The 144179-nt window shown below is 44.7% G+C and overlaps 4 protein-coding genes across 6 annotated transcripts; 1 reads left to right on the forward strand and 3 right to left on the reverse strand.

Annotated features, from left to right (window-relative positions):
- Positions 1-14027: 14027 nt before the first annotated feature.
- Positions 14028-63049, forward strand: LOC134355380 (TRAF3-interacting JNK-activating modulator). 2 transcript variants are annotated; one of them, XM_063065174.1, is made up of 15 exons: positions 14028-15413; positions 26607-26757; positions 30110-30182; positions 31810-31834; positions 33948-33977; positions 34714-34809; positions 35766-35837; positions 38997-39137; positions 41096-41233; positions 42740-42884; positions 44648-44710; positions 46480-46539; positions 46830-46942; positions 50217-50330; positions 57005-58799. In XM_063065174.1, exons 1-15 carry the CDS (start codon positions 15063-15065, stop codon positions 57098-57100), a joined length of 1668 nt encoding a protein of 555 aa, XP_062921244.1. In that variant the 5' UTR covers positions 14028-15062; the 3' UTR covers positions 57101-58799. The 2 variants fall into 2 exon arrangements, with proteins under 2 accessions (XP_062921244.1, XP_062921245.1); XM_063065175.1 differs by having other exon boundaries at positions 14029-15413; positions 50217-50366; positions 57005-63049.
- Positions 63050-63402: 353 nt separating this feature from the next.
- On the reverse strand, positions 63403-84356 carry LOC134355381 (UPF0739 protein C1orf74 homolog). Of its 2 annotated transcripts, XM_063065176.1 has the most exons (6): positions 84191-84356; positions 82572-82732; positions 79811-79835; positions 78277-78390; positions 71843-73569; positions 63403-69352 (listed from the first exon to the last, which is right to left on the reverse strand). In XM_063065176.1, the coding sequence occupies exon 6, from the start codon at positions 69334-69336 to the stop codon at positions 68524-68526; it is 813 nt and encodes a 270-aa protein (XP_062921246.1). In that variant the 5' UTR covers positions 69337-69352; positions 71843-73569; positions 78277-78390; positions 79811-79835; positions 82572-82732; positions 84191-84356; the 3' UTR covers positions 63403-68523. The 2 variants fall into 2 exon arrangements, with proteins under 2 accessions (XP_062921246.1, XP_062921247.1); XM_063065177.1 differs by lacking the exon at positions 63403-69352 and having other exon boundaries at positions 72665-73569; positions 84191-84346.
- A 4700-nt stretch (positions 84357-89056) lies between these two features.
- LOC134355884 (vitamin K-dependent protein Z-like) lies at positions 89057-98670 on the reverse strand. The gene is made up of 5 exons (XM_063066410.1): positions 98498-98670; positions 94856-94986; positions 93469-93493; positions 91971-92084; positions 89057-89639 (listed from the first exon to the last, which is right to left on the reverse strand). The coding sequence occupies exons 1-5, from the start codon at positions 98559-98561 to the stop codon at positions 89521-89523; spliced, it is 453 nt and encodes a 150-aa protein (XP_062922480.1). The 5' UTR covers positions 98562-98670; the 3' UTR covers positions 89057-89520.
- A 4738-nt stretch (positions 98671-103408) lies between these two features.
- LOC134355885 (venom prothrombin activator oscutarin-C catalytic subunit-like) lies at positions 103409-113733 on the reverse strand. Its single transcript, XM_063066411.1, has 5 exons — positions 113561-113733; positions 109648-109808; positions 106337-106361; positions 104835-104948; positions 103409-103992 (listed from the first exon to the last, which is right to left on the reverse strand). Exons 1-5 carry the CDS (start codon positions 113622-113624, stop codon positions 103874-103876), a joined length of 483 nt encoding a protein of 160 aa, XP_062922481.1. The 5' UTR covers positions 113625-113733; the 3' UTR covers positions 103409-103873.
- Between the last annotated feature and the right edge of the window lie 30446 nt (positions 113734-144179).

Consider the following 144179-nt stretch of genomic DNA (forward strand, 5'->3'; position numbering starts at 1 on the left):
TCCAAGCACCTTAAAACTGTGCCCTCTTGTGCTAGCCATTTCAGCCCTGGGAAAAATCCTCTGACTATCCACACGATCAGTACCTCTCATCATCTTGTACACCTCTATCAGGTCACCTCTCATCTTCCGTCGCTCTAAGGAGAAAAGACCAAGTTCACTTAACCTATCCTCATAAGGCATGCTCCCCAATCCAGGCAACATCTTTGTAAATCTGCTCTGCACCCTTTCTATGGCTTCCACATCCTTCCTGTAGTGAGGTGACCAGAACTGAGCACAGTACTCCAAGTGGAGTCTGACCAAGGTTCAATATAGCTGCAACATTACCTCTCGGCTCTTAAACTCAGTTCCACGATTGTTGAAGGCCAATGCACCATATGCCTTCTTAACCACAGAGTCAACCTGCACAGCAGTCTTTGATGTGGTGGTGATCAGGACTCAATGGAGCGGCTAAATCCTAGCTTGACTAGAGTGGCCATATGTTGTTATTGCTACCAATTTTATTTTAGTTGTACTTTATGAGTGACTGTTGATGCATCATTTCCCTAAAGTTCTCTGACTGAAGAAGCCAAATTCTGCCAGTTTTTGTAGGCTGGGTTGAAGACTGACAAAGCCCTCGCTCATTGCCTGTCAAGTCAGTTTATTGTCAATCAGCTGAATACATGTATACCGCCAAATGAAACAACGTTACCACAGACCAAGGTGCACAGCACAGTACCTATAACTCACACACAACATCGCCATCATCATTACGTGCCATGTTGTATGACGTGGGCGATCACGGTCTTTATCACCATGATTGTTCTTGGTAAAGTTTTCCACAGAAGTGGCCTGTCATTGCCTTCTTCTGGACAGTGTCTTTACAAGACGGGAGACCCCAGCCATTATCAATACTCCTCAGAGATTGTCTGCCTGGTGTCGGTGGTCGCATAACCAGGACTTGTGATCTGCACCAGCTGCTCATACGACCGTCCACCATCTGCTCCCATGGCTTCACATGACCCTGATCGGGGGGCTAAGCAGATGCTACACCTTGCCCAAGGGTGACCTGCAGGCTAGTGGAGGGAAGGAGCGCCTTACACCTCCTTTGGTAGAAACATATCTCCACCTAATCACACAAAACGCATGAAGTAATATTACCAGAAATAAATTAACAAATAATAAAATATATTCCAGAAGACTAACATTTATCATAGGGTGCAAAATGTGAATGGTATAACACTACTAGCACTTCATACGTGATGAGACCTGGGTGGTAGCAAGAAGTTCCTAACCCCTACTGGTTCTTGAGAAAATGCTGGCAGGAGGAGCGTCTTAGCGTGGAACTACCTCAAAAGTTTGAATACTTGAGGGCATATCAACTGTATAAGCTGTAGTGGGGGGTGGGGTGGAATTTAAAGCGGATGTTGGGGGCAAGTTTTTACACAGAGTATAATAGGTTCCTGGAGTTCGATGCCAGGGGACGTGGTGGAAGTAAACATCATGTGGCCATTCAAGAGGCTGCTAAACAGAGCATGGATATGTAAAGAGTGGAGGGATATGAATCATGTGCCAGTAGAAAGAACTATTTCAATCTGGCATCATGCCAGTACAGACATGTAGGGCCGAAGTGCCTATTCTTGAGCAGGACATTTCTATGGTGTCCGTTCTGTACTGTCAGGTGAGGGAGAGGTCTGTAACTTACACCCAACAATGGAGCAGGATGGTATCTATCTCCCAGTTGGGATGGTGGGTGATCTGCTTGGGGTCCTGATGGTGATAATGTTCTCCACGACTACTGCACTGGTATCACAGCACAGCAAAGTGTGGCTCCTCAGAATTTTCTTTTGTCTATGAGAGACCGCTTGAAGCTGAACACAAATATAATTTCAGACTACTTGTATCACATAGGAATTTGGAGAACCAAAAAACTAACTTTTATTGAATACAATTAACTTTTATTTAATTGCAAAATGGTCCTGATGCTTTGTTCAACTAAACTAAAAATGTTTCATTGGTGATTTTCATTTGTACTTAGTTACTGAGGCTTCTCGCTTAAGTGCCCAACAATAATCAGCCAGCATTGAGGGATTCCAATTGCCCTGATACCATTTCTTCATGACTGCAATGTCCTGGTGAAACCTTTCACCGTGCTCGTCACTGACAGCACCAAGATTTGCAAGGAAGAAGTCTAAATGGGAATGCAGAAAATGAATCTTTAGTGACAATAGACAATAGGTGCAGGAGTAGGCCATTCAGCCCTTCGAGCCAGCACCACCATTCACTGTGATCATGGCTGATCATGCACAATGACACGTTGCACTTCATGGTTTTATATGCTTGAAACATGTCAACCAGCCTCTTGGGTGCAGAGATCATAGTTTCAGAAGGGGTCAAAATCCAGAAGCTACGTCTTAGACCATAAGACAGAGAAGAAGAATTAAGCTAGTCGGCCCATCAAGTCTGCTCCACCATTCCATCAGGGCTGATTTATTCTCCCTCTCAACCCCACTCCCCTGCCTTCTCCCCATAACCTTTGACACCCTGAATAATCACAAATTCAAGCACTTGCCCTCCAAAACTATCTGTGGCAATGAATTCCACCCTCTGACTAAAGCAATTCTTCCTCTTCTCTGTTCCAAAGGGTTGTCCTTCTGTCCTGAGGCTGAGCTCCCTAGTGCTAGGCTCCCCCACTACAGGAAACATCCTCCCCATGTCCACTCCATCTAGGCCTTTCAGATGTCTTCTTGTGGGTCAGCCCCAATACAGTTCTTCTCATTTCTTTTAGTTCACAAGACTGGGTGGTTTCTGGTGGTGTGAGAGTAAAAAGTTTCCATAGCCCATTCATCTGGTGAAACAGCGGTCACTGGCACCAAACCAGGGCAGCTCTTGGCCCTTTATGGAGCGAGGTACACTTGTGCTGTTGTAATGCTGTCAGTGAGCCCAGCCAAAACAACCTTTGCTGTTTATGTAACACTGAGTGCACGGTTCCCTTCAGGTTGGCAGCAATGATTAGCAAATCCTGTCACAGACAAGGGTAAGGAAAATCAAGGCAATGTCAGATATACAGTATCTCAGCGCCTGTAGTCTGATCTTGGGCAAGAGAACAACCCTCACTGCATGGTGTTAATCAAACTGTTCAGTGACTAGATATTTCCATAAGACACAGGAGCAGAATTCGGCCATTTGGCCCATCAAGTCTGCTCTGCCATTCAATCATGGCTGATTTATTTTCCTTCTCAGTCCCATTCTCCTGCCTTCTCCCTGTGACAGACTGACTAATCTCTATCAATCTCTGCCTTTGACGTACCCAATGACTTGTCCTCCACACCTGCCTCTGGAAATGAATTCCACAGATTCACCAACCCTCTGTCTAAAGAAATTCCTCCTCATCTCTGTTCCAGATGGGTGTTGTTCTATTCTGAGGTGTGCCCTCTGGTCCTAAACTCTCTCACTAAATTGGAACATCCTTTCCACACCTGTCTGTCTAAGCCTTTCAATATATGATAAGTTCCAATGAGATTCCTCTTCATTCTCTAAACTCCAGTGAGTACAGGCCCAGAGCCAGCAAACTCTCCTCCTAATTAGTGTGTGCCCCAGGTATCAACACAGAGGTAATCGTCTTGTGGCTCTGCTTTTCCGTTTAGTTCTGAGCCCCTCATAGTTCCGAGGGGGACCTCTGCCTCCATCCTGTTCGGGTGGGACGGTAGTGTAGCTGTTTCTGTAATGCCTTACAGTAGCAGTGATCGGGGTTCGATTCCCGTGGCTGTCTGTAGAGGGTTTGTACATTCACCCCTTTGACCGCGTGGGTTTCCACCGGGTACTCTGGTTTCCTCCCACATTCTAAAGATGTACGGGTTAGTAAGTTCTGCATATGATACTTTGGCGCCAGAAGCATGCTGATTCTTGCGGGCGGCCCCCAGCACATTCTCAGGTTGTGTTGGTCATCAACACAACAAGGCGTTCACTGCGTATTTCGATGTTTCAATGTACACCTGACAAATAAAGCGACGCTTTATTTTATCTTTACACTCACCAGAACAAGCTGATCCTCCCCCCCCCCACCCACCCCAAGTTATTCTGCAGCCCAGCTGAGGCCCTCAACCCAAGCACCAGGCAGGCGCCTTGTCCTTCGGGACTCTCTGTCTCTGCTGCAGAGAACAGTGTCCTTCCCCCAGCTCTACTCTCCTCCACCTCCTACCTTTCTCACTTTCCCCCCCACCTGAGTGCCCCTCTGTGTCCTGGTGCAAACTGCACCCTCATCCAACCAGGGAGCAAGAACTGTGTTCCTCTTGGGTGAGGGCCAAGCCTCCTTCTGAATTTCCCTTTGAATTCCCTCCACCTGCCTCTTTTGCAGGTCACCTCCTCCTGCCCCTGATCACCGATTCTATCTGGGGAAGTTAATTTGAAATGAAACCAGGAAAAAGCCTGTCTCGGTTTGGCACGAGGCTCGCGGGATTCGCTCAGCTCTGTGCTGGACTGAGGCCTTCTGAATCGGCTGCTGTGATGCCTGGTGTTGTGAACTTCAGTTCTGAATGCCGTTTGCCGGCTTTAATGTTTGCACAATCTGTTTTTTCCTCTCTGCACACTGGGTGTTTGACAATATTCTTTTGCTTTAAATGGATTCTATCAGGGTTCTTTGTATCATGGCTGCCTGTAAGGAGACAAATCTCAAGGTTGTATAAAGTATACGTACTTGTATAATAAATGTACTTTGAACTTTGCATAGTGTTCACACAGTGCATTGAGACAGAAGAAGGCAATACAGAATAAACATTGCATAGTCAGAGCTTTACAGTTCCAGTTACTGGTGTTCAATTCCCATCCCTGTCTGCAAGGAGTTTGTACCGTATGCTCTCCCTGTGATTGTGTGGGTTTCCTCCGTGTGCTCTGGTTTCCTCCCACACTCCAATAGACGTAGAGGTTAGGGTTAGTGAGTTGCGGGCATGCTTTGTTGGTGCCAGAAGCATGGCGACACTTGCGGTCTCTCTCGGACTGCGTTGGTCATTGATGCAAACGACACATTTCACCGTCTGTTCTGATGTACCTGTGACAAATAAAGCTAATTTCAAACCTCTAGAGTGTAGCAGCTACAGAGAAAGTGCCATGCAGTCAGACCATAAGGTGCAGATCATAATGAGGTAGACACTGAGGTCTAAAGGGGAGAGAAGTTTCACTATCGGTATTGCTGAGAATGGCTTTTCTTTCGGAACATTTAATTGTCCGCATTCGGTGGGGCGCCACAGTAGTGTAGCAGTTAGCGCAACGCTATTGCAGCTCAGGGAGTCGCGGTTCGGAGTTCAATTCCGGTGCCCTCTATAAGGAGTTTGTACATTCTCCCCGTGACCGTGTGGGTTTCCTCTGGGTGTTCTGATCTCCTCCCACAGTGCAAGGATGTACCAGTTAGTAGGTTAGTTGGTTGCTGTAGATTGTCCCCTGGTCAGATAGGTGGTTTGCTGAGCGGTGCAGCTGGTTGTTCAGGAAGAGCCTGTTCTGCCCTGTACCTGTAAATAAAAAACAAAATGAATGCCTGTCTCTAGATGACCACTCCAACAGCCCGTGATTGCATCGGGCTCCCCCTGCTTTCCCTCCACATCCTGAAGATGCGTGGGTTAGTAGATAATTGGTCACATGGGCTTGTTGGGCCAGAATGACCCGTAATCATGCTGTTTGCCTAAATGTATAGAATTATAACACCCACTGTCCTGCTGGCCCACTCTGTGCCCCCACTGGGCCGCAGCTGAGGGGGGGGGTCGCTGAACGGAGGGCACTGTGTCCCTGCGGGTCTTTGCATCACACAGACTGGACTGAGGGACTTCACTGTCTTGCAGCAGAGGGTGGCTGCTGAGAGAAACGCACGCTGGCTCCAATGCATTCCTGGAGCCTGCACGCTGCCACACTGCAGTCGCTCAAGGAGTGGGCTGCCATTTACTTGACCTCTACCTACATGCGATATTCAATCTTGTTTCTAAAGTTCAAAGTAAGTTTATTATTAAAGCACACGTACAACCATCAGATTACCTTTCTCCTGGGAATACTCAATAAATCCAGTGACCATAATAGAATCAATGAAAGACCATGCCAACGGTGTGGACAACCCCAGTGTGCAAAACACAAGAGCCGTGCAAATACAAAAGAAAAAGAAATAATAATAATAAATAAATAAGCAATAAATATCGACAACATGAGATGAAGAGTCCTTGAAAATGAGTCTATAGATTGTGGAACTGTTTACGTTAATATATAAATTATAAATTTAAATATTTTATTTGAATACTATTTAGTATAAAATATTAAAAAATAAAAATATGAAAATATTTTTCTGTCTGTCTGTTATTTGTCAAGTAGGGTGCCATGCACAATCCTGATTTGATGGAGACGGATGTGAGAGCACGGAGGAGCATCTGGAGAAACTTCTGAAATGCCTGCTTCGTTGCCGCTGCTACTGTTTGGTCCGGAATCTCCGGAGGAGAAGGCCCCGAGTCCTCGGCTTTGCTTGTTGCTCGGCGGCCGGAGCGGGGTCAAAGCGCTCGGCAGAGGATGGTGCTCGGAGAGGCTGTATCGGAGGGGCTGGTCAGAGGCTCGAAGTTTTTGGATGGACTCAAGAGTCGGCTGCGGTCGGGTGCTTCCAATGCATCGGCAAGTTGTCGTTGCTTAAAGGTTCATGGCAGGGAGAGTTTCTCCCTTCTGCCGTCTGCTTGACATGATGAGTCAATCGGGACTTTGAGACTTTTTTTTTACCGTGCCCGTGGTTTGTTCTTTAACAAATTATGGTATTGCTTTGCACTGTTGTAACTATATGTTATAATTATGTGGTTTTGTCAGTTTTAGTCTTGGTTTGTCCTTTTTTTGTGATATCATTCTGGAGGAACATTGTATCATTTTTTAATGAATGCATTTCTAAATGACAATAAACGAGGACTGAGGGTCCTCATAATCTAATCTAATCTAAAGAGATAAATATATAAAAGATAAATTAGTTTAATCTTTGCTTCAAGTTAGTTTAATTTGGCTGGAGGATCAGAGCCAAATGGTTTGTTCCTGTACTGCTGAGTCCTAATGAAGGGTTTCAGCCCGAAATGTCGACTGGTTACTCTTTTCCATAGATGCTGCCTGACCAGCATTTTGTGTGTGTTGTTCTGTATCCTTTCATATTTTAAAGTAGTAAGTGTTCATTTATTTAAAAATAGCTTCGCTTCAAACTGTTCACAAGTTTTCCGACTTTCGGAACACCGGAAGTTCTGGCGCAGTGGCCGGGGCTTGGAGCTGTCAGTCATCATCAGGGTGGTCTGCGGAGGGGGTCTTCAGTTGCCTGGTCGCGTTGTTGGGGGCAGCGCGGGGGACCGAGGTCCCCGGGGCGAAGGGAGCCGTGCAGCCGCGCCGGCAGTGCAGTCTGGGGTCGGTGTAATCGTGTCGTGAAGGCGCTGCCGCTTTCTCTGAAATGGATATCTCACCTGTTCGTCTCTGTCATACCCTTTGCCTGAGGATTTCGTGCAGACACAGTCTGGTGCGGACACACCAATGTCCAGGAATAGAAACGTCCGCGGAGAGTGGTAGATACAGCCCAGTCCATCACAGGCAAATCCCTTCCCACCAGTGAGCACATTTACACATTGACAGCCCCATCTTTGAGGATCCCCACCATCCAGGCCATTCTCCCTTCTCGCTGCGACCATCGGGCAGCAGGTACAGGAGCCTTCGGTCCCCAATCACCAGGTTCAGGAACAGTTATTACCCCCTAACCATCAGGCTCCTTAACCAGAGTGGATAACTTGGCCCACCTCAACTCTGAACTGATTCCACAACCTACAGACTCACTTTCAAGAACTGTACGACACAAATTTTCAGTATTTATTTCTCTATTTGTACAATTTATCTTCTTTTGCACATTGGTGTCAGTGTTTATAAATTCTATTGTATTTATTTATTTTCCTGTAAATGCAAGAAATTTAATCTCAAGTTAGTATATGGTGACTTATACGTTCTTTGATAATAAATTCATTTTCAACTTTGAAGTTGGGTGTTAACTTTGGCCGGGTCCAGAGCCAGGCAGGACACCTGCTTGGGACCGTGTCCACAGCGCCACCTCATGGTTGCATACCGCCTCAGAATCTGAATCACGTTTATTATCTCTGACATCGCCGTGATAATTTGTTGGTTTGTGGCAGCAGTACAGTACAAAGGACATTAAAAATACCTTAAGTTACAGTAAAGAATAATATAAATAAATATTGCAAAAGTGGAATGGCGGGGTAGTATTCTGGGCTTCATGTGGCAGAAAATATCTCCCCGGACATTAACAAGAGTAGGCATTTCTGCCAACCCAGAAAGCCCATAGCCTTTGTCAAAGCCACAGTCTCAGCACTGATCACCAGCAGGCTAGCTTACCACAACGTCCGACTGGCAGCTGAAACCAATCTTGGCAAGATCTTCCCTGACTTCATCACACCTTCATCCCTGAGACATGGCAATTCTGTCAGAAACCTCGAAGCAGGGGGTCATGGTAGAACTGACAGTGTATTGGGAAGACTCGGTTCAGGAGGTGTTTGAGTGTAAGAAAGCTGATTACCAGGGGCTGGTAGAGCAGTGCACAGAATCAAATATCGCTGTGATGATTGTACGTTCTAGTATCAATTGTTTGGCGACAATAAAGTATAAAGACAGTGGTAGAAGGCGAGATGTGAGCCTATAGAGGAGGGGTGTAGAGGTTCTGCTGGCTGCTTGTTCTGTAGAACTTACCCTCTCCTTGGCATTATGGGGGATGCAAAGAAAAGAGCCTTCAGGACCATCACAGAGGCTGCTGAGCGAGCCTCCAGATGGCCATGGACCAAGAGGTGTGACCCGTCGACCAAAGCTGCTGGGATACAAGCCAGGGCCTGATCAACCCTGGCTGGATTGCCTGGGTGAGGGCATCTGATGTTAAAAGACCTGAAACACTCGATAACCCCATGTTACACCACTCATGATGTGTCCCAGCACATCCTAGGATATATCCCAGCATCATGGCCCATTCAGAAGTCTGTTGGTGGAAGGGAAGAAGCTATTCTTAAAATATCAAGTGTGTGTCGCCAATCTCCTGTACCTCCTCCCACGTTGCAAAGGTGTATGCATTAATACTTCTCGTGGATATCATGGGGCGGTGTGGTTTCATTGGGCCATGTTGTAAGTCTCTAAGTTTGTATAAAACATATAATATATCCAGTTCTGATGAAAAGACTTCCCCCTGAAACTTTACCACTGTTTCTTTCTTCACAGATGCTGCCCGACCTGTTGATCATTTCGAGGATTATTCATGTTCCCTGAATACTGGATCTTTACTCTCACTAACTTCGAGCTGAAATTTAGCATTTCCTTCAATTATGAACACAGGAAAACAAACCATTGTAGTATTAGCCGTACCTGTGGCTTTGTCACCAATAGAAATCACGGATATTTTCATACCACATTACAGTTGTGACAGATTTCTCAAAATATTGTTTAGGGCACAATCATCATTGCTTCAAAATTAAGAAGGTATTAGGCCCATTGCTAGGGCGAACATGATCGCAGTGTTCCTGTCTGCAGACGTTCGTGTGACATAGCTGACCAGCTAACGGGCGGCCCTGCCATTGGACGTCCAACAGGACGTGTGTGTTGCTTTGTCAAACACCACCCCACAGCTGAATGTTCTATTCAAGATAAGCAATAACAGCTCTCACACTGACATGTCTTTAAAAAGAAAATTTAATTTTAACTTGCCTATATTTTAAATGTATAATCTCGTTATTTAATGTGTTAATGAAGAAGCACATATATTACCATATCACAAATTTGTATTTATTAAATATTTTGATAACTGTATTTCAGAATCAGAGTCAGGTTTAATATCACCGACATATGTTGTGAAATTTGTTAACTTTATGGCAGCAGTACAATGAAATATGTCATAAATAAATATAGAGGAAAAACTGATTTACAGTAAGTATATGTATGTCTATTAAAATAATAGTGCAAAAAACAGAAATAAAAAAGTAGTGAGGTAGTGTTCATGGATTTAATGTCCATTCAGAAATCGGATGGCAGAGGGGAAGAAGCTGTTCCTGAATCACTGACTGTGTGCCTTCAGGCTCCCGTCCCTCCTTCCCGATGGTAACAGTATGAAGAGGGTCTGTCCTGGGTGGTGGGGATCCCCAGTGATGGACAACGCAATTTGCTTCGATCTTGTGCAGTAGTCCCTCACCCTATACCAGACAGCGATACAGCCAGTCAGAATGGTTTCTTTTGTAATCATAGGTATTTTATATATTTAAAGACATTATTCTGAGAAAGGGTCCATAGGCTTTAGTGACTGACAAAGGGATCCATAGGCTTCACTGACTGACAAAGGGTCCATAGCACAAGAAGGTTAGGAACCCCTGATCTAGACTGAGTATTGACGGAGAGCTGTTCTATAATGGGTGCTGGGTTTTGCATGAGATGTTGGAGTCTACCTGAAGAAAGCTTTATATAAAAGAGCAGGGAAGTTGCCCAAGACAGAGGACATTGGTGATCTGCGGTCGCTGGCCTGTGCTCCAGTGGGGGTGATGACTTGCAGAGAATGAAGGGGTATGGAAATTGTGTGTGGAGGAGGGAATAGTTGAATTAGTTTGGTACAACATTGTGGGCTGAAGGGCCTGTTCCTGTAATGTCCTCTTTTATGTTCTATGTTCTAAATTGCAAGTAATGGCCATTGTGAAGGTTGAGGGGGGTTTCGAATTTTCCCAATAACCAGGATCACTAAGTCCGAAAGGAATTTTAAGTTTATTCAGGAGAGCCTTTGGAGCCGGTACATAGATTCTAGTCAAGGGGTAATTCTGGAACTACGCTTATGAATTTACTTTGGCAGGTCATTAAAATGTCAGTGGGAGAGCATTTTGAAGCATAATTTTGCAAGCTTCAAGAAAGTATTGGGAAGGGATAAAATGGGCTGGATTTAATGTCCTGAATGGGGGGGGGGGCCTTCAATATCATAAACATCACGGATTTCAATATCACAAGGCAAGACCTGTCAAAAGCAGACTGCAAGTGTCCACTTTCAGTTGAATCTAAAGAGAGAGAGAGAGAGATCAACTTTATTAGTTACACATACATCAAAACATGCATCATAAACACGAGAAATTCTGCAAATCCTGGAACCAAGGGAACACACAGAAAATGCAGGAGGAACTCAGCAGGCCAGGCAGCATCTACAGAAGAGAGTAAACAGTCACCGTTTGGGGCCGAAGCCCCTTATCGGGACTGGAAAAAAAAGATGAGAAGTCAGAGTAAGAAGGTGGGGGGAGGGGAGAAAGAAGTACAAGGTGGCAGATGACAGGTGAAACCAGGTGAGGAGAGGGTTGAAGCAAAGAGCTGGGAAGTTGATTTGTGAAAGAGATAAAGGGCTGGAGAAGGGGGAAATCTGATAGGAAGGGGCAGAAGGCCATGGAAGAAAGGGAAGGGGGAGGAGCACCAGAGGGAGGTGATAGGGAGGTAAGAAGATGAGGTGAGAGAGGGAAATAAGAATGGGGAATGGTGAAGGAGTGGGCGGGGGCAGCAGTTACCAGAGGTTCAAGAATTTGGAGGCTACCCAAACAAAATATAAAGTGTTGCTCTACCAACCTGAGTGAGGCCCCATCATGGCAGTAGAGGAGGCCGTGGATTGTCGTGTTGGAATGGGAATAGGAAGTGGGTGGCAACTGGGAGATCCTACTTTTTCTTGAAGAAGGAGCGTAGGTGCTCAGCGAAGCAGGCTCCCACTCAACACTAAGTCTCACTGATATACAGGAGGACATGCCAGGAGCACCGGGTACAGTAAATGATCATCGAACACTACAGCACAGTACAGGCCCTTCAGCCCATGCTGTTATGACCACCTTTTAACCTGCTCCATGATCAGTCCAACTTGACCCTCTTCCACAGCCCAAAGTCTTCCATTTATCTTTCATCCATGTGCCTTTCGAAGAGTCTCTGAAATGTCCCAGCTATAGCAGCCACCCCTGGCAACACATTCCAAGCCCCCACCTCCGTCTCTGTAAAAAAATACCTCTGACATCTCCTCTAATCTTTCCTTCATTCAGTTTAAAAATACAGCCTCTTGCATTAGCCATTGTCACCCCAGGAAAAAGGCGATACCTGTCTACTCTATCAAGACCTCTTATCCTCCTTCGCTCCTGAGAAAAACCCTTTCGTCATAAGACACTCTCTCTAATCCAATCAGCATCCTGGTAAATCTCCTATACACCATCTCTAAAGCTTTCACGTTCTTCCTATAATGAGGCAACTGGAACTGAACACAATATTCCAAGTGTGGTCTAACCAGGGTTTTATAGAGCTGCAACATTACCTTGCAGTCTTGAACTCAATCCCCCGACTAATGAAGCCACCACATCATCCATCTTCTTAACCAGCCTATTAACCTGCGTGACAATTTTGAGAGATCTATGGGCATGGACCCTGCAATCCCTCTGTTTACCTGCTTTTACATTTGACTTTCCAACGTGAATCCGTTTACAGTTTTCTGCATTGAACTCCATCTGCCACCTCTCAGCCCAGCTCTGCACCCGGTCAATGTCTCATTGTAACCAATGGTCACCTTCTACACTATCCTCAACAACATCAGCTTAATACTGTTGATCAGTGGTAGTTCATGTCTCCAAACAAGAAGAGTGAAAATCATTGATATTAAGGAAAGTTCCAAAGCATTTTATCAGTTTATTACAGGCAAGAGGGAAACTAAGGAAAAAGTCCGATCCTTTAGGGACTAAAATATTGACTTGTTAATGAAACCAGAATGCCTAAGTGAAGTCTCATCTCTGTTCAATAAGGAGAAAGACAATGTTGTTGGAAAATTCAACCATTGATCAGTGAAATTAAGAAGGACGAGGCACTAGCTCTCCACAAGCGTAAGGTGGATGAGTCCCCAGAGCCTGGTGAGACGTCCCCCCCAGCCAGATCCCCAACCATAAAGCTTTGACTTCTGAAGATCCTTCTGGACAATGTCATCTCCAGATCCAACAACATCTACAAAACCGCACACCAGTTACTCACCCAGGCTACTCCAACAATACCTGCCAAACCGGCCGCATCTGGTAGCGGGAAGGATGAGGGCAGTAGGCCCAGGGGACCGCCCCCATCTGCAGGTTCCCCTCTGAGTCACACAACATCCTGACATAGAGCTTGAACACACACACAAACGCTGGAGGGACTCAGCAGGTCAGGCAGCATCCAGGGAAATGAATAAACAGCCGACGTTTCGGGCCAACACCCTGCTTCAGGACTGGAAAGGAAGGGGGAATGAAGCCAGAATAAGGAGGTGGGGAGGGAGGGGAAAGAGTACAAGCAAGAAGGTGATAAGTGAAGCCAGGTTTGTCTTTCATCCGGGTCAAAACCCTTCCCAACAGCACTGAGTAACAGCACAAATATTAATTCAAATCAAGATGGTGACTTATTGTCACCTCTCTAATGGTAATAAGTGATAAATAATAAACCCTGGGCTTTCCAACAATGCTCACGTTCTGAGAAATGACTATTTAAAGAAATTAAAGCTAATGAGATCTCACTGTTTGGGGGAGCTCACCGTGCACAAACTGGCCATTGTGTTGCCTGCATTACTTCCCAAGGCGCACATCAGAACCTCCTCGAGCGGCTCTTTGTACAGCCCTCGTCTTATGGAACTGCTGTAGAAACAGAAACGTCTTCTTCCTTTTGCAAATGTAATTTTCTCCAGCCACACCAAAAAGGTGACGTCACACATCGCTGCACTTAATTTAAAAAGTTTTTTTTAAAAATCTATTTTGCAAGCAACTGCTCGTTTTAAGATATGAAACCAAGGCAGTCCCCAAGGGCTGGAAGTAAAAATAAAGCATTTAGGGTTTGGTGTGTGGTGAGTCTAAGATACGGCCCCTGGTGAGGATGTGTGCTCTTTTTATTTCTTGGTGTTTTTACATTTGTTGCTCTCCTGCAAATTTTTTCCGCCTTCCAAAGAATGATACAGATCTGACAGGGCTCGGGGGCCTGTGACAAACCATATCCGGTGTGACTGGCTTATCGCTGGCAGTGTGTGGTTGAGATAGAGCCTGTTACAAGGGTGTAACAGAGTCAGCGGGAACAAGAACCAGGGTGAAACTGGAGAACCCACCACACTGCCATAGCTGGACTCAACCAACTGCATCAGGGCTTGGACAGAAGAAATTGTCCACTGCCCAGCGCCGAGATGCACTCCAGCTGCGAGTCCAACTCTTCGCAGAACAGCTAACGGTGAATTAACTGTCAGAGCAGGCAAGAAACCACACTGTCAGCTGAGTGAGAGACAGGAAGAAGGTTAGAAGCGAGGTGGTTTATTTTAAAAAGAGATTATATTTCCTGTTTTACTTTGCAGAGCGGTGTGAGCACAGAGACCTGACAAGCTCCACAGCTAAACTATCATCTCAGCGGAATATCGCTCTCACTTTGAGAAGCCTGAAGCTGTCCAGGTCAACTCAGCCTGGAGCTCGCAGGGATCGGGAGGAGAGGCTGGGATGTAAACAACATCCACAGACAGACTCCATTCGTCCGAGTATCTCTGCAACCAGATCTACCCCTGGCTCTGTCCGGTGTGCGGATTACAAACAACGTGTGGTGAGGCCCCACTAACCTTCCATGGTCTGGCTTGAGATGCTGAGATGGTGTTGGACGCCTAAACTGCAGACGGCAGCACCTCCAGGGGTGAGGGAGAGGGATAACCGAAAGGTCTGGATGAAGGTGAAAGAGTTTCACTCCACGTGAAGGATTCCATTGGAAAGGAAAGCAATGGCTTCTGTGAGCGATTGATTGCACTGGTCTGAAACTTCAGTTATTTATGCATGACAGAACAGCTTCTAGTCCAAATAATGGTTTCTGTTGGATATCACCATTGGGTGCATCTAATTTAGTCAGTAACCTGATATTGCTGTGGTTAATTTGTTTTATTTGCAAGTATTGGATCTAATTTCACCTGCAGGAACATTGGTGGGCCTTGGGATACGACTACAGTTTTTGAGGTACAGGCAGAACAACGCTTTGTTACCGACATCGGCACCAGGAGGCCTGTCGGGCCAGTGCCAACTCTCAGGATGACGGGTCTTTCTCCGAAGCGGGGTCTCAGCCAGGGTGGCGTGGGCTCAGCCAAGAAGAGGAGGCTGGTGACCGAGAGCTACGAGGAGAAGCTCGAGCGCAGGCATGAGAACCGCCAGAGCCTCTTCGGCCGAAACAACGTCACCTCCTGCCGCAGTTCACCGAAACGGCGTGGCGCAGAGCAGAGCTCGCGGCAGGAGGAGTTCTTGAAGCGGCGGAACCTGACAGCGGACGATAGCGTGGCGAAGACGAAGGCACCCGCTGTGGCGCCCTGCAGGAGGGAGGGCGTAGGAGGAGTCAACGCTGGGGGTCCAGCACAATCACCACCAACATTAATCAAAGTAACACAGGTAAGACAGTCTGCATTTCTGAATCTGAATTAGAGTCAGGTTTATACCTCGTGAAAATCGTTAGTTTAGCAGCAGCAGGACAGTGCAATAGTTATAAGTTACTATAAGTTATAATAAGAAATATATCTAAAAATAAACAGTTCAAGAAAGCAGCATCCAACATCAAGCACCCCCTCCAGGAAGGAGAGAAGGAGATACAGGAGCCTCAGGGCTCACACCAGGAAGCGTTTTCACTCCTGAACCAGTGTGGAGAGCCTCACTCACCGTTACTCCGAACAGATTCCATACGTTCACTTTCAATGACTCTTTGCAACTCCTGTTCTCAGTATTTATTGTTTTATTTACTTGCTACTTACTTATTCGTTTCTTTGTGCGCAGCTTGTCTTCTTCTGCACTTTGGTTGTTTGGCAGATTAGTTTACATATACTTTAAAAAATTCTTCCTGTAAACGCCCGAAAGAAAAACGAACCTCAAGGAAGTACAATATATGGTAACGTATACATTCTTTGATAATAAATTTGCTTTGAACTTCAAAGATTTCAAAGGTTTGAAGTTACAGAATTTATTTAGTACACATCCTGAAATTCATCCTCTTCACAGACGTTCACAAAACAAAGAAACCCTGTGGAACAATAGAAACATCGAAGCCTAAAGCCCCCTTCCCTTCACACCAGCAGCAACAAGTATTGACCCCCCCACTCCCACCCACGCCAGCAGAAACACCGAACCCAGCCCCAAACCCCCACTATGCAAGCAACAGGAAAAGCACCTAGAGACAATCAAACTACAGTCCAGAAACCAGAACAAAAGAGAGTAAAATAGCAGGTTGGTGTTCACCGATTCACAGACCACAATTCTCTGCCTGATTTCCCTCCCACCACCTCATCGAGAAGCCTGGCCTAGTACAAAGTTCTCCACACCCTGGCCTAGTACACAGTGACACAGCCTCTTTGGAGGGATTTCTAAAGGCTCACAATCTCCCAGACACACATGTAGATTCACAGACTCATACAGCACAGAATCAGGTCCTTCAGCCCATTTCCCATCTAAGCCTGTCCCATTTGCCCATGTTTGGCCTGTCTCTTTCTAGATCTTTCCTATCCACAGACCTGTCTAACTGCTGTTGTTATTAAACGTGAAATGTGTGCACAGGCATATTAACAAATAAAAATATTAGATGAAGTGGCCTAATATCAGAGACAAAACATATACAGGAAAAGTATAAAATAACCACATAATTAACAAGAAAGGAGACAGTTAGAACAAGAATGAGTCTGTTTTCGTGCAAGGTGGACATAGTGTAGTTGTACTGCTGATGGCCAATGGCTCTCTCCCATGTCAACCTATGAGAAATATACCTTGTAAGACAAAGATCATCGATGTTATAGAAGTTAGTTAGGGCTGATCTTCTCAAGGAAAGAGATCGAATGAGTCATCATTCAAAGCCATCTTCACACCATCACACCTGGACACAAGCAGGAAGACTGTGAATGCTGGGACGTTCCAGGAAAATAGAAACATAGAAACATAGAAAATAGGTGCAGGAGTAGGCCATTCGGCCCTTCGAGCCTGCACCGCCATTTATTATGATCATGGCTGATCATCCAACTCAGAACCCAGCCTTCCCTCCATACCCCCTGACCCCTGTAGCCACAAGGGCCATATCTAACTTCCTTTTAAACATAGCTAATGAACTGGCCTCAACAGTTTGCTGTGGCAGAGAATTCCACAGATTCACCACTCTCTGTGTGAAGAAGTTTTTCCTAATCTCGGTCCTAAAAGGCTTCCCCTCTATCCTCAAACTGTGACCCCTCGTTCTGGACCTCCCCAACATCGGGAACAATCTTCCCGCATCTAGCCTGTCCAATCCCTTTAGGGTCTTATACGTTTCAATCAGATCCCCCCTCAATCTTCTAAATTCCAATGAGTACAAGCCCAGTTCATCCAGTCTTTCTTCATATGAAAGACCTGCCATCCCAGGAATCAATCTGGTGAACCTTCTTTGTACTCCCTCTATGGCAAAGATGTCTTTCCTCAGATTAGGGGACCAAAACTGCACACAATATTCCAGGTGTGGTCTCACCAAGGCCTTGTACAACTGCAGTAGTACCTCCCTGCTCCTGTACTCGAATCCTCTCGCTATAAATGCCAGCATACCGTTCGCCTTTTTCACCGCCTGCTATACCTGCATGCCCACTTTCAATGACTGGTGTATAATGACACCCAGGTCTCGTTGTACCTCCCCTTTTCCTAATCGGCCACCATTCAGATAATAATCTGTTTTCCTATTTTTGCCACCAAAGTGGATAACTTCACATTTATCCACATTAAATTGCATCTGCCATGAGTTTGCCCACTCACCCAACCTATCCAAGTCACCCTGCATCCTCTTAGCATCCTCCTCACTGCTAACACTGCCACCCAGCTTCGTGTCATCCGCAAACTTGGAGATGCTGCATTTAATTCCCTCATCCAAGTCATTAATATATATTGTAAACAACTGGGGTCCCAGCACTGAGCCTTGCGGTACCCCACTAGTCACCGCCTGCCATTCTGAAAAGGTCCCGTTTATTCCCACTCTTTGCTTCCTGTCTGCTAACCAATTCTCCACCCACACCAATACCTTACCCCCAATACCGTGTGCTTTAAGTTTGCACACTAATCTCCTGTGTGGGACCTTGTCAAAAGCCTTTTGAAATTCCAAATATACCACATCCACTGGTTCTCCCCTATCCACTCTACTAGTTACATCCTCAAAAAATTCTATGAGATTCGTCAGACATGATTTTCCTTTCACAAATCCATGCTGACTTTGTCCGATCATTTCACCGCTTTCCAAATGTGCTGTTATCACATCCTTGATAACTGACTCCAGCAGTTTCCCCACCACCGACATTAGGCTAACCGGTCTATAATTCCCCGGTTTCTCTCTCCCTCCTTTTTTAAAAAGTGGGGTTACATTAGCCACCCTCCAATCCTCAGGAACTAGTCCAGAATCTAACGAGTTTTGAAAAATTATCACTAATGCATCCACTATTTCTTGGGCTACTTCCTTAAGCACTCTGGGATGCAGACCATCTGGCCCTGGGGATTTATCTGCCTTCAATCCCTTCAATTTACCTAACACCACTTCCCTACTAACATGTATTTCGCTCAGTTCCTCCATCTCACTGGACCCTCTGTCCCTTACTATTTCTGGAAGATTATTTATGTCCTCCTTAGTGAAGACAGAACCAAAGTAATTATTCAATTGGTCTGCCATGTCCTTGCTCCCCATAATCAATTCACCTGTTTCTGTTTGCAGGGGACCTACATTTGTCTTTATCAGTCTTTTCCTTTTTACATATCTATAAAAGCTTTTACAGTCCGTTTTTATGTTCTCTGCCAGTTTTCTCTCATAATCTTTTTTCCCCTTCCTAATTAAGCCCTTTGTCGTCCTCTGCTGAACTCTGAATTTCTCCCAGTCCTCAGGTGAGCCACTTTCTCTGGCTAATTTGTATGCTACTTCTTTGGAATTGATACTATCCCTAATTTCTCTTGTCAGCCACGGGTGCACTACCTTCCTTGATTTATTCTTTTGCCAAACTGGGATGAACAATTGTTGTAGTTCATCCATGCAACCTTTAAATGCCTGCCATTGCATATCCACCGTCAATTTGCCAGTCTATCTTAGCTAATTCACGACTCATACCTTCAAAGTTACCCCTCTTTAAGTTCAGAACCTTTGTTTCTGAATTAATTACGTCACTCTCCATGTTAATGAAGAATTCCACCATATTATGGTCACTCTTACCCAAGGGGCTTGGAAAATCTTCCAAGCTTCCAGGTTTAGGAACAGTTAATACCCTCAACCATCAGGGTCCTGAATCACTCACTCACCCCAATACTGAACTGATTCTGCAACGTAGGGTCTCACTTCCAAGAACTCTACAACTCATGATCTCAATATTATTTATTACTTGTTTATTCATTATTATTTTTGTCTTTAGTATTTGCACAGTGTGTTATCTTTTGCACATTGGTTTTATGTCCTTGTTTCTGTGTGTTTTTTCATTGATTCACTGGTGTTTTTTTGTTTTTACTGTGAATGCCTGAAGGAGAATGAATCTAAGGGTAGTCTATGGTGACATGTGCATACTTTGATGATAAAATTACTTTGACTTTGAACTTTGAAATAGAATTTGAGAAAAAACTGCTCAAGCAAGAGGGCTGTCCAAATGATAGCAATAAGCCACAGGGAGTTTGACCTGACAGAGCCATTAGATAGTACAGATTCCACCTCCACCCCCCACCCCCCACCCCCGGTCATACTTAAGATTGTGAAGCTGGTAGATTAATGCAGGTGTATTAAAATGGAACAAGATGCAAAAATCCCCGATCAATCAACTTCAACACTCTTCACTGGGCATAGGCTTCCAAGCTTGCTGAGATTCAAAAGTCCTTGTTTGTCTTTGGTAGGTCATGCCCTGTGGATTAAAATAGTGACCTGATTTCAAAATGCCCAGTGTTTATCTACCTATCGATCTATCTATTTACTGACAGTGTGGAATAGGCCCTTCGACCCTTCCAGCCATGCTGCCCAGCAACCCCCGATTTAACCCTAACCTAAATCATGGGACAATTTACAATGAACAATTAACCGACTCACCGCACACGTCTTTAGACTTGTGAGGAGACCAGAGCACCCGCGAAAACCCGCGCACTGCACGGGGAGAACGTAGAAACTCCTTCCAGAGGACTCAGGGATCGAACTCCAAGCTCCGAAGCCCTGAGCTGTAATAGCGCCACGCTAATTGCTATGCTACTGTGGGGCCCACAGCTAACGTACTCAAAGCCAAAGTCAAGCTTATTGTCATATTCACAAGTGCACGTGTACTTGGCTGAATCCTGGTGTGGCCGCTCAGGGTGGAACACGGCTAATTCCTTCCATCAGTTCCATGAGAGGGAAGTTTCCTTAAGACCATAAGATAGAATTAGGCCCTTTGGCCCATTGAGTCTGGCCCACCATTCCATCATGGGTCAACCTCATTCTCCTCCCTTCTCCTTGTAACCTTTGATGCCCTGAAAATTCAAGAACCTATCAACCTCTGCTTTAAATATACCCCATGACTTGGCCTCCACAGCCTTCTGTGGCAACGAATTCTATTGATTCACTACCCTCTGGCCAAAGAGATTGCTTCTCATCTCCTCAGGGAACAGATGACATTCTGGAACCATGTCCCTGGGTCTGCATCCTTCAGATTCTGTCCTCTCACTGCCTCTCTTGACGTCTTACGATGCACTGAGCTCTCCCTGATGGCTCTCTGTATAGGAATTGACGTCTGCTAAAAGTCACTCTCATGTTGGCATCCAAACAGAAAACTAACTTTACAACTTTTGAAGTTTGGAAAGGTAGGGATAAAGAGTGAGAATAAGAAGGTGAGGGAGGAGAAGGAGTACAAGCTGGCAGGTGATAGGTGTGACCAGGTGAGAGGGAAGGTGTGTGGGTGGGGGAGGGGAATGATGTGAAAGCTGGGAGGTGATTGGTTGAAAAAGTAAAGGGCTGAAGAAGAAAGAATCTCATGTGAGAGGAGAGTTGTCCATGGGAGAAAGGGATGGAGGAGAGAATCCAGGAGGTGATGGGCAGGTGAGAGGAAGAGAAGGGATGAGGGGAGCCAGAATCAGGAAAGGAAGAGAGAGAAGGGGGAGGGGGTAGAAATTACCAGAAGTTAGAGATTTCAATGTTCGTGCTATCAGGTACAAAGTTCAAAGTAAATTTTCTTCTGGGCACACACAATGAACCTATAGAATAATAACCATAACAAAATCAATGAAATACTACACAACTAGGGCGATCAATCAGTGTGCAAATACAAAAAGAAGAAATAATAATAATAAATGAATAAACAATAAATATCAAAAGATGATGTTGGGTTGAAGAGTCTTTGAATGTGAGTCCATAGGTTGTGGGAACATTTCACTGATGGAGCAAGTGAAGTTATCCCCTCTGGTTCAGGAGCCTGATGGTTGAGGGGTAGTAACTGTTCCTGACCCTGGTGGTGTGAGTCCTGAGGCTCCTGTACCTTCTTCCTGATGGCAGAAGCAAGAAGAGAGCCTGACCTTGGAGGTAGGGGTCCCTGACGATGGGGGCCACCCAGACGGAGTATGAGGTGTTGCTCCTCCAGTCTGAGAGAGGTCTCTTCACAGCAGTAGAGGAGGCCGAGGACCAACATGTGGCATGGGAACAGGGAAGTAGAATGGGCACAGGGAAATCAAGCCTGTGGCATCAGTCCTGATGCTTTCTGAACTCCCAGATCTTTAACACATAGTAGTATTTTGTTCCTCGGTCAGTGATCTTGCTGTAATTCAATAGTTTCAAAGGTACATTTAATGTCAGAGAAATGTATACAATATACATCCTGAAATTCTTTTTCTTTGCAAACATCCACCAAAACAGAGGGGTGCCCCAAAGAATGAATGACAGTTAAGTGTTAGAACCCCAAAGCCACCCCATCTCCCCCCTCCCATGCATAAACAGCAGCAAAGCAAAGACACCCCCCTCCCCCACCAGCAAAAAAGCATTGGCACCCCCTCCCCCACCGAGCACTCAAGTGTGCGGCAAAGCATCAAAAAGACACGGACTTGCATTACCCCGAACACTACTCCTTCACCTGGTATTCGACATACCATAGGCTCTCTCTCTTTCCCTAATAAGGGAAAAAGAGGTGTCCCCATTTCACAGCGAGAGGGGAGGCTTAACAAAGCAACTCGCTGATTTATGGTGTAAAAAGTCTGTTGCGTCGCTTTTTCTGAACTCTGTGCCCAAAGAATTCGAGTCTCTGGGCACACAGCCAGCAGCCAGCTCACTGCTTACAATCTTCCGCCTCCCTCGATACATCACTGGCCTCGAATCCGCCCGCCTCCAGAGCCAGGAATATCCGGCACCCTGAAGATGCACCAGTACTCCAGGCTGCATCCTTGGCATATCGAAAAGCGGCTGGCTGAGAGTGGGATCCACTTCCGTAAAAAACCAAAGTCAGCGCATAACTCCAGGTCAGGGTCTTCAAAACAACCTTGAAAGGGGAAAACAGAGATTTCAAAGATAGAAATAGAGCTGTTTCTGAAGATGCAAGCAAAGGATTCACCGTTAGGTGCCATCGTCTCCAAAGCTCCTGGTGCCCTCTGACCTGATGAAGGGAATGAGCCTCATGCCAGCAGCCCACCACCCTGAGCAAGCACACTTTCATCTCGGTATGAGTATCCAGGGTCCATGTCAGCATCTTTCTCTGGTTACAAATGGGTTATTGGGCAATTTACCTGTGTCTGTGGGTCTGTAGTCACACACAGACTGGGTCAGACCGAAGCAATAAACCTACTCTGGAAGACATTAGTGAAGTAAATATTTATTTTATATTTGATTTGATTTTATTGAGATACAGGGCAGAATAAACCCTTCCAGGCCTTCAAGCTGGGCCAGTCAGCAACTGCTGATTTAACCCTAGCCTAACCACGGGACAACTTACAAAGCCCAGTGAACCTACCAACCAGTACGTCTTTGGAGCATGGGAGGAAACCGGAGCACCCGGTGGAAACCCACGTACAGGGCAGTAGTGGGGATTGGGCCCGGGTCGCCTGTACTGTGAAGCGTTGTGCTAACCACTTCCCTACTGTGTGCTGACACAAAAACAGAAAATTCAGGAAGAGCTCACAGTGTCACAGGGGATCAGGCCCTTCGGCCCGACCTGGCCGTGCCCATCCAAGCGAGTCCCAGTTTTCAGATTCAGGTTCGTTTATTTCTCACATGCGTCGTTTGAGTTAAAACCAACACAATCTACAGACGTGCTGGGAGCAAGAGTCACCACACATTGCAGCACCAATATAGCATGCTTGCAATATTTGACAGTGTTGGCTCATAACATACATAACATTTATTTATTTATTTACTTACTTGCTTATTGATTGATTGATTAATTGATTGATTGAGATACAATGCAGAACAGACCCTTCTGGCCCTTTGAGCCCCGCTGCCCAGCAACCCCTGATTTAATCCTAGTCTAATCGCGGGACAATTTACAATCACCAATTAACCTACCAACTGGTACATCTTTGGACTGTGGGAGGAAACCAGAGCACCCGGAGGAAACCCACGCAGTCACGGGGAGAACGTACAAAGTCTTTACAGGCAGCAGTGGGAATTGAACCTGGGTCGCCAGTACTGTAAAGTGTTCTGCTAACCACTTCGTTACTGTGGCACCCGTCCAATTAACATCTGTCCAAATCTCTTTAATAAGTTATTATTTTATCTGCCTTAACTACTTCCTCTGGCAGCTTATTCCACATATATACCAACCTTTGTGTAAAGAAGTTGCCCTTCAAGTCCCTATTAAACCTTTCTCCCCTGTGCCCTTGAGTTTTTGATTCTCCAATCTTTGGAAAAAAACTGTGCGCATTCACCCGATCTGTGCCCCTCATGACTTTATATGCCTCTGCAATACTAACACACACACACAAATGATGGAGGAACCCAGCAGGTCAGGCAGGATCTATGGAAGTGAATAAATGGGTGATGTTTCAGGCCGAGACCCTTCTTCAGGACTGAAAATGAAGGGGAAGGATGCCAGAATGAAAAGGTGGGGTGGGGGGAGAAAAAGGAGGCTAGCTGGAAGGTGATAGGTGTCCAGGTGGGTGGGAAGAGTCAAGGGCTGGAGAAGGAGGAGGGTCCCAGGGGCAGGTGATAGGCTGTTGATAAGAGTTAAAAGGTCAGTGTGGGGAATAGAGGAAAGGGGGGAACTTCTATATATGCAGTTCTCAGTCTCCTACACTCCAAGGAATAAATTCCTATTCTGCCCAACCTCTCCCTATTACTTAGTCCCTGAAGCCCTGACAAAAATCTTGTAAATATTTTTTGCATCCTTTCAAGTTGAAGGACACCTTTCTTATAGCAGCATGACCAACATTGAACACAATATTCCAGTCGAGGTCTCATCACTGTTCTAGATAACCACATCATACCATCCCAACTTTTATACTCAGTCCCCTGACTGATGAAGGCCAACGCGCCAACCCCAGCTACTCAAACAGTATCTTAACATTCTGGGTCAGGAGTAGACATGGATCTCAAAGCAACACTCAGGAAGTGAATCAAAACCCTGACTGGTATGTCTTTCCACAGATGCTGCCCGACTGGTTGAGATCTTTCAACCTTTCTGCTTTTATTTCAGATTCTGACATCTACAGTTAGAACATAGAACACAGAACAATACAGCACAGAACAGGCCCTTCGGCTGACAATGTTGTGCTGAACCAGCTAAAAAGTAAATTAAACAACCCCCAATAACCAATCCTTCCTACCTACATGATGTCCATATCTCTCCATCTTCCTCACATTCATGCATCTATCTCTTAAAAGTCTCTAATGTATTTGCTTCTACCACCATACCAGGCAGTGCATTCCAGGCATCCACAACTCTCTGAGTAAAAAAAACATGCTGCCTGGATAATGAAGGACACGACCCACTCAGCCAACACACTTTTTGTCTCTCTTCCCTCCGGGAGAAGGCTCAGGAGCTTGAAGACTCGTACGGCCAGATTTGGGAACAGCTTCTTTCCAACTGTGATAAGACTGCTGAACGGATCCTGACCCAGATCTGGGCCGTGTCCTCCAAATATCCGGACCTGCCTCTCGGTTTTTTAGCATTACTTTACTTTCCATTTTCTATTTATGATTTATAATTTAAATTTTTAATATTTACTATCGATTTGTACTCCAGGGAGCGGGAAGCGCAGAATTAAATATCACTGTGATGATTGTATGTTCTAGTATCAATTGTTTGGCGACAATGAAGTATAAAGTATAAAAAACTTACCCTTCCCATCCTCTTTGAACCTACCCCCTCTCATCTTCAATGTTCTTTGGTAATTCTATTGTGACAGGTTATCTTGTAAGGCCTGTCCCAGGAAAGGAGTACATCTCCTAACACATGTTAGTCTCTGTGGCAATGCTGTAGTTCACTCTCAGTTGTGCCGTCAATGGTTATAAGGCAATACAGCTTCTGGATCTGATAGTGGAAGTTGTCTCTGCCAGTCATGTCCACATTCTGCCTGAACAACAGAAGCTTGCTTCCATTGACATTTACGTCAGTGTTGAGTCAGTGCGGGGAAAAAGATACAGGAGCAACAGATCAACATAACAAACATTTCTAGTGTAAATGGTACCCAGGAAATTCCTTCAGAGCCTCAGCCAGTTGTGTCAAGTCGAGTCTCTTCCGGTTACTTATTCACCCCGCCTTCCTCCCTTCTCTCTTTTTCCATTCCCCCTTCTGGTACCCCACCTCTCACCCCTCTTTTCTCCTCACCTGCCCTCTGGAGCCCTTCCTCCTTCGCGTTCCCTCATGGTCCACTCTCCTGTCCTATCAGATTCCGTCTTCTTTAGTCCTTTACCTCTTCCACCTATCGTGTCCCAGCTTCTTACTTCATCCCCCCTCCCCCACCCACCTACCTTCCCCCTCACCTGGTTTCACCTATCACCTGCCAGCTTCTACTCCTTCCCCTCTCCACCCCTTTTCTTATTTTCACTCTTCCTCCTTCCTTTCCAGTCTCGATGAAGAGTCTTGACCTTCTGATTCAAATTCATGTAGGTATCACATATACATTGAAAGCAAGGTGTTGAGGTGGAGATACGTCTCTACCAAAGGAGGTGTAAGGCGCTCCTTCCCTCTGCTAACCTGCAGGTCACCCTCGGGCAAGGTGTAGCACCTGCTTAGCCCCCGATCCAGGTCATGTGAAGCCACGGGAGCAGGTGGTGGATGGTCGTATGAGCAGCTGGTGCATATCACAAGTCCTGGTTACGTGACCACTGACGCCAGGCAGACAATCTCTGAAGAGTATTGATAATGGCTGGGGTCACCCGTCTTGTGAAGACACTGCCCAGAAGAAGGCAATGGCAAACCACTTCTGTAGAAAGATGCTAAGAACAATCAGGGTCATGGAAAGACCATGACCACCCATGTCATACGACACAGCAGATAACGAACAAATGAACATTGAAAAATATAGTGAAATACCTAAGGATTGCTGGGGGCAGCCCACAAGTATCGCCCCATATTCTAGTGCTAACATAGCAAGCCCGCCATGTTCAGTCATGTTCGGTCTGGTTTAATTGCTACCTGACAATACAAGTGATCTCACTCTCTACCTCTCTCTCTCACTCTGCAGGTCTTTCCACAGGTTGGGTTAGCTAACGGTGGCTTGTCGTTAAGCGGCCAGCTCAGTCAGAGGGCAGCAAAAGACTCGACTCTCAGTTTCCTCACCGACACGCTCAACCAGACCGATGCCATCTTCAAGAAGGACTCCAAAAGAGATAAAGGTGAGAGCTGGAAGCAGTACAGCTGGTATGGTGACACTTCACCGGCGAATCTGCTGGGGTTGTCTATTGTGTCCGGGGCTCCCGATACAGCCTCCTCTGCAATTTGGGGACTGCTTCACTGAGCACCTCCGCATCATCAGCCTCAAATGGGACTTCCTGTTGACCAAACATTTTAATTCTCATTCCCATTCCTGCTCCAACGTGTTGCTCCATGACCTCCTCTTGTGCATTCTGTGTGTGAAGCTGGTACATGTTTGGGGTTTGGTCGTTGTCTGTAATGATGGGTAGAAGTCAGGACCTCGGGTTGGAGGATGTGGATGTCCTGAATAGCACACACTAAAATGCTGGAGGAACTCAGCAGGGCGGGCAACATCCATGGAAGGGAATAAACAGTCGACGTTTCGGGCCAAGAGCCTTCATCAGGACTTGTATACCAGTGCTAAGCTTCTCCAGCACTTCACTGTTAGATTTAGCGATACAACTTGGTAACAGGCTCTTCCGGCTTAATGAGCCGCCACCACCCAATTACACCAATGTGACCCATTAACCCATCAACTGGCACGTCTTTGGACTGTGGGAGGAAACTGGAGCACCTGGAGGAAACCCACACGGTCACGGGGAGAGCGTACAAACTCCTTATGGACAGCGGTGGGACTGAATCTGGGTTGCTAGCGCTGTAGTTGCGTTATGCCAACCGCTACGCAACTGTACCAGCAACGTGTGTGCTGTTCAAGATTTCCAGCTTCTGCAGAATCTCCTGTGTGCACGTCCTGACTGACCTGCACTCTGAGCCCAATCAGATTTTGATGGGAGTTACAGCCAAGAGCACGACTAGACTCTCCGGTTAATCGTCTGCTGTGATTACTTTCATATGGCTTGGATTGTTTTAGTGTCTGTGTTTCATGAAATCCACCATTCTACCTAATGTCGCTAATTTGTGTATTTGAATAGGATTATCTCCTTCCTATATCCATTCCAACTGGTCGCCACGGTAGTGTTGCAGTTAGCGCAAGACTGTTGTAACTCAGATCATCGGAGTTCGGAGATCACCTCTGGGGGAGTCTCTGAGGAGATTGTACGTCCTCCCTGTGGAATGCGTGGGATTTCGCCGGGTGCTCCAGTTTCCTCCCACAGTCCAAAGCTGTACCAGTTACTGGGTTAATTGGTCATTGTAAATTGTCCCGAAATTAGGCTAGGGTTAAATCAGGGGTTGTGTGCAGCACAGCTCAAAGGGCCAGAGGGCCGATACCATGTTGCATCAGAATCAGGGTAAATATCACCACCATATGTTGTGAAGTTTGTTGTCCTTGTGGCAGCAGTGTGTTGCAATACACAGTAATAAAGAAAAAAAACAAGAATTACGATAAGTAATATGGTTTATATATATATGTGTGTGTGTGTGTTAAATAATTCAATTATATAAGTCATGCAAAAAGCGAAATCCAAAAAGTAGTGAGGTAGTGTTCATGGGTTCAATGTCCATTCAGAGTTCTGATGACAGAGGGGAAGACTGCTCCTGAATTGTTGAGAGTGTGCCTTCAGGCTCCTGTACCTCCTTCCTGAAGAGAGCAATGAGAACAAAGCACGTTCTGGGCGGTGGGGGTCATATTATTATTTCTTTTATAATGTTGCATCCAGTTATTTATCAATGAACAGCTGCTTTAATGTCTAGAAGGTCAGGAATTTGTACTTTGCATATTAACAGTGCCATCGTGCGCGCAGACACCAAGTGGAAACGTGGTTTGGTGGCGTGTGGCCCTCTCTGATTTATCTTAGTGTTACCATCCAACCCAAGAAGGAACATCTGGTTATGGGACCCGTCCCAACGAGGACAGTTACAATTACAGAGATGGGCACAGCCATGCTGCCACTGTGAGGGCATCCCAGCCCTCTGTTGGATTCTGATGTTTTTAATCCAAGGTTCTCTCAGAAGTCAGGAAAGAGGCGCAGGGCTTGTTCCTTCATGATCGTTGTACTAATTGTTGATAGAACAAAGGAAAATCAAAACAGACAGGGACCCTGCCAAGCCCACACAATGCTTCCCGAACCTCTGTCTCTAACTTCCACCCGCTGGGCTCTGACGGTAGCAACACGGGAACAGGATGATCCCACTCTGTTCCTCAGATCGGTTCCATCAGTAAAGGAGACCGTGACCAACCTCCCCCATTCACCCCACTCCCCCCGATTTAGCCTTCTGATAGACAGACATCTGTCAGCCTTGGATCTGCTCCAATCAATGTGAGGGGTGGTTCTGAACCTTCACCCCCTGTGTGAGAGGGGAGTGAGGGAGGGGGAATGAGTGATGAAGAGATGATGGAGCAAGGAGATACTGAGGGGAAGTGAGGGGAAGTAACGGAAGATGATGTGGTACTGGGGGGTAAATGATGGGGAAAAGGGGAGTGAGGGGTATTGAAGGATGTGAGATGGGATGGGGGGAATGAGGAGATGAAGAGGGAGTTGGTCAGCAGTGAGGGGGATCAGGAGATGATGGTGAGGTTTGGGGGAGTGAGGGGGGATTGAGGAGATGATGATGAGGTTTGAAAGAGAGGGGGGATTGAGGAGTTGATGGTGAGGTTTGAGGTAGTGGGGGATTGAGGAGATAATGGTGAGGTTTGAGGTAGTGAGGAGGGATTGAGGAGTTAATGGTGAGGTTTGGGGGATTGAGGAGATGATGGTGAGGTTTGCAAGAGCCAAGGGGGATTAAGGAGATGATGATGAGGTTTGGAGGAGAGGGGGGATTGAGGAGATGATGGTGAAGTTTGGGGGAGTGAGGGGGGATTGAGGAGATGATGAGGAGGTTTGGGGGACGGAGGGGGCTATTGAGGAGATTTTGATGAGGATTGGGGCAGTGGGGGGATTAAGGAGGTGTCGGTGTTTGCAGGAGTGAGGGGGGATTGAGGAGATGATGATGAGGTTTGGGGAGTGAGGAGATTTTGATGAGGTTTGGGGGAGTGGGGGGATTGAGGAGATGATGAGGAGGTTTGGGGGAGTGGGGGGATTGAGGAGATGATGAGGAGGTTTGGGAGAGTGAGGAGATTTTGATGAGGCAAACAACAGGAATTCTGCAGATGCTGGAAATTCAAGCAACATACATCCAAGTTGCTGGTGAACGCAGCAGGCCAAGCAGCATCCATAGGAAGAGGCGCAGTCGACGCCTCAGGCCGAGACCCTTCGTCAGGACTTTGATGAGGTTTGGGGGAGTGAGGGGGATTAAGTAGATGTTTGGGTTGATGTGGGAGCAGCACAGAGACCAGTGTGGACACTACATATGAGCAGTTGGGATAGTTGTACCTGAATGTTTAGAAAGGGTGTGCATCTCTGAATCACTGTCTATCACTTCATTTGTGAACAGCAACCCAGGTCCCGCCAGCGGACAGCGGTGGATTCGGAAATGTGTCCCGGAAGGAAGCAAGCCAGCAGACAGAGTAAGTACCAACTCCCCCAGTGTGAACTGTTATTTGGGCTGGATCTCAGCTCATTTACCTCGTGTCCAGTATTTATTCCAGTTAAAACACCTCAGAAAGCAACAGGGATGGTAAGATGTTGGTGCAGAGTTTGAACAAGTATTGGGAGGGGAATTATTCCAGTTAAAACACCTCAGAAAGCAACGGGGATGGTAAGATGTCGGTGCAGAGTTTGAACAAGTATTGGGGGGGGGCGGAATCAGTTCCATCACATTCCTGGACTTTGATTCCATTGAGTGCTGGGGAGGGACTGTCCAGGTCCCAGCCAGCGTCTGGGACCACAGATGAGTTTCTACCCATGATTCTTTACCTCCTCCTACATGGTGGTCAAAGAAAGAAAGAAAAACAATTAGTTTTATTGGTCGCACGTACACCGAAACAAACAGTGAAACGTGCCGTTTGTCTCAGCGACCAACACAATCTCAGGATGTGCTGGGGGCAGCCCACACCTCTGGCACCAACAGAGCACACCCACACCTCACCAGCTCCAACCTGTACGCCTTTGGAATGTGAGAGGAAGCCAGAGCATTCTGTGGAAATCCGCGCGGTCACAGGGAGAATGTACAAACGCCTTACAGACAGTGGCGGGAATCGAACCCCCCCCATCCCCGGTGCTCTAAAGTGTTACACTATTCACTACTCTCTCGTGGTGCCTCCCCCCTCCCACTCTCATCCCTTTACTGTACCTCAAGGCAGGTCAGATTCTGGTCACAGGTACAGGTATGGGTTTATCATTGTCACCAGTACCAAGATCATCCCAATACATCCATCCCCACCTCAAGATGGCAACATCCACCATCAAAGAACCCCAGCATCCATCTTCTCTCAGCTACTGTCAGGAACGAGGCAACGAAGGGTGAAGCCCCACACCGCAACATTCAAGAACAGCTACTTCCCTTCAGCCATTTCATTCTTGCACCTAATCACAATGTCCACATTTCGTCAAAGTTAAACTCGTGTTGTTCTAATTGTGTTCTTTCCTGTAAAGAGTGTGTGCAGTTTATGTTTTTCTGGTGAATGCTGACTATATGATACTGTATGCCTACCATGCTGCCGCAAGTAAGTTTTTCATTGCGACTGTGCATGTAGGGATTTACACAAACTTGACTTTGAGTTGGAGCTACAGTATAAAGTCTAAGTTTGTGTGCCATTTGGGCAGATAACATATATACACTGAGGCAGTAAATACTACCCTCTCCTTGGCATTACGGGGCAGTAAAGAAAAGAGCCATCAGGACCGTCACAGAGGCTGCTGAGCGAGCCTCCGGATGGCTCTGGACCAAGAGATTTGACCCGTGGACACAGGCCAGGGCCAGATCTCCCTGCTGGGTCGCCTGGACGAGGGTATCTGATGCTGAAATACCCGACCCCAGGCTACACCGCTGATGATGTGCCCAGCACATCCGCGGATGTATCTGAATGCAGAAACAGATGCCACTTAGGTTGGGGCGGCACCCTAGCGGAGGGTCCTGATGTGTAGCTGACATTGGTACACAGTCTACAGCTTAGCATCTCCTGCACCATGTACCGTGACTCACTCTCTGCCCATCGACTGCCTTTAATGCTCTTGTTGTATTTTCCTTCGCAGATGCGGAGTCGCAGTTCTGGATCAGGTGAGGAAAATTTGCAGCAGTCTTTGTCTACGGGGCTTGGTGTCTCTGTCTGCTGCAGTAATGTGCTTGTGCTTTGGGTGTCACTGTGGGTACAGAGTGAACATATTTCACCTGGTCACTGATGTGTGGAAAGATTGATCTTTGGAGCAAAGGAGGATGAGAGACAACTTGACAGAGGTGTATAAGATTATAAGAGGCATATTCAGAGTGGACAGCCAAAGATTTTTCCCAGGGCGTCAACGACAAAAACCAGAGGACATCCATTTAAGTGGAGGAAGGTTTAGGGGAGATGTTAGAACGTAAAACACTACAGCACAGTTCAAGCCATTTGGTCCAGGTTATTATGCTGACCTTTTAACTTACTCTAAGATCAAACTAACCCTTCCCTCCTACAACACACACAGAAAATGCTGGTGAACGCAGCAAGCCAGGCAGCATCTATAGGAAGAGGTACAGTCGATGTTTTCGGCCAAGACCCTTCGTCAGGACTAACTGAAGGAAGAGATAGTAAGAGATTTGAAAGTGGGAGGGGGAGTGGGAGATCCGAAATGATAGGAGAAGACAGGAGGAGGAGGGATGGAGCCAAAAGCTGGAAAGTTGATTGGCAAAAGGGATACGAGGCTGGAGAAGGGAGAGGATCATGGGACGGGAGGCCTAGGGAGAAAGAGAAGAGGGGAGGGGAGCCCAGAGGGTGGAGAGCAGGCAAGGAGTTATAGTGAGAGGGACAGAGGGAGAAAAAAGGGAGAGGGAAAAAAAGGAAAAAGAAACAAACAAATAAATAAATAAATAAGGGTTGAGGTGCGAAAGGGAGGAGGGGCATTAACGGAAGTTAGAGAAGTCAATGTTCATGCTTTCAGTTAGTCCTGACGAAGGGTCTTGGCCCGAAACGTCGACTGTACCTCTTCCTATAGATGCTGCCTGGCCTGCTGCGTTCACCAGCAATTTTTGTGTGTGTTGCTTGAAATTCCAGCATCTGCAGATTTCCTCGTGTTTGCCTTCCCTCCAACGTAGCCCTCCATTTTTTAGTCACCCACATGCCTGTCTAAGATTCTCTTAAATGTCCCAAGTTTATCTACGTCTTCCACCACTGCTGGTGGTATGTTCCACGCACCCACCATCCTCTGTGTAAAGGACTTGCCTCTGACATTTCCCTTTGGTATTAACCATTTCCACCCTGGGACAATTATTAGAGGTAGGTTTCTTTTTAACACAGAGTGGTAGGTGCCAGGGATGGTGGTAGAGGCAGAAATGTTATCAACCCACCTCTCCAGATCCACCCATCACCTCCCAGCTTCGAACACTAATCTGAAACTCTCACTTCCTCATCTGCCTATCACCCATCGCCCCCAAGCTACTGACACCATTCTCTCACCCCTCTCACCTGGATCCACCCATCACCTCCCAGCTTCGAACACTAATCTGAAACTCTCACTTCCTCATCTGCCTATCACCCATCACCCCCAAGCTACTGACACCATTCTCTCACCCCTCTCACCTGGATCCACCCATCACCTTCCAGCTCTTGCTCCACCCCATCTCTCCCTCTCTTCATACCAGCTGTGCTTCCAGTCCAGATGAAGAATCTCAACCTGAAACATCAATTGTCCATTTTCTTCCAAAGATGCCCCCTGACCCGTTGAGTTCCTCCAGCATCGCGTGTGTCCCTCTGCTTTGTTGTAAAAATCCATCTGGCTTGTAGGGAAATAGATCTGCAGTCCTGTCCTGGTCTGTGTCTCTGTCCAGGACTCCGGGTCCACATCCGAACTCAGTGTTGGCTCTTCTCCACCCCTGGTAAGGGGCCATCCTCAGTTCCGGAGCAACTGGGCTCAACCCTCACAACCTGTGGGTGGATAAAGCAACTCCAGTCACCAATAACTACTGTAAGTGGCAGACACAATTGAGGAAATTAAATTTCTCAACTTTGGTTGCTAGGGGGACAAACTGAACACTACCTGGAGTGATCTTCTCAGTAGGATGGATGGGAGAGGGCGTGGTCTTTTAAGGACTGTTGGAGACTAGGGGCGAAGTCTTGCCAGCAGTGTGGTCTTGATGGATTTAAATCAAAATTTAATTTTGTCTCCTTCACGAAATTCCTGCATTTTATGTTTTTCAGGAGATCAAGCAACTGTCAGAGTATCTGAAGGTAATTCATCTGCCATCTAACTCTGAAATTCAATGCAAAGTTAGATATAATATAATTAAAAATGTAAATACTGACATGTCTAACAACGAGTGATCGCCTTAGTCTCTTGTTTTGTGTTGACCCTGTTGGACATTGTTAATGTGGTATGCTGCAAGTCTGATTCACTGGTTCATTGGTGGACAGTGAGGAAGCCGTGTGGACTCCGTCGTAGCGAAGATTAGGCCTCAAGCCGTGGTGTCGCCTGTTTACAGCCACCCAGAAGGGAGGCAGCAGAGTCAGTGTGCTCCACCAGCGGAGGTGTGGCATGGCGTCCAAGCTAGAGTCGGTGCTGCCCCCTAGTGTTCACTCGGCAGAAGACCAGCTGCATTGTGCTCATGTAGATTTCTGCAACATTCATTGACTCAGGGTCCTGAACTACATTTTTTGGTGTGACTGTATTATACTGCTATCTTGTATGTGCTATATGAGCTTTGAGCTGTGTATGACTGTGTTGGTACTGTATGTTGCAACTTGGCTCAGGAGTAACATTGTTTCATTTGGCTGTATTCATGTATGGTTGACCGACAACTAAACTTAACCATCTTCAACTATGAGTGGATTCTTTAATTTAGTTTATCCCTGTTTGAAGATGCAGCTCGATGTAATCAAGTGGGTATAGGATGTGTTTGAAATGCAGTGCGGTTTGATTGTTGAGCTGGAGGGCTTGTACTGACTCTTAGGCATCTCTCCCCGGCAGGAAGCTCTGCACCGTGAGGTGATGCTGAAACAGAAGATGGCAGTCCTCCAGCAGCTGCTTACCACGCTCCTGCAGGCTGCAGAGAAATCGTGGAAGGTAGGAATCGTGTGGTTGCCATTTGCGGCTTGTCGAACCGAGACTCATAAGACTATAAGGCACAGGAACAGAATTCGGCCATCTGGTCCATTTGAACCTGCTCCGCCATTTCATCATGGCTGATTTATTATCCGTTGCAACCCCATTCTCCTGCCTCCTCCCTGTAATCTTTGATGCCCTTTCTAATCGAGAACCTACCAGCTTCCAATTTACATCTACCCAGTCACTTGTCCTAACACATCTATCTATGGCAATGAATTCCACAGATTCACCACTCTTTGGTCAAAGAAATTCCTCATCTCTGTTCTAAATGGACATCTCTCCAATATGAGGCTGTGTCTTCTGATCTTAGACTCTGCCACCATAGGAAACATCCTCTCCAGATCCACTCTATCGAGGCCTTTCAACATTCGATAGGTTTCAATGAAATCACTCCGTCATTCTTCTGAATTCCTGTTAACACAGGTCCGGGGCCATCAAACACCCCTCATCAATCCTGGAATCATTCTTGTCAACCTCCTTTGAACCTTCTCCAATGTCAGCAAATCCTTTCTTAGATAAGGGGTCCATTGATGGTACATGAATGGTCTTTGGATGGTCTAGGGATGATGTGTGGATGGCCATGGATGATCTGTGGATAGTCCGTAGATGGTGCATGAATGGTGTATAGATGGTCTGTGGGTGATGTGAGGATGGTCTGTAGATGGTGTGAGGATGGTCTGTAGATGGTCCACGGACAATCACTGAGTCACAAATGTCAGATTGAATCCATGTGAACCTCCGAAATCTGGGTTGCATTTCTGCTGGAACCCAATCCCATTGTTACAATGCTGGTGTAAACACGGACAGAATCCCCACAGCCTGTAGCTGAGATTAATTCCCCAGGGCTGGACGCATAACCTGACATCACACTCTACTTTGCTTGGTCTATACTCACCTGTAAATCCTCATTTCAGGTACAACTGAACGATGATTCGCTGCGCTGCAAACTGCAGTCACTGGAGACTCAGTTACACACCTGGGCGCAGGTAGGGGAATTCATTGTTCAATGAGGGAATTTTTCAAGGTTGTTGAATGAAAAGTGTGTGCGTGTGAAATGAGGCTTTCTGTTGTACCCTACAGCCAGAAATAAGTACAAAACAAAAATGTGCAGTTTCCCACAACGATGGGAAGTCACGCACGAGGGGACAGATAGGGCAAATGCAAGCAGGCTTTCTCCACTGAGACTACAACCAAAGGTCGTGGGTTAGGGGTGAAAGATGAAAAGTTTAAGGGGAACCTCTTCATTCAGAGGGTCTTGAGAGTGTGGAACGAGCTGCCAGCGCAAATGGTCCATGCGAGCTCGATTTCAATGTTTAAGACAAGTTTGGACAGGTACATGAACGGTAGGGATATGGAGGGCTATGGTCCCGGTGCAGATTAAATGATTGGCCATGGACTAGATGGGCTGAAGGGCCTACTTTTGTACTTTTCTATGACTCTATGGAACAGAAGAGTTCCATAACAGTAAACTGTGGATGTAGAGAGAAGACAACAGAGTTCAACTGCCGAGCTGTAGATTTTATTCAGAATGAATGGATATTGTTTTATTATTGTCACATGTACCGAGATACAGGGAGAAGTTTTTATCTGTATATCATCAGATCATTCCATACTTCAGTAAACTGAAGTAGTAGAAGGGAAAACAGTAACAGAATGCAGAATAAAGTGTTACAGTTACAGAGAAAGTGCAGTGCAGGCAGGCAATAAGGTACAAGGACTATGACAAGGTAGATGGTGAGATCAGGAGTAATTTTTATTGTAGATGAATCTAAAACATTTTATTTAAGAGATTTTTATCAAGAGAATTTTACACTGTGTGCAAAACATTGTATATCTTAAACAGCATTTAATTCAAGAGTCTGATTACAATGTCACAGTCCAGTTAATTGCCGTATCAGAATCAGGTTTATTATCACTGTGTAAAAATCTTAAACACTTACATATTGCTAGGGTGCCTAAGACTTTTACACAGTACTGTAGTAATTTTCTGTATTGCACTGTACTGCTGCCACAAAACAAAACAAATTTCATGACATACAGTATGTGAGTGATGACAAATCTGATTCTGATCTGGGTCTCTATTGTGGACTGAGAGTGGGAAGGGGGCAGGGAGAGGGGAATCATGGTCGGGAAAAGGGGAAGGGAGAGGACAGGGAGTGGGAAGCACCAGAGAGACATTCTGTAATGATCAATAAACCAATTGTTTGAACCAAATGACACCAAATGGTGTCTGAGAGCTGGGTGTGTTGGCACTCACACCACCCCCTGCCCCTGGCACTCTTTCTCTGCCACCTGCCCCACACCCCTCCCATAGCACTCCACACTCACCATACCCAACATTCTTTGCTCCCACCAGATTTACAAACTCTCTCTCCGCTCCACATTGACAAATAGAGCACTGTGCACCACAATATTGTTGTCTTGAGCTATGCCAACAAAGTTCTATTCTGTTGTTAGGATTTTGTCCCGGTACTAGATAAATGTGGGGATAAATGTATTTCCCGCACTCTGTCAGACAATGGGCTTCACAGTCCCTCCATCCTCGGTGTGAGAACATTCTCTATAACCCTCCTCTCGTTCTCCAGCCAATAACTTTAAATCCCAACCCCGCTGGTTGTTCCACCATTCTTTCTTGAGAAGTTTATGCTGATAAGGTACTTTACTGGGTAGAAATGTAAATCAGAGGTCTAACAATTTTTATGAGACCTCATGACTGAACATAGATCAGAGAACTAACAATTTCCATGAGACTACATTTTCTATGATTGTTTTTGTATTTTGTAAGTTTCGAGGTCATTTTCTAACCCTGTATCCATGTGAGATTTCACTGGGTGCTCTGGTTTCCACCCACATCCCAGAGTTAGTTGGCCCCTGTAAAGTTAAGCCTTCAAAGGAAGAAAGGGAGGCCGATGGATGCACATCACAGGCTTATGGGGGAAAGGGAACACTCACAACACGCTGGAGGAACTCAGCAGGTCGGGCGGCATCCGTGGAAACGATGAGTCGACGTTTCGGGCCGGAACCCTTCGTCAGGACTGTAGAGGGAAGGGGCAGAGGGTTCCGCCTCCTTCAACTCCCCGTTGTGCTTTCCCCTATTCCTTCTTCACCTTTCCTGCCTATCCTCTCTCCCACCCCTTTATCTTTCCCCTTACCGGTTTTCCACCTGGAACCTACCAGCCTTCTCCTTCCCACCCTCCCCCCACCTCCTTTATAGGGCCTCTGCCCCTTCCCTCTTCAGTCCTGACGAAGGGTTCCAGCCCGAAACATTGACTGATCGTTTCCACGGATGCTGCCTGGCCTGCTGAGTTCCTCCAGCATGTTGTGAGTGTTCCTTTGATCCCAGCATCTGCAGATTATTGTGTGATTACAGGGGAAAGAGAAGGGCAAAGGGACCGAGCCATTGCTTTTCTGGCTGCTAGGTTGGATTTAATGGACTGAATGTTGTGGAACACTACAGCAGAGAACTAGGCCCTTCGGCCCAGCTGAGTCCCCCTGAACTATTATTCTGCCTCGTCCCATCTACCTACAACCTGGACCATAGCCCTACAATCTACGTATCTATCCGAACTTCTCTTACATGTTGAAATTGAACCCACGTCCACCTGTTACCCTGGCAGCTCGTTCCACTCTCTCACCTTAAATATTTCACCCTTAACCTATGACTTCTAGTTCTAGTCTCACCTAATCTGCTTGCATTTATACCATCTGTACCCCTCATAATTTTGTACACCTCTTTCCAATCTCCCCTCAATCTCCTACATTCCAGAGAATAAATCCTCCCTTGGAGGGTCAGACACTCTGAGCCAATAGGCTGGTCCTGAACTTATTTCCTGGCATAATTTACATATTACTATTTAACTATTTATGGTTTTATTACTATTTAATTATTTATGGTGCAACCGTAACGAAAACCAATTTCCCCCGTGATCAATAAAGTATGACTATGACTAAAGTCCTAATCTATTCAACTTTCCCCTATAACTCAGGTAGTGTAATTAGTAAGTAGAAGAAACAACTTGGAAATGGTGCTAGTGACCAGTAAGTAAATGAATGACCTTCAGTGTTCATAATGCCTGTCTCCCTTTCTTCCATTGAAACTTCTCCTCCCTGGTGCTACATGGAACACCTCTGTTTTTCTCCAATAGAATCACTCAAAAGACAGTGTCAAGGAAAGCATGATCGAAATGCAGGAACAGAAACTCAAGTATGAGAACATGGCCAAGGAATCACTCCAGAGAGCGATCGAGGAGAAAACTACGGTGGAACAAAGTCTGGACAATGTCAAGGTGAGTGGCAGGTGTGGAGGGCTCAGGTACAGCTGGTGGTGCTGAGAAAGGCCCAGCAAAGAGAGCCACGATGAAAAATCACCCGCACTTCAGGCTCACAGTCAGGTTCATTATCACTGACTTATCCAGCGTGAAATTTGTTGTTTTGCAGTAACAGTATAGTGCAAAGACTAAAATTCCTGCAAATTGCAAACAAAAAAGGAAACAATAACAAGGCAGTCTTCATGGGTTTATGGACTGTACCAAAATCTGTTAGCAGAAGGGAAGAAGCTGTACCTAAAACACTGAGTGTATGTCTGCAGGCTCCTGTACCTCCTCTCTGATAGTCATCAGCATCATCATTATGTGCTGTGTCATATGACATGGACAATCAAGATTGTTCTTGAGAAACTTTTCTACACAGAGGTTTTCCATTACTTTCTTCTGGGCAGTGTCTTTACAAGACAGGTGACCCCAGCCATTATCAATACCCTGGTGTCAGTGGTCACATAACCAGGACTTGTGATATGCACCAGATGCTCATGTGAACCATCTGCCACCTGCCCCCATGACTTCACATGACCCTGATCGGAGGGGCTAAGCAGGTGCTACACCTTGCCCAAGGGTGACCTGCAGGTTAGCAGAGGGACAGGCCCCCTTACATCTACTTTGGTAGAGACGTACAGTATCTCCACCCCGACACCCATAAGAGTAGCAATAAGGAAAAGGCGTGTCCGGGATTTTGGGGGTCCTTAACGATGGATGCCGCCTTCTTGACATACCACCTCTTGCAGATCCTCGATGGTGGGAGGGTTGTGCCTGTGATGGAGTTGGCTGACTCTACAATCGTCTGCAGCCTCTTGCGATCCTGTGCAGTGGAGACTCTGCACCAGGCCATGATACAACAGTCAGAGAGCTCTCCACCAATAGCCAATGGAAATTTACCAGTGCATTTTGTGATAAATCGAATCTCATCAGCCGCATCAACGTTGCATTTGCTAAAGTCAGCAGCCAAATTACTTTTCAAAAGCACAACTCTAAAGTCAAAGTACATTTATTATCTACCTGATTATATGTCGGCGGCATACAACCCCGAGATTCATCTTCCCACAGGCAGCCACAAAACAAAGAAAGCCATGGAACCCCCCCCCCAACCCACGCAAAAAAAAAAACAAATTGCACAAACAGCAAAAAAAAAGAATGACAAAACACTGAATACAAAACAGAAAATCGAAAGAGTCCTGGCATATTCAAAGGCGCTGTGCCTTTTGTTATCTGCAAGCTGCCTCAGTCAAAATTGACCAAATAGCATAAGAAAAGGGGCAACTGTAAACACATTAGTTCGTGCTAATGCCACACCAAGCTGAAGGAACTGTATGAGCTTGAATTTTCAGATAATTTTAATTAAAGCAAAAGATTTAGAACATAGAAAAGTACAGCATATCACAGGCTTTACAATACTGACTCGTAATCTACTCCAAGATCAACCTAATGCTTCCATCCTGCATAGCCCTCAATTTTTCTTTCATCCTTGTGCCTACCAAGAGTCTCTTAAAAACCTTTATCATATCAGCCTTTCTACCATCCCTGGCAGGACGATTCAGCTGTGTAAAAAAACTTACCTCTGTCATCCCCCCTATACTTCCCTCCAATTACCTTAAAATTATGCTCCCTTGTATTAACCATTTCCACCCTGAGATAAAAGTCTCTGGCTGTCCACTCTATCTACACCTCTCAACATCTTGTACACCTCTATAAAGTCTCCTCTCATCTTCCTTCGCTTGAAAGAAAAAAGCCTCAGCTTGCTCACCCTATCCTCATATGATACGCTCTCTAATCCAGGCTGCATCCTGGTAAATCTCCTCTGCACTCTCTCTAAAGTTTCTGCATCCTTCCTGTAATGAGGCAATTAGAACTGGGCACAATGTTCCGAGTGTGGTTGGTAAAGGGGGGTTAACGCTGAGTGTCTGTGTTTGCAGAGATCGCTGAGGGAAGAGGAACAGGAGTCTGCCCACTGGAAAGAGTTGTATCACAGGGCGATGGCTGAGTGTGCTGAACTGACAGCCCAGTGCTCAGAGACTACCGATCGACTGCACATCGTAGAGAGCAAGCTACAGGTAACGTTCTGTCCGTGGACCCTGACTCCTCCACTCTGAAAGCATTTAAAGAAAGCATAAATGAAAAGTGACAAAATTGTCATACAGTCATATAGCACAGAAAAGGGCATTTTGGCCCAACATTTCCATGCCAATATCTATACCACTATCCACATGTCTGGTCTATCATCTGTAGCACTGTCCACGTGACAATACCACTATCTAAACCATAATCCACATGTCCATACCACTACCTATATTATCCACATGTTCATACCGCTACCTATACCATTATCCACATATCCATACCTGTATCTATAGCACCACTTACCATTTACCACCACTTCCTCTATTGGCTATTGAGTCTTGCCAATTCAAATGCCCATCCCCATACTTTTTAAGTGCCATTGAGAGCCTCTGATGGCGGATCTTGACCCGAAATATCCTATATCCTTCTCTTAATTCATGTGCTTCTCAGTAACTTCATTTCTAAAATCATTGACAAATCTCCTGATGTCCAAAAATCTCCTGAATTTGTACACACACACACACACACACACACACATATAAAATATAAAAAATAGATAAATTACTATAAATAAGTAGTGTAAAAATAGAAATAAAAAAATAGTGAGGTAGTGTTCATGGGTTCAACTTCCATTCAGAAATCTGAAGGCAGCGGGGGAAGAGCCGTTCCTGAATCATTGAGTGTGCATCTTCAGGCTCCTGTACCTCCTCCCTGATGGTGGCAATGAGACGAGGGCACGTCCTGGGTGATGGGGGTCCTCAATGATGGATGCTGCCTCTTTGAGGCATCACTCCTTGAAGATGCCCTGGGTGCTATGGAGGACTGCTATTGAGTGGAAGTAACCGGATGGGTGCAGGAGAGATTCCAACAACCACCCATACTGCTTGTGGCCAGTTCCCAGCCCAGGATCGCTGAACTCACTGGCCAGTACAAAACTGAGGTCTGTGAAGGACCACTTCAACTAGATATGCCAAAGATGAAAAGCCATCAATCTCTGTTTCGTTCTCCACAGATACTACCCAGCCTGGCAGGTATCCCTAACATCTTCTGCTTTTAGTTCAGATTGCTGGCATCTCCTTGTGTTTGGAGACACCAGACACGGAAATACTGGAATCTGGAGCAACAATATTCTGGAGGAATTCAGCATCTGTGATGCTGCAAGACCTGCTGAATTGCTCCGGAACATTGCTTGCTACTCCATTGTATTTTGTTCGCTTTTCACATTACTCTAAAATAATTGGCCAGATTATTTTTTCATTGGAGGTGAATAAACAGTCGACATTTTGGGCCGAGACCCATCATCAGGTCATCCTGAGTCCTGATGAAAGGCCTCTGCCCGAAATGTTGACTGCTTATTCCCCTCCGTAGATACTGTCTGACTTGCTGAGTTCCTTTAGCGCTTTCTGTGTGTTCTTCAAGATTTCCGGCATCTGCAGAATCTCTTGTATTTACTTTTTTTTTATCTTTCTCCCTCATCGCTTCATCGCTGTTTTTCCCAGAGAGCAGAAAGTGATGGTACAGCACTCAGGAATTTACAGAGCAAATTGGAGACTGTTGAAAATCAAACCCAGGAACTCCTGAACCAAATTGAAGCCTTGAAAGAAGACAATGAACTCAAGCAAAAGCAGCTTCTAATCAGCAGAGGTATGCCTGGATTGGGAATCAGCATCAGAATCAGGTTGATTATCGCTGACATATGATATGAAATTTGTTCTTTTGTGGCAGCAGCACAGCACAAAGTCATATTGCAGAAGCAGTGCAGAGAAAATGACTAGTGAGTTGGTGTTCATAGGCTTCATGGACTGTTCAGAAATCTGACGGTGGAGAAGACGATGTTTCTGAATTGTTGTTCGGGCTGCTGAGCCTCCTCAGGAAGCAGGCATGTCCTGGATGGTGAGAATCCTTAGTGATTGATGCTGCCCTTCTTAAAGATGTCCTGAATAGTTGGGTGAGTTGAGCTCGATGGAGCTGGGTGAGTCCATAAACCCTTTGCAGTCTCTAGCGATCCTGTGCAGTAGAGTCTCCATACCAGTCAGAATGCCCTCCACAATTCAAGTGTAGAAATTTGCTGGAGAATTTAGTCACATACCAAATCTCAAATTCGTAATAGAAATGCCAGCGTGTATCCTTCATGAATGCATCAGCGTGCTGGGTCCAGGACAGATTTTCTGAGATATTGACAGAGGGGAATTGCCACATTTCTTTAGTCTCCTGAGGAAGGAGAGGCATTGGTGAGCTTTCTTGACCATGGACCAGGACAGACTGCTGGTGACGTTCACATTTAGGAACTTGAAGCTCTTGACCTCAGCACTATTGATGTAGTGAGACACTGAGAGCTGCCCAGTGTGTGATAGCTGACATTGTTAACAACATGCATAAAATGCACACGCACCTGACACGATTAAAAAAACACACACCTGACAGCATTAAAAACACACACCTGACAACATTAACAACACACACCTGACAACATTAACACACACACGCACCTGACACCATTAACAAACACACCTGACACCATTAAAAACACACACCTGACACCATTAACAACACACGCACCTGACACCATTAACACACACACCTGACAACATTAACAACACACGCACCTGACACCATTAACACACACACCTGACAACATTAACACACACACCTGACACCATTAACACACACACCTGACAGCATTAACAATACACACAAAATGCACACACACCTGACACCATTAACACACACATAACCGACACCATTAAAAACACACACCTGACAGCATTAACACATGCACCTGACACCATTAACACACACACCTGACAGCATTAACACACGCACCTGACACCATTAACACACACACTTGACAGCATTAACAACACACACAAAATGCACACGCACCTGACACTATTAACACACACATAACCGACACCATTAAAAACACACACCTGACAGCATTAACACACGCACCTGACACCATTAACACACACACCTGACAGCATTAACACACACACCTGACAGCATTAACAACACACACAAAATGCACACACAACTGACACCATTAACAACACACACAATATGCACACAAAACTGACACCATTAACAAGACGCACATGACACCATTAACAACACACACATACCTGACACCATTAAATAACACACACAAAATGCACACACAACTGACACAATTAACACATACACCTGACACCATTAACAACCCACACAAAATGCACACATAACTGATAACATTAACAACACACACACAACTGACACCATTAACAACATACACAAAATGCACACAGAACTGACACCATTAACAACACACACAACTGACACCATTAACGACACAAACAAAATGCACACACAATTGCTGACACTATTGTACTGTGAGTGGGGAAAATAATAATTGATGTTCTTTCCTGCAGCTGAACTACAAAAAGCTGAAGAGCAACAGCAAAGAATGGCTTCTACAATAATGAACCTTCAGAGTAAGTGCAGATACCTTCTGTAGTGTGGTCAACAAGTAAACGTGCAGAACCTTCCAAAAAACAGGCTCAGCATCTTCCAGAGACACAAGAGATTCTGCAGATGCTGGAAACCTTCAGCAACACACACAAAATGCTGGAGGAGCTCGGCATGATCTGCAGCATCTATGAAGGAACAAATACTTTGGACCTGATGAAGGGTCTTGGCCCAAAACATCAACTATCCATTTCCCTCCATAGATGCTCTTAGATAGAAAAGGGTGATAGAAAAATGGAGGGCTATATAGGAAGGGTTAGATTGATCTTAGAGCAGGTTAGAGGGTTGGCACAACCTTGTGGGATGAAGGGTGTGTAATGTTCTATGTTTTATGTTCATACCAACCTAGGTCCATACTCACAGTCCATGGTGGACACATGGGGCAGAGGATAGACCAATTTTCCTTTTACTTATTGGGTTTCTGATGAATTCACTTGGGTGTGAGTGCGACTGGCCCCTGTGGTGATACTCACCAACCCATTGCATCGTATCAGTGACACACAGTATGGATAATTTTTGCCTTGCTTTGGGAAGGGTTCAGAGCTTGGATACTACTTCAGGAGCCCAGTAAATGCTGCTCTGTGACCTTGGTGATCACTGCCTAGTTACTGCCAGCTAGGAGTTGTAATGTTAGTCTTGGTGATTAGGGTTAGCTATTGCTAGTTGGGACCTAGATTGATGGCCTCAGAGATATCTGATGGTTACTATTAGGAGTTGGGACTTTGGTTAGTGTGATTGGGATACTTACTGCTCCATGGGAGAATTTTTGCAAAATTTAATGAGAATTTCTTTATCAGGTGGTGGTAAGGGCAGATACATTAAGAACATTTAAGATACTTTTAGGTAGACACAGGGATGATAGAAAACTGGAGGGCTATGTGTGAAGAAGACAATGGGAAACCACGTAGAAACATAGAAAACCTACAGCACAATACAGGCTCTTCGGCTCACAAAGCAGTGCCGAACAAGTCCTTACCTTAGAAATTACCTAGGGTTACCCAAAGCCCTCTATTTTTCTGAGCTCCATGTACTTGTCTAGGAGTCTCTTAAAAGACCCTATCATATCCGCCTCCACCACCATCGCTGGCAGCCCATTCCACGCACTCACCACTCTGCGTAAAAAACTTACCCCTGACATCTCCTCTGTACCTACTTCCAAGCACCTTAAAACTGTGCCCTCTCATGATAGCTATTCCAGCCCTGGGAAACAGCCTCTGACTATCCACACGATCAATGCCTCTCATCATCTTATACACCTCTGTAGAAAAATTTGCCAGGAACAATCATGGTTATAAGGCAATAACATATAGGAGCAGAATTAGGCCATTTGGCCCATTGAGTATGCTGTATCATTTAATAATGGCTCGCTCATTTTCCATCTCAGTCATGGATGGAGAAGGAAGACCATGATCGCCCATGTCATATGACATATCACATAATGATGAAGATGATGTGTGAGGGAAAGGTTAGATTGATCTTGGAGTAGGTCAAAAGGTCAGCTGAAGAGCCTAAACTTTTGTTCTATGTTCTATGTTAAATGATATCATGAGCTTACAGAACAGGGAGCCAATATCATGGAATGTTACATTTTGCATGGTGAACAAATGTCTGGAATAAAATTGAAATCCGTTAATGAGTTGAATTTGTGTGTTTCCATTGGGCTGAAGAGCCTGTATCCGTGCTGTAAATGCTCCAAGATGACACTAATCCTTTTCCACGTTTCTTCAAACTGCAGGCACGCTACAGAACCAAGTCACTGACACTGCAGAGCAGGAGACAACTGTGCTACAGAACGGTTAGTCCAGCTCCCCGGTATCTCAACTGCTGTCGTTTGCCTCTTGATTCCGAACCTAGACTCTGATACAATGCGACAGGCATGAAATGCTGGAGGAACTCAGCAGGTCAGGCAACATCTATGGAAAGGAGTAAATAGCCGACATTTCGGGCCGAGACCCTTCATCGGGACCCATGTTTATTTTTTTCCGCAGATGCTGCCTGATCCGCGGAGTTCCTCCAGCGTTTTGTGTGTGTTGCTCTGGATTTCCAGCGTCCTGCAGACTTTCTGTCATTTCTGATTCATTGCAGGCGAGTCCTATGCCAGGACCGAACAGCGTGAGGTGGCTCGTCAGCTGGAGATCAGACAACTGAAAGAGCAACTAGAAAGGCAATTACATCAGCTCCACGCTAAACAGGAGGAGGTGAGAAAATTATACCCATCCAGATGCTGAACAGAAATACTTCATCAATAATCCCACACATTAAAAACTCAAACTTGGTTATTAGTGTGATAGGCATACCTACACACGGTAGAAATGCAATGAAAGTTAATGTTTTGCTGCAGCAGCACAGTACAGTACAAGGTCAGACATGAACTTAGATTAACATACAGTTCTGTGCCAAAGTTGAGTGAGGTGTCTCCCAGTGGAGGTTGGTTGGAGGGGATTCGTAGCCTGTTCCTTAGTTACAGCCTTCAGCAATTTGGGCATCGAGGGAGAGAGGAAGAGGAGAGCCATCCGCAGTACCACCGATGTGGCAGAGAGGGCCTCAAGATGGCTGTGGCTCAAAAGAGGGGAGCCATGGAGTCATAAGTAGCTAGCCATCTGGACACAAGCTGGGGTCTGATCAGCCCCGGCTGGGTCACCTGGAGGAGGTTGTATGATGTTGAAAGACCCAAAACACCCGATGATTCCAGGAACATCACTGAAGATGTGTCCAGAAGCATCAGTAGATGTATGTACACAGCAGGCATATTAGCATAGTGGTTAGTGCAACACTTTACAGTAACAATGACCCAAATTCAATTCCCATTGCTGTCTGTAAGGAGTTTGTATGTTCTTCCTGTGACTGCCTTGGGGGGGGGGGGTGCTCAGATTTCCTCCCTCAGTCCAAAGGTGTACCTGTCGGTTGGATAATAGGTCATTGTGAATTGTTCCATGATTAAGCTAGGGTTAAAACTGGGATAGCTGGGCGGTGCAGCTCAAAGGGCTGGAAGGCCTACTTCATGCTGTATCTCAATTTAAAAAATGTATAGCTAGGGTGCCTGAGACGTTTGCACAGTACTGTATTTGTCAACGTGGAGCGGAGAGCGAGCTTGAAATCTGGTGGGAGCAAAGGATGCTGGGAAAGGTGAGGGAGAGGAAGAACAGGAGGAGTGTCGGGGCGGTAGATGATGTTGGTGCAGGCACACCCAGTTCTGAGACACCAGGCAAGGCCATTTGATTCCAAACAATTGGTTTATTCATCATTACAGAATGTCCCTCTGGTGCATTCCACTCCCTGCCCTCTCCCTTCCCCTTTTCCCAACCATGATTCCCCTCTCCCTGCCTCCTTCCCACTCTCAGTCCACAATTGAGACCCATATCAGAATCAGGTTTATCATCACTCACACACGTCATGAAATTTGTTTTGTTTTGTGGCAGCAGTACAGTGCAATACATAAAATTACTACAGTACTGTGCAAAAGTCTTGGGCACCCGAGCTATATATAAGCACCTAAGTCTTTTGCACTGTACTGGTGGGGAGAGCTGTACCAATGATGGCACTGGCCAAATCCACCTCTTTCTATAGCCTCTGGTATCCCTGTGCTTTGGAGTTTCCGTACCAGTCTCCGATGCCACCAGTCAGAATGTAGAGTGCCACAAGCTGAGAAATACCACATGCCAATTTATAGCAATTCATTCAAAGAATGTCCCTTTAAGGTCAACAATACTTAAAATTCCCCATTTTAGCAATCTCTGGTTCTACTTTGATCGGCATGGATAGTGGGCGTATGGAGGGCTATGGTCCAGCTGCAGGTCAATGCGAGTAGCAGTTTAAACGGTTTGGCACGGCCATAGGGCCTGGTTATGTGCTCTCTATGACTCTATGACATATTTGGAAAAGTCTGTTTGTCCCAGAGAGCTGAAAGCATGGCGTGATTTGTGAGTTTAACCCGATTATGTTTTATGCCATATGAGGAGGAGGATATTTCACTCCTGTCTCATTCCATGAAAGATGGGCCAACTGTGTTTGAGGCAAAGTGATTTACACGGCAGAAGTTTAACTCATTATTAGTGCATCATGGCCAGTATCAAGCTTCTTGTGACTTGTTGGAGGTGCAGTCATTCGGGCAAGTGGAGAATTCGTCATCACACTCCTGACATGTGTCTAGTCAGTGATAGAATGTCTCTGGGATATCAGAAGGGGCTTCACTTGATGCAAGATAACCAACCTGCCACCTGCTCTTTAAGTCCCAGTATTTATATGGCTTGGGTGGCGAGGTGGAGATACGTCTCTCCCAAAGGGGATGTAAGATGCTCCTTCCCTCCGCTAGCCTGCAGGTCACTGTTGGGCAAGGTGTAGCACCTGCTTAGCCCTCCCCCCTCTCCCCCCCCCCCGGATCAGGGTCACGTGAAGCCATGGGAACACGTGGTGGATGGTCATACGAGCAGCTGGTGCAGATCACTAGTCCTGGTGATGCAACCACTGACACCAGGCAGACAATCTCTGAAGAGTATTGATAATGGCTGGGGTCTCCTATCTTGTAAAAACACTGCCCAGAAGAAGGCGATGGCAAACCACTTCTGTAGAAAAATTTGCCAAGAACCATCATGGTCGCGGGAAGATCATGATCGCCCCCGTCATACAATATGGACTTTCTCTTTTTGATGATCATTCTCTGATACTTTTGATGGCATGAAAATTACTTCCAACTTTATTTATTTAGAGACACAGCATAGTAACAGGCCCTTCTGGCCCAACGAAACCATGTGATTACACCCATGTGACTAATTAACCTACTAATGTGTACGTCTTTGGAATGTGGGAGGGAGGAAACCAAAACAGTTACGGGGAGAATGTACAATCTCCTTTCAGACAGCGATGGGAATTGAATCCAGGGTTGCTGGTGCTGTAATGGCGTTACACTCACGTGCTGTCTCTTGTCAAGGTCTTGCTGCATGCGGGCATGGTGGTGGGTGGGGGAGCCGCAGATGGGATTGAACGTTGTGGACATCCCCTACTCTGACCTCATAACGGAAGGAAAATCATTGATGATTTGGCCTAGGCTGATAACTGGGTAATAATTGGACGGATTAGATCCTATGAGCTGGACATTGCAGATGCCAGATTTTGTAACTGTGGCAGAATTCTTGGGAAGAGATGTGGCTCATTCTGGTGAGAAATTCTTCAGTATTGCAGCTGAGATGTTAGAAGTCATAGAATTGAACGTTAAGGCAACAGGCTATTCAGCCCATCTGATCCACGTCAGTCTGAGGGTCGACTCCTGTATTAATCCCAGCTCCCAAACTTTTATGATTAGGCATTTCAGATGCTCTTCTGGAATCTTCTTAAATGTTGTCAGCATCCCAGACGACTGGTTCCACTGATATCACTGTCCAGTGCACTGAACTGTGAATTCTATCTTCTACCTGTGTCTATGATGTAGTTGACTGTTCAAATCGTATAATCTTCTTTTCCTCGTCAACCCTCCAGTGTGCTGGACTTCATTTGGAGCTCGCGGCTGTGCAGAATGAGCGCCAGGCCCAGCTCAAACAGCGGCAGGGCCCCAGGAACGAGCCGGGGAGAGTTAAGAAGAGACCTTCCCAGGTGAGGTTCTGAAACCTGTTCCAGACTCAGAGCAAGGTGAGAAATAGCCAGACAAATACCAGAGATTAACAACTACTCAGCCACTTCAAGGCCTGAGATACCTGCATGAACTCACTATGGAAACTGGTTGACAAATAATGCACGCCACGTGATCTAGCACAAGTTTTTCTTGTTATCATTGAGAATTTTAATCACAAACTAACCCAACAAAAAATTAATAATGCTTTTCTAATTAACTCACTAACTTAAAAATTAAAAACTCTAAAAATGTTTGCAAGGAATTACATTCAATATTCAGCACTATATCTGCCCAGAAACCTACTTGTGCTAGAGCTGGTAAATCTTTAGCACAGGGGATCTCAACCTTTTTTATGCCATGGACCCCAACCATTAACCGAGGGATCCATGGACCCCAGGTTGGGAACCCCTGCTTTAGCCAGAGGGTGGTGAATCTTTGGAATTCACTGCCACAGACAGCTATTGGGTATAGTTGGGTAAAGTCATTGGGTATAGTTAAAGCAGAGGGTGACAGGTTCTTGATTAGTCAGGGCAGCAAAGGTTACGGGGAGAAGGCAGGAGAATCGGGTTGAGAGGGATAATAAATTAGTCATGGTGGAATGGTGGAACAGACACAATTGTCCTTATTTCTGTTCCTATGTCTTAAGATATTCTACTTGAACCTCCTCCCATTCTATCAACATTCCAGTATCTCTTTCTAATTCCTTCTCTCTTGTGTGTCCCTCTAAAGATCAGCTTATGTGTAGTAGCTCTTTGCTGGAGCAGTATAAAATCAACGCTATTGCCACCTCTCCCTAAACACTCAGTAACACATTTATTTTTACAAATTACAAACATTGGAAAGCATTGTCACGCTGGAAACCCAGAGTAACACATATAAAATGCTGGAGGAATTCAGCAGGCCAGGCAGCATCTATGGAGAGGAGAAAAGAGCCAATTTTTTTCAGCTGAGAACCTTCAATTGGACCATCAAAAGTCGTGATGAAGAATCTTGACACAAAACGTTGGCTACTGTTCCTTCTTATACATCAAGGGTTCCCAATCCTTTTTATGCCATGGACCTATACCATTAAACAAGGGGTCCGCAGAGGTTGGGACCCTCTGCTGACCTGCTGAGTTCCTCCAGCATTTTGAGTGTGTTACTCTGATGTAACCTAGTTGAAACCAAACATTTCACCAGTCCTCAAATTTCTTTGGGCTCACACTATGAAGAAACTTCAGCCAGGCATAACCAGAACCAACATGAGACTGCATTGCATTTTAAAGGGATTAATAACGATTTTGTGTCAAGTTCCAGTCAAATCTTTATTGGCCCATCAAGCTCCAACTCAATTTGTACAGTTTATTTTTCACCCAGAGTCCATGTAATACAGCATTTAAAATCAAGGTCAAGTTTACTGGCAGATGCAAAAGTACATATATGTACAGGTGCAATATAAAAACCACTTTAAAATTGGTTTATTATGGTCACAAACTGTATACTGAGGTACAGTGAAAACGACACATACTGTCCATACAGATGAATTCATTCCAAGTAGTACAAGGTAAAAGAATAACAGTATGGAATAAAATATTCCAGTGACACAGAAAATGCAGTGCAGGTCGACAATACTATGCAAATTCATGATGAGATAGACTGTAAGATCGAGAGTCCATTTCACCATACCATGGGACTGTTCAAATGTCCTTTAACAGCAGGATAGAAGCTGTCCTTGAGCCTGGTCATAGGTGCTTTCAGGCTTTTGTATCTTCGGCCCGATGGAAGAGAAGAGAATATATGTGGGGTGGGTGGGGTCTTTGGCTATGCTGGCTGCTTTACTGAGGCAAGAGCAGCACTACAGGAGCATAGCATCATATAAACAGCATTCATGAGAAAGACTTAAACTAAACATACATTATACATAATCTCTACTGGAGAAAAACACGATTTGAGCAAAGACTACAAGGAAGTCTGCAAATGGGGAGTGAAAGTTACTTCTACAACATTTCAGAATAGGTCTCATTTAAATTCCAGTTCCCATTTCCGTTCCAACGTTTCAGTTCGTGGCCTCCGCTTGTGCTAAGATGAGGCTCCCATCAGGGTGGAAGGCCACACCTTACATTCTGTCTGGGTAGCCTCCAACCTGATGGCATATTGATTTCTCCTGGCAAACAAATCTTCCCTCCCTCCTTCATCCATTCACCACTCTGAGCTTTTATGCCGTCTCACCTGCCTATCACCTCCCCCTCGGTCCCCTCCTCCTTTCCTATCAGATTTCTTCCTCTCCAGCCCTTTACCTTTCCCACCTACCCCTCCCCCCAGCTTTTTATTCTGGCATCTTCCCCCTTCCTTTTCAGTCCTGAAAAAGGGACTCAGCCCGAAACATTGACTGTTCATTCTTTCTCACTGATGCTGCCTGACCTGCTGGGTTCCTGCAGCATTTGGAGTGTGTTGAAAGGGATTTTCACCATCTGCAGAATTTCTCATGTTTGAGTCTCTTTGAGCCAATTACATCAGTTCTGCATTTAAACAACTTCTGTTTGAGGGACACTGGCTTGCAACAGATTTGGACGGTTTGGATTGTGGTGACTGATACTGAATAGTACGCACGCACCTGCTCCTAGTAATAGTTTGTCATCAGCAGTTTCATTTTATCATATGACAAACTGAAATTGGTCATGTTTTACAGATAATATTCCATGAGTTTATCCATTTTTTAAAATGAAAACTGCCTTCATTTAATGCAAAGGGTGGTGTATATTTGTACTTTGCTCTCACAAACAGTGGTTGAGGCATGTACATTAACATTTAAAAGCCACCTCAATAAATAAATGGATAGGAGATGTTTAGAGGGTCATGGGTTAAACATGGGCAAGTGAGACTACCTCAGTGGGATACAGTCAACATGGGTGAGTTGGGCCGAAAGCCTCTTTCCATGCTGTATGACTCTATAATCTGGCTAATGTTACTCTCTGGACCACTGGGAGTAAAACCTCTGACATTGATTTCACCTGAAATCTTCTTGTACCGGTCATTAAATAAAATAAAAATGATAAATTAGCATGTTAGTATTTCAGTTAAATGATAGAGGGCCTTTGTACATCAGGATCCCACTGCATTATTTCATGCTGGAAGATTCTGTGGACTTTTAGGTCATTATCGGTCAATTAAATTCTTTTTCCACTTCATACATCTCCATCTCCAGCATTGCTAGTCACAATGACAAAGCTTTTATCTGCTTCAACAATTCTCATCAAGTATTTTTAATTCTATCCAATCTGAAAATATATGCACCTAATCCTGTCAGACTTCGTTGTTTCCAAAACAGGAAATTCGGTTAATATCTAAATAGACCAATACATTTCCATGTTGTGAACCATCAGACCAAACTATTTGTGTTTTTTTAGAAACTCGAATGAATACTTCCTAAACCTTTATACAGCTTTCTAAATGCTGTCCGTGTCATCTCTGGTATTTTGGTTATCACATTTTCTCCAAAGTCTCTGCAAAATATGAGAGTGAATGACATAATTTAATGTTGAGTGCAAAGATTCTTACTTTACTGGGTGTTTGGGTTATTGGGTCTGATTTTGGGTAGGTTTTGACTAATCCAGATCATAACAAATAGGAAAGCCCTCCAAACTTTGATGGTTGTAAAAACACAAGACAGGGAAAATGGAGTTGGCTGGTTGAGAAGCTCTGGAATTCTCTGTGGAGGCTCAACACAGATAGATTCTGATATCAATTGTATTAAAGAATATGGAATCGGCGCAGGGAGGCAGCACTGGCTCCAAGATCAGCGGATTTGGTGGAGCAAGGGCTACACTTCTACTTCTAACATGCCTTCCAAGTTTGCTTTGCTGATCAAGTTTATTGTCATTCAACCATACACATGAACACAGCTAAATGAGACATTGTTCCTTGGGGCCAAGGTGCAAAACACAGCGTATATAAGCACACACAGCACATAAGACCATAAGGTCCAGGAGCAGAATTAGGCCATTTGGCCCAGTGATGCTGCTCTGCCCTTTCGATATGGATGATCCAACTCCCTCTTGGCCCCAATCTCCTGCCTTCTCCCTGTATGCCTTCATGCCCTGACCGATCAAGAATTTACCTACCACTCTCTGGCTAAAGAAATTTCTTCTCATCTCCGTTCTAAATGGACATCCCTCTATTCTGATGTTGTGTCCCCTCTGGCTTTAGACTCCTCCACCATAGCAAACAACCTCTCTGCATCCACTCTCTCGAGGCCTTTCAATATTCGATAGGTTTCATTGAGATCCTCCACCCCTCATTCTTTTAAACTCCAGTGAGTACAGGCCCAGATCCAACAAACACTCTTCACATGATAAGCCACTCAATCCCGGAATCATTCTCGCGAAATTTCTTTAAATTTTCTCTGATGTCAGCATATCTTTTCTTAGATAAGGGGCCCAAAACTGCTCGCAATATTCGATGTGAGGCCTCACTAGTGCATTGCACTGCCTGGGGTGGTGGTATAGACAGAAACATTAGAGACTTTTATGAGACGTTTAGATAGGCACATGAATGAGAGGAAAATGGGCATTGTGTAGGCAGAGAAGATTAGTTAGGATGGTTAATTACAAATTTAACCGGTTCAGCACAACATTGTGGGCCGAAGGGCCTGTTCCTGTGCTGAACTATTCTGTGTTTTATGTCTATAAAGTGCCTGGAAAAAAGTATACAGCCCCCAACCCTTTGTCACCTGGATGAATATTACAAGCAGGGATTTTAATCAATTTAACTGAGCATTTTTATTTGTGAATCATGTTCTTTTTTTTCTCAGAGAACTCCAAAAACAGGGAAAATGTTAAAGCATGAAAAAACTAAAAATTAAAAAACTGAAATGTAAGCAGTTCAAAAGTATTCTTCCCTTTTGATTAGAAATTATTTGAACCACCTCTTGCAGTTATTACAGCCTGTAGACTTTTTGGATAAGTCTCTAATAGCTTTGCACAATGTGATGGAGCAACGCCTGTCAAGATTTTGCAAAAACATCACTTAGAAGATACTGTAATGATGTGGAAGAAGGTCTTGTGGTTGTATGAGACTAAAGTGGAACTTTTTGGCCTCAACACTAAGCAGTACGTGTGGTGTAAATCTAATACTGTGCATCAGGGAGGTAACACCATCCCTACTGTAAAGTATGGTGGAGATAGCACCATGCTATGGAGACGCTTTTCAGCAGCAGGGACGGAAATCTGGTCAGAATTGAAGAGAAGATGAATGCTGGTAAATACAAAGAGATTCTGGATAAAAACCTGCTAGTTTCTCCAGAAAGCTTAAACTGGGGAGGAAGTTCAGCTTTCAGCAGGACAATGACCCAAAGCACACTGCCAAAGCAACTATAGAGTGGCTTCAGATGAAGAAAATTGATATCCTTGAGTAGTCCAATCAGACTCTGGACCTTAACCCAATCAAACATCTCTGGCAAGGCCACAAGACTGCTGTCTACCACTGGTCGCCAACTAACCTGGCACAGCTTGGGCAATTTTGTGAGGAGGAATGGGCAAATGTTGCTCCATCGCAATGTGCAAAGCTAATAGAGACTTATCCAAAAAGACTACTGGCTGACGAAGGGTCTCGGCCCGAAACGTCGACTGTACCTCTTCCTAGAGATGCTGCCTGGCCTGCTGTGTTCACCAGCAACTTTGATGTGTGTTGCTTGAATTTCCAGCATCTGCAGAATTCCTCGTGTTTGCGTTTTTAAACTGGCTGTGATAGCTGTGAGAGGTAGTTCAGCTAATTACTGAGCAAATGGGGAGGAATACTTTTGAACTGCTGATATTTCAGATTTTTAATTTTTAATTTTTCATGCTTTATGATTTTTCTGGTTTTGTGGGCTCTACTGTGAAAAAGGGACCATGTGGTTCACAAATAAAAATTTTCAGTTAAATTAGTCGAAATCCCTGCTTGAAATACTTATTAATGTGAACAAAGGGTTGGGGGCTGAATACTTTTCAAGGCACTGTATTTATGATCAAGCACATAAAGTCACAAGGTAATATTAGTAGAGCCTGAGTGACATGGCCTGAACGTTGACATATAGTGCAAGGTGCATGTTTATTGTAAGACAGCATAATGTTACTGGCACTATTATTATAAAACAAGCAGTCACATCAATATGTGAAATAGTAGCAATAAAAGATGAAAAGTGGCCAAGGCAGGTTGAGAGTGTCTGTGAGTTGGTTTGTACGTCATGACTGGCCCTTTATTGTGAATCTATTTTCGCACACAAGTTCTTCATATCCCCTATTCCATCAGTATCTGGGAATGCAGATCAATAATTCCTTAAAAGTAGCATCACAGATAGATAGAATCAGAAAGAGAGCTTTTGGCACATTGGCTATCATAATTCAGAGTACTGAGCGCAGGAGTCGTAATGTTATGTTGGAGACGTATAAGACACTGGAGAGGTCAAATTTAGAGTATTGTGTGCAGTTCTGGCCACTGACCTACAGGAAAAATATCAGTAAAAAGAAAGAGTACAGAGAAAGTTTACAAGTATGTTGTTGGGACGGGAGGACCTGCGTTCTAGGGAAAGGTTGAATAAGATAGAACCTTATTTCCCTCTCACCTTAAGTACATGTATTTAACAGCAAATGTATTATGTGGTACTGTACTAATAGAGAATTTGTCTCTTCTTTTCCAGAGGCGCTGCTGTCGATGTGTGGCCTTCCTCCTGATGGCAGCAATGGTAGCAGGGTTTGCTGTACTTTGTGCAAATCTGGACAAAATCCCTCTCTGAGAAACTCAATGGCACTGACACAAATTTGCAAATGACTTTGAACACCAAATTTCGATTAGAACAGAAATACTGATACTTTTTAAAATCTTAAAATATTTTAAAAAATTAACTGGTCATGTGGAATATTGGGAAATGGTCAGGTGCTAAAGAGACTAACCATTTGCACATTCTCACTATACTAAGCTGAATAGCACAATCTGATCAAATCTGAAATATTTACCCTCGTGACTATATTTCACATTAGATGCATCTCCAACGGCCAATTCCCTCAAAGCAGAAAGAAATATTTTATGTCCAGTTCAGCTGGGACATGGTATTTTATTGATTAAGCACACCAACGACCTTAACTCACAATCCTTGTTGTTCAGATATCAACGTAACAGCGGGAATATTTAAACTCTTAACCCAGCAAATTCAAATGTTTTAAAATGCCTGTTCTAGGTAATGGGTTGTGGAGTGGAGATATGTTTCTAATCAAGGAAGCACCAGTCATCCCTTCCCTCCACTAGCCTGCAGGTCACTCTTGGGCAAGGTGTATCACCTGCTTAGCCCCCCACCGATTAGGATCACGTGAAGCCATGAGACCAGGTGGTGGATGGCCATATAAGCAGCTGGTGCATATCACAAGTCCTAGTTTTGCAACCACTAGCACCAGGCAGACTATCTCTGAAGAGTACTGATAATGGCTGGGTTCACCGGTCTTGTAAAGACACTGCCCAGAAGATGGCAATGGCAAACCACTCCTGTAGAAAAATTTGCCAAGAACAGTCATGATCAAGTCCATGACCACCCACGTCATACAACTTCGCACATAACGATGGTGATGGTGATGATGATGATGACTCTAGGTTAGGGTAAGTCTAAACTTATGAGACTGTTAGGAGATACAATCTGATTTACTAAGGCTCTCAGGAAACAATATCTGCTGTCCTTATTTGATGTGGCCTGTGTGACTCTTAAACACACTCTGACTTGGTACAACAAATGATTCAGTTGTCAAGAGGGTGAATCACCTCTGTATTGTCACGGCCCAAAGAGTGAGCGAATCAGTGTTGGACACATCCCCTTACTAAATACAACGAAGCATACTTTTGTCAATGTTGTAAATAATTTGTGTAAAATTTGTTTTCTGATTAGAGAATATCACCAGATGCAGCTTTCTTAACTGTCTCTTATAGTCTCTTTACTTTTCCCAGTGCCAAAGGCTGGCAGAGATGGCAATTACCTTGCAATGGGTATCATAGTCCAATCACACTTCACTGTACATAGAATAAAATATATTTTCTTATGAGCATCTTTAACAATCAAATATGTTCAAACAGAGACCTTTTCCCATGGCAGAAATGGCTAATACATGTGCGCATGATTTAACGGTGATTACAGGAATATATAAGGGGGAATGTCAGAGACAGGTTTTTTTTTAACCAGAGAGGTGAGTGTGTAAAATGCCCTGCAAGGGGTGGTGGTAGAGACAGATACTTCAGGGACATTTAAGAGACTCTTAGATAGGCACATGAACGATATTAAAATGGAGGACTGCAGTACTGTGCAAAAGTCTTAGGCATATACTGTATATATAACTAGGGTGCCTAAGATATGCACAGTACTGTAGTTCATGACATATGCAAGGGATGATAAATCTGATTCTGATATGAGTCTCTATTGTGGACTGAAAGTGGGAAGGGGGCAGGGAGAGGGGTATCATGGTTGGGAAAAGGGGAAGGGAGAGGGGAGGGAGCAGGGAGCACCAGAGGCATATGCTGTGATGATAAATAAACCAATTGTTTGGAAACAAATGACCTTGCCTGGTGTCTCAGGGCTGTGTGTGTCTGCACCCACGCCACCCCCTGCCCCTGGCACTCCTTCTCTGCCACCTGTCCCACACCCCTCCCGTGGTACTCCACCCTCACTATTCAAACATCCCTTGCTCCCACCAGATATACAAACTCGCTCTCCACTCCACGTTGACAAACACAGCACTGTGCAAAAGTCCTGGGCACCCTAGCTATATTTATGTGCCTAAGATTTTTGCACAGTACTGCAGGTGGGAGGGAAGAGTAGATTGATCTTAGAGTGGGTTAAAAGGTTGACACAACATTATGGGCCGATGGGCCTTTACTGTAATGTCCCACGTTCTGTGTAGGTACTTGCCACAAAAAACGTCCAGCTAACTTTCTCCTGAATATTTCCAGGTCACCACCATTATACTTTGAGTATCAGGCATTTGGGACCAGAACAATTAAAAACTGTTTGATGCTCAATACAGCAGTCTGTATTAGCAAGAACACAGGTCTGGCACATGAATCAGTCAAGGTGTCAAACTCAATTCGATAAGAATTTCCTCCTGAACAGCTGCAAAATATTGGGAGAAAATTTAACATTTTGATTGATACCTCTTTGTAATGTTATTTTTGTAATGGCCTAATTGACACCTGTGGAATGTTGAAAGGCTTTGATAGAGTGGATGTAGAAAGGATGTTTTCTAAGGTGGGAGAGCCTAGGACCAGAGGACACAGCCTCAGAACAGAGGGGCCTCTTCTTAGAACGGAGATGAGCAGAAATTTCTTGGGGAATCTGTGGAATTCATTTTGCCACAAGCAACTGTCAAGGCCAAGACTTTATATCTATTTAAGGCAGGAGTTGGTAGACTCTTTATTGGTCAGGGCATGAAGAGATACAGGGAGAAGGTAAGAGATTGAGGCTGAGGGAAAATTGGATCAGCTATGATGAAATGGTGGAGCAGACTCAATGGGCCAAATGGCCTAATTCTCCTCCTATATCTTATGGTTATTTTGGAACAGATGGAATTTGCATGATTAACTGGCAGAAAGTTTTTTTTATATTCTTGGGTCTGATGACCATTATGTGTACTCTCTTCAGTGTGAACAAGCATTTACGTTTAAGATCCAAAACTGGTTTGGTGACAGGAGGCAGATGGTAGGGGTAAGAATTAGAAGTCTGTGACTAGTGATGAACCTCAGGGATTGATGCTTGGACCTTTACTGTTTGTGATAAACACTCAGTGGCCACTTTATTAGATACCCAATAAGGTGTTTTTGCCCACAGAACTGCCACTCACTAGATGTTTTTTATTGCACCCTATTTTGTAAACTCTAGAGACTTTTGTGCGTGAAAACCCCAATGTATCGTCAGCTCCTGAGACACTCAACCCAGCCCATCTGGCACCAAAAATCATTTCACAGATGAAGTCACTTAGATCACATATCTTCCCCATTCTGTTTAATCTGAACAACAACTGAACCTCTTGACCATGTCTGCATGCTTTTATGCATCGAGCTGCTACCGCATGATTGGCTGATTAGATATTTGCAATGACAAGCAGGTGTACAGGTGTACCTAATAAAGTGGTCATTAAGCGTACATTATTTAGTGACTTGGATATTGTATAGTGACTTTGACTTGTGGATGACACAAAAGAAAACAAATTGGTGAATTTATGAATGGTGAGAAAGGTTGTGGACTGCTGCAGCAGAATTTAGTCAGACCGTTGGCAGATGGAATTTAATTCTAATGAGTGCATGACGATGCACGTTGGGAGATCAGATAGAGGTAGGACATAACCAGTAAATGGTAGGGCACTCGGGAATGTAGATGAACAGAGAGGTCTGAAAGTGCAAGTCAACAGTTCCCTGAAAGTGGAAACTACAATCAGGGGGATGATGAAAAGGGCCCAAGACATGCTTGCCTTCAAAAGTCGGGGCATATAATTTAGGAGTTGTGACGTTATGTTGCAGCTTTATAAAACACTGGCAGTTCTAATTGCCTCACTATAGAAAGGATATTATTGCACTGGAAAAAATACAGAACATGAAAAGTTTAAGGGGAACATGAGGGGAAACATCTTCACTCAGAGGGTGGTGAGAGTGTGGAACGAGCTGCCAGCACAAGTGGTGCATGCAAACTCAATTTCAATGTTTAAGAGAAGTTTGGATAGATGCATAGATGGTAGGGGTATGGAGGGTTATGGTCCCGGTGCTGGTTGTTGGAAGTAGGTAGTTTAAAAAGTTTGGCATGGACTGGATGGGCTGAAGGGGCTGTACTTTTCTATGACTCCATGACGCTATCTATGTTGGAGAACTTTAGTTATGGGAAGAGAATGGACAGGCTGGACTTGTGAGAGTCTGAAGGGTGACCAGATAGTTATATATGATTATGAAAGGCTTAGATAGGGCAGCTAGCCACGATCTTTTCCCTATCATAAGGGTACTAAGAACGAGAAGACATTTGTTTTAAGGTCAGGAGTTTTAAAGGAACCTGAGAGGTAAAGTTGAAAGTCATCTGTATCTAGAACTTACAGTCTGAGGAGGTGAAAATCAGGCACAGTTAAAGATAAGCACCAGGGATTCAGCAGATGCTGCAAATCCTGAGCAACACAGTCCTGATGAAGACTCTCAGCCCAAAATGTTGACTGTTTATCCCCCTCCATAAACGCTGAGTTCCTCCAGCACTTTGAGTCTGTCACAGCAGAGTCATAGACTCATAGAACATTACAGCACATAACAGGCCCTTCGGCCCCTCTAATAAGAACATAAAAAATAGCAGCAGGAGTAGGCCATCGAGCCTGCCCCGCCATTCAATAAGATCATGGCTGATCTGTCCGTAAACTCAGCTCCATCTACCTGCCTTTTCCCCATAACCCTTAATTCCATACTGAACTATTATGCTGCCTGATCCCATCGATCTGAACTGGAACATAGCCCTCTACCCATGTACCCATCCAAGTTGCTCTTAAGTGTTGAAATCAAACCCGTTTCCACCACTTCCACTGCCAGCTCGTTCCCCACACTCTACTTAAATAAGCAAGGCATGGCAGGATAAGATTCTAATGTGGCAACTGGGAATCGTCTAGATAGGAAAGAAAGATGGAGATGGTGTTTCTATGCTGTACAGTTAACTCTGTAATTTCATGACTATGGAACACTCTCACTTAATAGAGTGCATCATTAAACTCACAGAGACTTGAGATTATGTCACAGTGTTCATAGTTAAAACAGCAAAAGGACTGAAAGTATTCACACCAAGCTTTACTGACTTGGGCTGTAAAATACATTTTTTGTAAGGTGAAAAATAAAATCAATATTTTGAGATAATGGCAAGTGTCTAGTTAACCTTCCATTAATTTGTTTTGGTAAACCTGCTGGTGTGGGATGTGAATGCTGTAGTGTTTTTGGGCAGAAACTTGGGCAGATAAGGTTCAGTTTCAGTTTCCTGTTCCGCTACATCCCCATATCTTGTTGAGTTTATGGAAAAGGTAGATGAACTTGCAGCACAGTTGCAGATTGGCAGGTATGATATTGTCAGCATCACTGAATCATGGCTGAAAGAAGATTACAGCTAGGAGCTTAATGTCCAAGAATACACATTATATTGAAAGGACAGGCAGGAAGGGAGAGGGAGTGGCATTGCTCTGTTGGTAAAAAATGAAATCAAATCATTAGAAATAGGTGACAGAGTCAGAAGGTGTTGAATTCTTGTGGATAAAGCTAATGAACTGCAAGGGTAAAAAAAACCCTGATGGGAGTTGTATACAGACCCCCGAAACAGTAGTAAGGATGTGGTCTACAAGTTAGAAAGGGGGGTGGGAAATGTCTGCCAAAAGGGCAATGTTACAATAGTCATGGGGGATTTCAATATGCAGTTAGATTGGGAAAATTGGTTGGTGTGGGATTCCAAGAGGGGGAATTTCTAGAATACCTATGAGATGCTTTTTAGATCAGCTCATGGTGGAGCCCACTAGAGTATCAGCTATTCTGAACAGGGTGTTGTGCAAATAACTGGAATTGATTAGAGAGTTTAAGGTAAAAGAACTCTTAGGGGTAAGTGATCATAATATGATCCAGCAACACACATAAAAGTTGCTGGTGAACGCAGCAGGCCAGGCAGCATCTCTAGGAAAAGGTACAGTCGACGTTTTGGGCCGAGACTCTTTGTCAGGACTAACTGAAAGAAGAGTTAGTAAGAGATTTGAAAGTGAGAGGGGGAGGGGGAGATCCAAAATGATAGGAGAAGACAGGAGGGGGAGGGATGGAGCCAAGAGCTGGACAGGTGATTGGCAAAAGGGATATGAGAGGATCATGGGACAGGAGGCCTAGGGAGAAAGAAAAGGGGGAGAGGGGCAAATAACCCAGAGGATGGGCAAGGGGTATAGTGAGAGGGGCAGAGGGAGAAAAAGGAGAGAGAGAAAAAGAATGTGTGTGTATATAAATAAATATCGGATGGGGTACAAGGGGGAGGTGGGGCATTAGCATAAGTTTGAGAAGTCAATGTTCATGCCATCAGGTTGGAGGCTACCCAGACGGAATATAAGGTGTTGTTCCTCCAACCTGAGTGTGGGTTCATCTTTACAGTAGAGGAGGCCATGGGTAGACATATAATATCATCGAATTCACCTTGAAATCTGAGATGGAGAAGCTGAAGTCAGGTGTAACAGTATTACAGTGGAGTAAAGGGAATTACAGAGACATGAGAGAGGAGTGGCCACAATTGGTTGGAAAAGAACACTGGCAGGGATGACGGCAGAGCAGCAATGGCTGGAATTTCTGGAAGCAATTCGGAAGGCACAGGATATATACATCCCAAAGAGCAAGAAGTATTCTAAAGGAAAGATGACACAACCATGGCTAACAAGTCAAAGCCAGCATAAAAGCTGAAGAGAGGGCATATAATAGAGCAAAGATTAGTGGGAAGTTAGAGGATTGCGAAGATTTAAAAACCAACAGAAAGCAACTAAAAAGTCATTAAGAAGGTAAAGGTGGAATACAAAAGCAAGCTAGACAATAATATTAAAGAGGATACCAAAGTTTCAGATACATAAAGTATAATAGAGTGGTTATCGGAGACGTACTAATGGGGACAAGGAAATGGTAGACGAACTGAATAAGTATTTTGCATCAGTCTTCACTGTGGGAGATATTAGCAGTGTGGTGGAAGTTCCAGGTGTCAGGGGTCATGAAGTGTGTGAAGTTACCATTACCAGAGAGAAGATTCTTAGGAAACTGAAAGGTCTGAAGGTAAATAAGTCATGTGGACCAGATTGTGTACGCCCCAGTGTTCTGAAAGAGGTGTCTGAAGAGATTGTGGAGGCATTAGTAATGATCTTTCAGGATCACTAGATTCTGGAAAGGTTCTGGAAGACTGGAAAATTGCAAACATCACTCCACTCTTCAAGAAGAGAGAGAGGCAGAAGAAAGGAAACTGTAGGCCAGTTAATCTGGCCTCAATGTTTGGAAAGATGTTGGAGTTGATTATTAAGGATGCGGTCTCAGGAGGCAAATGATAAAATAGGCCATAGTCAGCATGGTTTCCTCAAGGGAAAATCTTGCCTGACAAATCTGTTGAAATTCTTTGAAGAAACACCAAGCGGGATAGACAAAGAAGAATTGGGTGACATTGCGTAATTGAATTTTCAGAAGGCCTCTGACAAAGTGCCATGCATGAGGCTGCTTAACAAGCTATGAGCCCATGGTATTACAGGAAAGATTCTAGCGTGGATAAAGCAGTGACTGATTAGCAGGAGGCAAAGAGTGGGAATGAAGGGAGTCTTTTCTGGTTGGCTGCTGGGACTAGTGGTGTTTCACAAGGGTCTGTGTTGGGGCCAATTCTTTTTACGTTATATGTCAATGATTTGGATGATGGAATTGATGGCTTTGTTGCAAAGTTTGCAGATGATACAGAGATAGGTGGAGGGCAGGTAGTTTTTAGGAAGTAGAAAGGCTGCAGGACAAACAGATTAGGAGAATGGGCAAAGAAATGGCAGATGAAATACAGTGCCAGGAAGTGTATGGTCATGCACTTTGGTAGAAGAAATGAAAAGGTTGACTCTTTTCTAAGTGGAGAGAAACTACAAAAAATGAGGCACAAAGGGACTTGGGAGTCCTTTGCAGGATTCCCTAAAGTTAACTTGCAGGTTGAAACTGTGGTAAGGAAAGCAAATGTGATGTTAGCATTTATTTCAAGAGGACTAGAATATAAAAGCAAAGGTGTAATGTTGAGACTTTATAAAGCACTGGTGAGACCTCACTTGGAGTATTGTGAGCACTTTTGGGCCCTTTATCTGAGAAAGGCTGTGCTGATTCCAGGTCTGAACGGCCTGTCATATAAGAGTGTTTAATAGCTCTGGGCCTGTACTCACTAGAATTCAGAAGAATGAGGGGTGACCTCATTGAAACCTATTGAATGGTGAAAGGCCTTGACAGTGTGGATGTAGAGGGGATATTTCCTATGGTGGGAGAGGCTAAGACCAGAGGACACAGTCTCAGAATAGAGGGGTGTCCTTACAGAACGGAGATGAGGAATTTCTTCAGCCATGAGTGGTGAATCTGTGGCGTTCTTTGCCACAAGCAGCTACGGAAGCCAAGCCTTTCGCTATATTTCAGGCAGAGGTTGATAGATTCTTGATTGGTCAGGGCATAAAGGGATACAGGGAGAAGGCAGGAGATTGAATCAGCCATGATGAAATGGCGGAGCAGACTCGATGGGCCAAACAGCCTAATTCTGCATTTCCAAAGGCACCGTGAGTGATCATGAAGAAGATGTCACTCATCTGAAGGAGAGGTGCGGCCCAGGAGGGATGAAGAAAGAAAATTGAAAAGGTTGAGCTGTAAGACCTTCCTCAAACTATTCTTACATTTTTCACCAATTCCAACTGCTGCCATAAATAAAGTTCAAAATTCAAAGTAAATTTATTATCAAAATACATATATGTCACCATATACAACCCAGAGATTCACTTTCTTGCAGGCAAACTCAATAAATCCATAATAGAATAATAACCATAATAGATTCAATGAAAGACTGTGTTTTGTATCTCGGCCCCAGAGGAACATTGTTTTGTTTGGCTGTATTCATGTGTAAGGTTGAATGACAATTAATCTTGAATTTGAACTACTCTGCTACCTTTGGTTTGTCAATGGACAGTTACACCTAACCCAGCACACAATCACTGCGGACACCACCCACCCAGCAAACTGCCTTTCCCCAAAAGCTCCCTTTGGCAAAGTGCTATAGGGCTATTAAAACAAAAACTTCACACCATCTTAAAAGCTTCTTCCCCAGGCAGTTAATCTCATCAACCATTAAGGCAGCCCCCACACGCCCCCCCCCCATATCTATTACCCCGTCACTGCACTGTACTATAAACACTTAAAACCGTTTTTATGACGATGTTTACATTGTAAATATATGCTGCCATTTATAGTGTTTTAGGGACACTTTATTTCATATCTGTACTTTCACTTCTACTTTTTTCTTACATAATTCAGCATCAAAATCAAGTCTAATATCACTGACATGTCATGAAATTTGTTGTTTTGCAGCAGCAGTACAATGCAATACATTAAAATAAAGGCATCCGTTAGTCTTGCGAGACCATGGATCTGCACCTGGAAAGTCTTCACTCTCCAGGGCGCAGGCCTGGGCAAGGTTGTATGGAAGACCGGCAGTTGCCTATGCTGCAAATCTCCCCTCTCCACGACACCAATGTTGTCCAAGGGAAGGGCATTAGGACCCATACAGCTTGGCACCAGTGTTGTCGCAGAGCAATGTGTGATTAAGTGCCTTGCTCAAGGACACACACGCTGCCTCGGCTGGGGCTTGAACTCACGACCTTCAGATCGCTAGTCGAACTCCTTAACTACTTGGCCACGTGCCCACACATTAAAATACTATGTTACAATAAGACTAATTATTTATAACTCTTTGTAATTGTTAAATGTTTTTGTTTTCTGTGCCTAAGAGTTTTGCACAATACTATAGTAATTTTATGCATTGCACAGTACCACTGCTGCAAAAAAAAACAAATCTCACGGCATATGAGTGATGATAAACCTGATTCTGATATGGGTCTCAATTGTGGACTGAAGAGTGGGAAGGGGGCAGGGAGAGGGGAATCGTGGTTGGGAAAAGGGGAAGGGAGAGGGGAGGGGGCGGAAAGCACCAGCGAGACAATCTGTAATGATTAATAAACCAATTGTTTGGAATCAAATTGCTTTGCCTGGCGTCTCAGGTCCGGTGTGTCTGCATCTGTGCCAACTCCCGCTCCTGGCACTCCTCTGCCATCTGTCCCTCCCTTGCCATTCCCAACATGCTTTGCTCCTGCCAGATATACAGACTTGCTCTCCACTCCACGTTGACAAATCTAGTACCGTGCAAGTCTTGGGCACCCTAACTATAAATATGTGCTTCAGACTTTAGCACATGTACTGTAAATGTACATGGTGAATAAAGCTGATCCTTGATAAAATCATTGCTTGCCAATGCAATAGATGTTGCGATAGCACCTGAAGAACATAGAAGAGTACAACACAGTACAGGCCCTTTAGCCCATGATGAAGAAGCTTCATATCTTCCCATAAACCTGCTGGGAATTGTGAATGTCCAAGAGGAAGCTGGAACTGGTAATGATGGAAGTATGAGGTGCAATAAAGCCTACAGTCTCTTTCAGGCAGTAAATGTCTTGACATTCTTTCAACTTAAACCTTTATTTTATTTAAATGTATAGCACGGTAAGAGATCCTTCCGACCGGGAATGACCCACTGTCCAATTACACCCATGTGACCAATTAACCTACTAACCCATACGTCTTTGGAATGTGGGAGGAAACCAGATCACCTGGAGGAAATCCATGTTGTCACGCAGCAAATGTACAAATTCCTTACAGACAGAGACAGAAAGTGAACCCTGGTCGCTGTACTAGTGTTATGCTCGCCACTATGCTATCGTGTCTCCCTCCAAACCTCTTCAATATATCCTTAATTACATCATCATCATTATGTGCCTTGTCGTAAGACATGGGCTACTATGGTCTTCATGACCATGATTGTTCTTGGCAATTTTTTCCACAGAAGTGGTTTTCCATTGCCTTTCTCTGGGCAGTGCCTTTACAAGAGGAGTAACCCCAGCGATTATCAATACTCTTCCAAGATTCTCTGCCTGGCGTAAATGATCCCATAACCAGGACTGGTGATATGCACCAGCTGCTCACCTAACCTTCCACCACCTGCTCCCATGGCTTGCCATGTCCCTGAGTGGGGGGCTAAGCAGATGCTCAACCTTGCCCAAGGTTGACTGCAGGCTAGCGGAGGGAAGGAACACCGTACACCTCCTTTGGTAAAGATGTATCACCACACCACCACCCAATCCTTGATTTACTCCATCATTAGCATCCTAGTGTTAGATCCGAAGCTCAGGAATTCACTTCCCAAGTCTGTCCCTCTTCCTTCCTTTGCCCATCAAGCTTAATATCTCTTTATGAATCATTTCCTTTGACTATAACCATAAAACATATAACAATTACAGCACAGAAACAGGCCATCTCGGCCCTTCCAGTCCGTGCCGAACTCTTACTCTTACTATGCTCTGTGACGCTGTATTTTTTGTGTCGAAGTGTTGCAGTGCATGACATTTACAACGTAATACAAGGCAGACACACTGCATCGGTGGAAATGCAGAGATCAGAGAAGGAGAGCTGCAGGTTAAAGTCTGACTGCAGGTCCCTATGCCACATCTCTACGGTGCTGTGTAAATCTGGGTAAAGGCTTTCTGGTACACTGAATGAGTACATTCGGTGTTTGAGGTTTTTACTGATTCTGGGACAAAAAGCAGAGATGGTGAAAGCCCGAAGTTGAGTCATGCCTAAGCAATTCTCAAAACTTTTGTTGAAATCAAACCAGTATGAAACAGGGAACCCAAGGAGGAAACCAAACACTGTACAGAGGTTCCAGTCTGAACAGCAAATCTCACTGGTGGTAACAAAACCTGAATTACTTCTCCCTGTTTGAGTTACCAGGGATCTTAAGTGTTTACAAATAATATCCATCTGGGCTTTGACTTGATTTGACACCAATAACTCCGCTAATTGTGGGTCATCTTTATGCACAGAAACATCGATGATCCGAACACCATTTTCTGGAAGAGCTCTTTCCAAGCGTCTGACAGTTCTGTCTAAATTTATTATTAAGATATTGTCTTGTATGCTGAGGATATGCAGGTCTTCGGAGAGAAGCCCCATTTTCTGCAGCTCCTGGACATATCTCTGGATCTGTTCTGCATTTGACAAGCAGTAATCAAACAAGAAAGCAGGCTTTAATCCACAATCTACCGCTAGAACTTCAGCGAGGAGCTGCAAGCACCTCGATTCTGGAAAATTCTTCTTTTGGTTCATCCTTAAAGACTTCCGTGTCACAAAGATCAGTTGTTCCTTCTGTGCAGCCTCCATTGTGGAAACAAGCACTCTAAAATACAAAAGAGACACAAGTAGACCAAGGAAAAATCTGTTCAACTGACAGGGAATATTAAGGAGATATTTTCTGCAAATATATCTAATACTGGGTGGCAGGGTGGAGATCTGTCTTTATCAAAGAAGGTGTAAGGTGCTCCTTCCCTCTGCTAGTCTGCAGGTCACCTTTGAGCAAGGTGCATCACCTGCTTAGCCTCTCCCCCTGAGCAGGGTCACATCAAGCCATGGGAGCAGGTAGGTGGATGGTCATGTGAACAGAAAATCCTACAGTAGGTAATGGATTCGGCCCACTACGTCACAGGTAAAGCCCTCCCAACATAAAACACTGTCGTAGGAAAGCAGCATCCATCATCAGAGATCCTCACCACCCAGGCCATGCTCTTTTCTCACTGCTGTCATCAGGTAAAAGGTACAAGAGCCTCAGGCTCACCAGGTTCAGGAGTTACTACCACTTAACCATCAGGCTCTTGAACAAAAGGAGATAACTACAGTTACTTGCCCATCCATTAAGTTGTTTCCATAATCAATAATCTTACTTAAAGGACTCTATATCTTGTTATTTCATGTTTAATTATTTATTCCTATTTCTTTATATTTGCAATTGCAGAGTTTGTTGTCTTCTGCAATTCTGTTCATCTTTCACTGAACCTGTTATAGTTACTATTCTATAGATTTGCTGAGTATGCCCGCAGCAAAATGAGTCTCAGGGTTGTATGTGGTGACATTAAATGTACTTTGATAATAAATTTTACTTTTAACTTTGAACTGGTGCCAGTCACAAATCCTGGTTATGCGACCACTGATGCCAGGCAGACAATCTCTGAATATTGATAATGGCTGGAGTCACCAGTCTTGTAAAGACACTGCCCAGAAGAAGGCAATGGCAAGCCACTTCTGTTGAAAATTTTGCCAAGAATAATCATGGTCAAGACCATGATCGTATACATCACACAACTAGGCACATAATGATGATGATACCCAATATAATGATTACAGGGAGTAACTAAATGAGTGGTCTCAATAGAAGAACTATGTATTGTCTGAACTTCATGCAATACAAATGTAAAAGGCAGCTCATCCAGAAGATTAACATCATGGATAAATAGTGAATTGGCTATTTGGATTCAGAAGTGGCTTGCCCATGGAACACAGAATGTAGTGGTCAAAGAGACTTGAGTCTAGCTGGAGGTCTGTGATTAGTGATGTTCCGCAGGGATCTCTGCTGTTGGCGATTATATGAATGACCTGGATGAAAATGCAAATGGCTGGCTTCAAAGTTCAAACTAAATTTATTATCACTGTACATATATGTCACCATATACAGCCCTGAGATTCATTTTCTTGTGGGCAGACTCAACAAATCTATAATAGAATAACAACTGTTACAGAATCAATGAAAGACAGGGCAGACAACCAGTGGGCAAAAGAGAACAAATTGTGCCAAAAAAAAAGGCATATGGAGTTTAACCCAACCAAATGTAAAGTGTCATACCTTTGTAGGTCAAATTAAAAGAGACTGTACACTGTTAAGACTGTTCAGGGGCAAACAGAGAGATCTTTGGTCAAGATCCTAGTTCCCTGAAAGTAGCCATACAGTTAATAGAGGGGTTAAAAAGGCACGAGATATTTTTACCTTTATCAGTTGAGGCACTGAGTTTAAAAGTCAGGGAGTTATGGATTATGCCTAAATTGGAGGGCATGTGCTATAGTGAGAGGTTGGACAAAGTTGGGTTGCTTTCTCTGGAGCGCCAGAAGCTGCGTGGAGATCTGTAAGGTTATGAGAGGCATAGAGTAGACAGGGAATATCTGTTTCCCAGGTTTGAAATGTCGAATATCAGTGGACATGTATTCAAGGTAAAATACATTAGGAGTAAACCAAAAGGTGATGTGAGGGGCAAGTTTTGTTTTTACACATAAAGTGGTGGATGCCTGGAGTGTTCTGCCTGGGTGGTGGTAAAATGAGATAAGTTAGATGTTGAGATTGGCGCGTGGATATGAGGAAAATGGAAGGATGTGGACATTGTCTAGGGAGAAGGGATTAGTTTAGTTGGCCTTTTGATTACTAATTTAACTGGTTCGGCACAACATTGTACAAGTGGCTGCGCGCTCCCGGACCTCAGGCTCCGGATGTGGATGTGCCCCCACGACACCACACACAAAATGCTGGAGGAACTCAGCAGCCCAAGCGGCATTTATGGGAAAGAGTACAGTCGACATTACAGGCCGAAACCCTTCAGCAGTCCTGACCTGCTGAGTTTCTCCAGCATTTTGTGTGTGTGTGTGTGTCTGTGTGTTACTCGGATTTCCAGCATCTCTTGTTTGTGATTGAATATGCCCCCGTGCTGGGAGAAGGGAGGCGGGATCGCCATGGCAACCGGGGCCGAGGTCGAGCGGTCTCCACGGAGGCCGTGGCCATCTCCAACGCGCCCCCCGCGCTCGCCCACCCGAGTCCCGTTCAGCCGCCTGACGCCACCGCGGAACTCACCGGCGCCGCAGCTCCAGCAGACAGCAGGCCGCGCGGGACACAGCGGAGAGGCCCGGAGTGGGCGCGACTTCCGCCACCCGAGGCCCCGCCTAGCGCGCCTGGTCTGATGCGGAGAGGTGAGTGAGACTGCGGGAGGGAGAGCGGCACAGGGAGGGGTCAGGCACAAGGAGGGGGTTCAGGCGCAGGTAGCAGATCAAGTGCAAGGGAAGGCAAGCTCAGGGGAGGAGTGTTAGGTGCAAGGGAGGGAGTCAGGCACCGGGGTGGCGGGATCAGACTCAGGGAGGGTGGATCAGGTGTAAGGCAGGTGGGGGTCAGGCGCAGAGAGCCACGACATCAACACCTGCGGCAAAACCATACATTTTCCTTCAGGTTTGTGAATGGACCTGAAATTGTGAGTGCACTGCCTCAGAAGAGAATGCCTCCTTATAGCAGAGATGGGGAATTTCTCTAGCCAGAGGGAGGTGAATCACTGACACAAACGACAGTAGAGGCCAAGTCATTGGCTATATTTAAAGCGGAGGTTGATAAGTTCTTGATTAAGTTGTCAAAGATTACAGAGAGAAAGCACAAGGATGGAGTTGAGAGGGATGTTAAATCAGCCTTGATAGAATGCTAGAGCAGATTCAATGGGCTGAATGGCCCGATTTTTTTCCTATATCATATGGTTTCATCTGCAGTATTTTACTCTTATAGAAGAAGCCTTGATACTTGTTATGTTGCAGAAGGTACAGTGTGTTGCTTAAAGTGTAAAGGTTTACAGCTGTTTATAAAAGTAATTGCATAAGATTTAATTTGTGTACCGAATGACTACTGATCATTGGGTTTCATAGAATCCAAACTTTAATGGCAAAACTTGAAGAGATTGGTAGACATTGACAATGTGTGATTTTGGAGACACAAGAGACCGTTGCTTGGATCTGGAGCAACAACAAAATGCTGGAGGAACTCAGCAGGCCGAAATTCTGCAGCTCATCAAGCTCATCACCACATTTAGTTGTAAATTTTTGTTATTCTTCAAAATTGTAACATGCTGTAGGGTTTCACTGCTGTGTAACATGCTGTATGGTTTTGCTGATAATATAATGGTTTCTCTGTAGCAGCAATGTTTAGGTTATGACTAGAGATAACAGGATTTGGAATGCTGTTGTTCTTTCTTGTAAGTCTGGAAGAGAGATTTTCGTGGTCTTTTTGCCAGGGAGAGATGAGAGAAGACGTGAATGGAGAGAGTTGGTAGACCACCGGATGAGGTGGACTTGGAGCGAGGGTCCGAAGGGCAGTGATGATCGGAGGAGCTTGATGGTGGACAATTAGCTTATCAGTGAGCTCCAACATTGCGCAATAGACTGTTTCATAAGATTGGGCCCTTTTTCTTTTTTTTTCGTTTTCTTTACTAACCATATAGTTAAAGTAAGAATTATAAAGCTTAATCATTTAATCGCATATTGTGTATTGTTTGTTATTTTGGGGTGCTGATTTGTAACGGGACACATCGTGCAGGATCCACCCAAACGAGATTTTTTAAGTTTGGCTGGGCCAGGGGCTGTCACCCCCTATATTTAGTCGTAGCCAAAGCGAGAGTTATAAGTCTATAGCAATCTCTTCATGACTGTCTGATTCTGAATTTGCATAGCATCCTTCAGCTGGGCAAATGCAGGTGAACTTGTTGATTCCGTCTACACAAGTTGTTCCTGGTGGGCATGCGGGCGTTAAGTCACACTCATTGATATCTGGAACAACAACAACAACATTAAAAGTAAATTTAAACTTCAGAGTAAATTTATTATCAAGGCACATATATGTCATGATACAACTGCCCTGAGCTTAATTTTCTTGCCAGCATTCACAGTGAATACAAAGAAACACAATGGAATCAATGAAAAACTGCCCTTGACAAAGACAGCAAACAACTGATGTGCAAAAGACTACAAACTGTACTAATACATAACAAGAAACAATAATAAATAAATAAACAATAAACATCAAGAACACAAGTTGTAGAGTCCTTATAGGTTATGGAATCAGTTCAGTATTTGGGTGAGTGAAGTTATCCCCTTTAGTTCAAGAGCCTGATGACTGTAGGATAACAACTGTTCCTGAACTTTGTCATATGGGACTTGTGGCTCCTGTACCTCCTTCCTGATGGCTGCAGTGAGAAGAGAACATGGCCTGGATGGAGGGGGTCCTTAATAATGGATGCTGCTTTCCTGTGCCAGTGGACGTGTAAATATGCTCAACGGTGGGGAGGGCCTGTATTATCTGTTACATTTTGTTAGGTTTCTCTGTTCAAGAGCATTGTTATTCCCATACCAGGCCATGTTGAAGCCAATCAGTCTACTCTCCACCACACATCTGTAGAAGTACGTCAAAGTTTTAGATGGCATGCTGAATCTTCACCAATTTCTAAGAAAGTAGAGGCACAACGAAGTGTACAATCTGAATGCAAGCGGCATTGCAAGTCATTATTAAACTTGAATCCCAGGAAACTGTGTTGCAACATTCCTACTGCCTGTGCTGTAGAGTCACTACTAATGAGCAATGGGGAGAAAGCCCGCCAGCCCTCACCGAGAGGTCATCAGTAGAAAGGATGAACAACTTCCTGGATCCTATACGTTGATGCATTCACAAAGAAGTCATACAGCTGCTCTGCATCCTGATGATTACAGGGAGATTTGGTATGTCACCAAAGATCCTAGAATTCTGCTGTGCATGATCCCAAGCCCGGCTGTGAAAGGGCAAGGGTTGGAACATTGGCTAAAGAAATGATAACTAAAGCTCCAAAGGTCTCATTGTTGGAGGAAGAAAGATCTTCAGAGATCCTGGGGACAACTTGATAGACTGGTCCAGGACAGAGGACTCTGGCGAGCTGATGTCGGCGGCCTATGCCCCAGTAAAGTGGTGGGCTTACAATAAAAGACTCTAGCATAATCTGTACATGTACAGATTATAGAGAGCATTCTGGTTGGGTGCATCACAGCCTGATCTAGAGGCTGCAATGCACAGGAGGACAAGAGGCCACAGATGCTTGTAGATTCAGCCAGTTCCATCATGACTGCAACCCTCCCCACCATTGAAGACATCTTCAAGGGGCAGTACAGCAAGAAGGTGGCATCCATCATTAAGGAGGTACATGAGCCTGAAGACCCACACTCAATTCCAGAACAGCTTCTTCCCCTCTGCTGCCAGATTTCTGAATGGCCCATGAACCAACAGGTTACACATGTGCAGAGTGAGAATGACAACAGAGTAGTATGATTAAACATTTTTTCTGAGTCATGTTAGTAGCATTACACGCTGGGCAATTAACACTGCATGAGCTGTGCTCCCATCCTGCCTGCCATGAACACTTAAAAGCCTGCATCCAAAAGTGAGTACCTTCTGCACGTAGAAGGACCAACCGTTGCAGCACCACAGTCTTGCAATCGATCTCATATGGTACACCATGAACACTGCCTTACTATTCCTTTTTAAATTTATTTATGGATAATTAATTAATTTTGTAACTTGTAGCAAATTTGTGTCTTTGTACTGCTTCTACAAAACAGAAAATTTCATGGCATACAAGACTGATTATGAACAGAATAAATGAACGAATTTGCTTTAACGTAGTAAGTCATCGCCTCGCTACCAAAACCTGCAGTCCATAAATTGTCGCACATCAGAGCAAACAAGGATGGAAATTTCAAACTGGAGACATGGCTGAACTGAAGTGGTGAAGTCAGTGTACATGAGCTTGCAGGTTTAGTGATTGAGAATTAGTCACAGGTTCAGAAAGGTGGACACATTCAGCTCAATATATCCCTGCAAGCCACTCAGAAACTACCTGTACTCATCCCACTCAGCCATGATATTGGAGCGGAATAGGCCATTCAGCCCATTGGGTCTAGTGCCCAACTTAATCATGCCTGATATTTTGTTTGATATGCCATTCTCTCACTTACTCTCCATAGACCTTGACCCCCCCCCAAACAATCAAGAAGCTATCAATCTCTGCCTTAAATACACCCAACGACTTGGCCTCTTCAGCAATCTGGCAACAAATTCCAAAGATTCTCCCTACTCTGGCTGAAGAAATTCCTCCTCATCTCAGTTCTAAAGAGGCATCTCTTTATTCATGTGCTTGGATCCTACATGCTCCTACTAATGGAAACATCCTCTCCATGTCAACTTAATCCAGACCTTTCAGCTTCAATGAGATTGCCCCCTCATTCTTCTGACATCTGTTGAGTACAAGTGAGAGCCATCAAATGTCACTGATATGTAAAATCTTTCATTCCCAGATTCATTCTTCTGAACCTCCTCCAGGGCCATCCCGTGTTTCCTTAGATATGGGGCCCGAACTTCCTCACATTTCACAAAGACCTGGCAATTCAGGTTCTCATCCAGATAATTCTTGGATGTTCTGAGTCCCTGCATCTTCCACCCCATTATTCACAGCAATTCAAATTGTAACGCCTCTCTCCTTAGATGGACTTAACATTCAGAGAATAGGAAGGAGGAAGCAAAGTGGTAGAATGTCCCCAAAGACTTCAATGAAGTTTAACATGTCAGGTGATCAGCAGTAGTTGGCAGTTCAGACATGACCAGCCCCTTGTAATGTGAAGGGGTTAGTTTACTTGTGACTCAGAAGCTGCTTCTGTCATGCTGGTCGTCAATTGACCCATTCGAAGGATGCAGCAGCTCTTTCCCATTGGTTGCCTTGTGTGGCATGACACCAATGTCCAGTTCCAGGCACCTCAGTCTTATAAGAATAACACATGCTAGAGACTGGCTGTCTTTCCTTCGTCTCCAGGGGCTCACCTTCACACTGAGGTCGTGACCATTGCTCAAGAACCATTGGGAAAGCATGCTACGGATACAGGAGGGCCCACACGCACACTTAGCTAATTTAACTTGGGGAGAATTAATGAAGTACTGATTGAGTTTTTAGTGTTATGGAATGGTTAGTGTCATACTTTATGTAACTTACGGTGGCTTAGATGTCTGGTTGAATGATTGTCTGTCCTGATGGAGGGTCTCGGTTTGAAACATTAACTGTTTACTCATTTCCGTAGATGCTGCCTGGCCTGCTGAGTTCCTCCAGCATTTTGTGTGTGTTGGTTGAATGTTTTACTGTTTGTAAATAAGTGGTTAACCTGCTTACTCATGCTGCGCAGGTTAACTCTGTAGTTAAGAAGGCATACAGTGCATTGGCCTTCATCAGTCGTGGGATTGAGTTTAGGGGCCGAGAGGTAATGTTGCAGCTATATAGGACCCTGGTCAGACCCCATTTGGAGTACTGTGCTCAGTTCTGGTCGCCTCACTACAGGAAGGATGTGGAAGCCATAGAAAGGGTGCACAGGGGATTTACAAGGATGTTGCCTGAATTAGGGAGCATGCCTTATGAGAATAGGTTGAGTGAACTTGGCCTTTTCTCCTTGGAGTGACGGAGGATGAGAGATGACCTAATAGAGGTATATAAGATGATGAGAGGCATTGATCATGTGGATAGTCAGAGGCTTTTTCCCAGGGCTGAAATGGCTAGCACAAGAGGGCACAGTTTTAAGGTGCTTGGAAGTAGGTACAGAGGAGATGTCAGGGGTAAGCTTTTATGCAGAGAGTGGAGAGTGCGTGGAATGGGCTGCCGGCGATAGTGGTGAAGTTGGATATGATAGGGTTTTTTAAGAGACTCTTGGATAGGTACGTGGAGCTTAGAAAAATAGAGGGCTATGGGTAACCCTAGGTAATTTCCAAGGTAAGGACATGTTCAGCTCTGCTTTGTGGGCCAAAGGGCCTGTGCTATAGATTTTCTATGTTTCTATTAACGTCTTCTGTCTCACTTATCAAACCCGTGAACCTGCTTTACCGTAATAAGCTTCTTATTCTTTTTATTCTTCTTTCACTTCTCTTCTAAGATTTGTATATCTGTGTGTTTGTAATGCTACTATGACACTGTAATTTCAATTGGGATCAATAAAGTATCTATCGACCTATCGATCTATCTATCTATCTCTCACTCATTCTTCCTTTCCAAATCCCTGCTCCCCCATCTCTGATGTTTACACAATTTAGTTCCTTTGGCTGTTAACAAAGGGACCCTGTGCCAAGAACTTATGAGTTTAACCCCATTGATGCCATCTCTGATCCAAGACCCTACTAAACAGCAAGCAGTACCAGAGTAGAGTCATTGCATTTCACAGCAGAGATACAGGCCCTTTGGCCCAACTCTGCCATGCTAACCACAGTGCCCATTGTTTGCCCCATAAACTTCTAAAACATTCCTGTCCATCTACCTGTCCAACTATCTTCTAAACATACAGTAAACCCATGCAAGACAGGGTGTTTGAGCCCCCATGTTACTCTCAGATACCATAACCCATCATAGGTCTGATCAAGGTACTACTGCTTCCTAATGCCTGCAGTCAGAATTCAACGTTTGAGAATGAAAGTTCTCTTACCTGTTTCACAGAAGGTTCCATTGAATCCTCTGAGACATTTACATTGTGGTCCTATGGTGGTGTTCCAACAGGTCCCATTATTTTGACAGATCATTGAATTACACCTCAGCTTGGCTGGAAATTGGAAATTAAATTAAGGGGTTTTATTTCTGCTTGGCAGCAAGGGGAGCAAATTATGCCCAGTATCGCAGGAATCTAATTAAAGGTCCATTACTTTAATATACAATCTATACAAGTCCATCAAAACAACACAGAAAATACATGTAAATATACGTTCTGAATAAAGTTGGTCCTGGATTCTTTAGCCAGAGGGCGGAGAGTCTGTGGAGTTCATTGCCACAGACAGCTGTGGTGGCCAAGTCATTTGATTATATTTAAAGTAGAGATTACTGGGTTCTTGATTAGTCAGGATATCAAAGTTTTCAGGGAGAAGGCAGGTGAATGTGGTTGAGAGGGATAGTAAATCAGCCATGAGCAGACTCAGTAGACCGAATGGCCTAATTCTGCTCTTATGTTTTATAGTTTTATACCATAATCTTTATCTACACATTCTATTTTGAATCTTGTTTGTTAAGATGATTAAAATGCATGCCATTGTAGGTGTTAGACCACAGATCATGGAAGAACAGAACACAGGAACCAGATCTACTACAGCTCGGGGCGGCAGAGTTCAAAGTTCAATTCTGATGCTCGCTGTAAGAAGATTGTATGTCCTTCCCATGAGTGCATGGGTTTCCACTGGCCTCTCCATTTCCCTCCCACAGGACAATTTAGTAGATGAGCAGGTTCATTGTAAATTATCCTGGGATTAGGCCTGGGTTAAATCTGGAACGTCCTGTTTGGTGCTATATTCCTTGGAATGTAGGAGAATGAGGGAGGTTTGATAGAAGTATATAAAATTAAAAGGAGTATAGATAGGGTAAATGCAAGCAGGCTATTTCCACTGAGGTTGTGTGGAACTACAACCAGAGGTCATGGGTTGAAAGGTGAAAATTTTAAGGGGAACATGAAGGGAAACTTCTCCACTCAGAGGTTTGTGAGAGTGTGGAATGAACTGCCAGCTGAAGTGGTGCGTGCGAGCTTGACTTCAATCCTTAAGAGAAGTTTGGATAGCTACAAGGATGGCAGGGTTATGGATGGCTACGGTCCCGGTACAGGTCAATGGGAGTAGGCAGCTTAAATAGTTTAGCACAGAATAGATAAGCCAAAGAGCCTGTTTCTCTGCTGTACTTTTCTATTACTTGATAAATAAATAAATAGTGGTAACTTTCCACTTCCCTTTCCGTCCCGATGCAGGGTCTCGATCCAGAATATCGACTCACACCTTCTGCCAACACAGATACTGCTTGACCCACTGAGTCTTCCCAGCGTTCTGTACAACATGATGTTTATTTCCCTTGACCACCTCTAATCCTTCTTTCCATTAAAATCAATGCATGAAGGGAAAGTTGTCTCATTGGTGGCTAGAACTTGCGTCCTTTAAAGTGAAAGTCCCAGCAGCTTTGTGAGAATGATAAAATGGAGAACCACATACCTGCGTAGAGTTGCCAGAAGGATTCCTTAAAGAGTGAAAAGAGAAATACATTATTAACAATTGGCTTAGTACAATATCTGGTGAGGACATTATTGGTGGCTTGGTCTCAGACATCAGTGAATGGGAACAGAAGCAGACGGTGCTGGAAATGCTTAGCAGGATCTTTGGAAGAAGGAGCTAGGCCAACATTATACTCTGATCACCAGACCAGCTTCACAAGACAAATGTAACCCCCTCACCGTAGCTCAGCGGTGAGAAGGCTACCTTTCCTAAACTGTATTGTATGTATAGGGCTGGTAGGATTTGGCGTTCAACCAAACAGGAATGTTGGGAATTACCATTAAAGAAACCTTGATTTGAGTGAATGCTGTGTAATTACTGACCACGCACAATTATTGGTCACCAAGGAATAACAGATTGTACACCAGCATAAAATTATAAAGAAAGAATATTTACCAATTTCAGCTTTATCAACAATTAATGGGAAAAAGAAAAGGAAGAACAAGAGCCATTACAATTAAACCAGTATAAATGTGCACATAGACGATGGAGTTTGTTTCTGTAGTGGTTAGGTATACCGCTTTACTCATGGTGCAGAATTCTCATCACCATTCACAGGTAGAACTTCCCCTCTTGAACTTCTTCACCTCATGAAGCACTCCTTGCATTAGGGTTTTCCCTTCAGATACAAAGCACCAGGTTTCTTCCTTGATCCTCTCCCCTCCGCATCTCCCACTTAAAGACCATGAACCCGACCACTGTCTGTCAGATGTCTCTATCCTTCCAGCTCTCTCTAGAACCTTCTCCCCACACCACCATCCTGATTGGCTGACACAATGTTCCTAAATTGAACAACATGGCTTCTTATCTTCAGCCAAAACTAAAACACTCTCACCAAAGACACACACTCCTTTTACAGAAAACTGCTAAAATCAAATCCCTCACAGCGTGGCAGTAGAAATCCTAACCAGGGCATTACAGGTGCTTTGCACTGTGTGTGATTGGTAGTACAGTGTTTTACATCTTGGCCCTGGAGTAACACTGTCTCATTTGGCTGTATTCATGGGTATTCTTGTGTGGTTGAATTGAATTGAAATTGAATTCAGTTGAAGACATAGGAACAGAATTAGGCCATTTGGCCCAAGCCGCCTTTCAGCTTTTACAGCTCCAGGGAAAAGAACCAAATGTGTCCAACCTCTCCTTATTGCACTTGCCCTCTAATCCAAGCTGCATCCTGGTGAATCTCTTCTCTAAAGGCTTATCACCCTCCCTGTAATGAGGGGCTCAGAGATGAACAGAAAAGCCAGATGTGGCCTCACTACTGTTGTATAAAGCTGCAACATTACATTCTGACTCTTCAACTGAGTGACTTGACCAATAAAGGCAAGCACACCATATGTCTTCTTAACCTCCATATCAACCCGTGCAGTCACTTTTGGGGACCCCACAATCCACCGCATCTCACCTGGCATTTCCTGTTTTTATCTCAGATTTTATCAGATTGCCATTTCTATGTTTATAAGACCTGAAGACAAAGGAGCCAAGTTAGGCCATTTGGCCCATTGAGTCTGCTTCATCATAACGTCATGGCTGATTTATTATGCCTCTCAGTTCCATTCCCCTGCATTCTCCCTGTGACCTTTTATGCCCTGACAAATCAGGAACCTATAAATCTCCACTTGGAATATATTTAATGACTGGGCTTCCACAGCTGTCTGTGGCAATGAATTCCAGAGATTCACCACCCTCTGCGTAAAGAAATTCCTCCTCACCTCTTCTTTATAGGAATGTCCTTGTACTCTGATGCTGTGCTGTTTGGTCCTAATGATGGGGCTGCAACATGGAGGTGGTTTATGTTGTCCACTGGAAGACCTGACTGATATTGGTCAGCCTGGTGAGGTCACTGAAGTCCTGATGGGTAGTGGTAGACATGGTAATGATGTTCCTTAGTCTTGGTTTCAGTTAACTTTCTTCTCTTGAGTCCCCTTAGTCTTGTGTCCACCCATCAAAGTGACGGATCCTCCCACCAGTAGGACAAGATGGAGTTTATGAGATGAGATGAACTGTGTCATTCTCCAGTAGTGGACAGACTGAAAATATGCTGCATGGGTTGCCTCATGGTCATGGGTATGGTAACATCAAAGGATACGGGAAGAAGGCAGGAGAATTGGGTTGAGAGGGATAATAAATTAGCCATGATTCATGGAACAGACTTGATGGGCCAAATGGCCTAATTCTGCCCCTCTGTCTTATGGTCTTATTATCCTGACCCTTTGAATTCCTTGAGCGGACAATGAATGAGACAACAGTCTGGAGGGTGGAAAACATCACCATCATCATTATCGTTATGTGCTGTGTTGTATGTGGGCAATCATGGTCTATCCATGACCATGACTGTTCTAGGCAAATTTTTCTACAGAAGAGGATTTCCATTGCCTTCTTCTGGGCAGTGTCTTTACAAGATAGGTGACCCCAGCCACTATTGATACTCTTGTCTGTCTGGCGTCAGTGGTCGCATAACCAGGACTGTGATGTGCACCAGCTGCTCATACGACCATCCACTACCTACTCCCATGGCTTCATATGTCCCTGATCAGGGGGCTAAGCGGATGCCACACTTTGCCCAAGGGGGACCTGCAGGTTAGCGGAAGAAAGGAGAACCTTACACTTCCTTTGGTAGAGATGTATCACCACCTCACCATCCAAGGGGTGAAGAAAACAAGGGGTAAATTGGAATTGGACCTAGAAAATTTGTCCTTACCGTTTTGGAATCATCTTCAAAAACCTCTCGGGCTTCTTCCTTTGAGCATGTTTCTTCCACACACTCTCGCTCCAGATTCCCTTGTCTAACCTCTTCTACAAGGTTGTTTGCTCTGCGGATTCGAGACAGGAGCTGCAGAGCGGAAGGTTTCTGTAGGAAGACTCAATAACACATCCACAGTATTAAACATCTGGTGCCTGTCTGCTGACAGAACTGTGTCATGACGTAAGACTATTACCTCTGAAATGCTTTAGTGTGTACTTGCACTAAGATTGGAATTGTATAAAAGCTGAAATTTTCTTCTCATTAACTTTAAAAGCTTACACCACGTCCCCACCATCCGAGGTGGAGATGACTAAGGCCATTCAACAGGGCTCAGGTGAAGCTGTATAGATCAAACCCTGTTCAGCTGATATAATTGATTACAGAAACATTGATAAACTCCAACCATACCATCGACTTTGGATGATGGAGACAGGAGGTCATCAATGGCCTTTATCCCACTGGGAGCTAAGGGCCCAAGAAGAAGAAGATGTTAAAAGCCGACACTGTCGTTGTCTGTGATGAGACTACACTGTTGAAAGTCACACAACATTCAGGCTGGTCTCTCCAGATATGAAGAGATGAACTGAAGTAACCAAAACTTTAAATATTATTCTGACAACAGCCTTGACAGGATAAGCAAATAAGATGATGAAACAAATTGCTAGTTACTTATTCACCTTTGCTTCATAAAATGAAAAACAATCTCAGTAACCACATCCTCACTAGGATCGCAAGCTTATTCTACTCAGTAAAAAGCAACAGAGATTTCTCATGTTAGCTTTTATAATACATTGTACGGGGAAACAACTTCCAGTTATACAGGATCCCTTATAATCAGAAATTAAACAGTCTTTCCACATTTGCCTGGAGTCCACTAGCTGGGAACAAAATCACTGGGAATTCCTACACAAAATCTGTTTTCTCAATTCCTTGCTTAGCTTAATACAACTAATTTCAAAGTCTACTTGTATTAATCTGTTCATCTTAAGGGATACATTGGTTGTTGTTTCTCAGTCTCACCCTGGCAGTGGGAGATGGTGAAAGGAAAAGACACAGTGTCTAACAGTGCAGCAAGCTGAATCACCTGCACTGTTCCCTCTAAGCTGCACAGTAACTGAAATGCTCCCATGCACATAGCCTATGTTAACAAGCAGCAGGAATGAAAACTGATGAGAAAAAGTTACAAAACATAAAAGATTTTCTTTGACGTACTGTATTTCATTATACCCTCTGATTAATAAATGAAATCAGAAGTGTGTGATTTTTCAATGTTCATTCTAAATATTCATAGTGTGCATGTTACAAATAAAAACATTTAAAATGCCATGTAGTTTTCAGGCCGTGTAAAAATTTCCTGCTCAGAACAATGGTTGGTCCGTGCAGCTTTAAAGGAAATTAGAGGAAACTTTGATCACCTGCCAGGGATGAAGAGAGTGCAGAAGTCTCAAGTTATGATCTGACAATTCCTATCAACAACCTTCACCCAAAGTCACCGCCGTGGGAGGGACACCGTCAGCTGGGGGAGATGTACGGATGGGAGGAACGGGTTGCACTGAGAGTTCGTTGATACTTACCATCATTTGTGTGACAGCCAGTGAGAAACAACAAGATGATCCCATAACTTAGGGCGAGCGTCATCTTGCTTTGTCACCGTCCGATCCGATGTATTGGAGAGACACGATGAGAGATTTTGAAAATGGATCTACCTCACTCAAATCACAGTTACACTCTTTATATAATCAGTATTTTTTCTTTGTTTTGCAAATATTTCTGTTAATAAATAACCAACGATTTTGAAAGACTTTCACAGGAGTACACAGAGCATGGATTTTTGGAAATAAATTCTGGTAATGTTGACAGCAGAAAAGGGGAGCACCTTTCTTCTCAGTCTGTTCATGCATTGGAACAGAGAGAATTTCTGGTTGTAAAAGTGCATTAGTTATGCTAAGTCATACAAATATCTTGATTAATGTGTGAAAGCTGTTCAAATCCTCCCAATGTTTATCCAAGCGTAAAAGTTACGCTGACTGTGAAACTCCCAACTGCTCGAGTGTTCTGATGTTTGAAATGAATTAGTGTTCTAAGCAATCTCAATGTACCTTCCCCAAGATCAGAACAATTACAGTTCATTTCCATCAAACATTCGGTTGTTGAACCAACTGGCAAACCCCTGGTCACTACAGTTTGGTAACACAATGACCTCTGATCATTTTGCACTATAATGGACATTTTCTGGTCAAATTCTTCTGTCTTGAAAAACTTTTGTGTTATTTAAAGGTTCAGAGATTAGTTTTATTTGTCACATGTATGTCGAAATATTGAAGCATACAGTGAAAAGCATCGTTTGCGTCAACGTCCAACACAGTCCAAGGATGTGCTCGTGGGCAGCCCGCAAGTGTCACCAAGCTTATGATGCTAACATAGCTTGACCACAACTCACCAATCCTAAACCGTGCGTCAGGGAGAGGGTCGGGTGGCGTGTGGCACAGGGAGAGGGTCAGAGTTCATGTGGCACGGGGAGAGGGTCAGGCGGCGAGTGGCACAGGAAGAGGGTCAGGTGTCGCGTGGCACGGAGAGGGACAGGTGTCGTGTGGCACAGGGAGAGGATCAGGTGGTGTGTGGCACAGGGAGAGGGTCAGAGTTCATGTGGCATGGGGAGAGGGTCAGGGTTCATGTGGCACAGGCAGAGGGTCAGGCGGCGAGTGGCACAGGAAGAGGGTCAGGTGTCGTGTGGCACGGAGAGGGACAGGTGTCGTGTGGCACAGGGAGAGGATCAGGTGGTGTGTGGCACAGGGAGAGGGTCAGGTGTGTGGCACGGAGACAGTCAGGTGCCGTGTGGCACGGAGAGGGTCAGGTGTCATGTGGCACGGAGAGGGTCAGGTGTCTTGCGGCACAGGGAGAGGGTCAGGCAGCGAGTAGCACAGGGAGAGGGTCGGGGTTCATGTGGCACGGGGAGAGGGTCGGGGTTCATGTGGCACAGGCAGAGGGTCAGGCGGCGAGTGGCACAGGAAGAGGGTCAGGTGTCATGTGGCATGGAGAGGGACAGGTGTCATGTGGCACAGGGAGAGGGTCAGGTGGTGTGTGGCACAGGGAGAGGGTCAGGTGTCGTGTGGCACAGGGAGAGGGTCAGGTGGTGTGTGGCACAGGGAGAGGGTCAGGTGTGTGGCACGGAGAGAGTCAGGTGTCGTGTGGCACGGAGAGGGTCAGGTGTCATGTGGCACAGAGAGGGTCAGGTGTCTTGCGGCACAGGGAGAGGGTCGGGGTTCATGTGGCACGGGGAGAGGGTCAGGGTTCATGTGACACAGGCAGAGGGTCAGGCCGCGAGTGGCACAGGAAGAGGGTCAAGTTTCATGTGGCACGGAGAGGGACAGGTGTCGTGTGGCACAGGGAGAGGATCAGGTGGTGTGTGGCACAGGGAGAGGGTCAGGTGGTGAGTGGCACAGGAAGAGGGTCAGGTAGTGAATAATCAAGATATTTGTATTATTTAGCATGACTAATGCACTTTTACAACCAGAAATTCTCTCTGTTCCAATGCAGTCAGGTGTCGAGTGGCACAGGGAGCGGGTCATGTCATGAGTGACACAGGCAGAGGGTCAGGTGTCGTGTGACACAGGGAGAGGGTCAGGTCGTGAGTGGCACAGATGTCATGTGGCAGAGGGAGAGGGTCAGGTAGCGAGTGGCACAGGGAGAGTGTCTGGTGGTGAGTGGCACAGGGAGAGGGTCAGGTAGCGAATAATCAAGATATTTGTATTATTTAGCATGACTAATGCACTTTTACAACTAGAAATTCTCTCTGTTCCAATGTGGTCAGGTGGCATGTGGCTTAGGGAGAGGGTCAGGTCGCGAGTGGCACAGGTGGTGAGTGGCACAGGGAGAGGGTCAGGTCGCGAGTGGCACAGGGAGAGGGTCAGGTGTCGTGTGGCACAGGGAGCGGGTCTGATTATGAGCGCTGCACAATGGGGGTCAGGTGCTGAGTGCAGGGAAGGGGTCGAGTGGCTTAGGAAAAGTGGCGAATGTTGAGGATCGAAATTCGAGCAGCAAGCAGCGGGGGTCAGGGAGTGGGGCAAGCGTGATACCAGCACCTGCTGCAAAACCGTGTGTGGGTTTGGCTTGTTTGTCGGCTGAAAGCTGCTTCCGCCATGACAGTTTTTGATCGGCCCATTTGAAATCTGCTGCAGCTCTTTCCCATTGGATGCCTTGTGTGTCACAGCTCTGGTGTTCAGTTTTAAACACCCCGGGTGTAAAGAATAGCATGTGCTGGAGGCTTAATCTCTTTCCATTCTCCCCAGGGCACGCCGCACGGATCCAGTGGGAAGGGTTGCTTCGTGCGCACTTTTAGCTCTGTCTGTTTGTGGAATATTTAGTTTTGTAGTTTGTGGAACTTGGAGGAAGGTGGGAAAAGGAGGCCATTAACAGGGAAGGGGCATTCTTCAAGCCCTCTTCTGATAAGGGTTCCTTTTATCTTCTGCTGGATTCTTTGCATTCCATTCAGGATTCTCTATATCCCGCACTAGAGGCACTACAGAAGGCTATGGCTGACCTCCGGTGGCAGTGGGTCTCAGGGTGGTTAGTGCCTTCATGCCTCATTCCTGTAAGGAGTGGGGAGGCGGGGGGCAGAGTCATTCAGCCTCCATTCCTATTCCCTGTAAGTAGAGTGTGAATGGTTTGAGTGCGGGAGAAATGTTGCTCTAGCGTGTGTATATGTGTGAGGTTTTTGCCTTTAAGAGACTGTATGATTATGTCAGGCCCCACCGGGTTACTTTGTTCTTTTCTTTCGTTCTTTGGTAAGTGTGTATTTCCCCCAAGTGAAAATTAGCTGTTTGTATTTAAATTTTGCAGTTGCATGCGATGTTTCTTAAGGAAGAGAAGTACAAACAAGCCTGGATTTTTCTTTGTTTGTTTTGTCTGCATTTTCAGTCTGTCATTTATTTGCCTCCTTTGTTTTTTAGTCTGTTACTCAATTGTTTCCCATTCAATTGGTTTTAGGGATAAACCCACATTTCACTCTGACCATGTGAAATTTGAGTTAACGTGGTAGAAATCTGGGCATCTTTATTTCAGATATGAAATGCCCACATTTCAGAGGGTCAGAGCATTTGGGGAGCAATTCCAGAAGTTGTTGTTTTTGGGTGTTTTTTGTGACTGAATACCCAGTGACTAACTAGGAATGAGTGAGTTTGTATCTCCCTGCATTATCAAGTGGCAAAGTGGTCAATGCTGACTTGTGCTGGGATATCCTACAATACATTCCCAATGTTAGCATTAGAATTTGCACGTTGGACCAATGCGTCACATTGCTGGATTTGTACTCCAGTGCCAAAGAGAGGCCACTAATTTCAATCCATTTTGATGACAAGGAAAATGACTGTTGGGGGAAATGATCTAGCCTGTCAGGTTTTAGCATTCTGTGTTGGGGGGAGCCGGAAGGGAGTAGTCTATTGCAGCCAACTTAGACCCATTGTTTTGTAACAGGCTTGACTGTTAATAGCCCCTGGTGGAGTATGTGGTTTAAGGGCTGGTATTTCCCGACATACCATTTGTTTAACTGAAAGGTCCTGACTCTGAAAGTGATTTCCCCACCTGACAGGGAACGTTGGTGTAGGTGATATGATAACCACAGGTACAAGTCAGTGGATAGGGTGAGTGTGAGCAGGAACAATATCCTGGGACGGCTGTGTCTATGCCAAATGGTGCTGTGAAGGTGGACACTCATTGGACACTGAATGGCACTTACTGGCTATGCAGCTCCTAGGCCTACCCTTGGCTTCCCACAAAGTGGTGCAGCCTCTGCTGACGGGGATACGTGGTTCCATACGCATACCACCCCAGTGCCCCGGATGAGCACTTTACCCATGCTGGTTGGCATAGTAAGAGGGTTATTACAAAAGAAGGAAGGTTATGGATGACAGCTTTCCCAGCTTGATGTGGCCCGAGAATGGCGTTGAAATGGATGTTAAGTTAGCCATGATAGAATGGGGTGGCAGACTCAATGGGCCAATTTTGCTTCTATATCATATTTTCTTGGCGCGTGGCCAAGTGGTTAAGGCATTCGTCTAGTCATCTGAAGGTCGCTAGTTCGAGCCTTGGCTGAGGCAGCGTGTGTGTCCTTGAGCAAGGCACTTAACCGCACATTGCTCTGCGATGACACTGGTGCCAAGCTGTATGGGTCCTAATGCCCTTCTCTTGGACAACATCGGTGGCGTGGAGAGGGGAGACTTGCAGCATGGGCAACTGCCAATCTTCCATACAACCTTGCCCAGGCCTACATCCTTGAAACCTTCCAAGGTGCAAATCCATGGTCTCACGAGATTAACGGATGCCTTATTTCTGCAGTTGCTTTTATAGAAGGTCCTGATTCTCGTTATTTGCGAAAACTTCAGTGTGTGGCTTAAAGAACAATTTATAAAAGTCATTACATAGGTATTAATTTGTGTACCGAACGACAACTGATCACTGGGATTTGTAGAATCCAGACTTTAATGGCAGAAGTTGAAGAGGTTGGTGGACATTGACAATGATTTTGGAGACACAAGAGACAGGTGCTGGAATCTGGAGCAGCAAGAAAATGCTTGTTTGTAGTCAGTGTTTTTGTCTTATTTACTAAACCTGGGAACCTGCTTCTGTTTGGCACTGCAAGCAGTGTTTGCTGATTGAGCCAGAAAATGCTTATTTAAGAGAGAGGACCCCCCCCCCCCAACCCCCTGTATGAATCTGAAGCAACAACGAAATGCTGAGGAAACTCAGTAGGTTAGATAGCATCTGTGGAAGACAGAAGGATGGTCATCATTTTTGGCTGAAATCCTGCATCTGAGTTTGATTCTTCCGATTCAAGCTCAGCTCCATATTTAATTGTAAATATTGATTCTGATTTAAGATCCATAACAAGTCCTTCACGACTGCCTGTTTATGATTCAGAATTTGCATAGCATCCTTCAGCTGGGCAAATGCAGGTGAACTTGTTGATTCCGTCTATACAAATCGTTCTTGATGGGCATGCGGGCGTTAAGTCACACTCATTGATATCTGGAACAGCAATAAAGTGAATTTATTATCAAAGTACATATATGTCATGATACAGCTGCCCTGAGCTTCATTTTCCTGTGGGCATTCACAGAGAATACAAAGAAACACAATAGAATCAATGAAAAACTGCCCTCGACAAAGACGGGCAACCAAACAATGTGCAAAAGACAACAAACTGTACTAGTAGATAAAAAGGAAACAACAATAATAAAAATAAACAAGCAATAAACATCCATAAACCTGAGTTGTAGAGTCTTTAAAAGTGAGTCCACAGGTCAGTGTTGGAGTGCGTGATGAACCCTTTTGGTTCAAGAGTCTGATGGTTGAGTGGTAATAATCGTTCCTGAACTTTGTGACGTGGGACTTGAGGCTCCCGTACCTCCTTCCTGATAACAGCAGTGAGGAGAGAACAAGGACTGGATGGTGGAGGCCCTTGATGATGATGACAGCGTTCTGTGTACACGTGCTCAATGGTGGGGAGGGCTTTACCTACGATAGACTGGGCTGTATCCTCTACCTGTTGTTGGTTTCTCCATTCAAGACACATCGAACCTTTGCAAGCTTCTAAGAAAGGAGAGGCACAGGGAAGTTCACAATCTGAATGCATTTGGTCGATTGGCGCATTCGAAGGATGCAGCGGCTCATTCCCATTGGTTGCCTTGTGTGCCACAGCACCACAGTCCATGTTCGGCCGCCTCAGGAGTATAAGATGAGCAAGTGTGAGAGACTGGCTGTCTCCCCTTTGTCTCCAGGGACTCATGTACATATTTGTCTGGTGGTGTATCGACTACTATTCTCTCTGTGACTGTATAGCTGAGGACTGGGTCTTTAAGTCACAGTGTCACCTAGCAGGCGTCTGGGATCATGGTGGGTCATCGAACAATCTCAGTGGGCTGGGGGTTCTGGACTATATACATACATATTCTGTGTCGTATTTTTTTACTGATATTCTAGATGGGTTTGTATGTGTGAGGATTGGGGATCAAGCCGGGCAGGGTGGGGGGGGGGGTGTGGGGATGTTGGGACTCTGTTATTCCGTGAATGTGATCTTGTGTGTGACAGTTGGTACTGTGTTTTGCACCTTGGCCCCGGAGTAACACTGTCTCGTTTGACTGTATTCATGAGTATTCATGTATGGTTAAATGGCAATTAAACTTGAATTAGTTTGAAAACGCAAACACGAGGAATTCTGCAGATGCTGGAAATTCAAGCTGCCTGTGGCCATCAAACTTTACAACTCCTCCCTTGGAGGGTCAGACACCCTGAGCCAATAGGCTGGTCCTGGACTTATTTCCTGGCATAATTTATTTATTACTATTTAATTATTTATGTTTTTATTACTATTTAATTATTTATGGTGCAACTGTAACAAAAACCAATTTCCCTCGGGATCAATAAAATATGACTATGATTATGACTATGACTAACACACATCAAAGTTGCTGGTGAACGCAGCAGGCCAGGCGGCATCTCTAGGAAGAGGTACAGTCGACGTTTCAGGCCGAGACCCTTCGTCGGGACTAACTGAAAGAAGAGATAGTAAGAGATTTGAAAGTGGGAGAGGGAGGGGGAGATCCAAAATGATAGGAGAAGACTGGAGGGGGAGGGATGGAGCCAAGAGCTGGACAGTTGATTGGCAAAAGGAATATGAGAGGATCATGGGACAGGAGGCCCGGGGAGAAGGAAAAGGGGGAGGGGGGAGGAAAAACCCAGAGGATGGGCAAGGTGTATAGTCAGAGGGACAGAGGGAGAAAAAGGAGAGTGAGAGAAAAAATGTGTGTATATAAATAAATAATGGATGGGGTACGAGGGGGAGGTGGGGCATTAACGGAAGTTAGAGAAGTCAATGTTCATGCCATCAGGTTGGAGGCTACCCAGACGGAATATAAGGTGTTGTTCCTCCAACCTGAGTGTAGCTTCATCTTTACAGTAGAGGAGGCCGTGGATAGACTTATCAGAATGGGAATGGGATGTGGAACTGGTGCCAAAACCTTACACAGTAGACCCTCAGAAGTTCCACTCCAGTGTGTCCAAGAAACTACTGGGCAGCAAGCAGTACCAGAGTAGAGTGATTGCATTTCACAGCAGAGATACAGGCTCTTTGGCCCAACTCTGCCATGCTAACCATGGTGCCCATTGTTTGCCCCATAAACTTCTAAAACATTCCTGTCCAACTGTCTTCTAAACGTATGGTAAACCCATGCAAGACAGGGTGTTTGAGCCCCCATGTTACTCTCAGATACCATAACCCATCATAGTTCTGATCAAGATATTACTGCTTCCTAATGTCTACAGTCAGAATTCAACGCTTGAGAATGAAAGTTCTCTTGCCTGTTTCACAGAAGGTTCCATTATATCCTCCGAGACATTTACATTGTACTCCCGTGAAGGTATTCTGACAGGTCCCATTATTTTGGCAGGTAGTTGAAATACACATCAGCCTGGCTGGAAATTGGAAGTGAAATTAAGGGGTTTTATTTCTGCATGACAGCAAGGGGAGCAAATTACATTGAGTATCATAGGAATTCGAGTGGATTGAAATCTTTATCCTGGTGTTTGCAATTCTAATTAAAAATCCATTACTGCAGTATACAATCTTCACAAGTCCATCAAAACAACAAAGAAAATACATGTAAATAAATGTTCTGAATGAAATAGGTCCCTGATTCTTTAGCCAGAGGGTGGAGAGTCTGTGGAGTTCATTGCCACAGACAGCTGTGGTGGCCAAGTCATTTGATTGTATTTAAAGTGGAGGTTACCGGGTTCTTGATCAGTCAGGGCATCAAAGTTTGCAAGGAGAAGGCAGGTGAATGTGGTTGAGAGGGATAGTAAATCAGCCATGGCTAGATTGGCATAATTCTGCTCCTATGCCTTATGGTTTTATACCTTAATATTCATCCACACATTCCATTTTGAATCTTATTAGTTAAGAGGATTAAAACACATGCCATCGTCAACTGTAGGACCATAGATCAGTGAAGAACAGAGCACAGGAACCAACCCTATTACAGCTCGGAGCAACAGAGTTCAGAGTTCAATTCTAACGCTCGCTGTAAGCAGATTGTATGTCATTCCCATGAGTGTATGGATTTCCACCGGGCTCTCCAGTTTCCTCCCACAGGAGAATTTAGTAGATTAGCAGGTTCATTGTAAATTGACCTGGGATTAGGCCTGGGTTAAATCGGAGCATTGCTGGGCAGTGCAGCTTGTGGAACACGAAAGGGCTGGTGTGCACTGTATTTCTTGGAACGCAGAAGATTGGGTTGGTCTACAACTAGAGGTCATGGGTTAAGGGTGAAAGGTGAAAAGTTGAAGAGGAGCATGAGGGGAAACTTTTTCACTCAGAGGGTTAATGAGAGTGTGGAATGAACAGCCAAAGTGGTGCATGCAAGCTCTATTTCAATGTTGAAGAGAAGTTTGGATGATAGGGACATGGAGGGCTATAGTCCCAGTACAGGTCAATGGGACTAGGAGCTTTAATGGTTCAGCATAGACTAGATGAGCTTTCTGTGCTGTTATTTTCTATGACTCATAAATAAATAAATAAACAAACAGTGGTAACTTTCCACTTCCCTTTTGGTCCCAATGCGGGGTGTCGATCCAGAATATCGACTCACACCTTCTGCCAACACAGATACTGCTCGGCCCACTGAATCTTCCCAGCGTTCTGTACAACATGATGTTTATTTCCCTTGACCATCTTTAATCCTTTTTTCCATTAAAATCAGTACATGAAGGGAAAGTTGTCTCATTGGTGGCTACAACTTGCATTCCTTAATGTGAAAATCCCAGCGGCTTTGTGAGAATGATAAAATGGAGAACCACATACCTATGTAGAGTTTCCAGAAGAATTCCTTAAAGAGTGAAAAGAGAAATACATTAATAACAGTTGGCCTCAGTTCAATATCTGGTGAGGACATTATTGGTGGCTTAGTCTCAGATGTTAGTGAATGGGAACAGAAGCAGACGGTGCTAGAAATGCTCAGCCAAATCTTTGGAAGAAGGAAAATGGTCACCATTACTCTGTGGTCACCAGACCAGCTTCATAAGACAAATGTAACCCCCTCACCTTAGCTAAGCAGTGAGAAGGTCACCTTTTATAAACAATATATGTATAGTGCCGGTATGATTTGGGGTTCAACCAAACAGGAATGTTGGGAATTACCATTAAAGAAACCTCGATTTGAGCGAATGCTGTGTAATTACTGACCACGTTCAATTATTGGTCACCAAGGAATAACAGATCATACACCATCATAAAATTATAATGAAAGAATATTTACCAATTTCAGCTTTATTAACAGTTAATAAAAAAAAGAAAAGGAAAAACAAGAGCCAATTACAGTTCAACCAGTCTAAGAGTGCACATAAACGATTGAGCTCGTTTCTGTAGTGATTGGGTATACCGCTTTATTCACAGTGCAGAATTCTCATCACCAATCACAGGTAGAACTTCCCTTCTTGAACTTCTTGGCCGCATGAAGCACTCCTTGCATTAGGATTTTCCCTTCAGGTACAAAGCACCAGGTGTCTTCCTTGATCCTCTCCCCTCCGCATCTCCCACTTAAAGACCATGAACCCAACCACTGTCTGTCAGAAGCCTCTATCCTTCCAGATCTCTCTAGAACTTTCTCTCCATACCACCATCTTGATTGGCTGACACAACATTGCTAAGTTGAACAACATGGCTTCTTATCTTCAGCCAAAACTAAAACTCTCTCACCAAAGACACACACTGCTTTTACAGAAAACTGCTAAAATCAAATCCCTCACAGTGTGGCAGTAGAAATCCTAACCAGGGCATTACAGGTGCTTTGCACTGTGTGTGATTGGCAGTACAGTGTTTTACACCTTGGCCCTGGAGTAACACTGTCTCATTTGGCTGTATTCATAGGTGTTCTTTTTATGGTTGAATTGAATTCAATTGAAGACATAGGAACAGAATTAGGCCATTTAGCCCAAGCCTCCTTTCAGCCTTTACAGCTCCAGGGAAAACAACCAAATGTGTCCAACCTCTCCTTATTACACTTGCCCTCTAATCTAAGCTGCATCCTGGTGAACATCTGTTGTGCCCCCTCTAAACCTTTAACATTCTTCGTGTTCTGGGAAGGAGCACCTTACACCTCCTTTGGTAGAGTTATGTCACCAGCTTACTACCCAAGGAGGGAGGAAAACAAGGGCTAAATTGGAATTGGACCTGGAAAATTTGTCCTTACCGTTTTGGAGTCATCTTCCAAGACCTCTTGGATTTCTTCCTTTGAGCATGTTTCTTCCACGCACTCTCGCTCCAGAGATTCTCTTTGGACTTGAGACAGGAGCTGCAGAGCTGAAGGTTTCTGTAAAAAGACTCAATAACACATCCACAGTATTAAACATCCGGGTGCTGATGGAACTGTGTCATGACATCAGACTATTACCTCTGAAATGCTTTAGTGTGTAGTTGCACTGAGATTGGAATTATATAAAAGCTGAAATTTTCTTCTCATTAACTTTAAAAGCCTACACCACGTCCCCACCATCCGAGGTGGAGATGGCTAAGGCCATTCAACAGGGCTGTGGTGAAGCTGTATAGATCAAACCCTGTTCAGCTGATACAATCGAATAGAGAAACATTGATAAACCCCAACCGTACCATCAACTTTGGACGATAGAGACAGGAGCTCATCAACCCCCCTTTGTCCCACTGGGAGCTAAGAGCTCAAGAAGAAGAAGACGTTAAAAGCCGACACTGTCGTTGCCTGTGATGAAACTATGCTGCCGAAAGTCACACAACATTCAGGGTGGTCTCTCCAGATATGAAAAGATGCAAAATATAATCCTCACTAGTATCCCAGGCTTCATGTACTCAGCTAAAAAGCAGCAAAAATTTCTCATGATAACTTTTATGATGCATTATATGGGAAAACAATCTTCCAGTTATACAAGATCCTTCATAATGAGAAACTAAACAGTTTTTCCACATCTCCCTGGAATCCACTAGCTGGGAACAAAATCACTGAGTATCCCTACACAAAATCTGTTTTCTCAATTCCTTGCTTATCTTTATACAACTAATTTCAAAGTCTACTTGTATTAATCTGTTCATCTTAAGGGATACGTTGGTTGTTGTGTTTCTCAGTCTCACCCTGGCATTGGGAGATGGTGAAAGGAAAAGACACAGTGTCTAACAGTGCAGCAAGCTGAATCACCTGCACTGTTCCCTCTAAGCTGCGCAGATGCGCAGTTGTACAGTAACTGAAATGCGACCGTGCACATAGCCTACGTTAACAAGCAGCAGGAATGAAGACTGATGAGAAAAAGTTTACAAAACATAAAAGATTTTCTTTGATGTACTTAATTTCATTATACCCTCTGATTAATAAATCAAATCAAAAGTATGTGATGTTTCAATTTTCATTCAGAATCAGAATCAGGTTTATTATCATTGGCATGTGACATGAAATTTCTTAACTTAGCAGCAGCAGTTCAATGCACAACAGAATCTAGCAAAGAGAAAAAAATAATAATAAATAAAGTTTAAAATAATTATAATGATATATAAGTAAATCAATTACGGTATACATTTATTGAATAGATTTTTTAAAATGTGCAAAAACAGAAATACTGTATATTAAAAAAAAGTGAGGTAGTGTCCAAAGATTCATTGTCTTTTAGGAATCAGATGGCAGAGGGGAAAAAGCTGTTCCTGAATCGTTGACTGTGTGCCTTCCAGCATCTGTACCTTCCACATAATGGTAACAGTGAGAAAAGGGAATGCACTAGGTGCTGGAGATCCTTGATAATGGACGCTGCCTTTCTGAGGCACCGCTCCCTAAAGGAGTCCTGGGTACTTTGTAGAATAGTACCTAAGATGGAGCTGACTAGATTTACAAACTTCTGCAACTTCTTTCAGTCCTGTGCAGTAGCCCCTCCATACCAGACAGTGATGCAGCCTGTCAGAATGCTGTCTACTCTACAAATATAGAAGTTTTTGAGTGTATTTGTTGACATGCCAAATTTGTTCAAGCTCCTAATGAAGTATAGCCGCTGTCTTGCCTTCTTTATAACTACATCGATATGTTGGGACCAGGTTAGATCCTCAGAGATCTTGACACCCAGGAACTTGAAACTGCTCACTCTGTCCACTTCTGATTCCTCTATGAGGATTGGTACGTGTTCCTTCATCTTACCCTTCCTGAAGTCCACAATCAGTTCTTTCGTCTTACTGACGTTGAGTGAAAGGTTGATGCTGTGGCACCACTCCACTAGTTGGAGTATCTCTCTCCTGTACGCCCTTTCATCACCATCTGAGATTCTACCAACAATGGTTGTATCATCAGCAAATTTATAGATGGTATTTGAGCTATGTCTAGCCACACAGTCATGTGTATATAGAGAGTAGAGCAGTGGGCTAAGCACACACCACTGAAGTACACCTGTGTTGATCGTCAGTGAGGAGGATGTGTTATCACCAATCTGTACAGATTGTGGTCTTCCGGTTAGAAAGTCGAGGATCCAATTGCAGAGGGAGGTACAGAGGCCCAGGTTCTGCATCTTCTCAATCAGCGTTGTGGGAAGGATGGTATTAAATGCTGAGCTATAGTCGATGAACAGCATCCTGAGGTAGTTGTTTGTGTTGTCCATCTGGTCTAAAGCCATGTGGAGAGCCGTTGAGATTGCATCTGCCATTGACCTAATGTGGCGATAGTCAAATTGCAATGGGTCCAGGTCCTTGCTAAGGTAGGAGTTCAGTCTAGTCATGACCAACCTCTCAAAGCATTTCATCACTGTCAATGTGAGTGCTACCAGGAGTTAGTCATTAAGGCAGCTCACATTATTATTCTTAGGCACTGGTATAATTGTTTTGCCTTTTGGAAGCAAGTGGGAACTTCCAACCGTAGCAGTGAGAGGTTGAGAATATCCTTGAATGCCCCGGCTAGTTGGTTCACACAGGTTTTCAGAGCCTTACCAGGTACTCCATCGGGACCTTCCACCGTGTGGGGGTTCACTCTCTTTAAAGACAGTCTCACATTGGCCTCTGAGACAGAGATCACAGGGTCATCAGGTGCAGCAGGGATCTTCACAACTGTAGTTGTATTTTTCAAAGCGTGCATAGAAGGTGTTGAGTTCATCTGGTAGTGAAGCATCGCTGCCATTCATACTATTGGGTTTCGCTTAGTAGGAAGTAATGTCTTGCAGACCCAGCCAGAGTTGCCATGCATCCAATGTTGCTTTCAACCTCGTTTGAAATTGTCTCTTCGCCCTTGAAATAGCCTCCACAAATCATACCTGGTTTTCTGGTGCAAGCCTGGGTTACCAGACTTGAATGCCACAGATCTAGCCTTCAGCGGACGACATACCTCCTGGTTCATCCACTGCTTTTCTTTTGGGAATGTACAGTAAGTCTTTGTAGGCACACAGTCATCCACGCAGGTTTTAATGAAGTCGATAACAACTGCAGCATACTCATCCAGGTTCAAAGATGAATCCCTGAATACAGTCCAGTCCACCAATTCAAAGCAGTCCTGTAGGCGCTCCTGTGCTTCCCTTGTCCATACCTTCTTGATCCTCACTACTGCTGGTCTAAATACTCATAGAATGCATATTACAAATAAAAACATTTAAAGTGCTGTGTAGTTTTCAGGCCACATAAAAATTTTCTGCCCAGAGCAATGGTTGGTCCGTGCAGCTTTAAAAAAATTAGAGGAAACTTTGATCACCTGCCAGGGATGAAGAGAGTGCAGAAATCTCAAGCTATGGTCTGACAATTCCTGTCAACAACCTTCACCCAAAGTCACCGCTGTGGGAGGAACACCGTCAGCTGGGGGAGATGTACAGACGGGAGGAACAGGTTGCACTGAGAGTTCGTTGATACTTACCATCATTTGTGTGACAGCCAGTGAGAAACAACAAGATGATCCCGTAACTTAGGGTGAGCTTCATCTTGCTTTGTCACCGTCCGATCCGATGTATTGGAGAGACACAATGAGAGATTTTGAAAATGGATCTACCTCACTCAAATCACAATTACACTCTTTCCATAGTCAGTATTTTTTTCTTTGTTTTCCAAGTATTTCTGTTAATAATTAACGAACGATTTTGAAAGACTTTCACAGGAGTACATTGATTTTTGGAAATAAATTCTGGTAATGTTGACAGCAGAAAAGTGGAGCACCTTTCTTCTCAACACACACAAAAGATGCTGGTGAATGCTGCAGGCCGGGCAGCATCTATAGGAAGAGGTACAGTCGACGTTTCAGCTGGGACCCTTCGTCAGGACTAACTGAAAGAAGAGATATTAAGAGATTTGAAAGTGGGAGGGGGAGGAGGAGATCTGAAATGATAGGAGAAGACAGGAGGGGGAGGGATGGAGCTAAGAGCTGGGAGGTTGAGGACGAGGGGAACCCTATTCCTAGTGGGGTGGCGGGAGGATGGGGTGAGAGCAGAAGTGCATGAAATAGGAGAAATGCGTTTGAGAGCAGAGTTGATGGTGAAGGAAGGGTAGCCTCTTTCTTTAAAAAAGGAAGACATCTCCTTCGTCCTGGATTGAAAAGCCTCATCCTGAGAGCAGATGTGGCGGAGACAGAGGAATTGCGAGAAGGGGCTGACATTTTTGCAAGAGACAGGGTGGGAAGAGGAATAGTCCAGGTAGCTGTGAGAGTCCGTAGGCTTATGGTAGACATCAGTAGATAAGCTGTCTCCAGAGATAGAGACAGAAAGATCAAGAAAGGGGAGGGAATACCAGCCTCTGGGTCCAACATATGATTTGTCCTAACCTACCACCCCACCAGCCTCCCGGTCCAACATATAATTCTCCGTAACTTCCGCCACCTCAAATGGGATCCCACCACCAAGCACAACTTTCCCTCCCCACCTCTTACTGCTTTCTGCAGGGATCGTTCCCTAAGCAACTGCCTTGTCCATTCGTCCCCCCATCCCTTCCCACCGATCTCCCTCCTGCCATTTATCCTTGTAAGCAGAACAAGGGCTACACATGCCCTTACACTTCCTCCCTCACCACCATTTAGGGCCCCAGACAGTCCTTCCAGGTGAGGCGACACTTCACCTGTGTGTCAGCTGGGGTGATATACTGCGTCCGGTGCTCCTGATGCGGCCTTCTATATATTGGCGAGACCCGACGCAGGCTGGGAGACCGTTTCGCTAAACACCTATGCTTTGTCTGCCAGAGAAAGCAAGATCTCCCAGTGGCCACACATTTTAATTCCACATCCCATTCCCATTCTGATGTGTCTATCCACAGCCTCCTCTACTGTAAAGATGAAGCCACACTCAGGTTGGAGGAACAACACCTTCTATTCCGTCTGGGTAGCCTCCAACCTGATGGCATGAATATTGACTTGTCTAACTTCCATTAATGCCCCTCCTCCCCTTCACACCCCTTCCTTTATTTATTTATTTAATATGTTTCTTATATATTTTATTTTCCCCCCTTTTTTTCTCTCTTTTTTCTCCCTCTGTCCCTCTCACTATAACTCCTTGCCTGCTCTCCACCCTCCGGGCTCCCCCCACCTTCTCTTTCTCCCCAGACTTCTCATCCCATGATCCTCTCCCATTTCCAGCATCTGCAGATTTCCTCGTGTCTGCACCTTTCTTCTCAGTCTGTTCATGCATTGGAACAGAGAGAATTCCTGGTTGTAATAGTTCATTTGTAATGCTAAATCATACAAATATCTTGATTAATGTGTGAAAGCTGTTCAAATCCTCTCAATGTTTATCCAGATGTAAAAGTTATGCTGACTGTGAAACTCCCAACTGCTCGAGTGTTCTGATCTTTGAAATGAATTCAAAGATTCAAAGGTACAATTTAATGTCAGAGCAGTGTATACAATATGGAATGCTTTTTCTTCACAATCATCCACAGAAACAGGATTGCTCCAAAGAATGAACAACAGTTAAATGTTAGAACCCCAAAGTCCCCCCCCCGCCAGCTCCCTTCCCTCCCACGCGTAAGCGGCAGCAAGCAATAATCCCTCTTCCCCACCCCAGCAAAAAAAAGCATCGGCACCCACCACCGAGCACTCAAGCATGAGCAAAGCAACAGCAAAGTCACAGACTTGGAGATACCCGAAAACATGCGTTTCACCCGGTATTCGACATACCGCAGGTTCTCTCTTTCCCTAATAAGGCAGAAAGAGGTGTCTCCGTTTTCCCCAGTGAAAGGGGAGACATAACAAACAACTCACTGGTTTACGATGTTGAAAGTCTGCCACATTGCTTTTTCGAGCTCTGTGCCCAAAAAACTGGGCACACATCCGCAGATATTCCAACACCCCGATGACACACGGATCTTCTGTCGTGACACTGACCCTCGATTTGCCCGTCTCCAGAGCCCCGAGACCCTAGGGTTCCAAATCCGAGCTGGACTCTTAGGCTGAGCCCTTGGTGTTGGTGTTCTAAACAATCTCAACATACCTTCCCCAAGATCAGAACAATTACAGCTAATTTCCATCAAACATTCAGTTCTTGCAACTGCAACTGCAGAATTCCTCGTGTTTGTATTTTTAATCTGTTATTTGTTTGTCTCCTTTGTTTTTTAATCTGTAACTCAATTGTTTCCCATTCAATTGGGTTTAGGGATAAACCCACATTTCACTCTGACCATGTGAAATTTGGGTTAACATGGTAGAAATCTGGGCATCTTTATTTCAGATATGAGATGCCCGCATTTCAGAGGGACATAGCATTTGGGAAGCAATTCCAGAAGTTGTTGTTTTTGGGGTTTTTTTGTGACTGAATACCCAGTGACTAACTAGGAATGAGTGTGTTTGTATCTCCCTGCATTACCAAGTGGCAAAGTGGTCAATGCTGACTTGTGCTGGGATATCCTACAATACATTCCCTATGTTAGCGTTAGAATTTGCACGTTGGACCAATGCGTCACATTGCTGGATTCGTACTCCAGTGCTAAATGGAGGCCACTAATTTCAATCCATTTTGATGCCAGGGAAAATGGCCGTTGGGGGAAATGATCCAGCCTGTCAGGTTTTAGCACTCTATATTGGGGGGAGCCAGAAGGGAGTAGTCTATTGCAGCCAACTTCGACCCATTGTTTTGTAACAGGCTTGACTGTTAATAGCCCCTGGTGGAGTATATGGTTTAAGAGCTGGTATTTCCCCACGTACCGTTCATTTAACTGAAAGGTCCTGACTCTGAAAGTGATTTCCCCACCTGACAGGGAACGTTGGTGTCAGTGGTATGATAACCACAGGTACAAGTCAGTGGATAGGGTGAGTGTGAGCAGGAACAATATCCTGGGACGGCTGTGTCTATACCAAATGGTGCTGTGAAGGTGGACACTCATTGGACACTGTATGGCACTTACTGGCTATGCAGCTCCTAGGCCTACCCTTGGCTTCCCACAATGTGGTGCAGCCTCTGCTGACTGGGATACCTGGTGCTATACGCATACCACCCCAGTGCTCTGGATGAGCACTTTACCCATGCTGGTTGGGTAAAGAGGGTTATTACAAAGGAAGGAAGGTTATGGATGATAGCCTTTCCCAGCTTGATGTGGCCAGGCTGTCCTGGGATATCATGGCCTTAGATTACCTGCTCACTAAGGAAGATGGCACTTGTACCCTTATTGGCTGAGAATGCTGCACCTATATTCCTGACGGGTCAGGGAACATCATTCACCTGACTGTTCACATCTGAGAGTTGGTGTATAGGATTAGGTGGAGCACTAGCTCCTTGGCTCTAACACTGCGGAGAAGACTGGTGGCCTACGCACGGGGTGGGTTGACTATTGGTTTTTCAGTACTGGGTATTGTGCCTTTATGTTTCATTTGTAGCTTAGTAGAGAGCTCACAAGGAACATATCAGTTTAAGGGTCAAATTGGCGCAGTGTCACGACTTTGGTGAGGTGAAATGCCATGCGGGGGTTTGGCTTATTTGGCAGTCAAATGCAGCCTCAACCATGTCAAATGTTGATGGGCCCATTTGAGACCTGTAGCAGCTTTTCCCATTGATTGCCTTGTGTGTCACAGCTCTGGTACCCAGTTTCAAACACCCCGGTGTAAAGAATAGCACGTGCTGGAGGCTTACTCTCTTTCCTTTGATCCCAGGGCACGCCTCACAGAACCATTGGGAAGGGTTGCTCCGCGCGCACTTGTAGCGAAGTATCTGTTTGATGAATGTTTAGTTTTGCAGATTGTATCACTTGGGGGATCTTAAATGTTTGTTCTAATTTTTAACTGTTCGTAAATAAATGCTATTTGTCGTGTCTGTTTTCTGTCTCAAGCACCCAACCTGGAAATCTGCTTCCACATTACTGAAGGCACGAAAATGGCGTTGAAATGGATGATATGTTAGCCATGATAGAATGGTGTGGCAGACTCTATGGGCCAATCTTGATCCTATATTATGTGTTCTTGGCATTTGTCTAGTGATCTGAAGGACGCTAGTTCGAGCCTTGGCTAAGGCAGCGTGTTGTGTCCTTGAGCAAGGCACTTAACCATACAGTGCTCTGCGACGACACCGGTGCCAAGCTGTATGGGTCCTAATGCCCTTCCCTTGGACAACATCGGTGGCGTGGAGAGGGGAGACTTGCAGCATGGGCAGCTGCTGGTCTTCCATACAACCTTGCCTAGGCCTGCGCCCTGGAAACCTTCCAAGGCGCAAATCCATGGTCTCACGAGGCTGACGGATGCCTATTTCTGCAGTAGTTTGCTTTTATAGAAGGTCTTGATACTCGTTATTTGCAAAAACTTCAGTGTGTTGCTTAAAGAACAATTTATAAAAGTCATTACATAGGTATTAATTTGTGTACCGAATGACAACTGATCACTGGGATTTGTAGAATCCAGACTTTAATGGCAGAAGTTGAAGAGGTTGGTGGACATTGACAATGATTTTGGAGACACAAGAGACAGGTGCTGGAATCTGGAGCAGCAAGAAAATGCTTGTTTGTAGTCAATATTTTTGTCTTATTCACCAAACCTGGGAACCTGCTTCTGTTTGGCACTGCAAGCAGTGTTTGCTGATTGAGCCAGAAAATGCTTATTTAAGAGAGAGGACCCCCCTCCCCAACCCCTTTATGAATCTGAAGCAACAACGAAATGCTGAGCAAACTCAGTAGGTTAGATAGCATCTGTGGAAGACAGAAGGATGGTCATCATTTTTGGCTGAAATCCTGCATCTGAGTTTGATTCTTCCGATTCAAGCTCAGCTCCATATTTAATTGTAAATATTGATTCTGATTTAAGATCCATAACAAGTCCTTCACGACTGCCTGTTTATGATTCAGAATTTGCATAGCATCCTTCAGCTGGGCAAATGCAGGTGAAATTGTTGATTCCGTCTACACAAGTCGTTCCTGGTGGGCATGCGGGCGTTAAGTCACACTCATTGATATCTGGAACAGCAACAAAGTAAATTTATTATCAAAGTACATATATGTCATGATACAGCTGCCCTGAGCTTCATTTTCCTGTGGGCATTCACAGAGAATACAAAGAAACACAATAGAATCAATGAAAAACTGCCCTCGACAAAGACGGGCAACCAAACAATGTGCAAAAGACAACAAACTGTACTAATAGATAAAAAAGAAACAACAATAATAAAAATAAACAAGCAATAAACATCCATAAACCTGAGTTGTAGAGTCTTTAAAAGTGAGTCCACAGGTCAGTGTTGGAGTGCGTGATGAACCCTTTTGGTTCAAGAGTCTGATGGTTGAGTGGTAATAATCGTTCCTGAACTTTGTGACGTGGGACTTGAGGCTCCCGTACCTTATAACACCCTTTCTTTTCCAGATCCCTGCTCCCCTGTCTTTGACGATCGCTCGATCCTGTTCCATCAGCTGTTGACAAAGGGCACTGGTGCCAAAACCTTACACAGTAGACCCTCAGGAGTTCCACTCCATTGTCGCCAACTCTGATCCAAGAAACTACTGGGCAGCAAGCAGTCCCAGAGTAGAGTCATTGCATTTCACAGCAGAGATACAGGCTCTTTGGCCCAACTCTGCCATGCTAACCATGGTGCCCATTGTTTGCTCCATAAACTTCTAAAACATTGCTGTCCATCTACCTGTCCAACCGTCTTCTAAACATACGGTAAACCCATGCAAGACAGGGTGTTTGAGCCCCAATGCTACTCTCAGATACCATAACCCATCATAGTTCTGATCAAGATATTACTGCTTCCTAATGTCTACAGTCAGGATTCATCGCTTGAGAATGAAAATTCTCCTACCTGTTTCACAGAAGGTTCCATTAAATCCTCCGAGACATTTACATTGTACTCCCGTGGCGGTGTTCTGACAGGTCCCATTATTTTGGCAGGTAGTTGAATTACACTTCTGCCTGGCTGGAAATTGGAAGTGAAATTGAGGAGTTTTATTTCTGCATGACAGAAAGGGGAGCAAAAGACGTCCAGTATCGCAGGAATCCGAGTGGATTGAAATCTTTATCCTGGTCTTTGTAATTCTAATTAAAAATCCATTACTGCAGTATACAATCTACACAAGTCCATCAAAAAAACACAGAAAATACATGTAAATAAATGTTCTGAATGAAATAGGTCCCTGATTCTTTAGCCAGAGGGTGGAGAGTCTGTGGAGTTCATTGCCACAGACAGCTGTGGTGGCCAAGTCATTTGGTTATATTTAAAGTGGAGGTTACTGGGTTCTTGATCAGTCAGGGCATCAAAGTTTGCAAGGAGAAGGCAGGTAAATGTGGTTGAGAGGGATAGTAAATCAGCCATGGCTAGATTGGCATAATTCTGCTCCTATGCCTTATGGTTTTATACCTTAATATTCATCCACACATTCCATTTTGAATCTTGTTAGTTAAGAAGATTAAAACACATGCCATTGTCAACTGTAGGACTATAGATCAGTGAGGAACAGAGCACAGGAACCAGCCCTATTACAGCTCGGAGCAACAGAGTTCAGAGTTCACTTCTGACGCTCACTGTAAGAAGATTGTACGTCATTCCCATGAGTGCATGGATTTCCACCGGGCTCTCCAGTTTCCTCCCACAGGACAATTTAGTAGATTAGCAGGTTCGTTGTAAATTGACCTGGGATTAGGCCTGGGTTAAATCGGAGCATTGCTGGGCAGTGCAGCTTGTGGAACACGAAAGGGCTGGTGTGCACTGTATTTCTTGGAATGCAGAAGATTGGGTTGGTCTACTGCTAGAGATCATGGGTTAAGGGTGAAAGGTGAAAAGTTGAAGGGGAACATGAGGGGAAACTTTTTCACTCAGAGGATCATGAGAGTGTGGAATGAGCAGCCAAAGCAAGTGGTGCATGCGAGCTCAATTTCAATGTTTAAGAGAAGTTTGTATGGTAGGGACATGGAGGGCTATAGTCCCAGTGTAGGTCAATGAGACTAGGCAGTTTAAATGGTTCAGCATAGACTAGATGAGCTTTCTGTGCTGTTATTTTCTATGACTCATAAATAAATAAATAAACAAACAAACAGTGGCAACTTTCCACTTCCCTTTTGTCCCGATGCGGGGTCTTGATCCAGAATATCGACTCACACCTTCTGCCAACACAGATACTGCTTGGCCCACTGAGTCTTCCCAGCGTTCTGTACAACATGATGTTTATTTTCCTTGACAACCTTTAATCTTTCTTTCCATTAAAATCAGCGCATGAAGGGAAAGTTGTCTCATTGGTGGCTAGAACTTGCATTCCTTAAAGTGAAAGTCCCGGCTTTGTGAGAATGGTAAAATGGAGAACCACATACCTATGTAGAGTTTCCAGAAGGATTCCTTAAAGAGTAAAAAGAGAAATACATTAATAACAATTGGCCTTAGTTCAATATCTGGTGAGGACATTATTGGTGGCTTTGTCTCAGACGACAGTGAATGGGAACAGAAGCAGACACTGCTGGCAATGCTGAGCAGGATCTTTGGAAGAAGGAAAGTGGTCACCATCACACTTTGATCACCGGACCAGCTTCATAAGACCACAAGATATAGGAACAGAATTAGACCATTCGTCCCAACGAGTTTGCTCATGTCTGATTTATTATCCCTCTCAACTTCATTCTCCTACCTTCTTCCCGGAAGATGAATATTCATGTGAATACTTTAATACATCAACTGGTTTCATGCATTATTAGATTAATGAATACATAGAATGGGCGAGACTGTCCCTGGAGAAAAAAGTTCAGTTTTGGTCACCCTACTATAGGAAAATTGTCATTAAGTTGAAAAAAGTGCAAAAATTGATTTATTTCGTTACTGAGATACATCGCAGAATCGGCCCTTCTGGCCCATTGAGCCACACTGGCCAGCAAACCCCCGCTTTAATCTAAGCCTGATCATCAGACAATTTACAATGACCAAATGACCCAACTACTGGTGGGTCTTTGGACTCTGGGAGGAAACCAGAGCACCTGGAGGAAAGCCGTATGGTCATGGGGAGAATGTACAAACTCCTTACAGGCAGAGGTGGGAATTGAACCCTGGCCTCCTGTACTGTACAGCATTGTGCTAACCACTACACTACTGTCCCCAAGACTTTTACACAGTACTGTACTGTATGTTCATTTTTTTGTTAATGTTAACTTACATTTGACCACTCCACCTTGAATCTATGCCCACTACTTCTTGATTCCCTAACTTGTAGATGTAATAAGCCATTGACTGAGTTACAGAGAGAGGTTGAACGGAGTACATGATCATAAAACATAAAAGAAGATTTAGGCCATTCAGCCTATAGTCTCCACCATTCCATCATGGCTGAATTACTATCCCTCTCAACATCATTCTCCTGCCTTCTCCCTATAATCTTTGAGGCCCTTATTAACCAAGAACCTATCAACCTCCACTTTAAATATACGCAATGACTTGGCCTCCACAGCCGTCTGTGGCATTGAATTCCACAGATTGTCTGGTTAAAGAAATTACGGCTCATCTTTGTTCTAAAAAGATTTTGAAGTTGTCCTGGACTCCCCCACTATAGGAAGACATCAGATACAGAAATTCAGAGAATAAAGCTCAGGTACAATCCCAGTGGCTCACGATGCTGAGCCAAGGTAGGTTATTTGGTAACTAAGTGCTTAACTAAACCAGTCCATGCTCCCTTGACATTGTCATATTCTTACATTCTCTGCATACTTATGTGGCTATCTAAGAGTCTGTTAAGTCTCTTTAACATATCTACCTCCACTACCACTCCTGGCAGCAGAGGAAACACAACCACCACGCTTTGTTTTATAGAAACCTGATTCACAACATCCCCTTTGAACATTCCCCTTCTTGACCCCCTCGTATTAGATGTTTTGTACTCAGGGTCAAAGATACAGGATCTCTACACTGTCTGTGCCTCTTGTAATTGTTTAAAATTCTATCAAGTCTCCCTCCAGCCTCCGCCGCTTCAGACAAAACAGTCCAAGTTTGTCCAAGCTCTCCTTACAGCACCTGCTCTCTAATCCAGGCTGCATCTGGTGAACCTCTTCTGCACACTGTCCAAATCTTTCCTATAAATGGGTTGGCTAGAAAAGAATGCAATATGCCAGATGTGGCCTCAGCAGAGCTTTATAAAGCCGCAACATTACATTCTGACTCTCGAACTGAATGCCTTGACCAATAAAGACAAGCATGCAAAATGTCTTCTTAACCTCCCTATCAACCCGTGCAGTCACTTTGAGAGCTATGAACTTGGACCCCACAATCCACCTGGCATTTCCCATTTTTATTTCAGATTTCTGACACCTTCAGCTTTTATTAGATTGCCATTTATGTGCCCATAAGACCAGAAGACAAAGGAGCCAAGTTAGGCCATTCAGCCCATCGAGTCTCCTCCAACATTCCATTATGACTGATTTATTATCCCTCTCAACCCCATTCTCCTGCCTTCTCCTGTAACCTTTGATGCCTTGACAAATCGAGAACCTATCAATCTCCACTTGGAATATATCCGAAGACTGGGCCTCCACAGCTGTCTGTGGTGATGAATTCCGGAGATTCACCACCCTCTGGATAAGGAAGTTCCTCCTCACCTCTGTTTTGTAGGAATGTCCTCATATTCTGAGGCTGTGCTCTTTGGTCCTAGATTCTCCCCACTGTAGGAACCCTGTCCACTGTACCTAGGCACTTCAATATTCAATATGTTAATGAAGGGGCTGCCACATGGAGGTGAACTATATTGTCCTTTGTAAGACCTGACTGACATTGGTCAGCCTGGTGAGGTCATTGAAGACTCTATGGGTAGTGGTAGACATGATAATGATGTTCCTCGGTCTTGGTTTTAGTTAGCTTTCTTCTCTCGAGTCTCCTTCCTCTTGTGTCCACCCATCAAAGTGATGGATCCTCCCACCAGTAGGACAAGGTGGAGTTTATGAGGTGAGATGAACTGTGTCATCCTCCAGTAGTGGACAGACTGAAAATACACTGCATGGGTTGCCTCATGGTCTTGGGTATGTAACATCAAAGGATACGGGAAGAAGGGAGGAGAACGAGGTTGAGAGGGTTAAGAAATTAGCCATGATTCATGGAACAGACTTGATGGGCCAAATGGCCTAATTCTGCTCCTCTGTCTTATCGTCTTATTATCCTGACCCTTTGAACTACTTGAGCAGACAATGAATGAGACAACAGGCTGGAACGTGCAAATCATCATCATCATCATCATCATGAGCCATGCCGTACTGTATGATGTTGGCGATCATGGGCTTTCCATGACCATGATTGTTCTTGGCTAATTTTTCCACAGGCGTTGCTTTCATTGCTTTCTTCTGGGCAGTGTCTTTAAAGGATGCGTGACCCCAGCCATTATCAATACGCTTCAGAGACAGTCAGTGGTCACATAACCAGAATTTGTGATATGCACCAGCTGCTCATACAACCATCCACCACCTGCTTCCAGGACTTCACATGACTCTGATCGGGGGACTAAGCAGGTGCTATACCTTGCCCAAGGGTGACCTGCAGGCTAGCAGAGGGAAGAAGCGCTTTACACCTCTTTCGGTAGAGACATATCTCAACACTGCCACCCAAGGAGGGGGAGAAAAAGCAAGGACTAAATTGGACCTAGAAATTTCATCCTTACCACTTTGAAATCATCTTCAAAAATCTCTTGGACTTCTTCCTTTGAGCATGTTTCTTCCACGCACTCTCGCTCCAGGTTCCCTTCTCTAAGCTCTTCTGCAAACTGGTTTGTTCTGGGGACTCGAGACAGGAGCTGCAGAGCCGAAGGTTTCTGTAGAAAGACTCAATAACACATCCACAGTATTAAACATCTGGCGCCTGTATGCTGACGGAATTGTGTCATGATGTCAGACCACTGCCTCCAAAATGGTGGGTACCCACACTGAGATTGGAACTGTATAAAGGCTGATAGTTTCTTCATGAGAGGTGAAAATGGGTAAGGCCAGCCAACAGGAGGTCATCATGGCCTATGCTCCATAGAACATAGCAGAGAAATAGGCCTATAACATTGTGCCAAAGCACCATCCCAGACATCCACCACTCCCTCACATCCCCTTTCAACCTATCTGCTCTCACCTTCAATGTTTGCCCTTTGGTACTTGATATTTCAGCCTCTGTCTATGCGTCTCACAATCTTGTAGTCCTCTATCAGATCTCCCTTCAGCCTCCGCCGCCCCAGGAAATACAACCCACATTTGTCCAGTCTTTCATGATAGCACATGCCCTCTAAACCAGGCAGAATCCAGGTAAACCTCTTCTGCACCCTCTCCAAAGCCTCAACATCCTATAGTGGGGCGACCAGAACCGTACACAATACTCCAGATGTCGCCGACTCAATGTTTTATAAAGTTGCAACATAACCTCTTGAATTTTGAACTCAGTGCCTGGACTACTAAAAGCAAGCATTCCCTAAACCTTCTTAACCATCCTATCAACCTGCGTAGCCACTTTCAAGGAGCTATGATCTTGGATCCCAAGATCTCTCTGCTCAGTAAGACTGTTAAGGATTTTGCCCTTAACAGTGTACTGTCTCCATAAGACCATAAGACCATAAGACAGAAGTCGGCCATTCAGCCCATCAAGTCTGCTCCGCCATTTTATCATGAGCTGATCCATTCTCCCATTTAGTCCCACTCCCCCACCTTCTCACCATAACCTTTGATGCCCTGGCTACTCAGATACCTATCAATCTCTGCCTTAAATACACCCAATGATTTGGCCTCCACTGCTGCCCGTGGCAACAAATTTCATAGATTCACTACCCTCTGACTCAAAAGTTTCTTTGCATTTCTGTTCTGAATGGGCGCCCTTCAATCCTTAAGTCATGCCCTCTCGTACAAGACTCCCCCATCATGGGAAACAACTTTGCCACATCCACTCTGTCCATGCCTATCAACATTCGAAATGTTTTTATGAGGTCTCCCCTCGTTCTTCTAAACTCCAAGGAATACAGTCCAAGAGCGGACAAACGTTCCTCATATGTTAACCCTCTCATTCCCGGAATCATTCTAGTGAATCTTCTCTGTACCCTCTCCAACATCAGCACATCCTTTCTTAAGTAAGGAGACCAAAACTGCCCACAGTACTCCAAGTGAGGTCTCACCAGCACCTTATAGAGCCTCAACATCACATCCCTGCTCCTATACTCTGTTCCTCCAGAAATGAATGCCAACATTGCATTCGCCTTCTTCACTACTGACTCAACCTGGAGGTTAACCTTAAGGGTATCCTGTACAAGGACTCCCAAGTCCCGTTGCATCTCTGAACTTTGAATTCTTTCCTCATTTAAATAATAGTCTGCCCGTTTATTTTTTCTGCCAAAGTGCATAACCATACACTTTCCAACATTGTACTTCATTTGCCACTTCTCTGCCCATTCTTCCAATCTATCCAAGTCTCTCTACAGTCTCTCCATTTCCTCAGCACTACTGGCCTCTCCACCTATCTTCGTATCGTCAGCAAACTTAGCCACAAAACCATCTATTCCATAATCCAAATCGTTGATGTACAATGTAAAAAGAAGCGGCCCCAACACGGATCCCTGTGGATACCACTGGTAACCGGCAGTCAACCAGAATAGGATCCCTTTATTCCCGCTCTCTGTTTCCTGCCAATCAGCCAACACTCTATCCACGTATGTAACTTTTCCATAATTCCATGGGCTCTTATCTTGTTAAGTAGCCTTGTGTGTGGCACCTTGTCAAAGGTGTATTTGCATTTGCGCTACTGAGATGCAACACATAAGAACATAAAAAATGGGAGCAGGAGTCGGCCACCTGGCCGGTCAAGCCTGCTCCACCATTCAATAAGATCGTGGCTGATCTGGCCATGGACTCATCTCCATCTACCTCCCTTTTCCCCTTAACCCTTGTGCAAAAATCCATCTAACCTTATCTTAAATATATTTACTGATGTAGCCTCCACTGCTTCATTGTGCAGAGAATCCCACAGATTCACCACTCCCTGGGAAAAGCAGTTCCTCCTCATCTCCGTCCTAAATCTACTCCCCCGCATCTTGAGGCTGTGTCCCTTAGTTCTAGTCTCACCTACCAGTGGAAACAACTTTCCTGCTTCTATCTTATTTATCCCTTTCATAATTTTATACGTTTCTATAAGATCTCCTCTCATTCTTCTGAATTCCAGCAAGAATAGCCCCAAGAACTCAATCTCTCCTCAGTCTAACCCCCCCCCCCTCATCTCTGGAATCAAGCCGGTGAACCTCCTCTGTACTGCCTTCAAAGCCAGTATATCCTTCTTCAAGTAAGGAAACCAGAACTGCACGCAGTACTCCAGGTGTGGTCTCATCAGTACCCTGTACAGTTGCAGAATAACCTCTCTGTTCTTAAATTCAATCCCTCTAACAATGAAGGCCAACATTCCATTTGCCTTCTTGACAGCCTGCTGCACCTGCAAACCCACCGTTTGTGATTCATGCACAAGCACTGCCAAGTCCCTCTGCACAGCAGCATGCTGTAATTTTTTTACCATTTAATTAATAATCTGATCTTTAATTTTCCTTCCAAAGTGGATGACTTCGCATTTACCAGATGTGCTTCATCTGCCCGACCCTTGCCCATTCACTTAATCTACCTACATCTCTCTGCAGACTGTCTGTATCTTCTGCACAATTTGCTTTTCCACTGAATTTAGTATCATCAGCAAACTGAGATACACTACACTCGGTCCCCTCTTCTAGATTGTTAATGTACGAGGTCCAGCACCAACCCCTGTGGCACACCGCTCTCACTGATTGCCAACCAGAGTAACACCCATGTATCCAAACTCTCTGCTTTCTAATCATATATCCATGCTAATACATCACCCCCAACTCTATGCATCCCTATCTTATGGATAAGTCTTTCATGGGGCACCTTATCGAACACCTTCTGGAAATCCAAGTAAATAACATCCATCTGTTCCCCTCTATCCGCTGCACTTAATCCAGGTTAACACCTCACAATTATCTAAGGTAGGCACATGGATCTTAGAAAAATGGAGAGCCTTATGGGGTTTGTTGATCTTGGAGTTTGTTAAAAGGTCTGCACACATTGCGGGCCAAAAAGCCTGTATTGTGTTGTAATGTTCTATGTCCTATGATCTAGACTTCTAGTTCGCAGACAGAGAAATTGGTGGTGATATAAACAATGAACTCAATATTTTCTTTGATATATGGTATTCCATTATACCTTCAATTAATAAAAAAAATCAGAAGTATGTGATGTTTCAATTTTCATTCTAAATATTCATTGTATGCATATTACAAATAAAAAAACATTTAAAGTGCTGTGTAGTTTTCAGGCCATGTAAAAATGTCCTGCCCAGAGCAATGGTTGGTCCGTGTAGCTTTAAAGAAAAATAGGGGAAACTTTGATCACCTGCCAGGGATGAAGAGAATGCAGAAATCTCAAGCTATGATCTGACAATTCCTGTCAACAACCTTCACCCAAAGTCACCGCCGTGGGAGGAACACCGTCAGCTGGGGGAGATGTACAGACGGGAGGAACAGGTTGCACTGAGAGTTCGTTGATACTTACCATCATTTGTGTGACAGCCAGTGAGAAACAACAAGATGATCCCGTAACTTAGGGTGAGCTTCATCTTGCTTTGTCACCGTCCGATCCGATGTATTGGAGAGACACAATGAGAGATTTTGAAAATGGATCTACCTCACTCAAATCACAATTACACTCTTTCCATAGTCAGTATTTTTTTCTTTGTTTTCCAAGTATTTCTGTTAATAATTAACGAACGATTTTGAAAGACTTTCACAGGAGTACATTGATTTTTGGAAATAAATTCTGGTAATGTTGACAGCAGAAAAGTGGAGCACCTGTCTTCTCAGTCTGTTCATGCATTGAAACCGCATTGGAACCGAGAGAATTCCTGGTTGTAGTAGTGCATTAGTTGTGCTAAATCATACAAATATCTTGATTAATATGTGAAAGCTGTTCAAATCCTCTCAATGTTTATCTGTGTAGAAGTTATGCTGACTGTGAAACTCCCAACTGCTTGAGTGTATTGATCTTTGAAATGAATTGGTGTTCTAAGCAATCTCAATGTACCTTCCCCAAGATCAGAACAATTACAGTTAATTTCCATCAAACATTAGGTTCTTGAATCAGCTGGCAAACCCCTGGTCACTACAGTGTTGCCATGCTTCCGGCGCTAACAGAGCATGGACACAACTCACTAATCCCAAATAGCACGTCTTTGGAATGTGGGAGGAAACCAGAGCACCCAGAGGAGACACATGCGGTCACAGGAGAATATACAAACTCCTTACAGACAGGGCAGCAATTGAACCCCGATCATGATTGCGCTCAATGGCTCAGTAAAGCATTACATAATGTTCTATGCTACTGTGCAGCCCTTTTGTTGTGAGGAAGCAGGGTCACGGGTTTGGTGAGTGAGACAGAAGACACTGATTATGAATAAGCACATTAACCGTTTATTTACAAAGAGTAAAACATCTAACATGTCAATCAAACATCCAAGCCATCCCAAGTTACAAAAACTACAACACTGAACAATCAGTAACACTTCAAACTCAACAGGTACTTCATTTAGTCTTTCCAAATTACACAACTACAAAACTAAACATTTAACAGATACTTAGCTATGTGTGCGTGTGGGCCCTCCTGTATCTGTAGCATACTTTCCCAGTGGTTCTTCAGCTCTAGTCACGATTTCAGTGTGAAGTGAGCCCCTGGAGACAAGGACAGACAGCCAGTCTCTAGCACGTGCTATTCTTATACCCCTGAGGCACTCAGAACCAGACACCGGCGCCGTGGCACACAAGGCAACTAGTGGGAAGGGGCTGCCGCACCCCACAAACAGGTCAATTGCCAACCAGCAAGGCGTAAGTGACTGTGGACTGAAAAGTGAACTAAGCCTTCACATTACACATTTCTATTTGATGACTAATTCATAATTATGTTTAATTTTGTTTTTTCCTGTGAACGCAGCAGAAGGAATTTCTTTAGGTAGAGGGTGGTGGTGACTCTGTGGAATTCATTGCCACAGGCAGCTGTGGAGGTCAAGTCACTGGCTGTATTTAAGGCAGAGGTTGACAGTCAGGGCATGAAGGGATACAGGGAGAAGGCAGGAGATTGTGGCTGGAAGGGAAAATGGATCAGTCATGATGAAATAGTGGAGCAGACTCAATGGGCCAAATGGCCTAATTCTGCTCCTATATCTTATGGTGTTATATGATGCTAATGCAGATAAATTTTCATTGCACATGGACTTGTGCAGACGACAATAAACTTGGCTTTGACTTTGTCTTTCCCCCTGCACCGGCTGACAAAGATGGCTCACCGCCACCTCAAACTCAGTTGATGGATAATCAACTTTGGCCTTGCTAACATTACCCACAATCCACATATAGGTAAATAAACAGTAATTATGGCATGGGATTAGGCTGTCTGAATTAGGCTGCCTGACGCCAGCCCCCTAGGCCTGAGTCAACGTAGTGGTAGTATTAGGCTGTCTCAATTTTCTGTTGCAGTATCAGCAGAGAGTTAGTGTAAACTGAACAGGATTAGATAGTTTCGCCACTGCTAATAGTTCCTGATGACCTAGGAGGAGGATATTTGGCCCAACAAGTTGATACCAGCTAACAGACCAATCCGACCAACCACATTCTTCCATTTATATCCCATCAATCAATGCTTTTTCACATGCTCCTTAGCGCCCCCTAGGTCCTCCTACCACCAGCTGCATTGGGAACAATCTGAACTGCTCAGGAACAGGGAGGCACAAGGGCGTAGTGGTTAGCACAACTCTTTACAGTACCAGTGACCTGGGGTCTGTGAGGAGTTTGTACGTTCTCCCCGTGACCATGTGGGTTTTCACTGGGTGCTCCGCTCTCCTCCCACAGTCCAAAGATGTTACCGGTTGGTAGGTTAATTGGTCATTGTAAATTGATCAGTGATTGAAGGCCTCTGCAGGGCAGGGCCAACCATGGATGTTGCATCCTGGCTGTCTAGATATGCAAGCCAGGGTAGTACAATATGGAGAGCAAGCTGTTGCCAATGCAGCAAGCTCCCCCTCTCCACACAACTGATGAATCCAAAGGAATGGCAGAGACCGATACAGTTTGGCACCAGCAGCATCGCGAGAGTTACCAGTTCAGCATTGAACTCAAGTACGACTGCCTTAGAGACTCCAGCTCCAGGGTTTACTCCCAAAGCCTTCCCCATGAATGGGTATAGCTGCCAGGCAGCAGAGATTTGAGATCTTAGATCAGTTGCCAGGGACGGCTGACGAGCCTCATCTGTCCAGTGACTGGGCTAGGGTTACATCAGGGGGTTACTGGGCGGCTCAACTTCTGTGAGAGAGAGGAAGGGGGAGAGAGATAAATAAACACTTCAGCACTGTGCCCTGGTCAGATATGTGCCATTCTGATGTGTTCCCAATCAGAACAATACTTAATTCACATCGTGAGCTTACTTAGGCCCTGCTTCTAACTGGAAAGCTCCCACAGAAAGGACTTGATACGGATCAAAGACTCATCCAGACAAATTCACCACAGAGACACAAGATTCTGCCGATGGTGGAATGTGAATCAACACACAAAGTGACATTTTGGGCTGACACCCTTCTATAATGCTGCACCATGGATCCAAGCGCAGGATCACACTGAGACCTGGAAGGGTTAAACAAAACTAGGAACTTTATTAACAAAGGAGACAAAACAAAACAGTACAACTTACAAGGTCTTGGATAACTTGGAGTAACTCGGTCAGAACTTCACTAGGCAAGGTGTAGGACGACTGAGAAATGAGGGGTTAGCACTGCCTCTTTAAATACACTCTATGGCATGTAAGAATTTAATTGGATACCAGCAAAGTCTCGGAGAATTAATTGGAGGTAATCAAGTGAATGGCAACTTAAATGTAAACTAGAAAAGGCCCAACAATAACTTTTAAAAAATGAAGCTCAACAATATGGATATTTATATTTAATACAAACACAGAACACAAAAACAAAACAACAGCAAGAACTTCGAGCCCACAGAAAACTCTACTAATGACCTGAGGTTGTGACATCTGATGTGGACTAAGGTATGGAAGGGGGGATAGCCAGTGAGGGGAAGGGGTGGAGCCAGAACTGGTAGTTGCTTGGCGGGTGTGATTAAAGGCAGATGATGATGAAGTCTGTTGGGAGACAAAGATCTTCACCTGAAGTGTCTCTTCAAAGGACACTGTAGAGATTCTCTTCAACATTGGCATCTGCTCTGTACACTTGATACCAGACGGAAAGGCAGCATGGGATATCAGGAGAAATCTTAAAGCATAGAATACAACAACACAGTACAAGCCCTTCACCCTATGATGTTGTACTGACCCTATAGCCATCCATCATCAGGGATCCCCACCCAGGTCATGCTCTCTTCTCACTGCTGCCATCAGGAAAAAGATACAGGAGCCTCAGGACTCACACCACCAGGTTCAGGAACAGATATCACCCCTCAACATCAGGCTCTTGAACCAGAGAGTTGAACTTCATTCAACTTCACTTGTCCCATCACTGAACTGCTCCCACAACCTATGGACTCACTTTCAAGGACTCTTCACCTCATGTTCTTCATATTTACTGCTTATATATTTATTATTATTATCTCTTTCTTTTTGTTCTTTCACAGTTTGTTGTCTTCTGCATTCTGGTTGAACACCCAAGTTGGGCTGTCTTCCACTGATTCTGTTATGGTTATTATTCTATGGATTTATTGAGTATGCCCACCAGAAGTGAATCTTAGGGTTGTATATAATGAAATATATGTTCGTTGATAAAAATTTTACTTTGAATTTTTGAACTTTGAACCTATTTTAAGATCACTTTAACCTTTCCCTCTTATATAAGCCTCCATTTTTTTTCTAGCTGAGAGTTTCCTAAATGCCCCTAATGTACCTGCCTCTACCACCATCCCTGCAGTGTATTCCTTACACCAACCAGCCACTCTGAGTAAACACCTCCAACATTGCCTCTATACAGTACTTTCCTCCAATCATCTTAACATTAACCCTTGTATTAACCATTTCTGTGATGGGAAAGTGTCTATGATCTATGCTCTTATCTTCTTGTAAAATTCTATCGGGTCATTTCCAATCCTCCTTTGCTCCAAAGGGAAAAGCCCTAGATAGCTCAGCCTCTCCTCTAATCCAGCCAGCATTCTGGTAAATCTCCTCTGAACCCTCTCTAAAGCTTCCACATGTTTCCTGTAATGAGGCAACCTGCATTACAAGTGTGGTCTAACCAGGGTTTTATAGAGCTGCAACATTACCTGGTGGTCCCTGATCTGAGTTCCCGGATTAATGAAGGCCAACACACCATACACTTTCTTCACAACCTTTATCAGTTTGCTGGAGCAGAAAGCTTAATTGTTTTTCAGATTTCTGTACAAGTTTGCAGGGTCTGACTTCCCTCTGGAAGCTCAGACCACAGTCCAGCGTTGAAGGGGCTGTCACCGTGGTGTGGCATAATGCCCGGACCTCCGGGAGTGTACATTCTACCGTCAAAGCTCCCAGCCCAGACACTCCACCTCCTGCTCCCAATGTGCCGCCATCCTCCGTGGCAGGAAGTGGAGGCACCTCCTGGTCTGTGTTTCCAGCAGCACGGGGCGCGGTTACCTGACCTGTCTATTACAGACACGTCCACCCGCATCACCAGCCGGCTTTAAACCCTTGGGAAGGCTCTGTAACACGTCCGGGAAAGGCCAGTTGCTTTCAGCCGTAGGTTCTTTGGACTTATTGCCAGAGGAGATGAGACCGTTGCATGGAGCACCACGCTTCTCCAATACATGGGAGTCTACCGCGGGGTGGCTAGCGAACTCGCAGGACCTGGAGACTACAATCGCGACCCGAAGGGGTGGCTGGTTCGGCTTCCTTTCCCACCGAAGCTGGGTGGTGCTCATGAACCAACTGCTGGTCTTCATCTCGCGCTACCGGATGGACACCATGGTGATATCTGCAGCGATCTTGAGTCTCACATTTGGTCAGGGCAGACAGTCGCTCGTGTGTGTCCGTACACGGTCGGCGCTTCTCCCCCTCTTGACCCTGAAGAGATTCGTGTACGTCGAGCGCCCTCCTGAACAGTTTTAGGGGCCGCTGTCTTCGCGAAGAGACGCGGCTACCTCCGACGCTCGTCAGCCGCGCTGCTCGGCGGAGGCTGCCTGGCTTCCATCAGGACCTACTTAAGAGTCCGGAACAAAGCTTCCTTCGGCTGGTTCCACCTCCGCTGGTGGAGGGCGGTGTCCCGGCTCAAGTCTATTGGGTACCGGAGCGAGTCTGGCTGGGCGCACCTCCGCTCAGCTGGAACAGCTCATCGCACTCAGGCCCCAGAATCTTCAGCGGTCTGTCATCGACATCCACAGTCCCATTCAGAGATGTAGGTAGGAGGTACCTGTATGGACTGCTAAGCCACACCATCCATTTCCTAGCCATGGCAGTCCAATTTGCAACTGAAAGTCCCTTTATGAAGCGTCCCCCACTTGCACGTTAGGGTCCCGGGATGGAGGCTGCTGGAGAGAGTTGTACCCTAGAATAAATTTCATTCGCTTCTACGCGGATCTCCCAGTTGCCTGTCGCTTCTGTGGGCTGGGAGAGACCGTGTACCACATGTGCACGGGTGCGCGAGGCTGCGGCCCCCGTTCGCATAACCGCGGAGACCGCTCCTCGCCTGCCGGCTATATTTCAGCTTCGCTCTGTTTATTTGCGGTCATGGGGGGGGGGCGGGAGGGGGGTGGTCAAAGAAGAATGAGGATGGTTTAGTAAACATGCTCCTGGAACAGGCAAAGATAGTTTAAAGTGGAGTAGCAGAGCTCCTCCCACCGCCCCCCCTCCACCCCCGCCGATTTGCCTGGATATTTTCCAAGGTCCTGGCCGCTGTCATACGGATGGAGGTACATAGGATTTAGGTTCCCACATCACTAGGTCCAGGAAAAGTTATTACCCTTCAACTATCAGGCTCCCGAATCAGCGTGGATAACTTCACTCTCCTCAACTCTGAACTGATTCCACAACCCACGGACTCACTTTCAAGGACTGGACAACTCCTACTCAGTTTGTTTATTTGCCTCTAACTCTGGAGACGTTTTTTATAAACCTACTGGTTGCCATAATTATCTGGACTATAACTCTTCCCACTCAATCTCCTGTAAAAATGCAGTTCCCTTTTTGTCCGTTTCTTCGCCTCCGCCACATCTGATCCCGGGACACGGCCTTCTGTTCCAAGACATCAGAGATGTCATTCTTCTTTAAAGAACGGTGTTTCCCACTGATGCTACCCTCGCCCGCATCTCCTCCATTTCTTGAACATCCATGCTCACCCCATCTTCCCGCTGCCTTAACAGTGATAAGAGTTTAAAAACGCAAACACGAGGAAATCTGCAGATGCTGGAAATTCAAGCAACACACACAAAAAATGCTGGTGAACGCAGCAGGCCAGGGAGCATCTCTAGGAAGAGGTACAGTCGACGTTTCAGGCCGAGACCCTTCGTCAGGACTAACTGAAAGAAGAGCTAGTAAGAGATTTGAAAGTGGGAGGGGGAGAGGGAGATCCAAAATGATAGGAGAAGACAGGAGGGGGAGGGATGGAGCCAAGAGCTGGACAGGTGATTGGCAAAAGGGATATGAGGCTAGAGAAGGGAGTGGATCATGGGATGGGAGGCCTAGGGAGAAAGAAAGGAGGGGGGGAGCCCAGAGGATGGGCAAGGAGTTATAGTGAGAGGGACAGAGGGAGGAAAAAAAAAGAGAAAAAAAGGGAAAAGAAAAATAATAAATACACAAATAAATAAATAAATAAATAAATAAATAAGGGATGGGTTACGAAGGGGAGCTGGGGCATTAACGGAAGTTAGAGAAGTCAATGTTCATGCCATGAGGTTGGAGGCTACCCAGATGGAATATAAGGTGTTGTTCATCCAACCTGAGTGTGGCTTCATCTTTACAGTAGGGGAGGCCGTGGATAGACATATCAGAATGGGAATGGGATGTGGAATTAAAATATGTGGCCATTGGGAGATCCTGATTTCTCTGGCGAACAGAGCCTAGGTGTTCAGCGAAATGGTCTCCCAGCCTGCGTTGGGTCTTGCCAATATATAGAAGGCCGCTTCGGGAGCACCAGACGCAGTATATCACCCCAGCCGACTCACAGGTGAAGTGTCGCCTCACCTGAAGGGACTGTCTGGGGCCCGAATGGTGGTGAGGGAGGAAGTGTCAGGACATGTGTAGCACTTGTTCCGCTTACAATGATAAGTGCCAGGAGGGAGATCGGTGGGGAGGGATGGGGGGGATGAATGGACAAGGGAGTCGCGTAGGGAGCGATCCCTGCGGAAAGCAGAGGGGGGGAGGGAAAGATATGCTTAGTGGTGGGATCCTGTTGGAGGTGGCGGAAGTTACGGGGAATAATATGTTGGACCCGGAGGCTGGTGAGGTGGTAGGTGAGGACCAGGGGAACCCTATTCCTGTGGGATGGCGGGAGGATGGGGTGAGAGCAGATGTGCATGAAATGGGAGAGATGCATTTGAGGGCAGAGTTGATGGTGAAGGAAGGGAAGCCCCTTTCTTTAAAAAAGGAAGACATCTCCTTCATCCTGGAATGAAAAGCCTCATCTTGAGAGCAGATGTGGCAGAGGTGGAGGAATTGCGAGAAGGGGATGGCATTTTTGCAAGAGATGGTGGGAAGAGGAATAGTCCAGGTAGCTGTGAGCGTCTGTAGGCTTATAGTAGACATCAGCAGATAAGCTGTCTCCAGAGATGCTGAAGAAGTAGGCTCAAAGATGGAGCCAGCAGAAGAAGAGTTCAGCATCATGGCAAACGCAGAGCTCGCTGAGGTGTGGGCGAAGGAGGACAAAGGTAAGGCCCTTACTGAGGACAGAACACTCTGCCTCACCTACCATCTGCCTCCACATTCAACACATCATCCTCCGCAACTTCTGCCATCTCCAAAGGGATCCTACCACTAAACGTATCTTTACCTCCCTCACCCTCTGCTTTCCAAAGGGATCACTCCCTCAGTGATTACCTTGTCCATTTGTCCCTCCCCACCGATCTCCCTCCCAGCAGCAAGCGACCAAAGTGCCTCACCTTCCCATACACCACCTCCTTCACCCCAAACAGTCCTGCTAGGTTAGGCAACACCACCTGAGAATCTGGTGGGATCATCTATTGTGCCCCATGGTCCCAATGTGGCCTCTTCTACATTGGAGAGACACATCATAAATTAGGGGACTGCTTCATCAAGCACCTCCTCTCCATCTTTTTATTCTGGCTTTTCCCCCTTCCTTTCCAATCATGAAGAAGGAGCTTGGCCCATAACATCAACTGTTTATTCCTTTCCATGGGTGCTGCCTGACCTGTTGAGTTCCTCCAGTATTTTGTGTGTGTTGCTTGGCATTTCCAACATCTGCAGACTTCCTAGTGCTTGTTAGTTTACTTATCTACCTATATTTTTGTGTTTGCATAATTTGTCTTTTGCACATACTGGTTGTTTATCAGTCTTTGTGTGTAGTTTTTCATTGATTCTATTGTATTTCTTTGAATTACTGTGAAGGCTTCAAGAAAAATGAAGCTCAAGGTAAGATATGGTGGTATATACATACTTTGATACAACGTTCTCTCTAATTGTTATTTACAGCTGAGTGGACCAACTATTGCTCTGAGCAGGTAATTTTTACATGGCCTGAAAACTGAGCGGCTCTTTAATAAAACAGTAGGTAAAACAAAATTCCAGCTGCATGGCAACGAAGGCTAGTGCCTGGGAGCATTTCTGTTACTGTGCGGCCGCACACCAGCGCTGCTCAGAGAGAACATTGCTTTGATAATAAATTAACCTTAATTTGAATTTGATTAGCTGTAGTTACTTTCTCTGGCAGCTCATTCCACAAACACACCATCCTCTGCATGAAGTACCTGCCCCTCAGGTACTTTGCCCCGCAGCTCAGCAAACCCCGATGTAACCCTAGCTTTATCACGGGATAATTTGCAATGACCAATTAACCTACCAACCGGTACTGTCTTTGAACTGTGGGAGGAAACCGGAGCGCGTGCAGGAAACCCGTGCGGTCACGGGGAGAAGGTACAAACTCCTTACAGGTGGGAATTGAACCCGGTCTGCTGGTACTGTAAAGCATTGTGCTAACCACTAAGCTGCCATGCTGCCCCACCTTGAATCTGTGTCCACTACTTTTTGATTCCCCAATAAGCCATCAATTTCCATTCAATTTCTGTGACGCTGTCTAGCAAGTATGGCAAGTATTTTATTCCAGTGCGACAGGTAACCAATATTTTACATAGCATTGAAATTTTATCACATAGGCAAAATGTTGATGTTTTACTGTATATTATTCTGCTTACTCAAAACTGAAATTAACATGCTGAGTTTGTAGTCAAATTACACATTTAAATCTTGACGTTCATTTACAGGGGTCTTCGTTCTGCATGAAGATGAGGGAGTTGAATGCCACACTAATGAATTCCTGTGCAAGTTGAATCAGATTCTGGCGACTCTTGATAATTTCCTTCTGCTTTTCAATGATTCTCCTTTGGAAGGTGAGGATGGAAGGGAGGTCACACTTGTTCCAGGATATTGCTGAGCGTGGGGAAGAAAAGATTGAACAGTAAAATCTCTTAAAGAGCAATGGTTAAAGCTCAAGTTCAAAGTAAACATTGTTATCAGAATACATAAATGTCACCATATACCCCCCTGAGATTCATTTTCCTGCGGGCATACTCAGCAAATCTGTACAACAGTAACTGTAAACAGGATCAATGAAAGAGCAAGTAGAACACAGAAAACAACAAACTGTGCAAATGAAAATATAAATAAATAGCAATAAATAACTAGAGCATGAAATAACAAGATAAGGAGTCCTTAGAGTGGGAACATCTCAATGGATGACTGTAGTTATCCTCTTTTGTTCAAGATCCTAATGGTTAAGGGATAGTAACTGTTCTTGAACTTGGTGGTGCAAGTCCTGAGGCTCTTGTACTTTCTACCTGATGGTTACAGCATTAAACCAAGATGAGAACATAGGAGGTTACAGTACAGTACAGACCCTTCAGCTCACGATATAGTGCTGACCTCTTAATCTACTCTAAGATCAGTTTAACCCAGACATTCCCAATCTGGGGTCCATGGACCCCTTTCTTAATGGTAATGGTTCATGGCATAAAAAAGATTGAGGACTCCTAGTCTAGCACTTCCCTCCTGCATATTCCTCCATTTCTTTATCATACATGTATCTGTCTAAGAGTTTCTTAAATGTGCCTAATGTATCTGTCCTTACACCCACCACTGTCTGTGTAAAGAACTTTCCTCTGACATATCCACTATACTTTCCTCTAATCACTGTAAAATTATGCACCCTCATATTAGCCGTTCCCACCCTCATAAAAAGTCTTTGGCTGTCCACTTGATCTCTGCCTATCATCATCTTGTATATCTCTATCAAATCACCTCTCATCCTCTTGCTCCATGGACAAGGATAGATCTGGTCCTAGGGTTGAGGTTATGAACTGGAAGAAGGCCAAATTTGAAGAAATGAGAAAGGATCTAAAAAGCATGGATTGGGACAGGTTGTTCTCTGGCAAAGATGTGATTGATAGGTGGGAAGTCTTCAAAGGGGAAATTTTGAGAGTTCAGAGTTTGTATGTTCCTGTCAGGATTAAAGGCAAATTGAATAGGAATAAGGAACCTTGGTTCTCAAGGGATATTGCAACTCTGATAAAGAAGAAGAGGGAGTTGTATGAAATGTATAGGAAACAGGGGGTAAATCAGGTGCTTGAGGAGTATAAGATGTGCAAGAAAATACTTAAGAAAGAAATCAAGAGGGCAAAAAGAAGACATGAGGTTGCCTTGGCAGTCAAAGTGAAGGATAATCCAAAGAGCTTTTACAAGTATATTAAGAGCAAAAGGATTGTAAGGGATAAAATTGGTCCTCTTGAAGATCAGAGTGGTCGGCTTCGTGCGGAACCAAAGGAAATGGGGGCGATCTTAAATAGGTTTTTTGCGTCTAAGGAAGCTGGCATGAAATCTATGGAATTGAGGGAATCAAGTAGTGAGACCATGGAAACTGTACAGATTGAAAAGGAGGAGGTGCTTGCTGTCTTGAGGAAAATTAAAGTGGATAAATCCCTGGGACCTGACAGAGTGTTCCCTTGAACCTTGAAGGAGACTAGTGTTGAAATTGCGGGGGCCCTGGCAGAAATATTTAAAATGTCACTGTCTACAGGTGAAGTGCCGGAGGACTGGAGAGTGGTTCATGTTGTTCCGTTGTTTAAAAAAGGATCGAAAAGTAATCCGGGAAATTATAGGTCGGTGAGTTTAACGTCAGTAGTAGGTAAGTTATTGGAGGGAGTACTAAGAGACAGAATCCACAAGCATTTGGATAGACAGGGGCTTATTAGGGAGAGTCAACATGGCTTTGTGCGTGGTAGGTCATGTTTGACCAATCTGTTGGAGTTTTTCAAGGAGGTTACCAGGAAAGTGGATGAAGGGAAGGCAGTGGATATTGTCTACATGGACTTCAGTAAGGCCTTTGACAAGGTCCCGCATGGGAGGTTAGTTAAGAAAATTCAGTCGCTAGGTATACATGGAGAGGTGGTAAATTGGATTAGACATTGGCTTGATGGAAGAAGCCAGAAAGTGGTGGTAGAGAATTGCTTCTCTGAGTGGAGGCCTGTGACTAGTGGTGTGCCACAGGGATCAGTGCTGGGTCCATTGTTATTTGTCATTTATATCAATGATCTGGATGATAATGTGGTAAATTGGATCAGCAAGTTTGCTGATGATACAAAGATTGGAGGTGTAGTAGACAGTGAGGAAGGTTTTCAGAGCCTGCAGAGGGACTTGGACCAGCTGGAAAAATGGGCTGAAAAATGGCAGATGGAGTTTAATAGTGACAAGTGTGAGGTATTGCACGTTGGAAGGACAAACCAACGTAGAACATACAGGGTTAATGGTAAGGCACTGAGGAGTGCAGTGGAACAGAGGGATCTGGGCATACAGATACAAAATTCCCTAAAAGTGTCGTCACAGGTAGATAGGGTCGTAAAGAGAGCTTTTGGTACATTGGCCTTTATTAATCAAAGTATTGAGTATAAGAGCTGGAATGTTATGATGAGGTTGTATGAGGCATTGGTGAGGCCGAATCTGGAGTATTGTGTTCAGTTTTGGTCACCAAATTACAGGAAGGATATAAATAAGGTTGAAAGAGTGCAGAGAAGGTTTACAAGGATGTTGCCGGGACTTGAGAAACTCAGTTACAGAGAAAGGTTGAATAGGTTAGGACTTTATTCCCCGGAGCATAGAAGAATGAGGGGAGATTTGATAGAGGTATATAAAATTATGATGGGTATAGATAGAGTGAATGCAAGCAGGCTTTTTCCACTGAGGCAAGGGGAGAAAAAAACCAGAGGACATGGGTTAAGGGTGAGGTGGGAAAAGTTTAAAGGGAACATTAGGGGGGGGCTTCTTCACACAGAGAGTGGTGGGAGTATGGAATGAGCTGCCAGACGAGGTGGTAAATGCGGGTTCTTCTTTAACACTAAAGAATAAATTGGACAGATACATGGATGGGAGGTGCATGGAGGGATATGGTCCGTGTGCAGGTCAGTGGGGCTAGGCAGAAAATGGTTCGGCACAGCAAAGAAGGGCCAAAGGAACTGAGTAACACCATAAGTAGCCTTTACAGGGTGTCTTTTATGGAAATGTTCCTGCAATCATGATGGTTTCATGGCTTCATTAGACAGTACAGTATTACAAATGAGACACATGGGCCATCACTGATCTGACGAGAACTGTGCTGCAGTTTCTATGGTTTCTATGATTTCCAAAGAGAAAAGCTCTAGCTTGCTCAACCTTTCCTGATAAGACATGCCGTCTAATCCAGGCAGCATGTTGGCAAATTTCCTCTGTAAAGCTTCTATACCCTTTCTATAATGAGCAGCTGGAGTGCTTGCTGCATTTTACTCATAGTCATACTTTATTGATCCGGGGGGAAATTGGTTTTCATTACAGTTGCACCATAAATAATTAAATAGTAATAAAACCATAAATAATTAAATGGTAATATGTAAATTATGCCAGGAAATAAGTCCAGGACCAGCCTATTGGCTCAGGGTGTCTGACCCTCCAAGGGAGGAGTTGTAAAGTTTGATGGCCACAGGCAGGAATGACTTCCTATGATGCTCTGTGTTGCATCTCGGTGGAATGAGTCTCTGGCTGAATGTACTCCTGTGCCCAACCAGTACATTATGTAGTGGATGGGAGACATTGTCCAAGATGGCATGCAACTTAGACAGCATCCTTTTTTCAGACACCACCGTCAGAGAATCCAGTTCCATCCCCACAACATCACTGGCCTTACCAATGAGTTTGTTGATTCTGTTGGTGTCTGCTACCCTCAGCCTGCTGCTCCAGCACACAACAGCAAACATGATCGCACTGGCCACTACAGACTCGTAGAACATCCTCAGCATCGTCCGGCAGATGTTAAAAGACCTCAGCCTCCTCAGGAAATAGAGACGGCTCTGACCCTTCTTGTAGACAGCCTCAGTGTTCTTTGACCAGTCCAGTTTATTGTCAATTTGTATCCCCAGGTATTTGTACTCCTCCACCATGTCCACACTGACCCCCTGGATGGAAACAGGGGTCACTTGTGCCTTAGCTCTCCTCAGGTCTACCACCAGCTCCTTAGTCTTTTTCACATTAAGCTGCAGATAATTCTGCTCACACCATGTGACAAAGTTTCCTACCGTAGCCCTGTACTCAGCCTCATCTCCCTTGCTGATGCATCCAACTATGGCAGAGTCATCAGAAATCTTCTGAAGATGACAAGACTCTGTGCAGTAGTTGAAGTCTGAGGTGTAAATGGTGAAGAGAAAGGGAGACAAGACAGTCCCCTGTGGAGCCCCAGTGCTGCTGATCACTCTGTCGGACACACAGTGTTGCAAGCACATGTACTAAACAAAGAAATAACTTTCTCTGCAGGTGAACAGAGGATTCCTCAAAGGGAAGAATGGTCTCATCCAAAAACATCAACTGTTTCTTCATTTCCATAGATACTGCCCTGACTTGCAGAGTTCCTCCAGCATTTTGTGTGCGTTTCTCTAGATTCCTAGCATTTGCAGATTTTCTTGTGTAAAAGATGATCCTTGTTGTTTTCAGTCATGAAAGGAGGAGCAAGTTAAGCTTGGAAAAAGTTTATATGAAGGCCATTTCTGTCCTCCAAGCTCTCAAATGAACCTCTTGACCATGGCTGCATGTTTTTATCCACTGAGCTGCTGCCACATGATTCAGTGATTAGATATTTGCATTAACGAGCAGGTGAGCAGGTGTTCCAATAAAGTTTCCACTCAGTGTGTGTTGTGAAAATCCCAGGAGATCAGCAGATTCTGAGATGTTCAAAACACCCCATCGAGCACCAAAGATCATCCCACCATCAAAGTCACTGAGGTCACATTTCAATCCCATTCTGATGTTTGGGCTGAACTACTGAACTACTTCTTTTCTAGTTACATTTAATGGCGGTAGGCAGACCACCGTAAGGTGTATTACGGCCATCTGCTGATCATCTAGGTGGTGGGGTGGAGATACATCTCTACTAAAGGAGGTGTAAGGTGCTCCTTCCTCTGTTAGCCTGCAGGCCACCCTTGGGCAAGGTGTAGCACCTGCTTAGCCCCCCCGATCAGGGTCATGTGAAGTCATGGGAGCAGGTGGTGGATGGTCGTGGGAGCAGGTGGTGGATGGTCGTATGAGCAGCTGGTGCAGATCACAAGTCCTGGTTATGTGACCGCTGACACCAGGCAGACAATCTCTGAAGAGTATTGTTAATGGTTGGAGTCACCCATCTTGTACAGACACTGCCCAGAAGAAAGCAAAGGCAAACCACTTCTGTAGAAAAATTTGCCAAGAACAATCATGGTCATGGAAAGACCATTATTGCCATGACATACGACACAGCACATAATGAACGAATGAACAGAGCATCATTCAAGCGCACCAAATACTTCTCTTCCAGGAAGTCTCCTTCCAGCACCCCTTTCACATCTGTGTCACTACAACCTCACACAGTACTATGAACATTAAATTCCCCTGACCATTATCTCACCTTACATTCCATTGTAGGACTTTTAAAAAAAGGAAAAAAAGAGGGGAAAAAAAAGAAAAGAAAAATATTAACAGTCCTTCTCCGACCATTAGCTAGCAAACATTTAGCATTCCATTGTGAAAAAAGGGAAAAAAAAAGAGAATTTCTGAAAATTATACCAAAACAATAAGTACTAAGTTTCCAACACCAGTGTAGACTTGTTTTCTACACTCCAGCTTGCTGTCTCATTCTGTGCTCTGAGGATTCAAAGGGTTAGGATAGTCAGACCAGAAGACACAGGAGCAGAGTTAGACCATTCAGCCCTTTGCCACCATCCTATCACTGCTGATTTATTATCTCTCGCAACACCATTCTACTGCCTTCTCCCGCTGACACCCTGACTAATCAAGAAACTATCAACTTCCACTTTCAATATACCCAATGACTTGGCCTACATGGCAGTCTGTGTCAACGGCTTCCACAGACTTACCATCTGGCTAAAGAAATTCCGGTTCATCTCTGTTCTAAAGGGAAGCCTTTGTATCCTTTGCATTCTTTCCCACTGTCCAATGTGTCAACTTATAATGTTCCACCAATGTCCAGGTTAGAACACTCTCAGCCTGACATCTCTGTACACTTCACTCCTTGGCTGCCTTGTCCACAAAGGTGTACCACTCAGTTTAGTTGACAGAGTGAGTGAGAGGATTTATGGCTGAAAGGAACTGATCAGAGCAGGCACCATCTGAGAAAGAGCAAGCTGAAGATTGTTGGTCCCATTCCTCATGTTATTGTGAGGCCTCACTTGGAGTGTTGTCAGCAGTTTTGGGCCTCTTATTGAAGAAATATCCTGCTGACATTGGAGAGGGTCCAGAGGAAGTTCACGAGAATGACCCTGGAAATGAAAGAGTTAATGTATGAGGACTATTTGATGACTGTGGGCCTGTAGGTGCCGGAGTTTAGAAGAATGATGGGCAATCTCAGAAATTATATGGTGAAAGGTAGAGCACTGAGGAGTGTGGTAGAACAAAGGGGTCTGAAAATACAGGTCCATAGTTCATTGAATGAGGCAGCTCAGGTAGATAGGATCATAAGAAAATCTTCTGGCATGCTGGCCTTCATAAATCAAAGTACTGAGTACAGGAGGTTGGATGTTATGTTGAAGTTGTATCAGACATTGGTGAGGCCTAATTTGGAGTATTGTGTCCAGTTTTGATCACCTACCTGCAGGAAAGATATAAATAAAGTTGAAAAAGTACAGAGAAAATTTACAAAGATGTTGCCGGGACTGGATAACCTGAGTTATAAGGAAATATTGAATAGGTTAGGACTTAATTCCTTAGAAAGCAGAAGATTGAGGGAGATTTGATAGAGGTATACAAAATTAGATAGAGTAAATGCAAACAGGCTTTTTCCACTGAGGCTGGGTGGGACTATAACTAGAGGTCATGGGTTAAGGGTGAAAGCTGAAATGTTTAAGAGGACATTGAGAGGGAAACTTCGTCACTTAGAGGGTCGTGAGGGTGTGGAACAAGTTCCCAGTGCATGTGGTGCATACAATCTTGATTTCAATGTTTAAGAGAAGTTTGGATGGGTGCATGGGGCACTATGGTCCTAGTGCAGGTGGATGGGAGTAGGCAGTTTAAATAGTTCTGCATGGACTAGATGGGCCAAAGGGCCTGTTTCTGTGCTGTATTTTTCTATGATTCTATTACTCTCTCTCATTGAAACTTAAAATATTGGAAGGCCTAGTCAGAGTGAACGTGGAGAGGCTACTTCCTATAGTGGGGGAGTCTAGGACCAAAAGGCACAGCCTTAGAATACAAAGATGTCCCTTTTAGAACAGTGGTGAAGAGCAATATCTTTAGCCAGAGGGTGGTATATCTGTGGGATTCATTGCCACAGACAGCTGTGGAGGCCAAGTCATTGGGTATATTTAAAGCAGAAGTTGATAGGTTCTAGATTAGTGAGAGCATCAATGGTTACACAGAGATGGCAGGGGAATTGGTTTTGGAGGCCATGTTAGAATGGTGGAATATATTCAATGGGCTGAATGGCCTAATTCTCTTCCTATATGGACTCAATTTTGCTTCGCCATTCGGTGGCTGATCTGATTTTGGGGTCAGTTCCACTTTGCTCATCACTATCAGGTGGCGATCTTCACCCCTAAGGTAGTTAATGACTCCAGCAAAGGGTAATCTTCTGAAAAGATAGAGCGCGAGGCAAAGATACAAGTCAGCATTTTGGGTTGTAGCTCCATATCAGGAGTATGGGGGCAGACGAGAAAGGATAGACTATAAGATAAGATTAGCTTTATTTGTCACATGTCCATTGAAACATACAGTGAAATACTCCATTTGTGCCAACGACTAACACAGTCTGAGGATGTGCCAGGGGCAGCCCACAAGTGTTACCATACTGGAAGAAAATAAATCTCAAGGTCATATGCGGTGACTTAGGCATACTTTGACAATACATTTACTTGACTTTGACTGTCTGTGCCAACATAGTATGCCAACCCTAACCCATATTCTTTGGAATGTTGGAGGAAATTGGAGCACCTGGAAGAAACCCACACAGTCACAGGGAGAACATACAAATCAATTACAGATAGCAGTGGAGTTTGAACCCGGGTCGCTGGCGTTGTATTAGTGTTGCGCTAACCACTACGCTACTGTGCCGCCATATTCTAAATGTAAACAATAATTTAGAAATTACTCGCATGTGCTTCTGAGTATGTTAATCACTCAGTCCACAATCCAAAGGTCAATGTGTGACCTCATTGACCTTTAGAATTTCATCTGTACCTCTGATCGACCTTTGCCCTTTGATCCAGGCCTCTGATCAACCTTTGGCCTTTGATCAGGACCTCTGATCAACCTTTGGGCTTCTGACCAGCCCTTGGTTTCGATCCAGACCTCCAACGAGCTTCGGGCTTTGATCCAGTCATCTGATCGACCTTTGTCATTTGATTCAGACTGTAGTGGACAAAAGTCTTGGTGCATGTGAGGAAGGAACTGAAACCCTCCTGCCTGTACCACTCCCCATCTACACGCACGGGCGAGGAGACTCACCCAGGCTGGACCAGTTGAACTCAGCTGGATACACTGGCTGTCTGTCGGCCGCTGTGGAGCTATTTGCTTCTATCGTGGTAGTTGGCTTCAGCTTCCCAGGAGCAGCGTGCTCCCCCCTTTCATTGACTTCATGTGAAAAGAAGATAAGAACATTAGAGGCGTTCAGACAGGCAGATAAACAGACCAGGAACAGAGGGATATGGATCATGTACAGGTGGATGAGCAGTTTAAATTGACACCGGGTTCAGTACAGACATGGTAGACCAAAGGGCCTGTTCCTGTTCTATATTCTATAACGTGAAAAACTGAAGTGGGAGGAGGACATTCAGCCCTTTGTCTCACAATGAAACGGAAGCTGACTATTTGATCTTAGTGACACCTTCCTGCTCTATCAACAGGCAGAACTAGTGAGAGAATTAGGGGGTTCTGAATGAAGGTCAGTACTATCACGCATCACTTAAAGATAAGGTTCTTTATTCATCGGAATTCTAAAACCAGAGGGATGTGGGTGATGGGCGTGGTTCCTTCTAAGGATGTGTGGGTGCATGGCTGCACAATAACTGCAATGCTCATACGCACATAGCCTTTGTTGCCATGCAGTTAATATAATTTAGAAAGTGTGCTAGTATAATTTTGAAATCTGTGTTAATATAATTGTGAAATACCCTGGAATTAATTTTGTGTTAATGAATACAATCCACAAATTTTCTAAATAATACAAATTTTACTTTGAAACATTTTAGCACTTCAAAATATTTACATTATCAGTGTTTCAAGTTACAACACTGTTACAAATTGTAACATTAAGTACAGAATAGAAGTCAGACTGGGTCATTGTTAATAACCACCAGCCTGTCAAATACCAATACCATCTAAGTTTAAAAGTTTATGAAACATGAAAGATTTTCTTTGTTGTATTGTATTTCATTATACCCTTCAATTGATAAATAACATCAAAAGTATGTGATTTTTCAATTTTCATTCTAAATATTCATAGTGTGCATGTTACAATAAAATAATATTTAAAGTGCTGTGTATTTTTTAGGCTGTGTAAAAATGTCCTGCTCAGAGCAATGGTTGGTCCACACAGCTTTTAAAAAAAGAGGAAACTTTGATCACCTGCCAGGGATGAAGAGAGTGCAGAAATCTCAAGCTATGATCTAACAATTCCTGTCAACAACCTTCACCCAAAGTCACCGCCGTGGGAGGAACACCGTCAGCTGGGGGAGATGTACAGACGGGAGGAACGGGTTGCACTGAGAGTTCGTTGATACTTACCATCATTTGTGTGACAGCCAGTGAGAAACAACAAGATGATCCCGTAACTTGGGGCGAGCGTCATCTTGCTTTGTCACCGTCCGATCCGATGTATTGGAGAGACACGATAGGGGATTTTGCAAATGGATCTACCTCATTCAGATCACAGTTACACTCTTTACATAGTCAGTATTTTGTCTTTGTTTTGGAAATATTTATGTTAATAAGTAACCAACGATTTTGAAAAACTTTCACAAGAGTACAGAGAGGATGAATTTTTGGAAGTCAGTTCTGGTACTGAATAAACTCTTCTCGCACTTCCAGCCAGGTACAGGTATTGATTATAACCGACTCCGCCATCTCAATCAGGGATGATGCCGGTCTCGACAGGTGATATTTATGTCTCCCCCACCCCACCCCTCCGGAGCCCGTCCTTCCTGATTGGTTAGTCCTTATCCAATCAGGTTTCCGCTCTCCCACCTCGTTTACAGTCGAGTTCCAGTTTTAACTAAGGACTACTTAGGCGTTGTTAAAATTCTTTTCCTCTTGTTTTATTTCAATGGCTTCTTTTACCAGGCGGTCCCAAAAGCCGTTAGCGCGGCACAATAGTTGTATGCCGTCAAAGTCAATCTTATGGCCATTTGCGAATGCAGTGTTCCGCTACGGCCGATTTCTCCAGGTAACCCAAACGGATACACCTCCTGTGTTCCTTGATACGCGTTTCCACCGTGCATCCCGCCTGGCCGATGTACGCTGCTCCGCATTCACAGGCGATCCTGTAAACGCCGGCCGACCCGAGTCCCAGATCTTCTTTGACCCACATAAACTGTGATTTGCGTTTCGTTGCGGGTTTGTGGATGGTATAGAAACATAGAAACATAGAAAATAGGTGCAGGAGTAGGCCATTCGGCCCTTCGAGCCTGCACCGCCATTTATTATGATCATGGCTGATCATCCAACTCAGAACCCAGCCTTCCCTCCATACCCCGTGACCCCTGTAGCCACAAGGGCCATATCTAACTTCCTTTTAAACATAGCTAATGAACTGGCCTCAACAGTTTGCTGTGGCAGAGAATTCCACAGATTCACCACTCTCTGTGTGAAGAAGTTTTTCCTAACCTCGGTCCTAAAAGGCTTCCCCTCTATCCTCAAACTGTGACCCCTCGTTCTAGACCTCCCCAACATCGGGAACAATCTTCCCGCATCTAGCCTGTCCAATCCCTTTAGGATCTTATACGTTTCAATCAGATCCCCCCTCAATCTTCTAAATTCCAACGAGTACAAGCCCAGTTCATCCAGTCTTTCTTCATATGAAAGACCTGCCATCCCAGGAATCAATCTGGTGAACCTTCTTTGTACTCCCTCTATGGCAAGGATGTCTTTCCTCAGATTAGGGGACCAAAACTGCACACAATACTCCAGGTGTGGTCTCACCAAGGCCTTGTACAACTGCAGTAGTACCTCCCTGCTCCTGTACTCGAATCCTCTCGCTATAAATGCCAGCATACCGTTCGCCTTTTTCACCGCCTGCTGTACCTGCATGCCCACTTTCAATGACTGGTGTATAATGACACCCAGGTCTCGTTGCACCTCCCCTTTTCCTAATCGGCCACCATTCAGATAATAATCTGTTTTCCTATTTTTGCCACCAAAGTGGATAACTTCACATTTATCCACATTAAATTGCATCTGCCATGAGTTTGCCCACTCACCCAACCTATCCAAGTCACCCTGCATCCTCTTAGCATCCTCCTCACTGCTAACACTGCCACCCAGCTTCGTGTCATCCGCAAACTTGGAGATGCTGCATTTAATTCCCTCATCCAAGTCATTAATATATATTGTAAACAACTGGGGTCCCAGCACTGAGCCTTGCGGTACCCCACTAGTCACCGCCTGCCATTCTGAAAAGGTCCCGTTTATTCCCACTCTTTGCTTCCTGTCTGCTAACCAATTCTCCACCCACACCAATACCTTACCCCCAATACCGTGTGCTTTAAGTTTGCACACTAATCTCCTGTGTGGGACCTTGTCAAAAGCCTTTTGAAAATTAAATTGGTAATTTCTCAGGATCTTGGCGATCCTTCCAGAAACCATGGAAATATAGGGAAGACAGGCGGTAGTGGCGGGTTCCTCTTCCTAGAGATGCTGCCTGGCCTGCTGCGTTCACCAGCAACTTTGATGTGTGTTGCTTGAATTTCCAGCATCTGCAGAATACCTGTTGTTTCCTCCTCGTTATTCGGTTTCCTGGGTTTTCCTTCGGACCTCTTGAGAGCCCGATTGATTTCCTTCACCTTGTAGCCATTCTGTAGGAACGTCGTGCATAATCGTCTTAATTCATCTGGGAGACTCTCTGGGTCCAAAATAGTTTTCGCATGGTTAATTAAAGTAGAAAGAACCGCTCTATGTTGAGAGGCGTGATGGTAGCCGTTATTGTTGAGGTACAAGTCCGTGTGAGTGGGTTTCCGATAGACGCCATGTTCATTGTTCGCAGTAGTTCCCCTAACAGAGGAAGTCCGTCGATCTAAGTGTGTGTTCCAAAAGGTCAGTGGTGTCCTTATCAAACCTTGGTCCTTAATGGGAACTCTCGTGAACAGGGACACCACGTCCAAACTGTCCGTTATGTCCTCCGGGTTCAGTTGGTTGTTGGTTATCGTTTGATGAAGTCGATGGAATTCATGATGTGGTTCTCACAGCCCCCAACAAAGGGAGAGAGCATGATGGTTAAATGACCCATAGTGCCTGGAGGGCCAGTCGTTCTTTAAAAGGGGAACAACTTTGAAAGAAGGGACGGAGTGGCCATATGTCGGGATTGTCCTTGTCACTGGCTGTTGCTAATTTCTACATGGAACCCTTTGAGGAGAGAGCTCTGAGTCATCTCCCTTAAGCCCCAAGTGCTTCTTCAGATACGTCAATGTCACCTTCAGAGTGTGGCCTCGTGGACTCCGGCACTGCAACAGTTCCACGACCAGCTGATCAGTATACATCCAAACATTCAATTTACAATGGAGATGGAGGAGAATGGTTGCTGACCGTTCCTGGACATTCTCATACAATGGAAACCGGACGGTAGCCTCGGACATGGCGTCTGTTGGAAACGCACACACACATGGACGTATACTTCGGCAATAACAGCCACCATCATGCCTCCCAGAATGGAGCGGTTCTTTCTACTTTGATTAACCGTGTGAAAACTATTTCGGACCCGGAGAGTTTCCCAGAGGAAATAAGATGATTATGCACAACGTTCCTACAGAATGGCTACGAGGCGAAGGAAATCAGTCAGGCCCTTAACGGGCCGAAGGAAAAACCAGGAAACCAAACAACGAGGAGGAACCCGTCACTACCGCCTGTCTTCCCTGTAATTCCACGGTTTCTGGAAGGATCGTTAGGATCCTGAGGAAATACCAGATTAATACCATCCACAAAGCCGTAAGGAAGCTCAAATCACAGTTTACGCGGGTCAAAGATGACCTGGGACTCGGATCGGCTGGCGTTTACAGGATCCCCTGTGAATGCGGAGTAGTGAGTATCGGCCGGACGGTGCAAACCCGCACCAGGGAGCACAGGAAGGTATCCGTTTGGGTCACCAGGAGAAATCGGCCGCAGGAGAACACTGCGTTCGATAATGGCCACAGGATTGGCTTTGACGGCACGGAATTACCGTGTCGCGTCGATGGCTGTTGGGTCCGCCTGTAAAGGAAGCCGCTGAAATAAAACTAGAGGAAACGAATTTTAACAAAGACGGAGGTGTCGCTCTTAGTAAGAATCGGAATTAAATTGTAAGCAAGGCGGGAGAGCATAAACCTCCAGGGGCGGGGGAATGAGGGAAAATAAATACCACCAGACTAGACACTCACAGGCATCATCCCTGATGAAGATGGCAGAGTTTGTCATCGAAACGTCGGTTATAATCAATACCCGTACCCGGCTGGAAACCCGAGAAGAGGTTATTCGTCATATACGCCGGGAAAGCACTAAATCCTTTTTTCAGAGCTGGTAATGTTGACAGCAGAAAAGACGATCATCCAAAAAAGTTAAAGGGAACGTTAATGATAGGATTTCCTGTACCACCCAAGACCCAGGTTGTGTGATCTAGGACAGATCCCACTGCTGAGGTAAAAAAAAATAATAATACAGTCTCCGTATCTAACCAGAGTGGTAGATTCACTGCTGACTTCTGCCATCTCTACTCAGTACCGGGGCTATTGTGTGCGGACTCCAATCCAACCAGCTACCTGCAGGGTATGTTAGGATTAGTTCACCAACTGTGTCATTTCCCCAATAAATTCTCAGTGGTCTGAGCTCTGCTGGAGATGCACTGTTCCTTTCCAGGGCCTACTTGTCTTCAGCCACTTTCAGGAAATTTTGCTCGCCTACTTAAGGTGTTGTTTCAGGGTGCTTCTCTATCTGTGTGATCGGCGGCAAGTTCCTCCCAGGACTTAGTGTTGACATCATGTTCCATTTGCAGACATACTTGTAACGCAGTTGCGGACGCCCAGTGGTCCTCTTGCTTGAAACCAGCTCACCATAGGGAATGTCTTTTAAGATGCAGCCATTCTGCATGTGGCTGACATGGCCCAGCCAGTGCAGGCTAGGGCGGCCAGCACCAGAGAGAACCTCAACATTGGGTCCTCTGTCTCTCCAGGAGACGCCCAAGATGTGACAAAGGCTCCTTAAGTGGAAGGTGTTGTGCTTTCTCTCCTGCTTAGTGTATGTTGTCCAGATCTCTCTGCCACGCAGCAGTGTGCTAATAACACAAGCAGTCTTTGTTTTGACTGAGAGTCTGCAGTTCTCCCGGACTAGTGTGGTGAGGCAGGCAAGAGTTGTTGCAACCCTTCTGATGCACTTGTTGATATCCGCATCCAAGGAGAGGTTGTCACCAATGACGGGCCCCGGGTGTGCGAACTGATAAAGATCTTCCAGTTTGTAGTTATCAGTGGCAATGACTGGTGGTGCCTCCAACTCTTGTCCCAAGACGTTTGTGTTTTTCAGGCTGATAGTCTCAAATTCCTTGCTGGCTTGGGAGAAGCGATCCACCAGGCTGTGGAGGTACTGCAGAGTGAGGATTGTGACTGCTGCATTATCAGCAAACAGCACCAAAAGCAAGAGTAATGAACTGATTTGTAAACCCTACACAGTACAGAGTGGGGAACTATTGTGTATTTAACATTTCAGTAATATTCAAGTAACATATTGTTTGATTACATATTTGTTGTTTACATAATGTATTGCATGGGTTATCTGTAAAAGCATGTAAATGGCATACATTATCACACCAACACGCCATTTGTACATGCGTTGCTTAAAGTAAAAAAAGAACTAAGAGTTGCATTACCAGGTCCTTTGTTTTCATTTCAATTATTTTTTAAATTTTGGACTTACAAAACATAAGAACCACTCATAAACAGCTACAGTTTTAACAGTAAGTGGCCTAAAGTTGGGCAGTGTTGATACCATAGCAATGAACATGTACAATATTTCACACATAATCAAAATCATTTTCTCTAACTTCCCATAATTTCTCCACCTTTCCCATTCTCTCCTTTTCCATTCTCCATTTTGGTTCTCCTCATCTGCCTAACACCTCCCTCTGGTACCCCTCCTCTTTCTCTTTCTCCCATGGTCCTCTCTCCTCTTCTACTGGATTCCTTCTTCTTCCACCTTTTACCTCTTCCATCTATCACCACTCAGCTTCTCACTTCATCCCCCTCTCCTATCAGATTCATTCATCTTCCGCCTTTTACCTCTTCCACTTATGACCTCCCAGCTTCTTAATTCATCCCCTCTCCCACCCACCTACCTTCCCCCTCACCTGGTCTCATTTATCACCTGCCATCTTGTATCCCTCCCCCTCCCCCACTTTCTTATTCTGGTTTCTGCCTTCTCCTTTCCAGTCCTGATGAAGGGCCTCTGCCCAAAACATCAACTGTTGACTCCTCCTATAGGTGCTAATGGCTGATTTACTATTCCTCTCAACCCCATCCTCCTGCCTTCTCCCCAATACCTTTGACACCCTGACTAATCAAGAACCTATCCACTTCTGCTTTGAAAGGTCTTGGCCCAAAAATTTGACTATTTATTCCTTTCCATAGATGCTGCCTGACTTGCTAAGTTCCTCCACCATTTTATGCGCATTGCGCAATATTTCACCTCCTGTTATTACAGCAATGCATTAATCCATCTCAGACTATATGCTGAATTATAAAGGAAGAACACATACCCTTATACGCCTTCCAGAACTGCTCCTGTAAAACAAAACATCCAGTTATCATTTACACAGAACATAGCATACAGCACAGGAGAAAGCCATTCACCCCACAGTCTGATGCCCAAGTTCAGTAACCTGCGATATACAGTCGGTGGCATGGTGTTGTAGTGGATCGTGTAACACTTTCCAATGCCAGAGGTTAGGGTTCAATTCCCACTGCTGTCTGTAAGGAGTTTGCATTTTCTCCCTCTGACTGCATGTGTTTCCTCTGGGTGCTTCAGTTCCATCCTCCATTCCAAAGACGTGTGGGTTAGGGTTAGTACGTTGTGGGCATGCTATGTTGGCACTGGAAGCATGGTGACACTTGTCGGCTGCCCCCAGCACTTCCTCCGACTGTATTGATCATTGACACGAAATTAGATATTTTACTGTATGGTTCAATGCTTTGACGTACATGTGACAAATAAAACTAACCTTTCTAATTAATCTAATCCTTTCTGTCTGCACATGGTCCATATCTCCATCCGCCATCTGTTTATGTGTCTGTCTAAATATGCCTTAAGCGTGACTATCATATCTACTTCCATCACTCGCTCCCCACCACCCCATCACCCTCTGGCAGCATGTTCCAGACACCTACCACTGTACAAAACTTGTCCTGCACATCGCTTCAAACTTTCCCCTTCTCACCTTAAAGTTATAACTCTGGTATTTAAAAATGCAAACACGAGGAAATCTGCAGATGCTGGAAATTCAAGCAACACACATCAAAGTTGCTGGTGAACGCAGCAGGCCAGGCAGCATCTCTAGGAAGAGGTACAGTCGACGTTTCGGGCCGAGACCCTTCGTCGGGATGAAGGGTCTCGGCCCGAAAAGTCGACTGTACCTCTTCCTATAGATGCTGCCTGGCCTGCTGCAATCACCAGCAACTCTGGCATTTGACGTTTCTTCATTCAAAAGGTCATAAAACCATAAAATATGGGAGCAGAATTAGGCCATTTGGCCCTTTGAGTCTGCTCCACCATTTCATCATGGCTGATCCATTTCCCTCTCAGCTCCCATCTCTTGCCTTCGCCCTGTAACTCTTCATGCCCGGACGAATCAAGAATCTATCAAAGTCTGCGTCAAGTATACCTAATGACTGGGCCTACACAGATACCCGTGACAACAATTCCACATGTGCCATGTTGTATGACGTGGGCGATCATGGTCTTTCCATGACCATGACTGTTCTTGGCAAATTTTTCTACAGAAGTTGTTTGCCATTGCCTTCTTCTGACAGTGTCTTTACAAGACGGGTGACCCCAGCCATTATCAATGCTTTTCAGAGACAGTCTGCCTGGTGTCAGTGGTCATATAACCAGGACTTGTGATATACACCAGCTGCTCATACGACTGTTCACCACCTGCTCCCATGGCTTCATGTAACTCTGATTGGGGGCTAAGCAGGTGCTACACCTTGCCCAAGGGTGACCTGCAGGCTCGTAGAGGGAAGAAGCACCTTACACCTCCTTTGGTGCAGACGTATCTCCACCCCACCACCCATTTCTACCCTGGGAAAATATTCTGACTGTTTTGCCTTTCTATATTTCTCATAATTTGATCTAATGATGTACAGCATATGAAATAAAACAATCTAAATCACTCTGGATCCCATGCAAGTTCACCCTCTGGATCATGTAGACCTTGTCAAATTCCTTACTGACATCCAATAGGGACACCATCCTCCGTGCTGTCCTTCATCTCTTCCCCAAGAATCTCAGTCAGGGTTGTAAAACATGATCTGCCCTGCACATAACCACACTGAGTCTCCTTAAAAGACCTTGAATTTCTATATGTGAGTAAGTACAAGGCCTTTTCTTGCTGGAATTTAGAAGAATGGTGGGGGGGAGTTTCATTGAAACCTATTGAATGCTGAAAGCCCTAGATAGAGTGGATGTGGAGAAGATGTTTCCTATACTGGGGAGTCTAGGACCCAGAGGGCACAGCCTCAGAATAGAGGGACGTCCATTTTTAGAACAGAAATGAGGATGGATTTCTTTAGCCGGCGGATGGTGAATCTGCGTAATTCATTGTCACAGGTGGCTGAAGGCCAGGTCCGTTGGGTATACTTAAGGTGGAGATTGATAGATTCTTGATTAGTCAGGGCATGAAAGGATACGGGGAGAATGCAGGAGAATGGGGTTGTAAGGGAAATGGATTAGCCATGATAAAATGACGTAGCAGACTTGATGGGCCGAATGGCCAAATCCTGCTCCTATAGTCTTATGGTCTTACAGTACATAAGTCCATAAGATTTAGGAGCAAAATTAGGTCATTCAGCCCATCAAGCGGGTCAGGTTGGTGATATCAGAGGGCAAGGTAGGTTGGTGGAGGAGTGGGGCTGGAGTAATGTGGGGATGGGTTGGTAGAGAGCTGGTATTGAAGTTTGGAGATAGGTGATGGATAGGGGGAGTGAGAGCAAAGTGGGGGATTGGACGGATGCTAGAGGGGCGGTGCTGCAGTTGGAGGGTGGATGAGGGTTGTGGGTGGATTGGGGAGTGGGTGTGATGTGAAGTGAAGATTAGCATTTGGGCATGAATAGTATAGGGGGACATGTGGGGACCAACCTGTGAGTAATTATCAACTAATGAGGAATACTGACGTGAGGAATTTTCGACACTGGAGAAATTATTGTTTTGTGTGGAATTATCAACCTGTGAGGAATTATTGATGTATGAGGAATTTTCGATGTGTGAGGAATTATTGACATATGGAATTATCACCTTGTAAGGAATTATCAATGCGTGTAGAAGTACTGACATGTGAGGAATTATCGAAGTTTGAAGAATTATCGACATAAAGAACTATCGTCATGTAAAGAATTATTGACGAGTGAAGAATTATCAATGTGTGAGAAATTATAGACCCGTGAGGAATTATCAGTGTGTGGGGAATGATCGATGTTTGAGGATTTATTAATGTCTGAGAAATTATTGACATGTGAAGAATCCTCGGCATCTGAAAATTATCAACATGTGAAGAATTATCAACCTATGAATGAGGAATGTGTGAGGAATTATAGATGAAGGAGGAATTATTGACCTGTGAGGAATTATTGACATGTGAAGAATTATCAACGTGTGAGTAGTTGTCGAGGTGTGAAGAATTATTGGCATGTGGGGAATTGTTGACAAGAGTGGAAGTATTGACTCAGAGGAATTATCAAAGAGTGAGGAATTATTGATGTTTGAAGAATTATTGATGTGTGAGGAATTATCAACACATGAGTAATTATTGACATGAGAGGAACTATCAACAAGTGTGGAATTATCGCCTTGTAAGGAATTATCGATGTGTGAGGAATTATTGACGAGTGAGAAATTATAGACATGTTAGGAGTTATTGATGTTTGAGGAACAATTAACATGTATGGAATTATCAAAATGTTGCAAATTATCAATGTGTGAAGAATTTTCGACATGTGAAAATGTATCAACATGAGGAATTATCTATATGCCTGGAATTATTGGCCTTTTAGGAATGTTCGAAGTGTGAAGGTTATCAACCTATGAGGAATTATCAATTTGTGTGGAATTATCAATGTGAGAAGTATTATCAGCCTGTGAGGAGTTATTGATGTGTGTGGAATTATCATCGTATGAGTAAGTATCAAGGTGTGAAGAATTATCGGCATGTCAGGAATAATTGACAAGTGTTGAAGTATCGACATGTGAGAAGTTATCAAAGAGTGAGGAATTATCAATTGTGAGGAATTATTAGTGTGTGTGGAATTATTGGCATTGGAGGAATTATCAATATGTGTGGTATTATCGACATGCAATGAATTATTGGCATGTAAGGAATTATTGACGAGTGAGAAATTATTGACATGTGAGCAATTATTGACATTGAGGAATTTTTGACATTTGAATAATTATTGAAATGTGAGGACTTATCAACATCTGAGGTATTACCGATGTGTGTGGAATTATTGATGTGTGAGGAAATATTGACATCTGAGGAGTTGTCAACATGTGAAGAATTATCGCTGTGTAAGGAATTATCATTGTCTGAGGAATTATCTTCGTGGGAGGAATTATTGACCTGAGAGGATTATTGACTTGTGAGGAATTATCAATGTGTTAGGAATTATTGATGTGTGTGGAATTATCAAAGTCTGAGTAACTATTGACGTATGAAGAATTATCAGCATGTAAGGAATTATTGACAAATGATGAATTATTGACTTGTGAGGAATTATCATTGTTTGAGAAATTTTCAAAGAGTGAAGAATTATCGACGAGTGAGGAATTATCAGTGTGTGAGAAATTTTCAAAGAGTGAAGAATTATCGACGAGTGAGGAATTATCAGTGTGTGAGGAATTATTGATGTGTGAGGAATTATGGGCCTGTGAGGAATGATCAACCTGTGCGGAATTATCAACATGAGGAATTATTCTCATGTGTGGGATTATTGACCTGTGAGTAATTATCAATATGTGAAGAATTATAGACGTTTGAGGTATTATCGACCTGCGAGGA

The sequence above is a fragment of the Mobula hypostoma genome, chromosome 13 (genome assembly GCF_963921235.1).
Source record: "Mobula hypostoma chromosome 13, sMobHyp1.1, whole genome shotgun sequence".
NCBI classification, from domain to species: Eukaryota; Metazoa; Chordata; class Chondrichthyes; order Myliobatiformes; family Myliobatidae; genus Mobula; species Mobula hypostoma.

Bases quoted from the DNA above. Each gene is read 5' to 3' on its own strand.
- LOC134355380 (XM_063065174.1), top strand. From the start codon at position 15,063: ATGACGGGTCTTTCTCCGAAGCGGGGTCTCAGCCAGGGTGGCGTGGGC. The intron at 30,183-31,809 runs GTAAGTACCAAC...TTTCCTTCGCAG, and splicing joins GAAGCAAGCCAGCAGACAGA to ATGCGGAGTCGCAGTTCTGG. The intron at 44,711-46,479 runs GTAAGTGCAGAT...TTCAAACTGCAG, and splicing joins TACAATAATGAACCTTCAGA to GCACGCTACAGAACCAAGTC.
- LOC134355381 (XM_063065176.1), bottom strand. From the start codon at position 69,336: ATGGAGGCTGCACAGAAGGAACAACTGATCTTTGTGACACGGAAGTCT.
- LOC134355884 (XM_063066410.1), bottom strand. From the start codon at position 98,561: ATGAAGCTCACCCTAAGTTACGGGATCATCTTGTTGTTTCTCACTGGC. The intron at 93,494-94,855 runs GTAAGGACAAAT...TCACTCTTTAAG, and splicing joins TGGAAGATGACTCCAAAACG to GAATTCTTCTGGAAACTCTA. The intron at 89,640-91,970 runs GCAAGAGAACTT...TTGCTGTTCCAG, and splicing joins TGGAACCTTCTGTGAAACAG to ATATCAATGAGTGTGACTTA.
- LOC134355885 (XM_063066411.1), bottom strand. From the start codon at position 113,624: ATGAAGCTCACCCTAAGTTACGGGATCATCTTGTTGTTTCTCACTGGC. The intron at 109,809-113,560 runs GTAAGTATCAAC...TGTGTTATTGAG, and splicing joins TGGCTGTCACACAAATGATG to TCTTTCTACAGAAACCTTCG. The intron at 103,993-104,834 runs GTAGGAGAATTT...TTGCTGTTCCAG, and splicing joins TGGAACCTTCTGTGAAACAG to ATATCAATGAGTGTGACTTA.